The 144179-nt window shown below is 31.2% G+C and overlaps 6 protein-coding genes and 2 pseudogenes across 7 annotated transcripts; 3 read left to right on the forward strand and 5 right to left on the reverse strand.

Moving 5' to 3' along the window:
* Window positions 1–4083: 4083 nt before the first annotated feature.
* On the reverse strand, window positions 4084–8363 carry LOC107641331 (pollen receptor-like kinase 1). Its single transcript, XM_016344828.3, has 4 exons — window positions 7558–8363; window positions 6737–6992; window positions 5824–6194; window positions 4084–5268 (listed from the first exon to the last, which is right to left on the reverse strand). The coding sequence occupies exons 1-4, from the start codon at window positions 8198–8200 to the stop codon at window positions 4676–4678; spliced, it is 1863 nt and encodes a 620-aa protein (XP_016200314.1). The 5' UTR covers window positions 8201–8363; the 3' UTR covers window positions 4084–4675.
* Window positions 8364–9587: 1224 nt separating this feature from the next.
* LOC107641332 (uncharacterized) lies at window positions 9588–16368 on the forward strand. Its single transcript, XM_088486673.1, has 18 exons — window positions 9588–9823; window positions 9927–9954; window positions 10084–10184; window positions 10311–10517; window positions 10703–10946; window positions 11066–11241; window positions 11348–11430; window positions 11875–11947; window positions 12215–12280; window positions 12660–12702; window positions 13003–13142; window positions 13414–13626; window positions 13750–13834; window positions 14032–14326; window positions 14801–15059; window positions 15202–15412; window positions 15545–15759; window positions 15888–16368. Exons 1-18 carry the CDS (start codon window positions 9698–9700, stop codon window positions 16035–16037), a joined length of 2715 nt encoding a protein of 904 aa, XP_088342799.1. The 5' UTR covers window positions 9588–9697; the 3' UTR covers window positions 16038–16368.
* LOC107641333 (putative oxidosqualene cyclase) lies at window positions 16291–35045 on the reverse strand. Its single transcript, XM_088486674.1, has 18 exons — window positions 34684–35045; window positions 33475–33672; window positions 31919–32008; window positions 25239–25433; window positions 24451–24535; window positions 22280–22446; window positions 21881–22066; window positions 21153–21266; window positions 20071–20193; window positions 19859–19981; window positions 19506–19604; window positions 18759–18815; window positions 18640–18686; window positions 18403–18546; window positions 17643–17820; window positions 17204–17284; window positions 17025–17108; window positions 16291–16584 (listed from the first exon to the last, which is right to left on the reverse strand). The coding sequence occupies exons 1-18, from the start codon at window positions 34885–34887 to the stop codon at window positions 16447–16449; spliced, it is 2313 nt and encodes a 770-aa protein (XP_088342800.1). The 5' UTR covers window positions 34888–35045; the 3' UTR covers window positions 16291–16446.
* Window positions 35046–52949: 17904 nt separating this feature from the next.
* LOC107644501 (cycloartenol synthase) lies at window positions 52950–60801 on the forward strand. Its single transcript, XM_016348369.3, has 19 exons — window positions 52950–52995; window positions 53139–53346; window positions 54548–54733; window positions 55072–55161; window positions 55238–55432; window positions 55567–55651; window positions 56348–56514; window positions 57207–57395; window positions 57815–57928; window positions 58181–58303; window positions 58381–58503; window positions 58583–58681; window positions 59005–59061; window positions 59182–59228; window positions 59333–59476; window positions 59631–59808; window positions 60141–60221; window positions 60492–60575; window positions 60682–60801. Exons 2-19 carry the CDS (start codon window positions 53149–53151, stop codon window positions 60793–60795), a joined length of 2274 nt encoding a protein of 757 aa, XP_016203855.1. The 5' UTR covers window positions 52950–52995; window positions 53139–53148; the 3' UTR covers window positions 60796–60801.
* Window positions 60802–62480: 1679 nt separating this feature from the next.
* On the forward strand, window positions 62481–66696 carry LOC107644503 (TORTIFOLIA1-like protein 2). Its single transcript, XM_088486560.1, has 6 exons — window positions 62481–63390; window positions 63767–63961; window positions 64064–64166; window positions 64538–65202; window positions 65485–66195; window positions 66312–66696. Exons 1-6 carry the CDS (start codon window positions 62719–62721, stop codon window positions 66498–66500), a joined length of 2535 nt encoding a protein of 844 aa, XP_088342686.1. The 5' UTR covers window positions 62481–62718; the 3' UTR covers window positions 66501–66696.
* A 91-nt stretch (window positions 66697–66787) lies between these two features.
* On the reverse strand, window positions 66788–83725 carry LOC107644502 (lupeol synthase-like). Its single transcript, XM_016348370.3, has 18 exons — window positions 83531–83725; window positions 83198–83383; window positions 75916–76005; window positions 75576–75773; window positions 74245–74329; window positions 73960–74126; window positions 72068–72256; window positions 71833–71946; window positions 70723–70842; window positions 70486–70608; window positions 69474–69572; window positions 69010–69066; window positions 68871–68917; window positions 68336–68479; window positions 67886–68063; window positions 67690–67770; window positions 67188–67271; window positions 66788–67088 (listed from the first exon to the last, which is right to left on the reverse strand). The coding sequence occupies exons 1-18, from the start codon at window positions 83723–83725 to the stop codon at window positions 66978–66980; spliced, it is 2268 nt and encodes a 755-aa protein (XP_016203856.1). The 3' UTR covers window positions 66788–66977.
* Window positions 83726–90457: 6732 nt separating this feature from the next.
* Window positions 90458–109302, reverse strand: LOC148566232 (lupeol synthase-like; annotated as a pseudogene). The gene is made up of 8 exons (XR_015883383.1): window positions 109069–109302; window positions 108738–108923; window positions 104902–104991; window positions 104622–104735; window positions 95192–95261; window positions 91042–91141; window positions 90689–90931; window positions 90458–90604 (listed from the first exon to the last, which is right to left on the reverse strand). The product of XR_015883383.1 is annotated as a lupeol synthase-like (transcript).
* Window positions 109303–127734: 18432 nt separating this feature from the next.
* The window catches only part of LOC107641334 (lupeol synthase-like), a 25238-nt pseudogene continuing 8793 nt past the window's right edge, over window positions 127735–144179 (reverse strand).

Consider the following 144179-nt stretch of genomic DNA (forward strand, 5'->3'; position numbering starts at 1 on the left):
AAATTGAGTATGCAAAAATAATTGGATGCTTAATGTATGCTATGACCTGTACTAGACCAGATATAGCATATGCTGTAGGTGGCTTAAGTCGGTATACAAGCAATCCAAGTAAAGACTATTGGCATGCTGTCCAAAAAATATTAAAATATTTGAAAGGAACAATAAACTATACTTTGTTGTATAGTGGTGAACCTTCTGTTTTAGAAGGATATACAGATGCCAGTTGGATAAACTATACAGAAGATCATGCATCAACAAGTGGTTGGATCTTTATCCTTGGTGGGGGTGCTGTTTCTTGGGGATCCAAGAAACAAACTTGTATAACGGACTCTACCATGGCTGCAGAATTTGTTGCTTTGGCAGCAGCAAGCAGGGAAGCTGAATGGCTTAGAGATTTATTACATGAAATTTCAGTTTGGCCAAAACCAATGACACCAATCTCTATACATTGTGATAGCCAAGCAACATTATCAAAGGCTTATAGCCAAGTTTATAATGGAAAATCTAGGCACATTGGAATAAGACATAGCTATGTTAAAAACCTTATTGGTAATGGAGTTATATCTATAAATTTTATAAGGTCAGAACAAAATCTTGCAGATCATTTGACGAAAGGATTGACAAGGAATTTGGTGTTTAAAACATCAAAAGGGATGGGACTAAAATCCGTATTTTAAATAATTACCAATGGTGGAAACCCAACTCACACTTGAGTAACGTCAAGTCTTGAGTTCAATGCGGTAAAGTACACTATTAGAGTAATTGCAAGTACTCATAATTATTTCTTTCATCCCAAGATAAAAAGTACTTGGAACCATAATGGTATAAAGGAATAGGATGAGTTTTGCTCTTAATAGACATATAACAAGTATATTATTGCTGAAGTATTTAATTATGGGATACTTTTAATAGAGTCTACCTATATGAGTGTGAACTGAGGTCGGTTCTTAGAGTTAAGATTTTACTCTTAGAGCACTCATGAAAGGATACAAGATACAAGGTCATGTAGTATACTAAATGTGTCATATGTAATATAACATCTAAATGATACCGAAATTTTATGTGTCATCAGTGCACGCTTGTTCATATGAGTTAAATGGTTCAAATCTTGTCTACCATTTTAAATTCGGATAAGTGAATACCAGTATACCACTGGTTACTAGGTAAAGGTTCAAATCGCAAGATACCTCTACTGAAAGCATAAAACTTCCAGAATAATAGGATTGAAAAGAAATTTTGAAAATGGTGGGGGATTGTGAGATATATTTTTAAAATATGTGAAAAGCTATTTTGAAGAGTTACATCTCTTCATAGAGTTGTGACTTAATCAAAAGTTATGCCTGTTAAAAGGTTGCATCTATTTGAATAGTTATGTCTGTTGAAAGATTATAACTATTTGAAAAGTTGTGTCTGTTTAGTATGTAGCTGCATGTACTCCGTCTTTATAAATTTCCCTCATTTCATTATTGCTAGTGAATCCATCTCAACACTTTCTTTATGCGCAAAAGAAAGAATAAAGAATATTATTCTGTAAATTATCATTTAGTGTAAGGCTTGACTGTGTGAGTGCATAAACAAGTCAAGTGTTCTTCATTGTATCCTACAGGAAATTCGCCAGTAACTCATTTTGCACACTATTGTATATTGGTGGGGGCGAATTAAGCCTAAAGGAAAGTGTGTGTAACACACGCCTTGAAGAATTGCGCTATTTGATTCACTATCCCCTTCTCTCTTAACTCACAATTTGTAGTCTCTTTCATATCCATATGGAGAAGAGAAGAGAAGAAAAGAAAAGATAGGGGTTACTACTATCGAGAAGAGAATAATAATTAAATTTGGGAATTAAAATTTTTAATTTTGATTTAGGAACCAAATTGCTCCATAAAAGTTTACTAATCCACGTCAGCTAGACGTTACCTGCCAACGTGTCACAGAGGAGTCCAGATAAACTTTTCGGTGGTGCCAGATGGACAGAATGTGCGGAAAGGACAAATTTGAGTCCCGAAATACAACTTCAGGAACAAATATGGATAACTTTTAAGTTCAAGGACTACTATGAGGATCGAGTACAACTTCAGAGACTACTTTGAAGCGTATCTCAACCAAGATCTACACGAGTAAGTGTATTCGACTTGTTATATGACATGGATATTATTATGATCTGGATTCGATCCGATTTGAACAGCAAAAAAGGGTTTTCAACTGCATTAATGTGTATATCTATAAACTCATCTATTATTTAAAATGGAAGATAATAATTCTTCCTTAAACATATAAGAACTACTCAGTATTCACTATTATAGGTGGAAAAGATCTAAAATGATAGTCAAATCATTATTCTTATTATATAAATATTCTATCATATACAAGTATTTTTTAACTTTAATTCATAAAATTTATTTAAATTTTTACGAACTTAAACATTAGAATCTTTTATAAATATTACTCTCTAAAATTCAGACGGCTTTACCTCATTAAAAAAGACATCAAATTTTTCATTAGAAAAAATTTTAACCTCATGTCTATATCCAAATCACACCAATTATAGGTAATTTTCAAAACAGGTAATGTACTAAATTTCGATTAGTTAGTTAGGTTGTTATAGATTCAATTCCCTTTGTAGAGACCATTATAATTATGCTTTCATGTATATGAGGCATGTTGTGAGAGATATGTGATATCATACAATTCACTTAAGACAATTTATTCTCACTGACCTCTCTTCTCCATCCGTTTTCTCTATTTCTATCTCTATGTCTTATTTTTTGTAAAATTTAAAAACTTCAATGTAATAATTTTTTTTTTAAATAAAAACATCTTATACGAAATTTTTTAATAACCTATTTAAACATATACTTATTTTTTTATAAATACAAAAATTAACCACTAATATATTTTATTATCATATTTTTATTATAAATATAAAATTTAATTTGATTATATTGTTTAAAAATACAAATATGAGTTGTTCCATCATATTTTTATGTAGATGACTGATTTCTTAAATGAGAAATCATAATAAATTGCTAAAATAATACACTAAGTATAAAACTATCAAATTTTAAAAATAAAAATATTTGGTTTTTCTAATGATGCTTCTAAAAAACTACACTAAAATTTAATTTCTAAAGTAATATTTAGTTATTTTATCATTTTTTTAATTTTTGTTGAGCATTTTTATCATTTTGATTTTTTAAAAGTATTTTTGTCACCTCTTAAATCTTTCTAAGACATTTTTTTAGTTTATTTATTCTCCATCTAATGGTCAGAATCCACTTGTTATAATATATATTTCTGATATAATTTTTAACCAAAATAGTTACTACAAAAAAGACAATTATTTAAATATTAAAATTTACAAATTTTAAATAAATAATATTCTTAAATAGGTAATATAATTTTTTTATCTCAACAAATATTTTTAAAAAATCATTAATAATTTTATTTTTATCTAAAAATTTAAATTTCAGTTTGCTAATGAACTAGTTGGTTAATATTAATTTATTATCAGTATTTATTAATTTTTTATTGGGTTAATTTTAATAATAATCAAATTTAATAAGATAATTATTACTGTATCATAAATTTATTAAAAAAATTTTAAGATAAAATTCAACAAAATTATTTACATTTTGTTATAAGGACAAATATAAATATATAATATAAGAAAGTTCAACATGTAACAATGAACAAATACGTATATTTATGTGTTGAGCTATTTTGGAGAGTTTTCGACTACAAGAGATTTTGGAAGGAACCAATAAAATAAAAATAATATAAAATGAGAAAATCCGACATTTAATTTAAAATTGAGGCATAAAATTAACGGATTTTTTATTTATAAAGTATAACCTATTTATTTCTATTTCTCTTCGATTTGAGATTAATTCTTTATACTACTCACATTCACTACTTAATAATTTTCGCTTTATGTGTGAGCATTGAGCAAAGATTAATCATGAGTTCTGATACAACTTATTGATACACTATAATTGTTGGGGTGTGTCTATATAAAATTATAAATAATCAATAACAAATGTGGATAAAAATTGGGATTATAATTTGAAAATTTAGATACAACTAAATATGTGTAAACTATATAGCAATCTAAATCCCAACAAACTTTTAATAACTAAAAAGAAAATTCTTTTAAAAAAGAATAATCCACAATAAAAGAATTTCTCAGTTCCAAAATGTTAGGCGACTAACATTTTTCTCTTGTATTTGTCTTGTATTTGAGCCAACATTAATTAGCTGACTCTAATTTTTTTAACTAAAAATGTTAATCGCCCAACATTCTCCTCAATTGTAACCTCAACCTATGGCATTACATCATTGGTTGTAGGTCCTCTGTTCCTCGTAATTTTGCATATTTCCCACACCAAGAAAAAAAAAAAGAAAAAGGTTTAAAAGAATAAACAAATTTGGAAAACCCAATAATGATACATACTAAATACATGGATGAACCATTCCAACCAATTCTTTCATGCCTAGCACACTTTTTTCTCAAACCCAATTGTAACATCATCTACACATCCTGATCCAAATCATCATCATAATCTAATCTCACTTAGCCTTTGAAACAAGACTTTGTTGTCAGCTTCATCATATTCATATCATAATTAAGAAGATCAATTCATATATTAATTAATCTCCCCCATTATATATATTATTATTAATTAAGATCAATTTCACCACTCTCCTTCACCTCTTGGATTCTATCCACAGCTTCTTTGACATCCAATCTCTTTTCAACATCAGCTTCACAACAAGCCAATGCAATCCTTAATAGCTTTGCCATCTCAACCTCATTTTCTTTGCTTGCACTCATTTCTTTATCAAAAACCTCACTACTCCACTCTTCAGGAACAACTGAATCAACCCAATTTGCTAAGCTCAATTCACTCCCTCTCCCTTGTTGCAAGAAATTTGCTGGGAATTTTCCAGTTAGAATCTCCAAGATTAAGATCCCAAGGCTCCAAACATCAGTCTTCTTTGTAACTCTGCCTTGTTGCAAATACTCTGGTGACTTGTAAATTACCATAATGTCTGATGCAAGCTCTTGATTAATCACTGGCACTAGGCCATAATCTGTTAGGACTGGTTCATAGTTTTCATTTAGAAGAACATTTGATGATTTTAGATGTCCATGTGGTGCTATTAGACTTGGCATCTCTTTGTATAGATATTCAAGACCTTTTGATATGCCTTTCACTATCTTTAATCTTGTTGGCCAATCAAGGCTTGGTTGCCCCAATGCTTGGTGTCCTGAAATTTTTTTTTTTCAATAAATAAATAACTATTCTATATACAATCATGCTGCTACGTGTACAAAAAAAAAAAAAAAAAAAAAAGCAAACAGTCACCAAACTAAATTAGTCATTCATATAGCATACATGTTAAAATATAAAATATATTTTAAAAATAAACTAATTAACACATGTATTTATACGCATAATAATTGATTTGGTTGCTGATCTTCTATATGCATATAGCATTTTTATTCTATATAATAAAAATGAAGTGGTGCATAAACATTTCGGTCAAATCAATTAATGATTTGGTGAAAATCTTTTCTATATAGAATATAGTATTATTTTTTACAATGAAAGATTTAAAGAATTAACAATTCTAACAATAAAAAATTTAAACAAATTCAATACTCATCAAACATAAATTGAGTTAGTTTAATAAAACTATCAAATAACCTACCAATATTTTATAGTTTTATCGAACTAATCAATCTAATCTTTCATAGTTAGAATTCTAGGCGCATAAATATTTCGTAGTTAAAAATGGTAGTTTACTTGGCAAGGAACATACCGTGAAGGCGAACAGCCAAGCTGCCATTAGGAACAAAATCAGTAATCAAGAGCTTCTCTTCCCTTCTGTAGTAGTAAGCTACCAAAGGAAGCAAATTAGGATGACTCAACATCCCAATCCTTCTCATGTGTTCTTGAAATTCTTCTTTATTGCAATTGTTCATCTGCTTGAATCTTTTCACAACCACCATTGGTCCACTTAACAAAGAAGCCTTATAGGATGAACTGTAACAACCACTGCCCAAAATCTCAGCAGAGGCCTTCAAAAGATCTTGCATATCAAACTCTTCCCTGTCATCCTCCCTCTTCACAAATGACAACCTCATGCTATGTTTCTTGCTTCCACGGGAAGATCCAGTTGACCTTAAAGACCTACAGTTGTTAATCCAGAAAATTTTTATATAATCATATACATAATGTATGATTCGCACAATATGTATAATAATATTTTTATATATTGCTAATAAAATGAGTACATATTTTGTAATGATCAATAATTATTTAAAAAATAACATTTTTAATTATGCTTTTTGATATTTGGTCCTTATTACTATGTTGAGAAAAAAATATGTGTCAATAAAAATATTAACAAAAAATGTTTATCTTTTGACAATTATTTATGGTAGAAGAATGTTTTTCAATATTTTTATCTACATAACTATTAATTATTATTATTATTATTATTTTTTTGTTTGTTTGTATAATTAATGAGGGTAAACAAAAACTCTGTAATGGATTTTTAGAGAAATAATATTTACATTTTTTTATAGTATAAAACAAATTTTTATCTTCTCCTTTTTTTATATTATTACTTTAATACTAAAAGTGAAAAGACACATATTACGCAATTTAATTTTATTTAATGATTGTTTTTGTTGTGGATAAAAAAAAAAAGAATAAATCTGAGTTAAAACCTGTGGCTACCACCATCATCGGAAAGATCTCCTACTTTCTTGTGGAAGCTTGACGGTATTGATGGACTCTCGAATGAAGAAGAAGGTTCTCTACGTTGTTGTCTCTGTTTTTTCCTGTGAAGAAGGAGTACTATCACTGCTGCAATCACAAATATTGCCACCGCAGCAAATATAGCAAGCACTATTATGCTCGCTAATGATGTCTTATTCGACGGACATTTGTTATGTAATGGCGCTCCACATAGCTTTTTGTTACCTGAATATACACATCAATAATCAATACTTTCATAATGTGTTCCGCCAAAAATAAAATACTTGTATAATGTAACTCAGATATTAAATATAATCACTCATGTAAGGAAGTATTAATACGAAAATGATAATTAAAATATTAACACATATTATAATTATGTCAGCTTATATTTATAAATGAATTCATGTTTACATGAGTAGTATTTTTAAAGTTATACTACATATATATTAAAATCAGTCACTAATATAAAATATATAATGAAATATAAATACACATTTAAAATAAATTAAACGACACATATATTTATACACAAATATATTGATAATTAATTTTGGTGATTAATTTTAACATACAAATGACTTTTTTATAAAATTTAAAATTAAACAAAACTTTTTTTCATGGTTAAAAACTATTAAATAATTTGATATAATTAAATTAGAATTTAATAATTACTAATTAGCAACCAATTTATATAAAAACAATTGAATGGGAGTTTTTAGGAAACAAAGAATAAATTATAAGGATGTGGCGTATGAGGCGATTATTATTTTTGGGGAAAAAATGTTACCGGCGAAAGATGCACGAGGAAACTTGGTCAAATCGGAAGGTATTTGTCCCTGTAATTTATTATCAGCGAGGCTCATTGATCTCAATGTCGGTGGCATACTCGGAATATTTCCACTGAATTGGTTTCCCTCCAACCTCAGCTCTCTAAGCCTTGGCATTGTGGATAACGAACTTGGCAACGGACCACTAAACTTGTTATTGGACAAGTAAATCTTCTTCAGCCATTGCAAACCGGCGAAGGCATCGGTCGGAATCTCGCCGGAGAAATGGTTATCGGAAAGATAGATCGCCTTCAATCCCGGCAATTTGTTGAGCTCCGGCCACGAGCCTTCAAGATTATTGTGCATGAGACTGAGTGTCCTCAGATATGGTAGACCCTTCAAGGCGTCCACATCGATGGATCCTTTGATCCCCATCCTCTCGAGCTTTATCCCCCATGTGTTCCCGTTATAGCACAAAATGTGAGGCCAATTCGCCTTCGCTCCGTTACATGGAGGCGTTGTTGAATTCCATGACGATAAGGCGTCGTTGTTTATCTGAAGGGACTCCTTGAACTTGAGGAGGAGGTCGGTGTCGGAGGCGCCGACGGCCACGCTGTGCATCATGAGGATGGCGACGGCGGCGGAGACGAGGATGAGTGCCATAGTGGAAGGGGTTGGCACACGCACAAGGAGAGGTGCCGCGTGCACGCCCTTGGGAAAGGGCTCTTTGGTAATTTAAAATCCAGAAATACGGAGAGAAAGAGAAGAGAATGTGCTAGGGATGAAGAAAGAAACGGCTTGGCTGTTGCTGATTTTGGTCAAGAAAACAAGAGAATGAGAAACGCAAGGACACGGTAACGAAATTAAGAAACAACGCTAAGAATAGTTCGTAGCAGAAGTTGCTTCTTAATTAAACAAGGAGAAGTAACAGTAATAATAACTTAATAAGTAATAATAATAATGATCATGATAATAATTATTTTATTTTTCTTTTTCTTGTTCGTTTTATTTGTTTGTTATTTTCAATATATCTTATGTGTTTGTTGAATTCAACATCAGAAATATACGCCCAGCCTTTGAAATGTACATATGCATGTTGCATGCCTATTCTCGAGCCCTTTCATTTGGTTGACTTTATGTTGACCTCTGCATCCATAATAATTATATGCTTTCATTTATATTTTCTTATTATATAATATTCACTTGAAATATCTTTTAGCTGTGATTTGTTTGCAAGTAAAAAAATATTATGTGCACTAAAAATAATTATTAATTTAATTAATATATATTTATGTATAAATATTAAAAATATTATTCGTACATTAAAATTAGTTACTAAGATTAATCACTAATATATTTGTATATAAATACATGTGTAGTTTAATTTATTTTCAATGTGTATTTATATTTTAACATGTATTTATACCGATAACTAATTTTAATAGCTGATTTTAGTGTACATATAACATATATATATATATATATATATATATATATATATATATATATAAATTTATTTTTAATATATATTTTATATTTAAATATATATTTTATATAAATAACTAATTTAATGAGTAATTTAAATGTTATTTTTTGTTTTTCCAAATGAAATAAAGAGATAAATATGAATTATCTTTATTTTAAATATTTTATTAGTCAAAATGAGTATTGTAATTCACAACTAACTCTATCCATTGTTATTTACAATTATTTTTAGTTTATTGTTAAAATAATTGGATTAATATAATGAGATTAATGGTAAAAATATAAACATAAGTACAATTGTCGCTAATCTAAATATATAAAATTATCATGTTTACGAAAAAAATATAAAATTATTATGGAAGGGTATTGCTATAAAATATACTTTTAATTTATATAAAATAATACACAACTAGCCCTGAGTAAAGGGATAGTTAAGGAAAAATTTATAAACAAGTAATAAGTAGAAAGGACCAAAGTGTCATTTCACATTTTACTATTCACAGGAGAGAAGTGTATCTCAACAGAAAGAATAACAAATAAAACGGTGCGTTTCTATGTCCAAAGTGTGGTGACGCAAAACTGAAAACCCGAACTCCTAAACCCTGCGAAGCCACGAGCCATGGTTGGTGGTGAGAGAGAGTGCGTGTTCATTTCATAGAAGAAGAAGAAGAAGGAATGGGAATATTCGAACCTTTTAGAGCCATTGGATGCATAACAAGCGGTGTCCCTGTTTCAGTTCAGAGACTCGGCACCGAAACTTTCGTCACTGTCAGCGTTGGAAAGGCCTTTCAGATTTTCAACGTAATTTCGTTTTCTTATATTCTTTTGTTTTCCTCTTCTTGTTTCATTGAATTGTTTGAATATCAATATAATTTTCTTTTAATTTCTAATTTTCTCTGTGCAGTGTGCGAAGCTCAATTTGGTTATAGTTGGTAATAACTACCACCACTGCACTGCACTATTTTTTTTTTTGGGGGGGGGGGGTTAATTCTTTTAGCTCGTTAGTTTTCGTTTTATTTGTGAAATGCAAAAAAAAAAAAAAAATGACATTTTGCATGAAGGTCCTCAACTGCCGAAGAAGATTACTGCACTTGCATCCTTCAAAGAATACACTTTTGTTGCATATGGACACGACATTGCAGTATTCAAGCGTGCGCATCAGGTAAATGCTATTCTGAGTGTTTTTCTTTGCTCCTTTGAGGAAAGTTGAGGAAATTTTGAAAATTTTTATATGTTTGTGCATGTTGTTTTATAATTAGTTTAATTGAATTATTATTACCATTCTAAGGTTGCAACTTGGAGCAAGCATAGTGAAAAAGTCAAGTTGCTACTGTTGTTTGGAGACCATGTTATCAGTGTTGATATTCGTGGCAACATGTTCTTGTGGGCATTTAAGGGAGTTATGGATCAGAACCCTTCCCCATTTGGGCACATTTTGCTTGATCAGAGTTTTAGCCCCAGCTGTATAATGCATCCTGATACTTACCTAAATAAGGTAATCATGTCTTTCTTCTTATTCCAAAGATTAAATAGACATTGTAGGCTTTAATTTTCAGTTGAGAATGAATAGGGCAATAGGCTTTACTGGGGCTGCAATTGTAGTCACGGGCTAATTAAGGAGTCAAGTGAAAGTGACATTTAGAGTTAAGACTTCCTTTATGATTGAGAAATATGCAATAGGTTCTCGTTGGGAGCGAGCAAGGTCCTATGCAGCTTTGGAACATTAGCACAAAGAAAAAGATATTTGAGTTTAAGGGATGGGATTCACCGATCACCTGCTGTGTTTCCTCCCCTGCTCTAGATGTCGTTGCAGTTGGGTGTGCAGATGGAAGCGTTCATGTTCATAACATTCGTTATGATGAAGAATTGGTTACATTTACACATTCTACACGAGGTTCTGTCACTGCCTTATCTTTCTGCACTGGTAAGTGTGTGATATTTTGCATAATAAATCAAATATGGAGCTGCCTCTATTCTTCAGGCTTTTAGTGCCTTTTGGTGTTTTGTGTTTATTTTGTTGGTGGATTATTTTATCTGGCTTAGATGGGCAACCCCTTCTAGCCTCTGGAGGTTCATCAGGTGTCATAAGCGTATGGAATCTGGAAAAGAAAAGGCTCCAGTCAGTTGTAAGAGAGGCTCATGATAGTGTGATCACATCACTACATTTTTTTGCAAATGAGCCAGTGCTTATGAGTTCTTCAGCAGATAATTCTATTAAGGTGACATTTTTTCTTTTTGGAAGATACATACATGTTTGCATCATGCATAATAAATTTTCATTGAAATATGTTGCTTTATTTATTTATTTATTTTATGCTTGCTCAGATGTGGATTTTCGATACGACTGATGGTGACCCTCGTCTTTTGCGCTTTCGAAGCGGCCATAGTGCTCCTCCCCTTTGCATAAAGTAAAGATTATTTTCCAGGTGTTAGTTTATTTGGGGAATTTTTTATCAATTTTGTTGTGAATGTTCTCTATCATTGTTAATATTAAATATTCTGAAGCAATTTTTTTTAAATATGTTGCTCCTTTATTTGTTCTCTATTCCTTGAACGGACATTAATCTTTTTGCACTTGGGTTAGAAAGTAATGATGGAACTTCTAGTTTTTCTTCTGATGGAGGACATCTTTATATTCTTTGTGATTGTCATGTGTGTGGAACAAGATTGTTTGACCTCTACATGATGTGCAGCCAATGGATTGTTATGTGCAGTCTACTTGCTTCCTCCTTTTACGTTTTAGCCACGTTAATTCTTCTTCCATGCTATCATATGATAATGCTTTTAATTTTTGCACTTCTAATTTGGCATGTCTCATGACCTACGGCACACCTGCAAATTACATATGGCAGGTTTTATGCAAATGGAAGACATATTCTCTCTGCTGGTCAGGATCGTGCATTTCGGCTTTTCTCTGTAGTTCAGGTTGGTGCCACTATTATCTACAATCAATGGTCCAACAAAAGCTAGTCATTCATTAATGCCTAACAAAATAACATCCCCTCAAAAAAAAAAAAAAAAAGATAAAAAAGAAAGAAAGAAAAGGAATTTTGCATTTTCTCCCTACAAGCGTTGTTAGCATGTAGATTTTCTTTTCCTCTCTATATTTGGCATTTTCTGTGTATTAATTTCATCAATTGGTTTCCCCATATATAACATGTTTATGGTGTTTGCAATGCGTTTTTTTGATAGGATCAACAAAGTAGAGAGCTTTCTCAGCACAATGTTTCTAGACGAGCCAAGAAACTTAAAGTAAAGGTATGGTTGGTGTTTCATGCTTTCCTTATTGTTGCTTAGCAGAGCTTGTGAAAGCGTTGCTTTTGCTTTAATATTCCTCTGTAAATTCTTAATGTTTTGTTTAGAGACTTAGTATGATAATTACAAAGATATATAAATGTGTGTTTTACTATTGAAAACATCTTATGACCTCGGATACCTAAATTTGGATTTTGGTATTCTTAATCTGGCTTATTTTTTATTTTTATGTTGTGATTATGCTTTCTAGTTCTTAAAGCATTCAGTTCAATAGTCATGATTAGGTCGGAAACTATATGATATTAATTGTGAGTCATGGGTCTTTGTGCTTCCTGTTTTGAATAGATTTTTCATCCCTCATTTCGTGTATGTGTTTATACAGGAAGAAGAAATAAAGTTGAAGCCCGTGATTGCATTTGATTGTGGTGGGTTATTTCTCTGCTACTATTCATTCAGTTCTAATTTTGCTGAAGAAATGGAATTGAAACTGATGTATATTAATGTAGAATCTGAATTACAGTGGGGAATCCAGCCTTAAAGGCATGTGTATAAGTATATAAATTGAAAGTAAATAAAAAGATAGCCTAGTCATATAGATCTACGACCACCAAGCTCCTTAAAATCAAAATCTCTATGATTGAATTTTGCTGGTTTACACTTGGTGTATTATATTATAATCTGCTGCTATCTGTTTCAAATCCTCTTATTTCTTATACAAACTTCAGCTGAAATTCGAGAACGTGATTGGTGCAACGTAGTTACTTGTCATATGGATACTGCTCAGGCATATGTGTGGAGACTTCAAAATTTTGTTCTTGGTGAACATATATTGAATCCCTGCCCAGAAAATCCAACACCTGTAAAGGTTAGGATCTCACTTTATTCATTATCTCTAGGATTTTCTATGTAGTGCATTAAGGGCACTTAGTGAGAAATTGGACAAAGAAAGCAATCAATGAAAAGTAAAATGCCTAGTTAATTGAGAACTTGAGCATTATTTTTCATTTTTTCTTTGAATATTTTCCACTTCTGATTATTTAAAAAGTGTCTTTAGATCACTTCTTGGGGGGAAAAACTGTATAATTAAACCTTTTGGCTAACAATGATTCTGATTGACTACTATCATATGTCAACAGGCTTGCGCCATCAGTGCATGTGGCAATTTCGCCATCCTAGGGACAGCAGGTGGTTGGATTGAAAGGTTTAACCTACAATCTGGACTACCTCGGGGTGCTTACATTGACATGTCAGAATCACTAAGGTGTGCTCATGACAGTGAAGTGGTTGGAGTCGCATGTGACTCAACTAACACTCTCATGATAAGTGCAGGATATCAAGGAGATATAAAGGTTCATATTTCTTATCTGGAAGCAGCTGTAATTGGCACTCGTTGAAGTTAACAAACAATGCACAATCACTTAGTTAATATTGTGACATTAGACTGGAAATCCTCATTTATAATGTCTCTGCAGGTTTGGGATTTCAAAGAACGTGAACTTAAATCCAGATGGGAGATTGGTTCTTCTGTTGTTAAGATTGTTTATCATCGTTATAACGGTAAATTGAGTTCTTACTACATTCCATATCCCCCCATATGTTTGTGTAAATTGTTTATCATCATAATATATTTTTTTAATCTTTTATCTTCTGTTTTTAAAGAGAAAAAATATTTAGAAGAGACTGGAAGAAATTTCTGCCTTATAATTCATACTGTTGGATCTATGTGATTTGAAGTGTTTTAATGATTTTTGTAGGTCTCCTGGCTACGGTAGCAAATGATTTAGCAATCAGATTGTTTGATGTTGTGGCTCTTAGATTAGTTCGCAAGTTTGATGGTCACACTGATCGCATTACAGACTTGTGCTTCAGTGAGGATGGGAAGTGGCTTTTGTCATCTAGTATGGATGGAAGTCTTAGAATTTGGGATGTGATCTTAGCAAGACAGATAGATGCAATTCAAGTTAATGTGCCTATTACAGCATTATCTCTTTCCCCAAACATGGATATATTAGCAACTGCTCATGTTGATCAAAATGGGGTATACCTGTGGTGAGTTTCTTAATTCATTCCTCATGGGTAATAACCACTTTGTGGAGAACTTTTTACGTTTCCCATAATGTTTCACACACACAATGTTGGTAATTTCACACACAATGTTTCACACACACAAGATTAATAACTCTGAATGGGAAAAGTTGATGTTAGGGCTTAAGTGACATTAATTTCTGAAATAAAATTCCTGAATGGGAAGAGTTGATGTGATTATTTAAAGGGTTTATCTAACTTGTGTCCTAAGGGCACATGTTAAGATGATAAATTAAGAAAATTTTTCTTGAAAACACTAAAAATTTAAGTTTTCAATGCATTTGTTTTTCATTTATTAAGTGAAAACAATAGTAGTCTTATCATGTGCCCTTATGACACATGTTAGCTAAACCTTTATTTAAATGATAATGACATCAAATGGAAAAAAAGTGTTCTACTTAATTAGAAACCCTCTTTTATGCTGACACTTTTTATCAGGGTAAACCAAACAATGTTCTCTAGTACTTCAACTGTTGATTCATATGCAAGTGGGAAAGAGGTGGTGAGTGTCAAGTTGCCATCTATATCTTCCACAGAACATTCTCAAGTTGAGCAGTTGGATGAGGTGGTGAATGCTTCTCAACCTAAAGATGCTCCACATGTTCCAAGTCAAGTTAATCAAATACCTGATTTGGTCACACTCTCACTGCTGCCAAAGAGCCAGTGGCAAAGCTTGATTAATTTAGACATTATAAAGGTATGCACTTCTCAGCAACATTCATCTCAGTTCTCCTGCTATGGACATTTTTGTGAAACCTATTTTCCTTCATTTTCATTTGTATTTTGCTCAAGTGACTTATATTTCTCCTGATTGTTGTATAACAAACTCTTAATTCCAGATACGCAATAAACCTATTGAGCCTCCAAAGAAACCCGAAAAAGCCCCATTTTTCTTGCCTTCAGTTCCATCCCTATCTGGAGAAATATTGTTTGAGCCTGGTAAGTTATCAGTTGAAGAGAGGGATGGTAAACAAATGAAAAAGACAAGATTAGATTCGACGTCATCCTGTTTTCTGCATCTTCTTCAATCCTCAAACGTTTCAGATAACTGTAAGAACCCAACTATTTTGTTCTTGTATAAATATCATATGTTTATTTCACCGACAATTAATTCAATAGTGTTCATTCTCTTGAAAGTGCCTCGTAAGTGCATTATAACTTTCTTGATTTTCCATGTTGCAGATGGCGCATTCACTGATTATATCAAAGGATTATCTCCGTCAACTCTGGATATGGAACTTCGAATGCTTCAGATAATTGACGACAATGATGATGAACAAGGTGAGAATAGACCGGAGTTAGTATCGATTAAACAGCTTATGGATTATTTCATCCATGAGCTCTCCTGCAGAAATAATTTCGAGTTCCTACAAGCTGTCATCAGGTTATTTTTGAAGGTCAGAGACTTTTCCTTTTTCATTGTTGGGTGGTTTTGACTGTTCATAGACACATGTTCACTAAATAAGAAATATTTGTTTTTCTGATTGTATGATTACAATTTCTGTACCACGCTTCCTGTTGCCAGATACATGGTGAGACGATTCGGCAGCATTCACACTTACAAGAAAAGGCTCGGAAGCTTCTTGATATTCAGTGCAATGTGTGGCAGAGGGTAGATAAAATGTTTCAAAGTGTAAGATGCGTGGTTGGCTTTCTTAGTAATTCCCATATTTAGTTATGACAAAGCCCTCAATTTCGAAACTTCAATTAACGGCCATTGAGTAATATAGACAAGATGAAAGCAAATCATTGAACTGAGTAACGGGAAAGTTAAAAAGTATTTGTTCTACACAACATTTCTTGGAGTGAAGAAATCAGGGCAGCAAATTGGTCAAATCTGGTGGATGAGGTTTATACCAAGGAATTATAGTTTTGCATACTAGGCTCCATAGTCCATACACGAGCATTGAGAAAATTTCGAAACAAGATTTTGTATCAGTAAAATTGCAACTTATTGATTCCATGAGTGATTTATTCAATAGAAATTTTACAGCTTTAATGTTCAATTTTTTCTTCCCCCATACCATATTTCTTTACAGCCAAAGGGGTAATATAGTTAATGAAGTTGTTTCTTTACATGATTATTATACAGTTTCCATTGAGCTTTTGCCAGGATCAAGCATTACATGACTCCTATATTCTGCAAGTGCCCATATGGGAAATATGTTTCTATATCCTGAGTAATTGATGGTACAATTCTTGTTGAACACTCCTCGTATTTCCTGCAATTTAACAAGGTACAACAATTAGGCACTCTAACCCCATCTAGGGTCTAATTCATGCAAATTCATGGTGTAAGCAGTTTTAACACACTAACCTTTTTTCCCCCTCCAAATTCCCACCTCAAATTTTATTTTAATGAGCAGATGAAAGGTGTAATTTTAGTGGATGACAAATTGATTCTTATCTCTTTTGATAATTTTAGTGGATGACAATTTGATTCTTATTCTTATCTCTCTCACACACACATATGGGTAATGTTATGGTGAATTTATGAAGTTGGGTTTAGAGTGAAGATTTTTTTTTTTTCGATAGAAAAAAAAAAAAAAAAAACATTATGCGTAATGTACATTTCTCTAAAAAAATTAGTTAGTCTTCACTTTTCATCCGATTTTATTATTGATCAAAGAAATTCCCTAAGTATATGGTTGGTACTTGTTACCTGTTGAGGGAACTCCCCGTTTTCCATTTGTGAATTAATCAAAAGCTTAGCCGCACGATGCAGTGGGGATGGATCTCTCTGAGCCTAAACCATAGATTTCATTCATCTTAGTATTAGTTTTCCAAAAAGTTAAGGTAGGTTCTACACATTGAACTCAATTTATATTTGCCATAGTATACCTGTCCAGCTTCAATAAGTGCCAACATAGCCCAAGCAGTGTTCACTAGATGGGACTTGTTTCCTTCCAAATTTGTGTATACCTGTGCACATTTTTGTTCTATTTATTTGGTGACAAGAAAAAAAAAAAAAAAAAGCTATGCTTAGAGTATAGAGTAGTGCAACTATTCTAAAATAATGCAACTCCCTCCGGTTGAAAATAATTGTCGTTTTCACCTTTTGTGTTTATTGAAAAATTAATGTATCTAGACGATAGCTATCGGTTCTTCATCGAGTTATATGAACTCTTTTTATTCCCCTCATGTATTGAACTGACTTGAGCAATTGGATCTCATACTCCATTCAATGGTAGAAGGAGATAAATCAACTTGATATACACAAGGGGGGAAAATATAGTTTCTTATTAAAGCACAAAGTTATTAGGTGTAAGGTTGATAAAACCTTTTGTTGGCATGAGAGATAGCTCTCTCCCCAGCCACCAGAAGTTAGCTGTTTGGAAAGCAAAAAATCACATGCTCTTCTAATGCTGTGGCTATCTTGGTAGCTCTTGCCTGCATCTATCAGTCCCTTAATTCCAAACCATGTGCCATAGGTAAAGCAAATTCCCCATGATCCATACCTGGTAAAATACAAATATTAATACCTTTTGACTTTAAGATAATCATTTACTCAGAAAGTTCACTTTTAAGACGAGAAATGATTTTCTTATGTGTAAATATTATTCTTCATTCATTGTTATAAAAACTAAAAAAAAAAAAAAAAAAAAACGAAATAAATTATCAAGAGTTCCGCCTAATTTCCCTTGTCCCTTGTTCTTTAGCTTGTCTTATTTCAGCTAATTTTTTTGAATTTGGATCTTCTAAAGTGAGAAAGTTGGTAAAGTGGAGAGTTAATCACCGTTGATTTTGTAACTTTTATGAAATGTGTGTCCACTATCTTAATTTAAGAGCGATGAACTTCTTACCTGACCACTTTTCTAACTTCCTCACTTTAGAAGATCTTGTTCCAAATTTTTTAGGATTGGTTTGGTAAATTTTTTTTTGAGAAGTACTTATGTTCCTTTTGTATTTTATAAATAAAAAAAGATCAAAAAAAGAATGTTCAAATGACATTTCTCAATTAGTTTGCATTGGGTGTGATATGAACAAAATGAAGTGAGTTCTGTTGGTTAATAAGAAAATAATAAAAAAAGATTGCAAACCATGAACCATCCGGTAACTGTATGCTTTGAATATAGTTTGCTGCTTTGGCAATGCAAGTTTCTATTTCCATCTTTCTGTGTTTTGGATATTCTTGTTTGAATAAAGCAAGAGCTTGAATTGCTGCTGATGTGCATTCCACATATCTATAAAGAGATGACATTTAAAAGGAAGAACTCACTTATCATTAATCTAAAGAACAAGTAATCATGCAATTAATGTAATGCATAGTTACATACTGATAGTCAATCATGATGTCTGCAAATGTTTCAACTGGATTCAATTCCTGTAACAGAAGCAACCAAATGAGTTTAAAAAAAGAAGATTCCTAATCCTTTTTCAAGAGAGTAGAAGCTACCTCTAGCCATTCATATGATCTTGTGAGCTCATAGGATGCGAACCCGCCATTAATATTCTGTAATAAAATTGAAGAGTAAATTGATTGAGTCATGATCATGGTCGAACCCCTGACACTTGCTTAAGCAGACGAGTGAGCTGACCACTCGATCAACCCAAGTTGGTTGGGTGACATGTTATTTAATTGGTAAATTTATACAATTATGGTCTAAAATTCTAAATTTGAGTAAATGTTTCTTTTCGTTCTCTTTTATTTATCGTTATTACTTTTTCGTACAAATAAATGCTGATTAAATAATGTAGTAAAAAGTAATAAATTAAAAAATTTGTAATCAATAAAATTACTAAAACAAGAATGAAATTTTAATTTAATTTGTACAAAGGATAAAATTGGAATTAATTAATTGAAATATGCGTATTTTAGGTATAAAATGTTATTAAAATTTCAGTCTCTGTCTCTAAAAATTTCAGTCCCCTATGTCCTCACTTTTTGGAGGTATTGAAATATTGAAATTTTAGAGACAGAGACAGAAATTTTAGTACCAGTCTCTGAGCCAACAAACATGATACTGAGTCTAAGTCTCTCAGTCTTTGTCCTAGTACCTCAAAACAAACGCTATTTAGATTTTTCAATTGAAAAATGTCTGAGCTGGATCATGAATCAGCTAGCGATGCATGAATTCCTTTTCTTTTTTTGGAACTAAGAGATTTCAAGATATATATATATGCATTATAATTAGTGTGGTACCTGCATGGATAAAATGAGATTAGCAGCGTCAAACAATCTGTGTGTTTCTATTGCTTCTCCTACAGTCTCATATGGCAACTTTGATAACAAAATGGAAGTCTGCAATGAATGTAGACAGCTCAAACATCATAATTAATCAGTGCTTCATTTAAGAACTTTTTCAAATTTATTAACTTAGCTTATAATTTGTTTAAATGTTCAACTGTTATCTAATCTATTTTGATTAGTATATCAATAAAACGTCATTTAAATTTTATGTGTTAGTTTTACTTAAATGAATCTAAATTAAATAAATAATGTAACTCCTAATAAGTTGAGGTCTTAATGAATGAGTAAATTAATTTATTTATGACCTTCAAGCCTTCAGCAGTGCAATCTGATACAGGCCAACCATTATCAGCGGTTGAGAAAGGCCAACCACCTTTCGAAATGTGGCGAAACCACCGGCTGGGGTCGCCGGAGCTGTTCCTTGTAACCTTCAAAACCAAACCATGTGTAACCAAATTTCACACTCTATTTAATTTAACTATTAATTTTAGCTTCTTCTTCCGTAACTTTATTGTACCTGTGAGCATTTTATGAAATTGTTTGCCTTCTTAAGCATTGAACTACATTCTTCATCAAGGTTTGTAGCCAAGATTGCTTGAACAGAAAAAGCAACATCCCAAAGTTGAGAACCATTATATCCCTGACATGCATGGAACTATCATAAGAATTTGCACTAAAATGAAGTTAATTAATACTCAAGTGTTTGTCAAAATTTGGGAGAAAAAATTAAAAAAAAAATTGAGAGGATCTATATTCCTATATAATGAATCTTCTCAATTTTTTTTACAATTGAGGAAGTAAAGTGTGATTTCTCATAAAATATTTATATCAATTTTTTTTATAATTATTTTAGACTTTAGATATCACTACTTGTTCAAAATAATAAATAAAACAAAAACGAAATTATCGTTTACTTAAAAGGATTTAGGGTACGTTTGGAAAGCTTCAAAAATAATTTTTTTGAGCTTTTGACTTATAAAAAGTAGTAATATTAATGTTTGGTGCAATTTTTAAAATTAAATTGTGACTTTCTAAGAATTTATTTAGGAGCTTAGTTAAAATAAATGATTTCTCTCATAATTCTATTACTTTTTACCATATTTTTATAAAATAAACACTTTTAAAACAAAAAATTTAAAAATAAAATAACTTATTTATAAACTACTTTTAATATAGTTATTTATTGTTTAAATTTTTTTTTAATAAAATCTTTTTTAAACATTAATAGCAAAATTGAACTATTTGTATGGTTAATATTTACTGTTGTAGTGTAAACTTAATTAAAGAGCATATTGTTAAAAGAAATTAAATATGTTATTGATTAGAGAAAATAATAAATAGATCTCTAATTTTTTATTTTAAAAATAAATAAATTATTAAATAATTAAAAATATAAAATTTTTTGTTTTAAATATGAGATATCTAAATTTTTTAAAAAAATATATTTGTCTTTATATATATTAGATAAAAATATTTAAATATCTCATATTTTAAAACATAAAAAACATTTTTAAATTTTTAATTAATAAAAATTTTAAGTATTTTTAAATAATAAAATTAAAAACTTATTTATTTTTTCTCTTGTAACTAATGTAGGACCTGCATTTTCATTCCATCCTCAGCCAGCCAGAGATAGTCTTTGACTCTTGAAATGTGACACTTGTATGCCTCGGAATTTGGATCCTCCAACCAACAACAAACCATGTTTAATACCTGCGTCTCAGTATCATGTGACCAAATAGCATGTGACCAATTCGCTTCACATTTTTAATACATTAAATGAATTAAAAACATAAAAAAAATCAATTTAATTACACTATTAGTGTTTATATTTTTATTAAATTTTTAATTAAATTTTTATACTACTTTTTATTTTATAATTAATTTTTTTAACGTAAAAAATATTAGAATTAATTAAATATTTATTTCACAAATTGAATATATCCACAATTATAAATTTAATTAGATCTTTGACTATATATTTTTTAAAAATAATATTATGTTTATTTTAATATTTTTGATATAAAAAAAGTAATTATAAAATTAAAAATAATATAGAGATTCAATTAAAAAAATATATATAAAAATATAATTATAAATTCAGTAAAATTATAAAAACTAATATCAGAATAATTAAATCAAAAAAATATTACTTTTAACTAATTCCTTTTTTAAAAACTTCAAGTAAATAACTAAATATAGACAGTAGAAAGGCTCACCTTCCTTGTTGAAGTGCCAGAACTGAGAAAATATTTATGTGAACATGAAATATTATTTTTCTAAATAACAATAATAGAAAAATTAAATAATAGTAATAATAGCATTACCTTACTAACAGGACCAATGCATATGTAATTTGTGTTTTGATCCTCATAGTGTATATGTTGCATTACATGATTTAATGCTTTCTGCCTTAGTTTTGAGAAAGGCCAGTGCATGAGAAAAGGCTCCCCCATATTTTCATGAACACAAATTATTTCCTGCACCTTTGACCGTTGACTATACATATCTTCCTGCAATAATAATAATAACAATGGTTAGTTACTTATTAGAACAGATATATAGTATACACTTTTCATTATAATAAGAATAAGAATAATACAAAAATTCTAAGACATTTTTTTTTTTACGAAATGGGATGAAGAATTTAACAATTAGATGAAATGAAAACATACATAGCCAAAAAAGTAATTAACTAAAATGAATATAAACATTATAATTAGTACCTTAGCACATAGAGTTCTAGCTTGGGTCCAATCGATTAGATGATAAGGAAGGGTGTACAATTCTCTTCTGAGGGACAAAATAATCCCATTAATTGGACCCACAAATCTTCTACCATATAAATAAGACATGGGAAGATACACCATTCGAGTGTGACACCACATCCTTCCTGCAATTATTGTATCAAATTTATTTATTTATTTGTACGTTACATGCATACTTACATTACGTACCTTCTTTATTTATTATTTATTGTTATTATCAAATTCAAAAGCAGATGAACTTTTATGTTGAATTAAAAAAGTAAATTAAAATTGCATACTTTTTGAATAGTTAAATTGTTTGATCTGATAAAAATTTTCATGATCAATGAACTTATTCATCAGAGTCATAATATTAAACGATTTTAAGAGTTAAATAAAAAATTTATTCAACTTAAATATATATATATATATATATATATATATATATATATATATATCAATTTTAAGTAGGTGAAATAACTAATATGTGATTTCAAACTTCTGTTTCAATATATAAAAAAATTATATAATTCTTCCACATTATTTTTGGACCTTTCAAAGCAATATATATTATTAAAATTTGAAAGGTACGGTAAATTTTAATTTTCATTAAAAAAAAAAACAAAAGTTTAAGTAGGTATCTATCGTCCTGCCGGAATTAGGGTCTAACTTTAATTTAGAATTTTAAGCATTTAAACTAGGGTTAAATACAATTTTAGTCCCTAACGTAGAGGTCGAAAATTTATTTTGTCTCTAACTTTTTTTTGCCACAAAATAATCCTAAAGGTTTAACTTAATTTTAAAATTGTCTTTCAACAAAAATACCTCTCCCCTCTTCTTCCCCAAAATCAACCACAAGCAGAGGCGCAGAGACACAAGCAAAAGCAGAATCAGAAGTAGATAGAAACAGAACATAGAAACAGAATCAACAACAATCAAACAATAACAACCAGAAGAACAACAATAACAATAACAATGGATAATGAAATCAGAACAACAACAAAAGCAGAAGCAAAAACAAAAGCAGACAGAAGAAGAAGCAACCAGAAGCATCAACAACAACAATGAAATAAAAAGGAATAAACAGAAGTAACCAGAAGCATCAACAATAACAACAACAATAGAATAAACAGAAGCAAAACACCTTTTTTAAATATGAAAAATAAAAAAAATAAAAAATTGAAACAGCACTACAGAGACTTCGAGGGAGAGCAAGTGATATGCAAATCGCGAGGAAAATGATTGCGGCGGTGGTGGGGGAGGAGGGGCTGCGGCAGCGAACTGCGAATCGCGAGGGGAGGAGAGTTGTGGTGGTAGTAGCGGATCGCGTGGAAAGGACTGCGGCAGTGGTGGCGACGCCGCAAATTGCGACGAGAACGACGATGTGGTGGTGGCGGACTGCAAATCGCGACGAGGAGGGAGTTGTGGTGGTCGGCGGCGCTGCGAATCGCAACGAGGGCAGGAGTGTGGTGACGAGAACGACTCCGTTCCTCTCTTCTCTTTCTCTCTCCCTCTGCTCTCTCCTCTCTTGCCGTTAGTGTAAATGTGCGCTGAGGAAAAAAGGAGCAGCAGCGAGGAAGTAGCGGTGACGGCGAGGAGATTCCCCACCTTCTCTTCCCCCTTCCCCCTCTTCTTTCCTGGAAACACCCCCCCAAAGCGCGACCTCCCCTTCCCCTTTCCCGTTTTTTTTTTAATTAAAGGTAATTTGGTAATAAAAATAAAAAATTTAGTAAAAAGAACGATTTTAAAACTAAGTTAAACCTTTGGAACCATTTTGTAGCGAAGAAAAAGTCGGAGACGAAATAAATTTTCGGTCTCTATATTATGGATCAAAATCGTATTTAACCTTTTAAACTATGCTTAACTTATATTTTCTTGGGTCTCTATTTTTCAAAAATATAGAAAGTATCCAAAAAAAAAATCTTAAAACACACTATTTTTTACCTATTTTATATTTATATTTCTTAGTTTGTATATGTATTAATGTATGTTCTCTCCAACTACAAAATAAGATAGATATTCTATTAAAGTGATAAGCAGAAATTAAGGTCACATTTATTGGTAAGATCATTACAAAAAAGATTGATATATGTGGTAGTAATATTATATTATATTGGATTTGAGATATAAAATTATAAATGAGAATGAACCAGGGTGAGCAGGAACAAAGTAGGGAAGCAGCCATAGCTCTGGGGGTATTGGGTTCATGCCACTCCATTCATATACACCAAGCACCTATATATGCCAATAATAACCCATCTTATTATATATTAATCTTAATTTAATAACAATGTACGTACCATACCTTTTTATTTTATTAAATTATATATTATTTCGAAAACCACTGCAATTTGCAACAACAAATTATACTACTACTATATTCTACAATAATTGCCATTTTTATATTTAATAAAATTGAATAATTTATCTTGTTTCTACTACTTTTGGACATACTTTAAGATGAGAGTGGGACCTTAAGTCATCATTCATAATTAAACTAGTTAGAAATTAAACGAAAGTTAATTAAGGTATACTATATTGATAGTTTTAATTATTCTGTTAGTATTTATAATTTTATTAAATTTATAATTAAATTTTTATATTTTTTATTTCAGTTAAATTTTTATATTATTTTTAATTTTGTAATTAAATTATTTTTATATAAAAAATATTAAAATTAATAAAATATTTTTTTTAAAAAATATATAATTAAAAAAATTTAATTAGATTCTTAATTATTGGTATCTTTAATTTTTTAAAAAAATATTTTATTAATTTTAATATTTTTATACTAATAAAAATTTAATTATAAAATTAAAAATAATATATAAATTCAATTAAAAAATATATATATAAAAATTTAATTATAAATTTAATAAAATTATAACAATCAACAAAATAGCTAATATATTATATAGAGAAATAGAAGAGTTATTACTGAAAGCCAGAGTTTGCCCCATGAAGGAATAGAAGTGAGACCATCACGATGGAGGATCCAGGATCTTGCTTTGAGCATGAAGCCATCTCCGCCGTCGACGTCTTCTCCGATCAATCTCAGTGTCACATAATTCAAAGCTGTGCTTAGCATTGTGCTCTCCCCATCTATATGCAATCCCCAACCTCCATCTTTGTTCTATGCTCCCATCCATAATAACAAATTAACCAAACTAATTAATTAATAATTATGCATAGTCGAATTTTTATTTTATTTTAACAATTTTGAATTTAAAATTTTATATGCATAAAATAATGTTTGCTGAGAATAATAATTCCAATTTCTCATCAAAGCAAATTAAATTAACCGAATTCTTGTGTCAGTATGTACAAAAAATTTATATTCCAACAAATGAAATAAAGAGCTTCTTAGAATTATTGAATAATGTAACTGTCCTTGCTCGTGTTCATTTGTCACCAATGTCCCAACTAACTAAAATGGAGCACCTCTATATGGTCCTACTTATTTATTGTACAGAATGTATCCAACAAATTTAATAACAATACATCGTAATAATGTTTGGGTATGTCGGTCCACAAAATATATATTAATATTTAATAATATATATAATATTTTTTCTTTTAAAATATCTGTGATCTTAAAGGTTCAGAACACAAAAATTTTAGAATTGAAATGAAAAAAATGAAATAACAAATAATGGCTTCTATAGTATTTCTAAGTGAAACAATTTTTTATTTTTTGTTTAATTTCCAACAAAATAATTTGATTTGAAATTAAATCACTTCCAATTATGAAACTATTTGTATACTCCGTACTCAGAGAGAATGAGAGAAGGAGAGAGCGGGAGAGAGCGTTTGAGGGTGAAACACGGTGAATAAGATGGCCATGCCATCGAAAGAGATAAGGGGGAGAGTGTGGGAGGGTTTGCATCAGGTGTGAAGGAGGGATCAAGTAAGGGCGACCTTAGTTCCAGGGTGACTTCCAAGATTTCGTTCCGTGACAAGGTTATTGGTTCTACGGTAGCCACAGGGATAAATCGGGCTGAAGCTCTAGATGAGGATTCCATGGCAGTGGTCACTGGAAAACAAGGAGATCCTATGCCTCCAAGAGTTTGCTTCTCCGAAGAGGCTAGGAACATCCTTTCTGAACCATACAAGGAAGCAATTGTGATTAAGGTTCTTGGAAAAAACCTTAGTTACACGGCCATGTTTCACAAATTGAAAGGGGTATGGAGGATCACCGGTGGATATGAAATCTTGGATGTGGGTTTTGGGTACTTCCTCGTTAAATTTGATCGCATGGACGATCGAGAGAAGGTTTTACTAGGGGGGCCATGGATGATCTTCGGTCACTATATTGCGGTTAAGCCATGGACACCGGATTTTAAACCTTGTGAGGACACTTTCGGGGAGACTATGGTTTGGATTCGAATCTCTGGTTTGAGCATATGGTACTATCAGGATAAAGCCATGATGAGAATCGCTTCTGCTGTGGGAAGACCAGTCAAGGTGGATCTGGCTACTAAGTTGGCGGAAAGGGGAAAATTTGCTCGGGCTTGCGTGCAAATTAATCTTGGTTTGCCGGTGGTCCGGAGTGTGATTGTCGATGAGTTTGAATATAAGGTGGAGTATGAATGCTTACACCTTATTTGTGACAAGTGCAATTGTTTCGGGCATCCAGCAACTGACTGCAGAATGACCCCAATAGATTCGGAAAGGGTGACCGAGACGGCGGCCCGGGTGGTGCAGCCACAGGAAGCTTCAAAAGAGAAAATTTTTGAATTTGGAAGCAATCCCAAAGAGTCAGTGATAGTTGCAGAAATTGGGGAGGAATTAGATGATACGTTGCATGGGAAGGAAGTGGGGTCCCAACATTTGGAAAATGAGGCTGGCTGGACCAAAGTCAGCGGTAAAAGGAGAGGAAAATTGAGTCAATCAAACAAAGCCCAACAAACATCTAAAGATAAAATGCCGGTGCGCTCAAATCAGAAATTGGACCAAAACCGTGACTTTGGGCTACGTATGAGAGGAGCTGAATCAGGGGTGAAGACCGGGTCGGTTAGCGGATCTAAGGCACGCATGGCATCTTCCAAACAGCAAGGGGTGAAGGGCAAATCTGTCTCCGTTGCGGTGCCGACTTTCACTGCCATTATCAAAAACGGACACAAGAGGTTGCGCCCTTCTTCTTTGCAGAATTCGCCGTCGACTCCGGACTGCCTTGGCGACACCAGCAAGCAGCAAATCGGCAAATTGGAAGGGTTGTCAGTGGAGGGACACAGACAAACCGGGCAACAACCGGACAAGGACAAGCAAGGCTCAGGGGGATATGATGGTGGATCTTCATCATCTCGTTAGGGACTTCAGCTGAGGTTGGTCCTTTTTACAATACAAATTGTTTTATGGATTATTTAGATTTAAGCTTTCTATTTTGGAATATTAGAGGTGCCTCTAATAAATTGGCCCGGGTTCATAGTAAGGAGTTAGCGAATAAATTTCATCCTACTTTTTTCATTCTGTTTGAAACCCATATTGCTTTCGAGAGGATGAAATCTTTTTGGAATAATCTAGGTTACCAGGGTGTTGGTATTGTTGAGGCTAATGGTCATAGTGGGGGTATCTGGGTTCTATGTTCTAATTCAAATATTTCTGTGAGAGTATTGGATGTAGTTGATCAATGTATCAGTTTTGAAATCACTATGGGCAATACATCTAGTTACTGCAGTGCGGTGTATGCTAATCCGCATATACATCGGCGTAAAGAACTGTGGGGTGACTTGACAAGGATTGCTAATATGATCCACGGACCTTGGATTGTGTTAGGGGACTTTAATGATGTTTTGTTGCAGAGTGAAGTTAGAGGGGGGCAATTTAGACTTGCCAGAGCAGAACAATTTGCGGAAACATTGGAGGATTGTGGGCTGTTTGATATGGGGGCTATTGGGAGAAGATTCACTTGGTACAGGAAGGTGAAAGGTGGGGTGCAGGTGGCCAAGAAGCTTGATAGAGCAGTCATCAACCAGGACTGGCGACTAATGTTTCCGGAGGCTTATACTGAGGTGCTGGCGCGCCTTCACTCTGATCATTGCCCATTATTCACTAGGTGCAAGATGGCAAAGAGGGCTACCAAGGGCCATCGTCCGTTCAGATTCCAGGCTGCGTGGATGACTCATCCTCTTTTTAGGAATGTTGTTGATACAGCTTGGAATAGAGGAGCTCCGGATGTAGTCAAATGTTTGTTGGAGGTTCAAAAAGATGCAACTAGCTTCAATAAAAAGGTTTTTGGCAATATTTTTGTTAAGAAAAGGGAGTTGGAGAGGCTTTTGAATGACGTTCAGATTACTCTGGAAAATCGGGAGGATCAACAGCTTAGGATCAAAGAGCAAGTTTTGCATCAGGAACTGAATGCTGTCCTTCTTCAAGAAGAGTTGTTGTGGTATCAAAAATCTAGAGAACAATGGGTGAGATGTGGAGACAGAAATACAAAATTTTTTCATCTGCAGACAGTTATCAGGAGAAAGAGGAACAAAATTCATGGGTTATTTTTGGAGGATGGGTCTTGGGCCACGGAGACTACGACTCTAGAAATGGCGGCAAATTCTTTCTTTCAAAAGCTCTTTTCTACAAGGGAGGATATTGACCTGGACGCCATGGGGCCTTTTCCTTGCCCGTCTCTTAGTACTGAGGCTTGTCAAAAGTTAGTGGAACCGGTGACGTCTGAAGAGGTTAAAAGAGCTGTGATGACCATGAGTTCATTTAAAGCCCCAGGGCCAGATGGATTTCAAGCAATTTTCTACAAAGAGTTCTGGGACTCTCTTAGCAACGATGTGTGTAGACTGGTCAAGCGAGCCTTTGAGGGTGAGCCATTGAATGCGGCTATTTTCGATACTCTCATTGTTCTAATTCCTAAAGTGGAAGTTCCCTCTTCCTTACGGGAGTTTCGGCCTATTAGCTTATGTAATGTAATTTATAAAATTGTCACAAAGGTTCTAGTTAACAGGTTCAGACCTTTCCTGTCGGAGATCATTGGTCCTTTGCAAGGAGGGTTCATTCCAGGAAGAGGAACCACAGAGAATATTATCATTGCTCAAGAGATTATGCACTTCATGAGGAACACCAAGTCTCGAAAAGGGACCATGGCATTCAAGATTGATTTGGAAAAAGCTTATGACAGGGTAGACTGGCGTTTTCTGGAAGCTACTTTGGTCCGGTTTGGGTTTCCAAAGGCTACCATTGATCTTATATTGAATTGTGTGACTTCCTCTTCGTTGGCAGTTTTGTGGAATGGGAACAAGCTCCAAAATTTCAATCCGAAGAGAGGGTTGAGGCAAGGAGATCCTATGTCTCCTTATCTATTTGTACTCTGTATGGAAATGCTTGCCTGCTTTATCTCTCATAGAGTTTCCCAAGGTTTGTGGAACCCAGTTGCGGTTTCTAGGAATGGACCACGACTCTCTCATTTGATGTTTGCAGATGATCTTTTGCTTTTCTGTAAGGCATCAAAAGCTCAAGTAATAGAGGTCATGCATTGTTTGGACTTGTTTTCTAGAGCGTCAGGTTTAAAGGTAAATCTTCATAAGTCAAAGGCCCAGTGTTCCAAGAGGGTGTCGAAGAGGAGAAAAGAGGTTCTCTCAGGGGTCTCTAACATCCGGTTCTGCAATGATTTGGGTAAATACCTAGGAATTAACATCGGTCATGCCAGAGCTTCCAGGAAGATGGCTCAGGAGATTATTGAAAAAATTTCGAGAAAGCTCTCCAGTTGGAAAGGACGCCTACTGAATAAGGCAGGGAGGCTTTGTCTTGTTAAATCGGTTATGGCCTCTATCCCAGTTTATGAAATGCAAATTTCTCTTCTCCCGAAGTATGCATGTAATAAAATTGATTCCTTGATGAGACAATTCTTGTGGAAAGGCCAAGCGACTGGAAAAGGGCTGCCTCTGGTCAGGTGGGAGGTCGCCATAACTCCTAAAAAGGCAGGAGGATTGGGTATTAGGGATACTTCCTGTGCTAACATGGCGCTTCTGGGAAAGTTGGTATGGGATTGTCTAAATAATAGTGAGAAGTTATGGGTGCAGGTTCTGAAGCATAAATATCTCAGGAATCAATCTGGTATGAATGGAAACAGTAGAATTTCTTCATCGGCTACCTGGAAGAACATTGTTAGTGCCTATGAGCATCTCAAGGAAGGGCTTCATTGGAATATTGGAGATGTCCACAAATCAGTTTGGTATGATGAGTGGACTCCTTTTGGTAAGCTTTGCAACCTTGTTCCTTATGTACATATTTCTGAATCAGATTTCATGGTGGCTGACTTGTGGAAAGGGGTGTCTTGGGAGGTTGATAGTCTTACCACGCCTATTCCGCATGAGATTAAGCAGTTTATTTGTGGTCTGAGATATCCTAGTTTGACTGAGTTGGAGCCACAGTGGGAGTGGTGGCCTGCAGCAACAAAAAAGTATAGTGCAAGGGAGGGTTACAGATGGTTATTAAAGAAAACATTAAATTGGAATGCCAACAGTAATTGGAACTGGTTGTGGAACACAAACATTCCAGAGAAGTTCAAATTTACTATGTGGCTTAGCTTACATGATGCTCTACCAACTGAGACCTTTCGATTCAAGCGGCATTTAGCTTCTTCAGATATGTGTAAGAGATGTAACAAGGCGCAGGAGACTATGGAGCATTGCCTTAGAGACTGTGAACGATCAAAGGCAATCTGGTATATGTTGGATCCTAGTATCCTGGACTCGACGGCTGGTACTGCTTTTGAAGAGTGGTTTCGGAAGGCCTTGGCTAACAATGAGGCGTCCTTTGGTGCAGGGCTTTGGTGGGTATGGAGACATAGGTTCAATGACATATTCAACACTGACAACCCTTGGACAGACCATAAGGTTGTTGCCTTGGCCAGAATTACCGCCAAGGACTTACAGGTTTACAGGAATCGAAGCAATGCCTTTAGGTCTCTCCGAAATTGCCTGTGTTGGGAACCACCGGTAGGCAATAGTTTTAAAGTTAATTGTGATGCAAGCTTGTATATGGATTCAAATTTAGCGGGATTTGGGTGTATTATTAGAGATTCTAAGGGAGATTGGATCTCGGGCTGCTCTGGAAGCATTCCCCCTTGGTCTATAATCAGATGTGAATTATTTGCTGCTTGGAGGGGGCTGGTTTTAGCTTGGGATTGCGGTTTGAGGGAGATTATATGTGAAACAGATTGCCTTGACATTCTGCCCATCATGCATGAGCTTACAAGTGGGTATCCATCTGAAGTAACAGATTTGGTTCACAAGATTCAGGAACTTTTATCTCGTCCTTGGCTTGTTCACGTTGAATGGGTGTCCCGAGAAGCAAATAGAGCTGCGGATTGGATGGCTAAATATGGTGCCAAGAGTAACTCTAATCATGTTATTTGGTCTGAGCCTGGTGTTGATCTCCAACGAATCATCCGCTCGGATTTAGAATAGTTTTTGCTTTGTTTCTTTCCTTGTTTAGTCACCAAAAAAAAAAATCACTTCCAATTTTCAGAATGGTAAACATATATTCCTTAAATTTTTATATAATCAAAATTCAATGTATTTATATGCAGTTAATTTTAAATATATCAAAATTTTTAAACGATATAGATAATTAGATATATAGAAGAAAAGCAGGAATATATAGAAATACCTGGTGATTGAACAAATAACGCCGGATCTCTTGCTTATGCTCAGGCGACAAGATAGCATTAATAGCTCCAGTTACCCATAATCCAATCACCTACCACATCATTCAAAAATTAAATTTTTTATACTTTAAATATACTATCAATGTATTAAATATCTAAAGAGGAATGTTAGGGCAGCAACTTTTGTGATTTATAGCCATCAAATAGTTATTAATGATGGTTTTAATAGTGTGATATTGGTGTGAGATTTCATCCAATTGCTCACTTTTCTTTGCTGGTTACATGCTGGCCAGAATTTAACAAAGTTGCTGGCCCCTTAGACTTCTTCTTATCTAAATATATTTAAAAAATAGTCAAATTTATTTCTAAAAAATCACTCATTTTTTAAATTGGTACTTCAAAAATTTTTTTAATCAAAGTTGTCCTTCAAAAATTTTAAGTTAATTACGTTGGTTCTTTTGTGTTTAAAAATTAGTTTTTTTGTGTTTTTAACCTTCAAAAATTAGTTAGGGAAAAGAATTTATGAGGATACTCATTAAATTATATGTGTTTTTATAAATGATATTTTAAGTGTGTTTATTAAAGTGGTCTCCTATACATAATTCTTTTAATTATAGCAATCGTAAAACTATTTATTTGTCCTTCCTCATTAATAACAAATTAGATTAAACTTGTAAAAGAGCACGATTTATAGTCTAAAAAATATATATTAAGCCATAAAATCACTCGAATTACGTATACATCTTCATTAACAAATAACAACTCAGTTTATAATAAATTAATAATTCATATAATTTATGTACGGATGATAAGATAAGAGGGGGACCATTAACTAATTTAAAAAGAATGTATATTTATTGTCTTATATTTTTATACATAAAAAAGATAGAGAAGGAACAGATTAAGTGTTGTTTGTTTATTCAATTGTATCATTCGTGGAACATTTTTCTCCATATGCATGTCATGTAATGATCAATAATATGATGTGACATGTCATAGTAACACATATACAGTAAACAAATATTACGTACTATACTAAAGTACTATTTAACACGAGAAATTAACAAAACAATAATAATTCATTAACATTCTAAACTGATTGTTAAAAATAAAATCATTCATATTTTTTATATTAATTAAATTTTTTTTTAAATATTTTTAAAATCAAAAGATATATAATTTGATCTTTGTTAACTCCCAAAATAAACTACAAATTATATAATTTCGGAGACATTAAATTGATGGTTTTAGAAATTAAAGTGATGAATTTGTTAATAGAGGTTCTTACCTCGGAAAAAAAATTGTCTTATTCATCTCCCATCAACCAAGAATCTACCCAATTAGATTCCAAACTCACCAACATCAACCAAGAAATAAAACAAAAACACTTCCAGCAAAAAATAAGAAAATATTATACAGGTTAATATTATTTAGACGTAATTCCTCTTTTAATCTTTATAATTTTACTAAATTTAATTAGGTTTTTATATAATTTTACTAAAAAAGAAGAGATTATTTATAATTAATTAGATGTTAATTAATGATAATAATTACATACCAAACCGGGTAAAAGGAACAAAGGACCACCATAGTCACCAGGCCAGAAACCATCCTCAGTTTGCAGAGTCGATAAAGATCTCAATGCACTTTTTAGTGTCTTTCTCACTACTTCCTCTTTTATTTCTTCTTCACTTTCAACCTTCTCAATCTTATTCACGTTTTTGTTATTCATCTTTAACCCTTTTTCCATCGCGAACTATATATATGCAAATTAAACATAGATGAAATTAAATCATAAGCAATTTTATTACTTAGGGTGTTAAAAGAACTTACATAGCTTCTTTAACTATACTTGTATATTTGAGACAAAAATTAAAATTAATAGTGAAATTTGATGATAAATATGAATTTAACATGTAACCTGCAAATTTTACCATCTATCGCATATATAATAAGATTTTTCGTGATTAGGGTCTAATACATTTCGCCAGAAATACATTTATTTATATATTAAAAAAATACAATGTTACATAATTAATAGCAATTTTGTAATCAACATGATGTATTTACCACATTAAGAAAAAGGAAATCAAATATAATTAATTAAGCATCGTCTTTTTTATTTTTTTTTTTAAAAAAGAGAAAGAGTGAAAATACAGTTATTAATTATACAATAATACTATGTATACATAGAAATTAACCACCAAATTAATTATTCATATAAAATATATATTAAAATATAAAATACACATTAAAAATAAATTAAATAATATATATAAAAACAAAATATATAACAACTAATTTTTTATGTACACATATATATCATTTTGTTAATTCCATTTTGACTAAAAGAATATCTTCTTAAAAGAAATATCATAAAATACTTTTTCATTCTTAAAATTTAGATTGAAAACTAGTAATTAATAAGCCAAAATTCTTTATTTAGGTCTCAATCAATCGCATATTTAATTATTATTATTAATTACTTCACAGAACTAATTAATTTATAAAGATATTATTTATACACTAAAATTAGTTATTAAAATTTATTACTAGTATAAAATATATGTTATAATATAATATATATTAAAAATAAATTAAATAATAAATATATTTATACATAAATATATGATAAATAATTTTAATGATTAATTTTAGTGTATATATAATATAATTATTAATTTATTATGAGATAGATAGATATAAACTTAATTAAGGAAATCACAATAAAAATGAAAGAGAAAAACATATATATATAATTATGGACCTGAAATCTCATTAAGAGATCAGAGGAATGGTTAGATTGGAAGCGGTTATCGGTGAAGTGTTGGCGAAGTTGTTGAAGTTGAAGATGGTGTTGTTGGGTTCCAAGGTGTGGATCAAACTCCCAAAACTGTCTTCCAAGATGCTTGTTCATGCTTCTAACCCACTCCTTCTCCTCTTTCCTCTCTGAAACCTTCAGCTTCCACATTGTTATCTTCTTTGATCTCTTAATTATTGCTACCTCCAATATTATTATATAGTAATTAGGTCATACGTACCTACACACTCAGGGTGTAGTTATACCATGCGGGCACCTTCACATGCTTCTCTTGAGCTCTAAAGAAGGTCATGAGACCATCCATAAATAGTTAAACAACTGTTATATACCTGTCCAACGGATCACTATAATTATGGTAATTAGTGTGTGATTATTGATAACAAATGTAAAATAGTCAAGGTAATAAATATATGATTTTTTTTGGTTGCCCACGGGGATCAGAGCTCTGACCACTCGACCAACCCAAGTTGGTTAAATATATGATATTTTAATTTGGTTAAATTACATAGTTTGTTTATATATTTTTTCTGAAATTATATATTGGTCTTTATATTTTAAAAGTTTGTAATTGAGTCTCTAAATAAAATTAAATTTTGTAATTTAGTTCCCACAGTTCAAATAATATTTAATTTAACAGAATATTTGTTAGCATATTCGCTATTTTAAACATGTGAATTGCATGTGTTTGAGAATAAACACTGATTTACAATTTTAGTGAAAGTATAAGAACCAATTGTATAATTTAACTATTTAAAAATGACCAAAAACTTCTTAAACTATCTAAACCTATCCAATCTTTTTCCAACTCTTACTCTCACTCTTTCAATTTTTAAAACAGCACCTCACCCCAACGCTCTCTGTCTCTCATCTCAGTTCAACGTCGTCATTGCCTCACAATGTTGAGACGGGCTCGTTTGGTTTCGGTATTGCTTCAACACTTTACCACAACTCCCAACATCATCATCGATCCACCTCTCTTCTTTTTTATTGTTATTGTCACTATTATTGAGATTTTTTTACTCTACCAAAATAGCGTCGTGTTTCCGCCACTATCACTATTAATTTCGGGAACGGCTTCATGCGCCGCGTCCAAGTTCTCCACGGGCTCGGGTGATTTCGGTGCTAGTACTATGAGATGCTACAGAACTCGGTTTGTGAGGGTGGAGGGATAGGATGGTCCCTGGTAGGATTCGGATGACAAAGGACGGGGAGGTGTTGGCGGACGTTATACGAAGGAAAGAGGATCGAATGAAGAGCTTCTGGCATTCCAAAACGATGAATTTGAGGTTGATGGCGGTGATGGTGTTGGAGTGGTGGAGGGGAAGACGCTGGTGGATCGTGAGTTATTGGATCGGTATATATACTTGTGGGTGGGATCCAGAGACATACTATGAGAGATTTGATTAGTAAGATCCGAGTTATTAGAGAGAAGAATTTTGCTTGTGATGAAGTGAAGATTTTGATTATTGCTAATTTAAATATAATTGGGTTGAGTTGAATTGAGTTCATACATAATTTATGATAATAGCGCACATTAACGTGGTAATTTGTTTAATTACTATTAATTTTGGTTTTTATCGTGTGTTAATATAATAACTTTGGTCATCAGCAACGATTCTGACATTGTTGTTGTTGAAGTCGTATTGTTGTTGTTAAAGAAGAAGAATTGAAAAGAGGAGGAGGAAGAAAAGGAAGAAGAGGACATTATAGTAAATGTGTATTTTTTTTACGGTAAACGTCATTGAAAACTTAATTACAAAATTATATTTTGTACAAGAATTTAATTACAAATTTTTAAAGTGTAGAGACTAATTTATAATTTAGTAAAAATATAGGAATTTACCGTGTAATTTAATCTTTTAATTTTTTAATAAAGATTCTAAGTTTAAAAGTACTTTTATAAATAAAACTGTGTTAAACTATTAAAATTGTTCTCAATCTTCTGAAAACACGAATAAAAATATCCTTTAAATTTAATAATGAAAAGAATAATCCTAAAATAAAAATATTATAAAAAAGTAAAATAAAAAATATTATTGTTATAGCAAAAATAAGTAAAAAAATTTATTTAATACAAAATTCTCAAATTTTAAAAATAAAAATATTTTATTTTTTATTTTTTATTATATTTATAGAAAATTATATCAAAAATTTTTAAAAAAATACTTTTTGGGAATATATACTTAATGTTAAGTATTTTATGATATTTAAAATATTTTGAAAATTTTTTGTCGTAATAAAATTAAACGCGTTAAAAAGTTAAGAGATGCTTTGAGTAGTTTACCCTAAAACTATAGTCTCTAAATTTATTTTTTTTTGGCTTAATAGTATTATTAATGTAATGCACGGATAAAGCAGGTAATGACAGGGGTTGGATGCAAAATGATAATGGTGAGATTAAAGTCTAACTTTTTGCAAAAGGAAAAATCAAATTGATGAATTCTCATACCTCATACCGAAGAAATCAGAACCGATGATGAGCCATTTTCTTGCATGATGATCTATTGATATTGAATCTACCGCTAAAAGATATATGTTGCGATGATGTATGTTGAATACATGATATAATATAGAAAATAATTTCTGACTTTATTTACTAGATCAAATTTCTTAGCTTATGTCGTCGGAGTGATGTTGATTTCACATAACTGTTGGGGCAAAACTTTTTTATTTTATTCCAATTTAGTATCATTGGACCACATTTTCTATCCTCCTTGTATCGATTTTAAATTTTCAATATTGAATCTACAGCAAAAAGTTAGAAACTACGGTTAATAAGTTGAGATCGAACTAACTCACGGATTAACTTTAACTTACTTCCAACCATATGTGCAAGAACAACACACAAGGCAGAGAAGAGAAAACTGAATTACTCGCAAAAAAAGAGTTTATACATGCAAAATCTAATCTCTCTAAGTGCTCTTTATATATATATATATATAACAGATTATGTAGTAGCAATGAATCAACAAATATGAGTATCTCTAAAATAAATAGAATAATTATATGTGATACGTTACCTCAAACTTCGGCCGCCCGAGAAACTCGGCACGTGAGCAGTTAAGATCGGCCTCACGCCAACTACTCGATAAGTTCGGCACGCATGCAGATAAGCTCGGTCTCACTCATTTGAAAATAAGAAAGGTGCTCAACAAACCTAAAACAGAAATATCATAACCAACCTACAAATCAGGACTTATCCACAATAAACGGTAAAATAACTCATATAAAGCCGAGCTAATATCCTCAGCTAAGAGTCAGGTTTTTCACTCTCAGTCTTCTATTCTTTACTTTGACTAATTCACTTAAGATCCTTATTGACTTGAGCATCGGAGTATCTTTTGCAGGTATTCCCGCCGCGGTGTTTTATTCAGGCCGATGTGTAGCTCTCCCTCTCCGATGACCGCCTGTTCGGAGTAGCTAAAACTCGACCACCCCAGTGCCAGGACGAAACAATATGTTTATTGGATATGTCATATTTATATATAGATTATTAAATTTTTTTTATTAGATAAAAATTAAAGACTAATATAAAAAAAAGAACATTGATAGATTCTAATAAATAAAGAATATCTTAGTATATAAATAAATGTTTTAAAGGATAATATTTTAATACATAATACTTTAAATGACAAAAGAATCTTTTATTCTTAAATAATTAAATATAAAATATATAAATACAAAATATATGAATATTTTTTATTCATTAAGATTAATTATTATGCAAAAATTTTTTATAATATTAAAAATTATATTAAAATAATATTTTAAATTATAACATACTAAATCTACACTTAATTCTAATTATTCTACCCTACCATAAGTCCACAATCATATCTCAATGTAACCAAACATAATTTAAAATCATATACACACGAATTCATTATAATAAATAAATAAATTTGTTAAGAAACTAAAAAAATATAAAATAATATTAAATTAAATTGATAAAAAAATTATCTAATCTTTCAAAGATATTACATGAAATTATAATTATTTGGAATTTAGTTTAGAACTTAAAAGATCGAAACTTTTTGAATATTATAACACCAATATTTATTGAATATTTTATTATATCTAAAAATTAATTTAAAAAATTAATAGAAATTAAAATAACATTAAATTAAATTGTTGTCAAAAGCTAATTAATTATCAAAGTCTATTATAGTCCAATATATTAGTTTTTTTTTCAACTTGTAAGACTTCAATTAAGTAAAAAGACTAAAGCTTATTGTACTCAAATGACATAGTCTTTTCATTCTCATCTAAACGTCTCGGATTTGAGTCTCATTTCTAATTTTAGAAAAAAATAAAAATATAAAATAATTAATTTTTTTATATTACTTGACAAATAATTAAATTATTATATTCAAAATTTATTAAATAACTATTTTTGTTAAAGATATTATTATATAATATAATTTTCATCAAAATATTTTAAAAATATAATTTAGTTAAAACATTATATATAATATATAAAAATATTAACTTTCACTTTTTCAATTTTATTTAAGAAAACGGAATAAATAATTCTTTTTTGGTGACGGAATAAATAATATAATTCTAAATACATGCCTATTATATATTTACTTATATTAGTAAGATCTAAACTAATCAAACTTACATAATTAAAAATATAAAACATATATATATAAATATAAATGTCTTTTATTAATTAAAATTAATTATTATGCAAAAAACTTTCTATAAAATTAAAAAATTATATTAAAATGATATTTTAAACTGCAACGTAAAAATATAAAAGAATTAAATTTTATTTTATATTACTTGATAAATAATTAGGTTATTATATTCAATACTTATTAACTAACTACTTTTGTTAAAATATAGTTTATTTAAAATATTATATATAAAATATTTTTTTTTAATTTTTTTTAAAAACTCAATAAATAATATGTATTAACTACATATATGTATCATATGTGTGTATGTAATAGTGATTAATATAGAATTGGTATATATTCTTTTATTCTTTAGACTTTCTAATATATATGCCACCACATGACTCTCTCCTATAGTTTTTTTTAGTCATATTTATTTTGTGGTAATATTAAGTAGATAATAATTTAAAATTATTTTTTAAATTTAACATTTATAGTTTCATATATATAATATTTATAATTATATATTTATAACAATATGATTTTTTATTTTATTATTTTCAAATATTTTTTTTTATTTTTCTAGTTAAATTTTTTATTCTCTAACTCGACCAAACTTTTATATATATATATATATATATATATATATATGAGAAATTGGTGTACAAATGTCTTTCACAAAATATTTTTCATCATACATAATTTATTAAAAATATATTTTGTTAAATTCAAGAGTAAAATATATAATTTTTTAGTTTTAGTAAATTTAATATGTTATCTGATTTTATTAATGTTATTATATTATTATAATTATTTAATATGTAAAAAAATTAATAGATATTATATATATATATATATATATATCAAAAAAACTATCACATATTTTATTATATAAAGGTAGAAATATTTTGTTTCAAAAAATATAAAATAGATAAATACAAAAAGTATAAGTATTTTTTTATTTATTAAGATTAATTATTATGTAAAAAAATTTTATAATATTCAAAAATTATATTAAAATGATATCTTAAATTATAATATAAAAATATAAAATAATTACAATTAATTTTGTATTAATTGACAAATAATTAGATTATTATATTTAGAATTTATTAACTAATTATTTTGTTAAATATCAAAATATTTATAAAAATAAAATTTATTTAATAAATTATATATAATATATGAAAATTTTTATTTTTTATTTTTTTATTTTTTTGGAAAAACTAAATAAATAATATAATTTATTTTTTTCAATTTTTTTAGACAAATATATGTATATATAGGTGTAATTACATATAATAACTAATCTACATTTTAATTCAGATAGTATATAGTATATATGTTATTTTGGGAAAAGTATAAAAAAAATAGTATATTTATTATGTGATTATATTTTTCCAATAGTCTGGTTTTGTATAAAATTTTAATATTTTTAATTGCATAAATTTGATTAGTTTAGGTCTTACTAATATAAGTAAATATATAATGTGATAGGCGTGTATTTAGAATTATATTATTTATTCTTTTTTTTTAATTTAAAAAATAATAAAATTAATATTTTCATGTATTATATACAATATTTTAAATAAATTATATTTTTAACATAAATAGTTTGTTAATAAAATTGATTTATAATAATCTAATTATTCATCAAGTAATATAAAATAAAATTTTAATTATTTTATATTTTTATATTATAATTTAAAATATTATTTTAATATAATTTTTTAATATTATAAAAAAAATTCTTGCATAATAATTAATATTAATGAATAAAAAATATTCTTAATTTTTTGTATTTATATGCTTTATATTTAATTATTAAGAATAAAAAATTCTGTTGTCATTTAAAGAATTGTGAATTATTAAAGTATTATTATTTAAAATATTTATTTATATACTAGGATATTCTATATTTGTTAGAGTCCATCAATGATCTTCTTTTATATTAGCCTTTAATTTTTCTCTAATAAAATTTAATAATCTACATGAATGTGGCACGTCCAATAATAAACACATAATTGTTATGCTCATTTTAGACATATCCAACAAATATAACAGATTCTATAATAAACTCTAACTACACTTATTATCCATTGACATTACTACCCTTAATAGTATATTATAATAAATAAATCACTTAATTACCCTATTTTTATTATCTCATTTATACCTTTATTTTGATTTTTTTTTACTATCAATTGCTACCTAAGAATATATAATAATAGTGAACTTTTTAAATTTCTTTTTCTAGTTACTTTTAATATTACTAAAAAAAATTACAATTTCAATAAATTCCTCTTACTTTTATAGTATCTTAAGAAACTACTTTTAAAATCTTTTGTCAACAAAACCTAACAATAATTATTTGTTTTTATAAAAAGATTGACATCTTAATACATGTATAATCTGACCTAATAGAAGTCTAGGAAAAGTATGTATTTGTAGCATAGTTTATGTAACATTTTTTTTTAATTCTTAAAAATAACAGATTGTTTGAAAAGTATTTGAGCGTAAAAAAGAGAATTTTATTTTTTTAAGAAAAGGATTTATTTCTATTTGAAATTCAATTCCACAATTTAAAATGACTTTAATATACTAATAAAATAGAATTCAATATTTTAATTCTTTGGTTTGGAATAATTTTTATATGAATTAAATTTTTTTTATATAATTTTTTCTTAATAAAATTATTTTATTAAACATCTACTTATTAATTATTTAAATAGGGATATTTTTGACATTTAATATGTTAAATTAAATTAGTGTGAGAATTAATTTTAAAATCATATTTTTTTTTTGTCTGATTTGTAAATGAGAGAAAAATGAGAATTAAAATTTTCAAAAGAGTTTAAATTATTCCTTTTTATTTATTCCAAAATAAAAAAAAATTCTAATTCTTGAGTGACCTCTAATTCATAAATTTCCAAATAAACTCTAAATGTGAAATGAAGAGAGCCAATTCATACCATCTTGCCCCAAGTTTACAAAATCTAATTATCCAAGTGGAAGCCTACTAGGTTAGGGTAGGACCACATTCGTTAGGTAGAATTATAAAACATAGTTGTAAAAATCGAATCGGTGATCGAACCAGTCATATTATTGGTTTATTGTTTATTGGTTTAACTGATAAGTTATTGATTGAATCGATAGTACCGTTCTTACATAAATAAAAAATATAAAATAGTCAAAAGTCTAAAATTAAAATTTAAAATAGATATCTTCACTAATATTTTAAAAACAATCAAATTTTAACGAATTATAATCAACAAGTTATAATTCAATTATCATTAAATAAGTATATAAAATTCTAGAATTTTTTCATAATAAAATTTTTTTAATTTTATTTTCATACTAAAATAACTATTTTTTATTTCAATAACTAACTAATTAGTTTATATTTATTATATTATTTTTATTAAAAAATAATATTTAATAAATATCATATAATCATAAAAAGAATAATGATATTATAATTAATAAAAATATATGATATTTTTATTTATTTATATATGTTTAATACCATTTATATTAATAATTATGAATAATAAAAAATATAATTAATTTAAAGGGTTAAGTATGATTTTGGTCCCTAAGGTAGGGGTTGAAAATTTATTTCATCTCCAGCTTTTTTTTTTTTGCTACAAAATGGATCCGAAGGTTTAACTTAGTTTTAAAATTGTCCTTCGAACGAAAATACCCTTCTCCCTTCTTCCTCAAAATCAACCAGAAGCAGATTAGAAGCTGAAGCTGAACAAGAACCCACCACCATCGTCACCATTATCATCATGGTCATCATCAGAAGAACAATGGATAATAAAATTATAAGAAGAAACATAAGAAGAAGAAAAACAACAACAATAATAATGGAATCATAAGAAGAACAACAAAACTCAGAACTCACTACCACTACACCTACCCAGAACTCAGAAAATCAGAACAACAAAACTCAGAACTCAGAAAATCATCATCATCAGCATCATCAAAACTCAGAACCCAGAACCCATAACTCAGGAAAACAAGAACCCAGAACTCAGACAAACAAGAAAATTATCATCAGAACCATTAACAAAACTCAAAACTAAAATTCTTCCTCTTTCATTAACAAAACTCAGATGCAATTACAATAATCTGAAATTTCTCAAATTCATCTTCAATTACAAGAACCAAAACTTCATAAATATAATTACCAAAACAAACGACGAGACGAAGTGCGACAGCGAGAAGGAAGTGCAGCAAGACGAGGGCGAGGCGACGACATCGGCGAGGGCGAGGAGGAGGAGCAGAAACGGCTCGCGGTGCATGATGTCCACCCTCACGGTGAGATCCAGTGGTGAGGACCGAATGACGAGGAATAGGAGCGGCGGCGGCAAAGAGCAGCGGCGGTGACCCTTCCCTTCTCCTTCTTTTCCCCTTCTTCTCCCTGGACCAAAACCCCACCCCTCCCCTCCAGCTGATACCCTCCCCCTTCCCCCTTAAGTCTTAACCCGTGTTTTTTTTTATATTTTTGTAATTAAGGGTATTTTTAGAATAAAAATAAAAAATTTAGTAAAAATGATGATTTTAAAATTAAGTTAAATCTTTGGGACCATTTTGTAGCGAAAAAAAGGTTGGAGACGAAATAAATTTTCAACCCCTACCTTAGGGACCAAAATCGTACTTAACCCTTAATTTAAATATAAATGAGTATAAAATTAAAATAATATTAACAAAATTATTGTATATTTTTATTATATAATTAATAATTAGTGTTCTTGCTGAGATTGACTGGTGTATAACTCGTCCGCTGGTGAATACTTGTAAGCTCTCCGTCAAGATGAGGTATACGTCGGCAATGAGAGAACAAGGGGGTGGGTACCTGCAAAAGACACTCCGACGCTCAAGTCAGTAAGTGTTTAAGAGGTATAAGAATAATTCTATGAATATAGAATGTAAGACATGATATAGAACTTATAGAACTTATCATGTTGCTCCCTAAGATTAGATATAGAAGGTTCCTTTTATAGGCATAGAATTGATGAATGATATTCATGTTATGACCGTTTGGTCATTAAGATTGAAATGATGGTCATTAAGTCGGTAATGAAGGTGTCGGTTACAAGCAAAGAATAAATGATAATTAACACCGAGTTATAACTCATAATGCACAATAAAGACTGAGTTATAAGGTGACAGATCACATCCCCCAAGCTTTATCTGCCGATCATATGATCCAGGCTAAGCTTAGAAAATAAAATGAGCTATAACTCTGTTAAAAGATAAGTGAATAATGATATGGTGAGCCCCCAAGCTTAGTCGGGTTATTATGTCGGCACTTATTCAAAAAATAATTGAGTGATAAGAGTCATTCAATCAAGATAGTTGAGTGGGGGATACTTTTCCGCTTAAGAACAATTTTAGCATTTGATTGTATGTGAACTGAAAAGTTCAGAGATAGATATCCATTGACGGAATCGATTGTATGATCCGAGGATATAATGATTAATTGTCTTGGAAATTTTTCCGACCCACAACAACTTATTGATAAATTTCTCGCTCAAAGCAATTATTAGTTATTGAATATTTACAATTTATAGTGAAGGTCATACGACATGAATAAGATAAATTGAGAAAATGAATATGTCTAAAATCGCAACATATATTGAATAATATATATTGTAAAAGTAAAAGAGTTCAAAGTAGAAAAATATACCTTGAAAGTTGATAATTGTAGAGAAGAAGACGACATATATGAATGTCGTACATGCCAAATGTGAATATTTGAATTTTGTTTTGTAGGACATGCTTTAATTTGATAATAAAGCAATAACATAACAGTTATTGAATTATACATTTAGTATAATGTTTCTAGCAGTTACAATATGATGAGGGATATTCTTCGTGCAATAATAGTAAATTGCCTGTTTAATTTTTTACATTAAACAAATAGTAACATAAAATTTAATAGCATAAAGTGAATAGTGTAACAGTTATATGCAATTGATATATAATTAATTTTTGATGGAATCTAATTTTAAGATTTGAACTCATCATTACTGTCATTTAATTGTATAAATGAAATCATTAAGCAATAAGAATATAGCACATAATGAAATAAAAATTCAATTGACATAGTTGTTATATGTCATTATTGTATAAAACATATATTGAGATTTGAATATAACTAATAAATCAGTAAATATTAGTTACACAAAATATAAATGCAAAAATATGTGTGAATAAAATAAATAATGTTATTTGTGTAAGTAGAGAACTTTGAAAAAGTTAGCAAAATTGATAGGTGAGTTTATACTTTGATTGATTGAAAATCGAGTTTTTTTTTTTCGGATTGGTTGAAAGCCGAGTTTATTCTCGGATTGATTCCTTGATTGATTATGACATGTGAAATATTATGATACGTTAGATTAAAATTTGATAAAATGTATCAAATAAAATCTTAAACAAGATTGTTGAAATTGGTTCAAAAATTTGAATGTAATTCAAGTTTTATGAAACTGAGGGGAGTAGGAATTATTTTACTCGTCCCCACAGATGGCGCAAATTGTTCTTGCTGAGTTTGGCCGGTGTATAGCTCGTCCGTCGATGAATGTCTTCAAGCTTCTCATCGGGATGAGTTATACGTCGGCAATGAGAGAACAAGGAGGTAGGTACCTGCAAAAGACACTCCGACACTCAAGTCAGTAAGTATTTAAGAGGTATAAGAATAATTCTATGAATATAGAATGTAAGACATGATATAGAACCTATAGAACTTATCATGTTGCTCCCTGAGATTATATATAGAAGGTTCCTTTTATAGGCATAGAATTGATGAATGATATTCATGTTATGACCGTTTGGTCATTAAGATTGAAATGATGGTCATTAAGTCGGTAATGATGGTGTCGGTTACAAGCAAAGAATAAATGATAATTAACACCGAGTTATAACTCATAATACACAATAAAGACTGAGTTATAAGGTGACGGATCAATTAGCATATAAAGGAACAAGAAATAACATGACTTAGTGGCAATGGAAGTATGCAATAATATGGAAGATCGAGGTTTAAACCATATCTTCAACAATTTTAAAATTTTTTCTAGAGCGATTCGATTGGACAAGTTTTCTACCAGTTTCTACTGATTTTGACCGATTCTCACTTGTTTTGAGCGATTATCACCGATTTTAATCCTTAAACGATTATATCATTGGACCGTACCGGTTGAAAATCTGGTTCATTGGTTTTCAGTCGAACTTATCGGTTCGATCCGATTCTTATAACACTAATTCTAATTTTATAACTCTACTTATTAGACTACATACTAAATTTCTTAACCCGATTATATTTGATCTTATTGTAAAAAAAAACGTAAATTTAATTATACATAAATCAGTATTTTTAGCATTGTTCTGAAAACCGAACCGGACCGGCCGGTTCAACCGGATTAACCGGGAACCGGTCCTTTGGCCAGTTCGGTTGATGTACAAAACCGCTTGGCAAAAAACCGGCATAAAAACCGGTCAAACCGGCGGTAAACCGACGAACCAGTCAAACCGACCGGTTTTTTAACGGTTTTTAGAATTAAAAAAAAAAAGAAAATGGATAATATAAATAGTATACTGCTTGCAGCCCTAACCCCCAAAAATCCCTAACCTCTACGGCGCTACTCCTCTCGCTCTCTCAGCCAGCAGCCCCTGTCTCTCTCAGCCAGCGGCAACAGCAGTCACCGCCTCCGCCGTCGCCGAACGCTTCTAGTCAGCCAGAGGGTGCCTCGCCGCCGGCAGTGACAGATAGAGGGTGCTTGGAGCTCTTGGCCGTCCATCCTTGTCTCCACGTCGTCGCCTTTGGCCGTCCATCTTTCTCTTTTCTACATCGTCTTCGTCTTCGTCGTGTGGACTTGCAGATCGAAGCGCGGTCGGCTGGATTCCTCCATTGTTGGTCAGTTTGCTCGATCCCGTCTGTCTCGCCGTTCCTCCCTTGCTGCCTGTTTCGTTCCTCCGTCACATCAGTTTGGTTCCTCTGTCGATAGCTCTGCTTCAGTTTTTTTCTTTTGTTAATTTCTATGATTTTGACTTTCTATTTTGTTAAGATTCAACTCTGTTTGCTTCAATTTATGGTTCTGTATTCTGTTAATTTTACTGAGTTGTTGTTTCTGTTTTTATTGTTGTTTTTTGGATCTGAATTGGGGTGAGTTGATATTTTTTTTGTTGCTGTTTTTGTTTCTATTTGTTGTGTTCTGAATCTGAATTGGGGTGAGTTGATATTTTTTTTTTGTTGTATTCTGACTTCTGAATTAGAGTTGGTGGTGGTATGATTAATTTTGTGATGGTGTTTTACATTGATCTGCATATGAGAACATACATGTGTTGCAGCTTCTTTATACAAATTTGTTAGACCCAGCAGAAAGGTTGCAAAGATATGCCCAGAATTGTTAATTCTACAATGATTTCTTTCTTTAATTTCTCCTTTTACCCTAAATTTAGGAAATTAAACGTTAGTTTGGATTTTCCTTATTTTAATTTTGAAAAGAATAAGAGATCAGATTTTAGTTTACTTACCAGATATTGTTAAGGTAACAAAAAAAAGGGTATGTTTAATTTTTAATAATTTTATTTAAAATTTAATTAAACCGGTTGAACCCCGGTTGAACCCCGGTCGAACCTTTGAACCAATGAACCAGTCACTTTACCGGTCCAGTTTTCGCAACCTTGATTTTTAGAGCATTTTCAATAAAATATTTTTAGAATATTATTTTTAATATTTTAAAAAATAAATTAATTTAAAATTAAAATCTGTATTAAAGTTAATAGTTTATGTATACCTTTCTAATTTTACTCAATTTTTAATTAAGTCTTTATATATATATATATATATATATATATATATTTAATTGAATCTTTGTACTGTAAATTTTGTTTCAATTTAACCCCTACTATAATAAAAATATTTAAAATAAGAGAATATTTTATTAAAAAAATATTCTCACCATTAAAATAAAATACCTAATTAAAAATATCTCAATATTTTTAAAATACCAAAAAAATCTTAGCATTTTATTCCAAAGTCAGAGAATCTGACCCTAAGTTATTCTCGGAGGGAGCTCCCGTCTAGCCGCATTTCTCCTCCGTGGTGTTCTGGTGTCGTCGTCCGTGGCGTGGTCGTCGTCCGTCGCTTGGTGCGTGGCTTTTCTCATGCGCCGAAACACTTGAAAACGACACAGTATGCCTTCTTTCTTCATCCTCTGATCCCAATCCAAAACGAAACCAACATAACATACTCACCGCTACCATTTCCAACACTGGAGGCCGGGGATTTTCGTCCTTCTCCTTTCTCTCCGATCTTCAGAAGGCCGCTGCCGTTGCTGCCGAAGAGATCTCTCGCAATGTGCGTATCGAAATCAAATGTCGTTTTTGCTTGCGCCTCCAATGCATTTTCTTTCAATCTGTGATTTTGTTTTGGATTTGTTGTTTTAGTTATGGTTTAATTCCAATTATAAGCTACGATTTTTATATTTAACATTTAAGAAGTGTTCGTTGTTTAGATCCATAGAGCATAACTAGTTAGTAGAACTTTTGTTATTTATTATGCAAATGGGGATTCTAATATATTTTGATTTAGGTACTAGTAGAGTATGTAATTGTTGAAGTCTTTCCCAGTTTGCATAGCATTTCAATGCTTCAGCGGAACACTATATTAGGGTTTATAGGTGTCAATGTAAAATGAGAACGTGAGAATTGAAGTGAAGAAAATTAAATTGCGGTGTCTTTGGTAACAGGGCAAAAATATAAGTGTGACTAAATTGGTATTTGTCAGTGACTAATGCTATATGTTCATAATCCTACATTTTTCAGTTGGTAAAAGATATAATGTGAAATGAAAAATTATATGCATTTATAATATGTAGAATGCTACAATATATTTTGATACTTAAAAGTGTTTAGGATGATTACTGTTGTGATTTGGTACGAGGATTCAGAGTTATTTACTTGGAATTGATCCTGGTTTCAAAATGCAGGCTGTTGCAGGTGCAGAGACAGCTTCAAAGAACTTTGCGGAGTTAAAGGACGGTGCTAAGGATTCAGGGTTAGAGAAAAATGCCGTTGGAGAATCTCCTACTGAAAAGGAAAGTGATGATGAAGATGACAAATTGATAAAATCTGCACTGGATAAATTGGAGAAAGCTAGTGAAGATTCATTATTTAGCCAGAGCTTGAAGGCTTTTGATAGATTTGAAAATTTTGTTGAGACATTTGCTTCTGGAGCATAGACTGCTTTGGGAAACGCATGGAGAGGAAGCACTAAATTGGTCCAGAGGCTTGAGAATTCAGCATCAAACGTTGCAGGATCTGTACAATAAGGTGGACCTCCAGTTTCTAATTACAATTCACCGAGGAAAGTACACATTTTTTGCCAATTACACTCAAGAGTTCAAAGCATAACTTGTTCTTCTCTTGAAAATTTTGCTTTTTCCCACCTCCAGCTAGAAATTCAGGTAATAAGATTAACGTTTGGAGATTTTTTTCAGCACTAATTATGTTTATAGCATTAAAAATCTTGCTTCTTTTTAATCTATAGGTTCGTCGAAGAGGACATCGTCGAAGAGGACAACCGAAAGAAGAGAAAACGGGAAAGAAGAGAAATCTTATAAAAATATGAATTTATTATAGGCGAAATAAGGGGTACAAGTAATTTCACATTTTATTAATATTTTTTTAATATTTAACGATAATATGGATTAAATTAAAAAAATTATGGTATAGAGATTTAATTTAAAAAAAATATAAGAATTTACTTAAAAATTCGGTGAAATTATAGAAACTTACGGTATAATTAAATCGGAGTTAATTGATAAAATAAAATCGATATTACTTTAATATAATAGAGAACTAATAAAATTTTGTCATTCATATAATTATATTAATAAAATAATTAAAAATAATATAAAATTTTAATTAAATTAAAATTAAATATTAAATGGTCAAATTTTATTTATAATTTTAAATAATTATTTATAATAAATAATCTCATAAATATTTATATATTATCTTATATCATCCAGAATAAAATTAAAATTAAAACTATAGATAGGACGGACATACGGGGGCGAATGGAGGCTTCGGTCCCCAATTTTTTTAAAAAAAGATTAATAGTATTAAGTTATTAAGTATAATTTATTTTTTTTAAATTTATTTAGTATTTAGTCTAATATAAATAAAAGTCCAACCTAATATAAATATTAATGATTTCTAATATCTAAAAAAGTAAGTAACAATATTAAAAAAATCTAAAAAGATATTATTATTAATATTTTTTAATTAAATAAAATATTTTAAATCTTATAAAGTGGATTTTTTTTCTTCTTGTGAGGGTCCTTCTTGATTCATTTGGTATTAATTCTTTTTGTTTCAACTATTACAACTGAGAGATATTTTTCAGCGATGAATATTGTGAAGAATAACTCATAAACAAAATGAAAGGTTAATTTCTTGCTAATTGTCTTTTAATTATATTGAAAAAAAATTGTTGAAAAATTTGACACATTCTATTATCCATAAATTTTATGATACGAAGAATCGACAACTTCGTTAATAAAAAGTATATACATATTTTTTATACTTTAAAATATATTCTCTATCGATATATTTTTATAATACATTTTTTATTATATAATTTTTTGGATAATTTTTTAATATTATATATGTTATTGGCCCCTCCAGAATAATATTTCTAGATTCGTCCCGGACTGCAGTTGAAGATGATCTTAGGTTATCAAAACCCATACTAATAACAATTTGCTATTTCTTGCCGTGTAAGCCTCCCGATTTAATGGTGGAGTCCACAATAAAGACAGAAATACAATGAGACATAGGTACAAAAATACAGACATTAAAGACATAGATATAAAATATTTGTATCTATAATTGTATTTGAGAAAAACAATAAATAAGACATAAATATTTAGAAAAAATTAAATTATCCTTCATTTAATCACAAATTTTATTACTATCATTGTACATCTATTATTTCAAATTATGCATATCATTATTATTAAATTTTTATTTCTTCTAATATCATCTTAAATTATCATTCAAATATTAAATATATTTTTTTTAAAAAAAATAAAAAACTAAAACTCAGAATTTATAAAAAATTAATCAAAATTTAAATAAATAAAAAAATTAAATGTACAATTTTTATTTTGAAGAAATTAAGAGGATAAATTTGATTATAAAATCTAAAAGAGGGAGAAAAAAAAAAAGAAAAAATTAGAGAAATAAAAAAATAAAATTTAAAAATTGAATAAAAATAAAAAAATAAAAAATTAGTATGTCACAAGTTAAGTCTCAGTATTTCAAATACATAAATTTAATATCTCCATATCTTTTTTTTATCCCTCAAAAATATATATCTCACCAAATCAAACAACTTATATGTGTCACTGTAGACAGGACATCAATCAATCACTACCTAAATGTACCCAAAACCACTTTTGGTTCCGAGACACGCACTGACTGGCCCATCATTTATGGCGGCGATTCATCTGCACGCTCCATCGGTCGATCCAGTCCCCACCCCTATATTACATGGTCCCTAAGGTAGCGTTTGGTGGAGAGACAGAGACAGAAAGACTGAGACTGAGAGACAGAGACTAAGAGACAGGGATTGAAATAAATATCAGTATTCTGTTTGGCGCAAAATGAGAGACAGGAATTGAGACAAGAATGAAACTCTAATTTAATTTGCACAAAGGGTAAAATTGGAATTAATTAATTGAAATGAAAGTATTTTAGGTATAAAATGTTATTAAAGTTTCAGTCTCCATCTCTGAAAATTTCAGTCCCCTGTGTCCCTATTTTTTGGAGGTACTAAAATACTGAAATTTTAGAGACAGAGACAGAAATTTTAGTACCAGTCTCTGAACTAACAAACACGATACTGAATCTCAGTCTCTCAATCTCTGTCTCAGTACCTCAAAACAAACGTTACCTAAAAGCTAAAATAGTAAAAATATTTTCCAAATACCACATTAAAAATATTATATATAAAAAAAAACCAACTGCCAAATAAATTATTGTGTGTGTGGGCACTTACAGCCTGACAGGATATATTTTATATAAGTAGTTTATCTAATAACTAATTTTTTTTTATATATATAACCTAATTCGGATTATAACAAATATTGAATAAATATACAAATAAATTGATCCAATAATCCTTAAAATATTTTTGTTATTTTAAAGATATTCGAGACATATTAGTTCATTTATAAAAAAATTAATTTATCTTATAATAATAAATTTTTAAGATTTAATTATCTTATAATAAAATTTGTTAGTAATTTATTTATTGATATATCATATATGTATAAAAATAATTTTAATTTTTTAAAATAATAAAAATATATTGAAGATTAAAATATGTAATCCAAAGTTTATTAGGCCAATTTATGTATTTATTCATAAATATTTAAAGGTTTAGGCGTTTAGCTAAATATTATTATTATTAAAAGTTTTTAATTTTTCATTAAATATATAATAAATACATTAAAAACGGTAATTATTGCATAAGAGGTATCAACAACAAATAACCTCCATCAGAACCAAGTCAGCTTCTACAGCCTCGTGTGGCTTCTTCTTAACCCCGTGGCCTGTACTTATTCTTATTCCTACATACTTTTCTTCACATCCATTTCCATTTCCATTTCCATTTTCATTTTTGGATTTGCATTTGCATTTGCATTTGCGTTTCATTTCTGTCACTTTTAAACTTCTTTCCGTTCTCATTTTGTTTAGACCGAAGAGAATGTGGAGGCTCAAGGTTTCCGACGGCGGAAGCCCATGGCTTCGGACACTTAACGATCACGTTGGCCGCCAGATTTGGGAGTTCGATCCTAATCTCGGATCGCCGGAAGAGCTCGCTCAGATTGAAGCCGCTCGCAAGAGTTTCCGCGAGAATCGCTTCGAACACAAGCATAGCGCTGATCTCCTCATGCGCATTCAGGTACTCTTTTTCTATTTTATGTTAATTTCCATTCTAGTTTTGATAATTTTTCTTTTTCTTTTGAGTTTAGTTTCTTTCTATTTTTGTTTTTGGAGTCTATCGTTGCGTGTTTGAGTTTTTGTTTTCCTCATTTTCTGATGTCATTGTCGAAGAAAGGATTAGTGATTATAATAATGATGATGATGCTTGGTAAAACTTATAATAGTGATTATAATTGTGCTTATAGTCATAATTACAATGGTACCGTGCATTTTTGTAACATTTTTTTGTTTGGCGTTGTTTAGGCGGTATTTTATCGGTATCTTAATTTAATTTGTAAGTTGAGTCGTTTTTGTATGAAACTGTACATCTTTGTTCTTCTTCGAGGTTCCATGACAAATTTGATTCTGCTGGTCACTGGCCATTTGTTAAATTTTATTTTTATTTTAAATGTGGTGATGAGTCGAGTGATATATTTTTATGCTTTTTCGATGAATACACTGCTAGTGACTTTGCATTGTTTGTCTCTTTCATGTTTTATGTATCACTCAATTCTTTTGGAATGATCATATTGAAATAAATTTGTTTTATTTATTTATAATTTATACTTTATAATTTTTTTATTTTTTTATTTTTAAATAAAGTATCAAAAGTTGTAAGAGCATTTGATTAGATTAGTGGTTCCTGTTTGAAAAAAATTTAAGGATTAGACTTATCAATGATTCATACTTTATGTAGAGGAGAAGTGACAACATATGTTAAGTTTGAATAGGTGGGTCTAGAGCGGTAAGATCATGAGTTGTTTTCTTTGCTACATTTGGGTGCGGAACTAATCCTTGGGCAGTTCTTAACCTTGTCTACAAAGTTGGTTGCTATTGGCATAATAATCCCCTCTTATATAAATTCTGCTTTTATTTGTGGTTTTATTCGCTATTAATCAGTCAGACACTGAACTAGTTCATTAATTTCTTAGAAAATTGCAGCAGATATTACTATACTGTGTACTTGTTTGATACTTATTCCTTCTTTGAACGTGGAAATTAATTCAGAAGTGATTTTTAAATCTTTAAAATGAGTACATTTTAGATAATCATTTTATCATATTGTTATACTGGGAGGTTGTACATTATATTTTGTGCTTTATGGTATCAAAGCTATAAGTTTCTGATATCAGAAATTCAATCCTTTTAAGTTCAATGATGTTTCTTACAAAACATTGCAGTTTGCAAAAGAGAACCCAATTAGTGAAGTCTTACCCAAAGTCAGAGTGAAAGATATTGAAGATGTTACTGAAGAAACTGTGACAAGAACATTAAAAAGGGCCATTACTTTCCATTCAACTCTCCAGAGTGACGATGGACACTGGCCTGGAGATTATGGGGGTCCCATGTTTCTTATGCCTGGCTTAGTAAGTTTTGTTTTGAACACTTGATCTTTTTTCCTGTGTGAAATTTTTTCTCTATTAATTGCTATATTCCACATATTCTGACCTTGAAACACATGCTTTTTAACAATACTGAAACTTCAGACTTCAAAATTGTGTTTGAAATTGTCTTCCCTTCCAACTGAAACTATGGAACTCAAATAATGTTTGGGTTAATTGCTATATTATGCATATTCTGGCCTTGAAACACATTGTTTTTGAAATCCTGCAACTTTTGCCTTCAAAATTATGTTTGACATTGTCTTCCCTCTGACCTGATAATTGTGGATATCTAATACTGTTTGGGATATCCAATCAAACAGATAATTACACTTTCTGTCACTGGGGCACTGAATGCAGTCTTAACAGAAGAACATAAAAAGGAAATATGTCGATATCTCTATAATCAACAGGTAAGAGCTTCGTGCCATCCTTCCCTGTAATATTTGGGCTTGTCCGAGAATTCTCATTAGTTAACTGTAACTACAGAACAAGGATGGTGGATGGGGTTTGCATATTGAAGGTCCAAGCACCATGTTTGGCTCTGTCTTGAATTATGTTGTTCTGAGATTGCTTGGTGAGGGACCTAATGATGGAGGAGGGGACATGGAGAAGGCACGTAACTGGATTCAATCACATGGTGGTGCTACTTACATAACATCATGGGGGAAGATGTGGCTTTCAGTTAAAATCTTAGCCTACCTTTGAGTCTTTTTATTTTTTATTTTTAAATTTTTATCATATGAATATTAAGACATTTTTAATGATTTTACTAATGTATATGGTATACTTGTTTATTTTCTACTTCTTGATTATAGGTGCTTGGGGCACATGAATGGTCAGGAAATAATCCCATGCCCCCTGAGATATGGCTACTTCCGTACTTGCTCCCATTTCATCCAGGTTATTGTGCTTTTTTATTCTATTTGTTTATCCATCAATCTGCTCAGAGAGAATACATGAACTAATGGATGGGTAAAAATATTTCCAGTTTAGGAACAACTGGCCACTTAAGTGGTTATCAATGTTAATGAGATGTTACTTAAATGATAGATTGTCTCCAAGAGTTCATTTTTCTTCCATGCTTTACAGTTGAATGTTTCTCATTAGGATGTTTACAAATGGATAAAGTTTCTGATATGATCAGCTTTTGTATATTAGTTGGACTTTTTACCCCAGGAGTAGAGCAAATTACAAGATGATAGTGATAACTCCTTTCAACTTAAACACGAAACCTGATCTTGTTGCTGGAGAGATACATATATCATTTTGGGTTGAACAAGATGACTTAAAGTTTTACAAAAGACTTCCGATGTAAAGTTTGTGCTGGAATTTATTTGTTGTTCAATCTGAAAACTTTTGTGTCGTGATTAAGTAGTGTATATCCTGGTTGCTGAATAAAAGGCTGGTATAGTAGGTTGTGTCATGACTTCATGCAGTATATGCAGTCCTTATTCCTTAAGAATGACTTCTATTGTTGATTACTTATACAAAGAATCATTTTAAAATTAGTTGTCTATGTTTATTGTAATTTTTTTTTTGGTGAATTATCTTTGTTATATGTATTTTTCACTGAGTTATATTTTTTGTGCTGTACAGGAAGGATGTGGTGTCATTGCCGGATGGTCTATTTGCCCATGTCCTACTTATATGGCAAGAGGTTTGTTGGTCCAATCACACCAACAGTGTTGTCTTTGAGAAAAGAGCTCTATAACATACCATATCATGATATAGACTGGGATAAAGCTCGCAATTTGTGTGCTAAGGTTAGTGATGCTTGTAAGTTGTGAAAACATTTTGAGCCTCCACACTTAGAATTTTCTCTTGTAGTTAACAATTGCATGGAAATAGAATCTGCACTTTGTTCCTCGTATTGGCTTCTTTTTCTCATCAAAATCATATGTTGATTATCCTGTTGAATTGATACCAGAACTTATATCAAAGAAAAATCGATTACTATTGTTTATGCCCACATAATACCCATCTACAAACTACAGTGGCAACCATCATGTCACTATTATTACTGGCTACTTTGTTTGCCACCCCTTATCAACCAAGTAATTACTAGGATACTTCTTATATGCTTATCCTTCTCCTTAGAATAATGCCATTGTAAACCACCATTATAGCATATTATCTCCATTTTAAAGCACTGATTCTCCCAAAAAAGCTTTACCTGATAAGTGATAATGCAAGAATGGTTTTTATATATTTAATGTCCTCTGTTGTTTGAATTTTGAAATTCCCCTTGGCTTGAAGCTTGAGTAATGCAGAGGCTCATTCCTTTTGTGATGAAATTAAACTTGTGTGGAAGAATGTAGGTGGGAAGTGTCAGGCGGTTAGAAACTCCGTCAATGGAGCATTGCAAATCAGCATTTGATTTCTCTAGAATTGTTAACTACCAATTTAATTGTGCTAAATATAACGTTACAAGAGGATTATCTTTGTTTTCATGCAGGAAGACTTGTACTATCCTCATCCATTCATTCAAGATGTTCTTTGGGCCACTCTACACAAGGTCGTTGAGCCCATTATGATGCATTGGCCTGGAAAAAAGTTGAGAGAAAGGGCTCTAACGACTGTAATGAAGCATATACACTATGAAGATGAGAATACTCGGTATATTTGCATAGGTCCTGTAAACAAGGTAATTGTTGAGAGGGAACAGGAGTCATGAGGTTTCCCTTCAACTATTCATTGTTTCTTAACTTCCCACCCTTTGCATTGGGGTATTAGAAATCTCCTTCTTTTCATCTTTGTATAACTTGCTTATCTGATGACCAAAATAATTGTTAGGCTTTGGTTACATATTGATTTACTTTTACTGTGTTATTTTCGTTTAGTGTTGAACTGTTGATTATATTTTTTGTGGATGTCTGAGCACCTCTTCGTTGTTCCCTATATATATATATATATATATATATATATATATATATATATATATATATATATATAACTGGGGACTTGATTAGCAAAAATACTGATAGTTTTTGTTCATTTATTTTTTGAGATAAAAATGAAATACTAATTATCTTGTTAATGTTATTCTGCACGATTCTCAATCAGGTGTTGAATATGCTCTGCTGTTGGATAGAAGATCCAAATTCAGAAGCCTTCAAGTTGCATCTTCCAAGGCTTAATGATTATTTGTGGATTGCTGAAGATGGCATGAAAATGCAGGTCCACATATTAGTCAACCTATTCTCTCTTATCAGAGTGATCAGAAGATGTTTTTGATTTAATTGGACATATTCACAGATGATTAGGAATGATATGGGCCTAAAATTGATATTATATGGTGCAAAACAAGTAATATGTGAAACTATTGTTGCAGCATTATTGAGCTTTTCTTAAGGTCATATAATTTACCTGTAACCAATTTTTGTTAAAGCTTACATCACGAAATTTACTTGTAACCAATTTTTGTTGCAGGGATACAATGGAAGTCAACTATGGGATGCTGCATTTGCGGTCCAAGCAATTATTTCATCCAACCTCATTGAAGAATATGGTCAAACTATTAAAAAAGTTCATTTGTTTATTAAGAAATCACAGGTAACTTTTACACTTTTATTACTATTGTTGCATCGGTTCACCCTTGTTGATCAACATTTCTCTTTTTCTTGCAAAAGGTTTTAGAAGATTGTCCAGGTGATCTTAATTATTGGTACCGTCACATTTCCAAAGGTGCTTGGCCTTTTTCAACTAGAGATCATGGATGGCCGATATCTGACTGCACATCTGAAGGACTAAAAGTAATTATTGATTGAAAAAAGTAGAGAAATTGTACTTGTTTAATTTATGCTGCCACATTGCTAAATATGCTACTTTCAGGCTGCTCTATTACTTTCCAAAATTTCACCGAAGATTGCTGGTGAGCCAATCAAAGCAGAGAGGCTATATGATGCTGTTAATGTCGTGCTCTCATTGCAGGTAATAGACTCGTCTTGGCTGAAGCTAGATTATCTGAATAGTTTGAGCAAATAAATCATTGATAGATTGGTGGAAGAAGATCTTCATTTTATCTTTTTTCTTTCTTGTAAAGATACCGTATCCTCTCTCTATTTAACATTTTCTTTCTCATTAATTTCTTCATTTTTTCTATTAATATTTATTTATTTTAAATATCTTGTTTGTCTGACTGTGATCCACGGTGCATGAGCAAATAGTTTCCTTAAAATTTGTTGAATCTGTTTGAAGAATCAATGTTATTATCTAGAGATGTATTTATTAATTTTCTTTTCCCAACTCTTCAGAACAAAGATGGTGGCTTTGCAACATATGAACTCACACGATCATATAGATGGCTGGAGGTAACTTTATTTTATGAATAATTAGAAATTAGCCTACTTGACGAGTTGATCCTGAAAATTTAGGAAGTTGATTTTGGATTAAGATTAGATACACACTTAGATGAATGCTTTCTCTTGCAGATAATAAATCCAGCGGAAACTTTTGGTGATATAGTTATTGATTATTGGTAAGCTATCAAATGCTTGTTCAGTATAAATTTTCGCATTCCTCTTCCTATCCCTTAACCCATCATTTGAATCTTTTAATATTTCTATTTGCTATATGCTATAGTTATGTGGAATGTACATCAGCCTCTTTGCAAGCATTGGCATCATTTCGGAAATTATATCCCATGCATCGCCCAGAAGAAATAAGCCGCTGTATTAAAAAAGCCACTGCATATATTGAAAGCGTTCAAGCTTCAGATGGTTCATGGTTTGCTACTCCCTTTTTGGAAACCACTATTTTCAAGTTTTTATCTATTGATTTGATAGTTGATTTATGCATGTTGTGGTTTCGACCTCTTGCTTTAGCATGAATGGAACTGTTAGTTTAGTAGACCTCTAAACCACTCAAATCTGCTTAACAGGTATGGTTCATGGGGAGTTTGCTTCACCTATGCCACATGGTTTGGGATAAATGGGTTGATTGCTGCTGGAAAGAGTTACAGTGATTGCCCAGCCATCCGCAAAGCTTGTGAATTTCTGCTGTCTAAGCAGCTTTCAAATGGTGGATGGGGAGAGAGTTATTTGTCTTGTCAAAACAAGGTTAATTTTACTGTTTCTAAATGCTAATATCATTTATTTTTCTTAGAATTTAGAAATTCCTAAAACTACGAAGCATTTGCTTGTGGGAGAGTCTTTTCCGAGTAGTGCATGCATAAACATGATAAAGAAGTTGCTGAGATTATAACTTCCTGGGAAGTGTGTAGGAAGGAAATGAGAGAGTATAAGACGATGAATTTTATGAAACTGATACAATTTTCATATAACGTATTGCATTTTGTTTATAAGTAACATTCAGTTAGAATACTTCATTACTTTCAGGAATCTAAAGGCTGAGAGTTATAGTTATTTTTCTCCCAATGTCTGTTTTTCAGGTGTATTCAAATCTTGAAAACAATAGGGCTCATCTCGTAAACACATCATGGGCCTTGCTGGCTCTCATTGCTGCTGGACAGGTATATACAGCAAAATATTTGCTACTTTTGTGCTGTTGCCATGGTTTTGAACTGATAAATTTATTATTGCACCAAATCTATTCTTCATTGAGGTAGGATAATTTATCACTTCGAAAGTTTTTAAAAAACTTACATAACTTATATATATCCCACCTGCGTTGATGCATGTATTATATAAAAACCATGGCAATGCTTTGCAAATTCATGTTATCTTGCATTTGTCTTATCATATAATTTTATATTTCACGTGGAATGTAAATGTGTGAATAGGCCAAAAGAGATCCAAAACCATTGCACCGTGCAGCCGCATATTTGATAAATTTTCAGATGGACAATGGTGACTTTCCACAAGAGGTATTGACTTCAAAACCCCATATCTTGCATTCTGTATATAATTTAAATTGTTAAAATAGCAAAAGAAATCAACTACTAAATCAATATTTCTTTTCTCTCCTGTTAGGAAATCATGGGGGTGTTCAACAGGAATTGCATGATCACTTATGCTGCATATAGAAACATATTCCCTATCTGGGCATTGGGCGAATACCGATGTAATGTGTTGCAGGCTCGTTAATCTTGCTCTATCTGGAAGCTGTCTGAACTATTTCAGTCTTAGATCTTACTTGTTCCATAATTCACTTCTTGAACACTTCATGACTAAATTAGTTTAATAGTGAGCTAAACAAAGAGCTGACTTGTGGAGGATTGCAATGTTAAATAAATAGAGTTAACTAAATATAGGATAAGAACGTTTTGCCATAGTTCAGATGTTAGAACAATAATGATACAACGAAAAATTTGACTAAAATCTTGGTTGAATGTGTGTTCTTCCACCCGTTAGCGTGAAAGATGTTTTTGTTTGCAAACTGCGCTTCCGCTCATTTTTAACATGTTTGTGGTAGAATAAAACTATGTAGAGCTACATTTTGACATTTTTTTTTTGTTCTTGGCTACATTTTAACATTTTATCTACTTTCTGGATGAATCAAGTCATACTTTGATAACATCAAACAAGACACATTCATCTCTTCCGACTACTCTCGTGATAACATGTTAAAAGTTGCTTAATTACAATATGCATGAGTCACAGTAGTGCATAATAAAATTTGCAAAAATATATTGAAAATGTTATGTTACCAATAAAACATGATTAATATTTACAACTGTTTTCCTTTAAAGATTTTAAGCCAATGTGTGCATTTTTGTTTGAGTCTACTTGTAACAAATATTTTTAATATTATAATGATTCGGTATTGTCGTATTGAAATTTAACCTTTTCATTTTTTTTTTCTTATTAAAGATAGAGAGATTTGAATCTGCGACCTCTTAAGTGAGTATGAGAAGACTATGTGATTTGAGTTATAACTCATGGACAAATTTAACTTTTTCATTGGAATGTATAATTTTTACTTTTTCAGTAAAAACTAAAAAGTAAAATTTTTGTTTGGAGATCAGACATTAAAAAGTTGTGCCCCATATATAGGGGTGGCAACGGGGCGGGTAAGGGCGGGTTTTTGCTCTACCCGACTCCGTTTCGCCCGACAAAAAACCCGCATGAAACCCGCCCCGCCCTACCTTTGGGTAGTAAAATGTTAAACCCTAACCCGCCCCTGTGGATACCCGCCCCGCCCCTATAATTATTAAATCCAACAAATAAAATAAAATTTTTAAAATTATATAACCACCATCTACATACATAACATAAATTAAAGTAAAAATTTATATATGATATAATATTATTAATCATTTACTAATTATTTTATATATGTTATATATATTATATATATTATATACCGGGGCGGGTAGGGGCGGATTTAACCTAAATCCGACCCCGCCCCGCCCCTCCCAAGAACCCGCCCCGTTAAAACCCGCCCGGTGTGGGAGCAGGTAATTACCCGCCCCGAACGGGTAGGAGCGGGGTGGGTACCCGCGGGTTCGGGTAGTGTTGCCACCCCTACCCATATATTTTGAATTTTCATTCTTGGGTCAATAGACTCAATAATACCTACTTTTTTTTAATGATCGCTTGCTTTCGTCGTAGAAACTAGAAAGAGATAACATGTTTTCGTTTTTGGTCTGAGAGAACGATTAATCTTCATCAGCTTATTTAACTCTGAAGCCCAACAAAGCCCAAATCCAAACTGGGCCCGAGACACGCTCCCCAAATTCAAATTCTATAGCTTACGGCGCGAAAATTTAAAGCAAACGGAGTCAGACATAGTTTCCCAGATAGCAAACAAAAAACAAACCCATGAACCTGTCTCACACTTTCTCTCATTCCTCAATTTGCGTGCAGTACCCTGTTGGTTCAGTCACATTTTCCCCTCCCCAATGTAACATATGTAATAGCTTCGAGATTCTCATTCTTGTTTCCTTTCATTCAAATTTCAGTTTCAAGTATACTGTAAACTATTCCTCTGTTATCTTTTGAAAACTTGGTCTATTCTTATCATTATATTAATGTATTCGGATTTGGATATAAGTTAAATTTTCACATATGAGTTATCATTCGTTGCTTTCAACGAAGATGAAGAAGCCACACTCGCAGCAACATAACAACCACCAATCGCAAGCGAAAACGCTCTTCGAGCTGAAGCAAAAGGTAGTTACAGCTCTCAACAAACTTTCCGACCGCGACACGCACCAGATCGGCGTCGAGGAGCTCGACAGGACTGCGCGCTCGCTAACCGCCGATTCCGTCTCGCCGTTCCTCTCCTGCCTCCTCGACACCGATTCCGACCAGAAGGCCTCCATACGGAAAGAATGCGTCCGCCTTATGGCCACCGTCGCCGCCGTCCACGGCGACCTCGTTCTCCCGTACCTTCCGAAGATGGTGTCCAGCATCGTGAGGCGGTTGAGGGATGCGGATTCGGTGGTTAGGGACACGTGCGTGGACGCGGTTGGGGTTTTGGCGTCCAAGATTGTTAATGGCTGCGGCGGAGACAGGGCGTTTGTGGCGGTGGTGAGGCCGATATTCGAGGCGTTAGGGGAGCAAAACAAGCACGTGCAGAGCGGGTCGGCGATGTGCCTGGCGAGGATTGTGGATAATACTAGTGATCCTCCAGTGGCGGTTTTGCAGAAGATGCTTGTAAGAACTCTCAAGTTGCTTAAGAATCCGCACTTCATGGCGAAACCGGCACTTGTTGAGTTGAACAAGAGCATTATCCAGGTTCAGTTTTGTAATTTGATTTGATTTTCAGCTCTATTCGTTTGGTTTATGTTCCAAATTGATAGTAATAGAAAGTTTCATGAGATACCATGCTATTAACCTATTACTCGTGCATCTGCGCTTGAATTAGATGACAATGTATATACATTAAACTCAATTGCTTAGACCAAAATGATTTATATCTGAGATGGTTTAAGTCTTGCAATTCGAATTCAATTGCAGTGGAGGTGGATTTTGAGCTGTAGTTATGAAATTATGTGATCAATTGAACAAAACATTTGAGTGCAAGTTTCAAGAGCTTTCATCTGGCTAATATTAGTTGCAGTGTGTGACTAACTGTGTGTTGTTTTTTATTTTATTTTATTTTTTATTTCAGGGTGGGGGCGCTCCGTCCGAGAATGTGCTGTCCACTGCTATTGCTAGCATCCAAGAGGCCCTAAAGGACAGTGATTGGGCGACACGCAAAGCGGCTGCCGTGGCACTAGGAGAGATTGGTTTGAGTGGTGCTTCTTTCTTGGCATGTTTAAGGGCTTCCTGTATTCGTTCTCTTGAGTCATGTAGATTTGACAAGGTCTTTGTCAATCTGATATATTATTATTCACATAAATTAATGAAATGAACCACATGTTTGTTTCTTGTGAACTGATTAAGTACTTGTTGTAATTGGTTGTAGGTGAAACCAGTGAGGGATGCTGTTTTGCAAGCACTTAAGTATTGGAGAATTCTTCCAGGCCCTAATACTCCTGAGCCTTCTGAAACAGGATCCTCCATAAAAGGTCTTCTTTCACTTTTACTAGAAATTTTATCTCAGGTAGTAATATTCACTCCATGCCATAAAGATTCAACAAAGTTTTAATGGTGGCTATCCGCTGTTGATGGCCTAATACAAGTATACAACCTTCTTTTATCCGACATTGGGATCAGCTATATAAAACTTTGAAAATTACTTAAACATAGGCAGAGTTTATTCGGAAGAATCTTTTTCTTTTTTATTCCCACAAAAAAAAAAAATGAACTAATCTTGAGCACATCATCCTCTGGTAATGTGAAAATGTTCTTCATGCTTATGATTGTCAGCCTTTTTTTTATTTTTTTTCCATGCTTTTGATTTCGATTTCTTGTTTTTGTGTCTTGCTGCCACTTATAGCATCCACAGAAAACACATGCAGAGGTGACTCGGCTGATCTTAGTAGTACAACCGAATCTGGACAGAGAGATCTCAAGGCCCAAAAGGTTAACACAAAATCAACAATGGGAAGAGTTCCTCTGTCTGCTAGAAAGGGAGGTCAAAATTATGCCGGAAATAATCAGCATCTCAAAGACGATTGGCATGTTGAAATTGCAGTTCCTAGAACTCATTCTATAGTGGAATTCCATAGCTTGAATGAAGATTCTGAGAGTAGTTCTGTCACCAAGCCATTAGAAACAATTAGTGTAGAAGTTACAAGCATGCGCGACATTGGTTATGAATATGTTCCTATGGATGACAAGCAGGAGTGCTCTTCTGTCTCTAATCTTACCAATGATAACTTTGAGACCAAGTTTTTAGCTGCTTCTCATGAATGCTTTATAAAGAATGGATTTCAGAAGCCACTTGCAAGTGAACAGTTTGGTGAAGAAGGAAGTTGTAATGAACAAATGTACTCCATAAAGTCTCAGAATCCTAGAAGTTCCGGTTCTACAATAACAGAGCAAAATCCCCATGCTCCACATGAATGTTGCTGTGTTCAACTTGCAAATGATATGATCTGTATTCAGAATCAGCTTTCGGATATGGAAATCAAACAGGCAAACATGATGCATCAGTTACAGGTATTCATACACCAGTGCTTATATGCACAATTTCTTGAATATAAGTTTTGTCCTTAAGTGTTATCAATAAGAGTTGTTGCCTTTTCATGATTCTCTCACTTGGCTAACGACAACATAATGTAGAAAATATCCATGTGTTTATCACGAGGGAGTATAGAAAAATGTTAGTTCTGTAACTTATGGTACACTTTTAATTTCAATGCTGGACTTGGGTGTTTCTCATTGTGCATCACATGCCATATGATATACCTTTTACTTGATATGCTTCTAAATCTTTTTCAGATGTTTACAACTGGCATAATGGATGCCCTTTCTACAATCCAATCAAAAATGGTAGGCTTAGAAAACGTAATTGATAGATTAACTCAAGAATCCGTACAAGGAGGAAGACATTCTTATTCAGAAAACTCCAAATTTTTTAGGCCGAGTCAAAATACAGCTTCTCCTAGGTTCTCCACATGCACTCCAAGGCCATCTGTAGATATTAATGGTAAGCCGTCTGGCTTGTCATCAAATAAAAAATCCGAAAGTTGGGAGAAGAAAACATTTTCAAGGAGCCAACCAAGGAACTTTGCTGGAGATACCGCAGATTCATGGAAAAGCTACAAGCCAAAGAATGCAAGGAATTTTACAGAGAAGGATATGTTGAACAGTTCTGCGAATGATACACGCAGCATGATTTCTACTCAAGTGAGAAAGAATGATGATATCTTTTCCTGTGCTACCAGAGCCAAACCCAGAATTGGTTGTCGTGTGAGTAATACCAACTACTGGAAATGTGTGAAACGGCTTGTGAGTGAAGGGGATCTAAACTCTGCATACATGGAATCTCTATGCTCTGGTGATGAACTTATACTTGTTGAGCTTCTGAATAAAACCGGTCCGGTCATAGAGAGTTTATCAGTGAAGACAGTCAACGTTCTTATTAGTACTTTAGCATCATATATTCTTGAAGGAAGATTCTTTAATACGATAATCCCCTGGTTGCAGCAGGTGAGTTGCTTACTATTGTTATTCAGAGTAAAATTTTACGCTTGAATTGGTAGTTTTTAACAGTATGGAGTGTCATGTATTAACTTCAAACAATTTATGGTATTTTCTTATTTTAGATTGTTGAAATGAGCACCATCCATGGACCAAATTGCATTGCTCTCTCCATTGAAGTCAAGGAACAGCTTCTATCTGCAGTTCAGGAAGCTGGGGACTTGAATATTATCAGTCACGCAGAAAGAAGGTGTGCCACTGAGTTAGCAATGAAGTTGCATCATATATGGGGTAAGATTAATGAAACTTCATAATCTTTGTATATTTGAGGGGAAAAATGTTCATGCCATTTTCTTTATCTAGTGTTGGGTTTAGTCAATGGTTCGTTGCTAGTCATTCTGAAATTAAGTAACTTCGGAAGTTTGTTCATGATGTTTGATAGCAATGTATATTGCAAAGATTGTGTTTTCTTTGTTTCAGCAATATGCATCTTTGGCTACCTATGTCAAGATATTGATTGTGAATCATGTTTCATTTCACTTTTTAAATCAACATAACTATCTTAACCTTGCTCATTTTCCATTTATTTATATAAAGTGTTAAGCAATAAATGTATTATCATCACTGTAATGTAGGATAAGTAAAGCATGACTAAGAACTAATATTACATTGGACATTGGAAATAATCAAATACAAGGTTTACATTATAACTGATACATTATCATTTGTAAATTGACTATGGAATCAATAAGAGAAAGTTGAAAATATTCTTATGAATTATGCTTACACTATCATGCATGCAACACTCTGCGCCGATACTCTCCAAGAGCCCATATAGGAAATATGTTACGATGTGATGCATAGTTTATGACACAGTTTCTGAAAAACACTCCTGTTGCGTCCTGGAAAATTGGATTAGAAATTATTAAAAGTTATATATATGTTGATTATAGAACCACTTTTGCTAAATGCTAAGATATGATTAAATATGGACGAATTACCGGCTGTGGAAAATCTCCATCTTCCATTTGTGAATTGATTATTAACTTTATTCCTTTGTGTATGGGTGTAGCATCTATCTCACCCTTTTTAGTTTTTACAGCAAAATTCCAATGATTAGCACAATCTACATTCTTTGCATCTAAAAACTTCTTTCAGAAAAAAATAAATACAGAAAAAATAAGATCTTCATTCTCTCACAATCACATACATCCACACTTATCATTTATAAATATATCTCACCATACCATATATTATATATTGTTTTCTTCAATTATTTTTTTTTCTGGAGAAACAATTAATTATCTGAAAATTGTAAGATGTTAGGTAATAGTAGTCATTTCTAATTTGACAAGGGTCTTTTATAAATTTCCCAATAATTTGTAGGAATGTATTAACTTATTAGTTGTATGTATCTTTGAAGGGCTAATATGTTATTAGAAATCTTTCTTTTAATTATATAATATCACTATATAAAAAATTATGAAATTTGAGAATTCTAACCTGTCCTGCTCCAATAAGTGACAATAAAGCCCATGAAGTTTGAATTAAGTTTGCACGGTTACCTTCTAGATTTGTATATACCTGAATGAGGAAGTTAAAGTGTTAAACATGCATGCATGTATGTCATGTTATTCTATAATAATTTCTTAGCATGGTGCACAATTCAGAGCAAAATGAAATTTATTATAGAGCTGACCTTGTTTTGACTTGACAAGTAACTTTCACCCCAACCACCATTAGGAAGTTGTTTTGACAACAAAAATTCACATGCTTTGCGCAACGAAGGACTATTATGGTAATTCCTTCCGCAAGCTTTTAGTCCTTCCACAGCAAACCATGTGCCATAGGTATAACAAATACTCCAACAACCATACCTGTGTAAATGTGCTCATCAATAATAATAATAATAATAATAATAATAATAATAATAATAATAATAATAATAATAATAATAGTTAAGTACTAGGAACCTTTGTATTATATTGGATCTAGCAAACAATTTAAATCCGATCCTTACAAATAAGATAGCATAAGGAATAATTTTTAGATACTTTTGGCGTGCCATGTTTATTTTGATCAGAATGATAATTATGCATCCCAAGTCATTATTGGAAGGGCAAAAAAAAAAGAAAAAAAAATACAATACCATGAGCCATCTGAATTTTGTGAGTTTTCAATGAAATGGATTGCCTTGGAAATAGAGTGATCTATTTCTTGTCTTCTATGCATTGGGTATTGCTCTCTAAATATAAGCAAGCCCTGCAATGCCGATGATGTGCACTCTACGTAACTGTTTTTCACAACATGCAACTCAAATTATTAGCTGCATTAATGAACTAATTCCATAATATAAAAGATCTTATATAATGTCATGAAATTATTTCTGCTAAAAGTTTAATTAGTTGTGAAATAAAAATATATAAATAATTATATATCTATTCTCTTGTACAAAAGTTTTTTTTTTTTTTATGTTTGAAATATGAATTATAGATAAATTTATTTTTGGGACAACAAAAATCTAATTATAGATTTTTCTAATAATAGAAATACTGTTGTCCTATTATAAAATTACTTGTACCAAAATTTTAAAATTTTAAGTAGACATATATAAATGATTATGTATCTAACAAACTCAATGTGTATTATACATAAATACATTTAATTCTTAATGTAAATCTTACTCCATCTCAACAATAACGCTTTCAAAGAATTCGGTTGGATTGAATTTCTGCAATAATTAAAATGGTGTTACTAAATTAAAACAAAGTGCATAATTAATCTTGCCTCCAAATTAAATGCCTTCTAATTGAATGTTGTTACCTCTAACCATTGATAGCCTCTTTGAGGCTCCCAAGCAGGGAAACCGCCATTACTACTCTGTAGTTGAAATCAATGAACATGTGAGAATCACATTTTTTTTTCATCTGTAGTAGGACAAGACTTTGGTGTTGTTGTTGTTTAACTAGAGCTTTACTAAGAAATACTCTTAAGAAACTTAGAGAGACAATAACACAAATTACTTTATTTAACTTAATATTTATAATTTTATGTATATAACATCTATAATTACATATTTATTATATCTAATATTATTTAAATAATCTAATAATGTTTAAAAAATATAAAATAAAAAATTTTAAACTGCTTAATCTAATTTTTTACTGTCTTTCAAATATTTTTGCTTATCAAAATAAATTTTACCAAGACTCTTAAAATATTACAGGATGTCTTAATCAAGGTATAGTTACAATAAAACGGCATGAAGGATATATAGAATACTATACTTGTATGGAGAGAATAACATTCACAGCATCGTATAGTCTTTGTGTTTCAACTTTGTCCCCAACAATTTCAATTGGCATTCTTGACAACAGGATCGACAGCTATGGAAAAATTTAGTAGCAACCATTATAGTTAGTGTTGAAAAAAGAGAGAATAATTGAGTAGGTATAAAGAGTACAAGAAAAGATTGCACCAAATTAAAGATTAAATTACAAAGATAATATATACCATCGGTTAAGTTTCTCAAAATTAAGATGTATATCTTTAATCATCTTCTTTTAATAAAAAATATCTTTAATTACTTTATTAGTTCTTATAATTTCATCCATTTTTTCAATCAAGTTTTTGTGGTTTAATAGTCTGTAATTGAGCTGTTCTTATATTAGATAAAAATTTTGGATTAGGTCTTTTTTACATAATTTTAGTTAAAAAAATGCAATTTTTTGAAATATTTATTTTGGTATTTGATATATGATGAATTATGATTAATTCTATAAGCAAAATATTTTTGGATTAGTGTTTTTTTATAAAAAGTAATAACTATTAAGGATCTAATTATAAATTTTTATTTGATATAAAGATTTAATTACAAATTTTTAAAGCATAATATTTAATTAAAAAATTAATAAAATTATAAAAATTAACAGAATAATTAAACTTAGATAATTTTACGTGCATATAAAAAATATACTATCAAATTAGCTACTATATATTTGTATAATTATATATATTTATATATATTAATTCATATATTTTTCTAACTAAAATAATTGGCTATAAGAATGATCAAATCCATTATGGTAGAATAATTAAACCTAATTTAATATGCAATAGTTGATCGACATATGATTTTTAATATACACGTACTATGATTGATTTTTTAACATTAATCAATTCTTAATTTATATGTATGATTATAATTGGATGATTGTTTTGATATTTGAAAAAGGATTAAAAAAAAAAAAATTAAACAGTATCACCATATTCAGTTAGTAAAATTTGGGTGAGTTGAACCTTTAACCCTTCTCCAGTGCTATCAGAAACTTGTAAAGCCTGATCATGTATTGAGAATGTCCACGCCCCTTTTGAAATATGTCTATGCATTGCCATGAAGTCACCATATGGATTTTCAAGAACCTTTAATATGATATCACCATATAATTAATTAAGTCTCTTACTTTCATTAGTAACTATAGAGCATCTATATAAGGCATATATTAAGTGATAAGTAATAATTTACTTTGTTGTTACCTGTGAAGCCTTTAAGAAGTCATATGCTTTCCTAAGTGTAGGTCCAAATTCTTCATTAAGATCACAAGCAAGTATTGCTTCTATACCAAAAGCTACATCCCACATTTGACTACCGATACCCTACATTAAAATCAATTGCTACAATCAATACCATTAAGAAACATTTTTATATATTGACTATAAGAGAAGTGAGTAATTTTTACCGTCATTATTTGTAAAGAAAATATATATATATATATATATATTAATTTTAATCTATTAACAGTGTAAAATATTTTATACAATTGTATAATGACATCCATTTTTTTAGATGACCATTTTAATGTGACATTATATAATTAAAATATACGTGTAAAACCTATGCACTGAGATATATATATATATATATATATATATATATATATTTTGCATGTGTATGTATGTGATAGTGTTCTGATGATGGTCAATACTTGGATAAAATGAAATATATTTTTTATTATTGATACTCGATGGTTATTAATAAAAAAAAATAAGGGACAATACAGAATACTCCAAAAATTTGTTTTTGTCTTTTTGATGATTAATTAATATTATCCATCAATAATATTCTTTCACTCTTTGAACTTCTATATCCTAAACCCTAATTAATAATTATACATCAATAATAATATTATCCATCAATATATTCTTTTACTCTTTTTGACGATTAATTAATAATTATTGACATAATTATTAACTTCTAAAAATGTTTCGAAACACTCCTTTTGCCAATTTGCGACGGAAGAAGTTATTATTTTATTTTTTTAAAAAAAAAAATACTTTAATAAAAAGTTTAGTAGTTGCAGAAAATATTCAATTTTTTTATGTTTTTATTTTAATGTGTTCAACTGTACTTATATATGTCTTGAAACAAATTATTATTTATCAAAAAGAAGAGTTGCTTTGTTGTGACATTTTTTAATATTGAGTATTTATGTACTTATACAACATATATATGATCTTCTCACTCTTGTATAAAATCACTCTTCTAATTAATAATAAATATTTAAATTTATAAAATGTATGTGGTATATATATAGAACTCAATTTACTTTGGAAGTTACAAAGAATAATAAAAAAGATAATACTAACCACAATTTTTAAACCATCTTCAGCAACCCAAAAATAATCTGGAATTCGAGCTAAATGAAGTTTGTATGCCTCTGAGTTGGGATCTTCAATCCAACACGCGATCAAAGATAACACCTTCCATTTCAGTTAAGTATGTGATTAATTGTGCTTGTTATGGATGTTGAAACTATAAATATATATAAACACAGAAATTTAGTGATAACTAATAATATATACTTTTAATTATGATGTATACCTTCTCTACAACTCCAATGCAAAGATAGTTACTAATCTCATCCTCATATCGTATATGATTCATTGTAATTTGAAGTGACTTTTGTCTAAGCATTGAAAAGGGCCACCGATTTAGTAAGGGCTCTCCAATGTGATAGAGAAATCCCCATAACACATCTTGTATTAAAGGATGTGGGTAATATAGATCTTCCTGAAATTATTTACATCCATGACATTGAATCTCACTGATATAGATATAAATATATTATTCATGGACCTTCTTTTATCGGTTTAAATTTTAAAAAAAATAATTTTATAATATAATATCAAAATTTTTATAACAAAAGACTTTAGAATTTAATTCTTGTTGAACTCTAAAAAAAGAATTTTAATATAAGACTAATAAAAAAAATTTACGCCAAAATTCATACATACCCAAAAAAATTCTTATAATCATTATTCACATATCTTTTTTTATTAGTTTAAATTTTTAAAAAAAATAATTTTATGACACTCATATATATTTAAATTTTCAAAATATTTAATTTACGCATTTTCATCTAGTTCAGCATGTCACACTAAATTTATCCAAAAGAATGTTTAGGTATATATGAAGTAAATCATATGTTTAAAATTAGATAAAATGATATTCTTCACTCTTACAAAATGTCTAAATAATATTTTCTTTCTCTTTATTTATAATGTACACTCATATTCGATATAAGATTAAAATAACTTACTCTTTAGTCTATTTAAACAAAATACCCTTCAATAATAATTGTTTGATTAATTTAAATAATAATAATAATAATATAAAATATATATTTATTATTGATATAATAATTTTTGTTATTTTTAATATTTTAATATTAATCATAAAATATATAAACAATTAAATTAAGTATTTTTATAATAAATTAAAATATTTTATATTACTTGATAAAATATTAAAAATAAATAAAATTTATAACTATTATTATTATTAATTTATATACATAATTATAATAACTATTAATATTCAACCATATTACGTGTATACTAAAATTAGCTACTAATTTAAATACATACAAGAATATAAAATATATATTAAAAATGAGCTAAACAACACATATATTCGTACATAAATATATGATGGCTTATTTAAGTAGGAGTGTTCATGGATCGGATTCGATTCACATATCCGCGGTGTTTATTCGAATCCGATTCGAAAATTGCGGATATTGATCCAATCTATAAGGCTATGCGGATCGGATAAGTTCCTATTCGCACATTAATAGAATCGGATTACAGAGTTTAGATAGGTATCCACATATTCGATCCGCACATTCGCAGATTCGCAAAAATAAATAAATAAATAAATAATTTTTTATATTTTATTTCAACTAATAATTATCATATATGTTGTATTATTTTATTTTATTTTTATTATTTAAAAAAAATATGTTTAATAATATTTTAAAAATAAACATGTTTAAAGAAGTGAAAAAAATGATTTTATTGATATTTTTAATAAAAATAAGCTTTTTAAAATATTTTTATATTTTGTAGATATATCAGATATCCGATCCGATCCGCAAATGTGCGAATCGAATCGGATCCAATCTTTAAAACTGCGGATATTGGATCCAATCCAATGATTTTAATGTAAATCGAATGAGATTTTGACCATATCCGATTTGATTCGATCCAAATAACATTTTTAGTTAACATTATTAAATGATGCGCGTTAAATTAGACTAACATACTAAAAAATAGACTATTTTAATAATTTTATAAAAAAAAAAAAGTATCATTTTCTCTTAAAATTATATTATCAGATACCGTAACAAAAAAACAAAACAAATCAAATACGCCTTTAATTATGTAAAGATATGAAGATTCCATAAGAAAAAATAACAACAAATTTGTGCTTACCTTAGCAATAGTATTTCTGGCTTTGTTCCAGTTAATTTGATCATAAGGTTGGTTGTACATTTCTTTTCTAAGAGACTTGATTAAGCCAGTAATAGAACCTACAAATCTCTTCCCATATACGTATGATATGGACATGTAAAGCATCCGACAATAGGACATGATTTTTCCTATTTTAGCATATAATCAATAAATTGGATAATGGACATAATTAGAGCAAAAATAACAAGAAAAAGAAATAAAATTTGGTTGTACAAAGAAATTGTTGATTAGGGAAAAAATAATGACCTGGATTAAAAGGACTTAATTTGGGTTGAAGCCATAACTCTGGTGGAAATGGATTGCAACCTGACCATTCATAAACTCCAAGCACCTTCAACAGATTAATTAAGTACTATGTTATACATGTGTACTCATTTTCATATGCACTTATTGCTTGCCTATACAGCTGAGATATAACAAAACTATTTTGAGCAAATATGTACTATATACCTTTCTTATCCCTAACATTTAAGGATGAAATAATCTAGTCCTAAAATCATTGACACCAGTTTAATCGTAATACTAATTTTGACATCACTTATATTTTTCTGTCAAAACTAATTGTAATTTATTTGGCATCTTATTGATTAGCTGACATATTGGCTATATAATTTTTTGGATAAGTATGGTTTTGATTTTTAAAGTTTGGAATTAAAAATAAAATCATTTTTAACCCTTAGCTTTTTTTTTTTTAATTTAAAATGGTCCTCGACGTTGTATTTTAAATTAAAATCATCTTTTTAAAATTTTTTGGACAAAAATGTTGCTCTTTGTTGTAACTCCAATTTCATTATCCACCACCACTTTCTTATTCCTACTAAATACTAGTATTTAAATTTAAGAACACAGAATTCAACAACAACAATACACTATTTAAATTCAAGAACAACAATAACATTATTCATTGCAACTTATTCTTTTAAATTCAACAACAACTTTTGTTTTTTTTTTTTTTTAAAAAGAAAAAATTAGGATAGAGAGAGACAAGAAAGATGAAGTGACAGAGAGAGAAAAAAAAAGTGTTTAGTGACAAGTGTGAGGAGTATAATAAATTAGTTTCATATTGAAAAAAATAAGAAAGAGTGAAAAATTTATAAAATAAAAAACCTATTAATTTAAGATATTAAGATTTTGAATAAGATGTAGTGTCTTCTTATCTTATATTCTCTCACTTGAGTTTCTTTTTGAAATTTTTTTGAGGTAAAAAACTCCCTACGGTGACCAACAAAAAAAAACTCCAAATTTTAAGGATCATAATAGTACTTATCTTTTTTTAGTTATCTTTTTAACTAGTTAAAGTAAAATAATTTTACGTTGTACTATCATTAACTTGAAATTATGACAAAGCCATTAAGTTAAATTGCCATCAATAATTTCTTTCAAGAATAGAATGGTGCCAATTTTAAAATGTTAAGACTAAAAAAAAGTATAAACATTTACTCATGAATTATTATTTGTAGTTTGATGTTTCTAAAATTTTATTCTCTCGGAACCACAACAAAAGTTAAAAATCAATCAAGTATAATCCAAATAACAATAAATAAATAAATAAATAATAACAAGTATAATGTATTTACCGAAACCCAGAACTTTCCCCAGGATGGAATAGCCACTAAACCACCATGGTCAAGAATCCACTTTCTGGCTTTGGCCATTGGCATGTCTTCATGATCTTCAAGTTCTTCTCCAAGTATTCTCAATGCAATGTAACTCAATCCGGATCCAAACATTGTGCTGTGGCCTTCTATATGGAACCCCCATCCTCCATCTTCGTTCTGTTTCATGATTGTGGCAACCAACAATTATATATTGGTTGGCAGATATAACCAAATTAAGTAGGCAGATATATTTATTTATTAGAAAAAAAAAATCTCTAACCCATGCATGGATTCTCTATGAAGTTAATAAGTGTCCTACCTGATGATTATACAAATATCGAATGATTTCTTTCTTGTGTTCTGGTCCTATAACTTCTTCAAGGGATCCAGTAATGTATAATGCCATTATCTGCAGTAATTAACAACAATGTTTAACATCAACAAGTATTTCAGTATAAGTTAAAAAAATATATAAATAAATTACATAAAAAAATTTAGTATAAAATAAATAAAAATGTATAAAATTATATATATATATATATTATATCACTTTATACTTTTGAAAAAAGTAATATCATGGTATTAGAGTTTTTATAACTTAAAGATTTAAAGTTTGATCTTTATTGATTTAAAAAAAAAATTTTAACATAAAATTAATAAAAAAACCTATATAAAAAATTCATATAAACCAAAAAAAATGTGTAAAAAGATGTATTAGAAATATAAATTATTTAAATTTTTGAGAGAAGTGAGATTGTAAATAAAGAAAAAGACAGTTATCAACATCCAATTTGCAAAACAAGATATTATTCCAAAACAATTAAATGACGCTTTTAATTTGACTAATCACACTTGCTTCTTTTCGGTGAATCTCTTTGTTTACTTCTCTAAGATACCCCTTATTTATTATATTTCATAGTTAATGCAAATTTTTAATTTTATAATTTATTATAAAATATATTACTTTATGATTTTATGCATAAGAAAATAAATAGGAATATTTGGAGGGAAAAAATCAAATTTTCTTTATGTTGAAATATATAATTTAAAAAACATGAATATAAAATTTAATAGATTTCTGGTTAACATTTTTTTTTCTAAAGATATTAGGTTATATTTCATTAATATTGAAAAATGAAATACAAAGATGTCTAAAAGCAGGATAGTATAATAAAAGGTGGAGATTTCTCAAAACAATATACTGAAGGTATTCATTCAACGCATAGTTGAAAAACGAAAAAAAATCTTAAAGAATAAAGAATGATAAATCAAATTGAATGAAACTAAGAGTTTGTCTCATGGAGATGACGATCTAAACTGGGAGTTCTTTGGATTTCACGAAGCAACTTGATAGAGCTTGCTAGAATGGCAGACGGCATTGAAGTAGAACCTTCAAAAATTAACTGGTTGCGAGCTTTCCAGCAGTTCCAGCAAATGATGGCAAGCAATTGAGGATTACGGTCAGCATTGTTCAACGAGTTAAGCATCCCTATTGATGCAGTCCACCATGTCCAAAGTCGTTAGGACTCTGAGAGGGAAGACAGCCACGACGATAACTCTGAGACCATACTTCTTTAATTCTAGAACAATCGATCAAACAATGAGTGATTGTTTCTGTTGCTTCATGACAGCAGGGGCATATTGGCGATATAGATGGGATGCGGTGATGAATCTGAGCAAGCATCGGAAGCCGGCCATGAAGAGCTTTCCAGATAAATAGCTTAATTTTGTGAGGCAAGTTCAACTTCCATAGATCAATCTACGGCTTTTTCTACTGCATATAATTAGGGCAAAGCTCCAGAGGTGAATGGTAAAATAAATAGCCAATTTTGTAACCTGAAGTTGTATCATATTGTTTGGATTTGTCAAAATTCCATTGCAATTTATCCCTACTTTGCTGAATTTTAACTTACAAAATCATGTTTGCAACATTTTGGGGAAATAATTCTTGAATGAGATTCTGATTCCAATTCCTATCTTCAGTAATTAGCTCTTTAACTCTTGGAACCAACTCAGAAATATCCTGTCTATTTGGCATGTCAAAAATCATTAAAGGATATAGAGGAAGCAGCCAAGGATTCTCAAAGGTTCGGATATTCTCTATAGTACCCACAACCTAGTTAAGACCTTTTTCAACAATCTTTTAGCCTTTCAATATGCTCCTTCATCCCCAAGAAGGCAAGACTCCAATTTCCGACGTTATAGCATTACCATTGCTAAAGTATTTACCTCTTAGGATTTTGGATAGTAGGGAAGTAGGTTGTGTTACGAGTCGCCAAAACTATTTGCCTAAAAGCGCCAGATTTTGGATTCTGAGATCTTTAAATCCGAGGCCTCCTTCTCTTCGTGAGCGAGTCATAGTGTCCCAGCTAATCCAAGTCATCCGCCTTTCAGAACCTTTTTGTCGCCACCAGAACTAAGAAAGTAGAGAGTGAATTTCCGAAATGAAACCATCAGGAAACTTGAAGCAAGACAATGTATAAATAGGAATAGCTTCTCCCACGCTGCCTTAAGCAATACCTGTCTACCACCTGACGATAGAAGATTGTGCTTCCACCCTTGGATTTTTTTTCCGAACCTTCTCTTTGATCATACTAAAAGAAGCCTTTTTTGATTTAGAGACTGTAGAAGACAAACCAAGGTATCTATCCTGAGCCCCAATATGATTAATATTCATAGAATTAGCCAGTAGTGTATGAGTAGTGGAGGGAGTGTTGTGGCTAAAGAATACAACAGATTTATTAAGATTTACCCTCTGGCCACTGATGCTTTCATAAGAATTCAATAAATTCAAGATGTTTGAATATGCTTCAGGATTAGCCTTACAGAATAAGATGGAATCGTCAGCAAAGAGGAGGTGGTTGACCTTAGGACATCGCCTATGTATCTGAAGACCCTGAGTTAGTTTGTTTTATTCTGCCTTATGTAGCAAGAAGGAGAGATCTTTTGCACAGAAAAAAAGATAGGGAGATAGAGGATATCCTTGTCGAATACCTCTATTTGGTTTGAAGAAACCATAGGGTTGTCCTTCCACAATGACAGAATAAGAAACAGTTGTCACTAATTCTCGAATCCACATGATCCACTGGGAGTTAAAACCAAACTTTTCCAATATAAACCAAAGAAAGTGCCATTCCACCCTATCATATGCCTTACTCATATCTAATTTTAGCGCCATTTTATTTTCGAGTTCCCTTTTTTTGTTCTTCAAGTAATGCATAAACTCATGAGCAATTAGGATATTATCAGAGATTAATCTGTCTTTAATAAAAGTACTCTGCGTAGGGCTAATTAGTCTATTTATCATACCCTGAAGTCTATGTACAAGTACTTTAAAGATAATCTTGTAAAAGAATGAGGATAGGTTTATTGGTCTTACCTGAGTCATATCTTTAGCATCAGAAATCTTGGAAATAAGACAAATTTGAGTGTGGTTAAAACCCTTTAAAATTCTGCCCCCTAAAAAGAAGTTCTTAACTGCTCAAAACACATCACCACTAAGTATGTTTCAGAAGCTTTGAAAAAAATTTGCTGTCATACCATCATCTCCTGGAGCACTTTGAGGATGAATGCTAAATGTTGCATGTTTCACTTCTTCCATAGTCACTGATCTTTGAAGACTACGGTTCATGTGAGCTGTAACCTTAGGTTCAAATTCAGTAAATAGAGGTTCAGGGTTCTCATGACAAGAAGGAGAAGATGTCCTTAAAATAAGATTCAGCCACAGAAGCAATACTAGCATTTGAAATAGCCACTTCACCATCACTGCCAGTTAGTTGCCAAATTTTATTCCTTCGGGTTTGATTTCTAAATTTCTGATGGAAAAAAGTTGTATTTTGATCACCGAATTTGAGTCATTTGACTCTAGACTTATCTTTCCAATAAGATTTCTCATTTTGCAATGCTTTTTCAAGTTTGTCTTCTATTTCTGAAATGATGTCACCTCCATAAATCCCTGCTAAACAAAGTTCCTCTAATTCAGACTGTAGTAAATCAATCTCCACCTTCGAATTAGATCTGTGTTCTTGCTGCCATCTGACAATCTGATGCCGACAACGCTTTATTTTTTGAGCTGTGATGTACATGGTTGAACCATCAATCTATTATTGCCAAACCTCTCTAACAATCTACCTTATTTCATCATTAAAACACCATATTTCTTGGAATTTGAATCGCCGTTTAGATCTCTCAGTTCTCGGATTAGAGTCTAAGAGAAGAGGGGAGTGATCCGACCCTGATTCTGATAGTCTAAGAACCAATGCATTGGGATAGAGTTGCTGCCAATCAACTCCTACCAAGAATCGGTCCAGTCTTTCCTACTGTATCAACTTATCACCACTCCGCCTATTTGACCAAGTGAATGGTCTTCCGACCATACCAATATCAATCAGGGAATTATCACCAATAAAACTGTTAAAAGTTTCAATAGAAGAAAGAGATTTAATACCCCCACTTGATTTCTCCAATTGATTAGAAATAACATTAAAATTACCCATTAACACAACCTTACCATCGAACTGTTAGGTGACTGAAGTTAATTCAGCAAACTGAGTCATTCTATGTTGATCATTTGAATTGAGATAAAAATCCATAACACTATAGGGATCATTATAACCAGCTGTCAGAACTGATGCTGCAATGAAGAATCTTCCATGTTGTAAAATCTGAACAGTGCAACCATCCCTCCATGCCATTGCCAAACCCCCAGATAATCCATCCGGATCCACAATAAACCATTTCTTGAAACCACAAGATCTTAGTTTTCCTTCAACTTGTCGAGATTGATTTTTTTGTTTCACAGATAAAACCAATCTCGGGGGAGTAGGATTTGCAAATCCTTTTAAGATTGTGAATTGTCAGGGGTCTCACCAAACCCCGACAATTCCATGAGAGCAGTTTCATATTTCTTTGGGTACCACTTGAATGCTGGCACCCTCCACCATCGTAGCATCAGAGACAATATTACTGTCAATTATACGGGGGTTTTGAGTCTTTGATTTATTATTCATGGGGTAGAAAAAATCAAAATTGGCATTTGATGGTTCCAGAGAGAAATAAGATATATGGAATTAGGGAATTAGAAAAAGGAGTGAATTAAAAAAGAAATCCAGCTTAAGAATAAATTGGGAGAGGAAGCAAAAATTAGGGAATAAAGTGAGGGTGAATTAGAAACAAAAAATAAATTAAGAGAAGAAAATAGAAGAAGATGAAAAAGACTTTGACGAAGAAAAGATAAAGAAAGGTGTAATCATGAAAGCGGCAACACAATAAAATTTTGAGAAAAGGACAAATAGGTCTCTGACCTTTTGTCCCGTGGACATTTTCGTTCCTGACTATTGAAAAATACTTTTAAATCTTTGACCTTCACAAAACTTGGACGGATCAGTCCCTGACGGAGGCATTTGGACGGAGGGACTGATCCGTCCAAGTTTTGTGAAGGTCAGGGACTTAAAAGTATTTTTTAATGGTCAGAGACGAAAATGTCCACGGGACAAAAAGTCAGGGACCTATTTGTCTTTTTCTCTAAAATTTTAGTAGAGCGTGGACAAACCCATAAGACACTAGATGAGGAGTAAAATGAAAAACAAAGTTGTATTTTCTCGTTAACATTTTGAAAATTGAAAACAATATTATTTAATAATCTTGTACAGCAGATTATCATTTCTAGCTTGCTACATTTTTTCGCTTGGCCTACCTTTTCATTAGTCATTTTGTTTATTAGTATCTTTAAACATTTGAATTTCTTTAATAAATAAAATAAATTCTTTTTATAATTTTCCAATTTTCTTGTACACCATGTCACCATGATACATTTTTGTTCAAAATAATTTAAGCAAATATATTATATAAATATATTTTTTACCGTATTTGCAAATTATAATAACATTAAGAACTAAAATTGATGATAGAGTAAAATGTAATATTTTAAATAATATTAGGAGTTATAATAAAAAATAAATCTAAATAACAAATAACGAGTAGTGAATAATAAACTAGTGCAGACATATTAGAGGACATTATAATGAATAAATAAATTAAATGTGTTATTATTTAAATTTAGGTTGTTTGGACTTTTTATTTTTTAATTTTAGAATTAATCTTTCAAGTTCTGTATTTATCATTTTATTATACATTCAGTTATTGTAAATTTGTAACTACTTTCGAATTATAATTATAATTATTTTATTTATACTAATGTGTTTAATTACTAATACATCTTTTTATAAATTTAATATATAATAATAAATATAAATATAAAATTATTCAATATGTAATTATTTTATATTTTAACCAAAAGGTTTTGAATTTAATTCTTACACATGTGAACATATATCAATTTTTATGAATTATAAATAATAAATATTTTGACCTCACTTATATTTAAATTCAACCAGTTTTATATTTGAAAACATATTCGATTATAATGTAGTGAAAATATTCAACTTGTAGAAAACGAAGTCAATTCCAATAGTAAAAAGGTTAGGTGCTAATTTGATTCTTAAGGTTATAGGTGAAAATTTTAATTGTTTTTAACATTTTTTATTTTTAAAATCTTTCTCAACTTTAAAATTATTTATAAAATCAATCTTTCATTTTCAAACTATTTTTCCTAGGGACTAAATCATTTTTCCTACTTCAATTTTAATTTTAAGACTAAATTGTCTCTAATAAAATTAATTATAAAATCATCCTTTTGGTTTCAAATATTTTTGGTTTTATCTTTTACTCAAAATAGAGTAATGTCCTAAACCGGTCTTTAAAAAATTTTTAGTGAGATAATTTAATTCTCAACAAATTTCAATGACCAAATCAGTTTTTATTATTGTGTTTTGTTAGATAAATCAATCATCATGCTAAATTTTGTTAAAAAGTTAGCAGACAAAAAATTTTTTCTGTTGTTATTCAATAAAGACATAACAAATTCTAAAAATGATTAGAATTTTAAATAATTCCTTTCAAAAAAATAAACGATATGATATGCGAATTGATTTGTCTAATGAAATAAAAATCTAGAGACTGATTTGATAATTAAAATTTGTTAAAAACTAAAATATTCACTAAAAATTTCTTAAAAAACTCCAAAATTAAAGTGTCCAACTAAAAATTTGTTGAGATTCTGAATCTGTAGCCCTAGTCACTACCTTTTTTGCAAACTCCAAAACTCTTCTTAGCCCAATTTTTTATAAGCTCTGGTACCATAAAAGAGAAGTTGATGTGGAGTAATGTGCAAGGACAAGAATGTGAAATTTTGATAGAGAACAAAAGGAAAACAATGATCTAATTGTGATGCATCAGTTATGATGTATTAGTCTTGACTAGTAAAAAGGGTGAAGGTCATTGCCTTTTATAGCTCAAGTAATATAGAGTTAGTTAATTTTATCAGAATTATTAGTTTTACTCTTGTTAACTTACTTTGACTCAGTCCTATCACTACTCTTTATCCTTAGAGATTCATTTGAGATATTACTCTTGAAAATAATTGTAACTTTATGAGTAATTTAAAAAAAAAAATAATGGACAATTTTAGTCTTAAAAATCTTAAAGACTAAAATCTTAACAAATTATATAAAAACACTATTATGAATTTGATCGTAACTAACCAAAGGTTGAATGAAAAACAAAGGGCCAGAAAAGTCCGCAGGCCAGTGACCATCATGTGCTTGAATAGAAGAAAAAAAAGTGAGAGCTCTTCTCATTGTTGTAAGCAATGCTTCTTGTGTTATCTTCTCTTCTTCTCCCACTTTCACTGCTTCTGGAATTGCTCCACATTGGTTCTCCTTTGTGAGCTGCCCGTTAATTAATTTAATACTTCAATAATTTAATAGTGAAACCAAATATCAAATAACTAAAAGTACGTAACTGGGCCATGAATTTGATTGGAAGAACGAAACAAAAAAAAAAAATTAGAAATAAGTGCATCAACTTTTATATACCTGCATTCTCATTAAGAGGTCAGAGCTTTGTTTGATGGAAAATCTATTTTTAGTGAATTCTTGGCGCAGCCTTTCAACCTCGGCACGTTCTTGTGGTGTTCCTGCATTTGGATCAAACTCCCAATGTTGTCTTCCTATGAAGTTGTTGGCTGAAATCAAGTCCTTTCCTCCTTCCCCAATCTTCAACTTCCACATTATCCTTCACTTCAATCAAGTTCTCTCCTGCTTATAGAAACTTCCCCTTTGGTTACCTCACTTATTGATGAGGTTGAGATGTATATTGGTATTTATATAGGAAACGACCAGTATCTTTCCTAACATATATACGCTTAGGTAGTTACATTTAGGTTTAATTACTCTGTTGGTCCCTATAGTTTGGCCGAATTTTTAATTAGGTCCCTATAGTTTTTTTCCTTTTAATTGAGTCCTTATACCATTTTTTTTGTTTTAATTGGGTCCCTATTGGCAGTCAACGTTAAGTAAAACGTTGATCAGTGTTAAATTTACCAAAATACCCATGTTTATAACACTACATAATCCTTGTTCTCCTCCTAAAACTCCAGAACCCTATTCTGTTCATCGTTCTCCTCTTCTCCCTTTCTTCTTATTTGTTCCTGAAATTTTCTGTCCTTGCATGGATTCCAGCCAACGTTCTTCGAGAATTTCGAATTCAAGAAGTCTCAACAAGAGAAGACATTTGTGTTATTGTGGGGAGGCAGTTGTGGTTCTGTCTTCTTCTGAAGTGGCCAGCCATGGAAGGAGGTATGTAGCTTGTGGACGAGTGCCAAGGTGCAGTTTTTTTGAGTGGATTGATAATGAAGATGATGTGAAAGGTGAGTGGTTGAAGCAGAAGGAGAGGAGGAGTCGTTGCTTCTGTGGAGACTCTCTGATTCTGAAAAGTTCTAATACACCCAAGAATCCAAATAGAAGGTTTATGTCTTGCCCAAGTAGAAGATGCAAATTTTTTGAATGGGTTGATGAAGAAAAGAAGGTTGGCGATGTTTGCTTATTATCTTCACAGTATCACTCTGGTCGAGTAGAGGGTGAAATTAGGGGTGAAAATGCACAAGAAAGGAGGGTTGATAGACTTAGTGTTGACACGGAGAGGTTAAAGGTGGAGATTGGAAAAGTTGATGACTGTGTTGGAAGAATCTGTGTAGAGCTGAATTCAATCCAGGAAGAACTTCGAAAGTTGGAAGAAAGCATGAAGAAGCAGAGCAAGATGCAGATGATGTTGTTTTTTTGTTTTGTAATCCTAATAGTTGCAGTGCTGTGTGGTAAAGTTTATTGATGTAGTGGTCATTGTTGGCTTTAAATGGAGGAGCTATAAAAAGTGTATGTTATGTTATTTAGATTGAATGGATGAAAGTTTTATTTGTTTGCTGCTATAAATATAATGTTGTGATATTGAATGAAAATGCACACAACTAAAAACAACTGATATCAGCCTATCACATATGCATCATTAGAATAATGTAATTCACATTAGTGGTCCTTAACATATTCCACACATTAGATAAGTTCAGTGGATCCAACTTGCACTAGTTACAAAATAAATGCTCCACCTACAATGTACTACCAAAAGTGGTCCACCACAAATCAAAATAAACTAAAAAAATGATGTTCCCAATACCAAAATACATCCACAGTATACTATACTACACAAAAAAGTCCTACATAAATCCACAGTAGGAGGAGCTACATAACCCTAAAAACTTCAATCATCTGTGAGGTCTATGTGTTTAGCAGGTTTGGCTGCTCCCTTTCTTATCTCCATCTTCAGTCTTTCACTTCTTCTCATCCCAAAAATCCTAGTCTTAGGCAAAGGTTGTGTAACTGGTGCCACTTGTGGAGTCTGGTGAATGAGTGGTTCAATGAAGGGAGTTGGTTGAGTTGCTGGTGTATGAGGAGGATTTGAAGCAGCTCCAGTATCAGGTGAACCAGATCCAGCAAGGGGTGAGTCGTTTGCAGAACCAGATCCAGTAAGGGGTGACACAGTTGCAGATCCAAATTCAGCAGCAAGAGTATTTGGTGTAGGGGCTGATGCAACAATAACCAAATTTTTAAATCATTACACCAGTAAATACTTTCAACTATGGATTATGAAATAGCAAATTATAGTTATACCTGTGATACTAGTTGCTTTTCCTCTACTAAGTCCCACACCCCTCCCTCTGCCTCTCCCCCTTGCAGCAGATCTAGCAGCAGCAGTCCCATTCGTAGAAGCAGATTCAGCAGCAGCAGTAGTTGGTGCAGAGGCTGATGGAACAAGAGTATAATGGTTAACTGATTTCCTAATAACAAAAAGCTACTGGTGCAACCAACAATTATAAAACAACAACAAAATAAGATGTACCTGAGACAATAGGATTTGGGCAGTGCCTCCTATTGTGTCCATACTGGTCGCAATTACTGCAAGTCACAGAGGTATCCGTCCTTCTGTACTTCGTTTGAGATCTATTTTCATCTGGTTCTCTAATCCGTACCATTCTTGGCCGACCAGGTTTAACCCTGAAAACTGGGGGTATGATGGTATCACAGTTCACTTTCGGCCACATGTTCTCTCCATTATTTGGAGCAATTGGTTTTTCATATGTTGCAAGGTATGCTGCTGGACTATAGTAATTGCTGCAATACTCTTCAGGATTATCACCATTTTCAAAGATGGCACTGCATGCATGTGGGCATGGCATACCAATCAAACCCCAAAATCGACAGCTGCAAGTACCAGCTAACAGATCCACCACAAACCTTTCCATAATAATCCTATTTTTGTGATGAACCTCAAACTTCAGCTCACCTGCCCATCTAGCTTGCCATTCCATACTTCTTGTTGCAATGAGATCCAACCTCTTTTTTGGTTTAGGCAGAATGGATCCTTCATACTTCTCAGCCTTCTTCTTCTTTTCTGCAAATCTTGACATCTAGTAGCATCTGATCCACTCAAACATCGTCAGAATGGGCTTGTCTCTAGCTCAAGAATTCTGCCATTGAAAGCCTCTGATATGTTATTCATTAGCATATCACTCTTTGCCATAAATGTGAAATGGTTCTTTGTCCACAACTTTGGGTCCACTCCCATCAGTTTATCATAGCAGTCCCTATTTTTCTCCTTCAACAAATTCATTCTTCATTCCCACTCTTCCACATAGGCAGCCTTAGCAATGGATAGGATTAGATCCCTCAGAACTGTCCCTCCACCATATGCCTTCTTACAGTTCGCATAGAGATGCCTTAAACATAATCTATGCTCAATAGAAGGTTCCATCTCACCAAAAATTTGCATCAAACCCTAAACCAACAAAAACAACAGACCACAATATACCATGATTCAATCAACAAAAACAATGCAAGTAGAATGAAATAGTTACAATCATAAGTCAGTTTATCCTTACCTTTTGTTGATCCGACATGAATACCCATCTTCTTGATTCACCGATATCATTCAGCAACAGATCAAGGAACCATCCCCAGTTATCCTTTGTTTCCGCCTCCACTACTGCAACCGCAATTGGAAAATAATTGTCATTAGGATCCCTCCCTCCTGCAACTAGTAGCTGCTGACCGTGGTCCCCTTTCAAGTGACCCCCGTCCACTCCTATGATCGGCCTACAACCAGCCAAAAAGCCCTGCTTCACTGAATCAAGGCACATGTACATCCTCATGAAACACGGTTGGTGAGTTAAAGATGGCCTATCTACAACAATACTAAGCTTGGACCCCGGATTTGCCCTTAAAATCTCAGCACAATAATCCCTCAATTTGGCATATTGTAGTATGGCCCTTCCATGTACTTCTTCCCTTGCCTTTCTCCTTGCCTAGTAAGCCTTTCCAACACTAACATTTGCCATATACTTGTCCTGAATTGTTTGAATAATAGTGGCCAGCCGCATATCTTCTCCCCGACTAATGTTGTTCACAATCTTTTTTGCTATCCACTCACTAAAAGCAAGCCTACCAGTATAACTTCTCCCACAGGTATGCTTGCCCTTCAAGGTTTTTATCCTAAAACAATCAGATCCTCCTACCTTACTTGCAAAGCAAATCCACTTGCACTTTCCTTTTTGTCCCTTACACACTACTCTGCACCTCAACTTGTCGTTCTTCTTATACCTAACGTCTCTCCCATTCAATAAGGCATGCTCCTTAATTGCCTCTTTAAACTGGGACAGTGTTTTGAACTCCAACCCAACCCTAAACTGATACTCTCTACATATTTCTGCCTCATCATACTTAGGAAACCTTTTTTTCTTAATCATGTCATCAGAATCTCCCTCGTAACTCTCTATGTCTTCAGTTTCATAACCATCTGAAATGTCTCCAATTTCTTCATCCATCTCTCCAGGAGCTTCATTATCCTCAGCACCCTTATTTGTTGTGGCTTCTTGATTTAGCGAGCCATTGAACCCACCAAACGCATTTGCTTGTCCACCATCAATACCATCCTCTACATCGAACCCAAAGTAATCCTCATGTTCACCATCATCAGCACTGTCATCAAACCTATCCTCCTCAGTTGAGGGTTCTGACTCAGCATCGACTTCTACTTCTATCAGTTCACTATCCTCGCCTTCATCTGGGACATAATCTGGATCCATTGATGTGATTTCAACCCCATTACCTTCTCTGTAACCATCAACAGCGTACACTATACCATGCTTCACAGAATCAGTAACTAAAGCCCTAGCCATTCTAACAGCATCCCCATCTGACTTTAACTCTTTCAGACCTAACTTCAACTCCATCCCAGGTTCGTTCCACCATAGCTTCGCATAACCCTTGTAGCCTAGACCCTTCAGCAAACTCACTATCTCTTGCAAAGACCATTCATCTAGTTCAAAATGTAAGTCTTCCACAACCAACTCACCTAAATATTGTAGTCCATCTCCCCTGTCAATAAATTTTCCTCCGTGATGGAGCTCTATTGTGAACTCCGATTCTCCCATTGCTACACAACAAAAAATGAAAAGTACTGATTAGTCATCCCCTAATCAAACATTACCAACAATGCTAATGACTTTAACGCCGTAGCATTCGCCAACTTCTGGAAGAATGAAGAAGGGAAAAAGGTGTAAAAAACTGTAACTCGTACCTTTGCAACAACGACGACAGCAGCACCTTCGACAAAGGAGGCCACGAAAGCAAGCAACAAGCCTCGATCACACCGTGGTGGAATGCGAATGCATCATCTAATAATCAGAAACTGAGATGGGATGAAGAGGAAGGGTTTCTTTTGCCTCAGTGAAAAGGGAGGAAAAACCAGGGTTAATCGTTTATTAAGGTAGGGGCATTTTTATCAACATAAAATAGGTAAATACATTGAGGATTACAAAAAATGTTTGTAATTGGGTATATTCAATTTTGGAATGGAATATTCCGTTAACCCAAACGTTTTTTGTCACTGTAAGGACCCAACTAAAACAAAAAAATGGTATAGGGACTCAATTAAAAGGAAAAAAACTATAGGGACCTAATTAAAAATTCGGCCAAACTATAAGGACCAACAGAGTAATTAAACCTTTTTATATATCTCATGGTAATATCCTAAGTAATTACATTTTCATACTTATCATGATTTAATGTGAGTTGAAGTTAAAAATCCACATACAACAAAAGCAAAACCAAACCCCTCACCAATGAATTATAGCTCAAATGATATAGTCTCTCCATTATCAATTAAGAGGTTACGGATTCGAATCTCCTATCTTTGATAAAAAAAAAAAAAAAAACCTCACCTTCTACGTAGTGACAATATATAATTAATGAATTTAATTAAAAAATTAATTTTTTTCAACTAACCTCAATTAATATTTTTAAATTTTAAATTCTAGTTCTTAAATTTTAAATTTTAAATATTAATTTTAAATTTTAAATTTTCAATTCTAAATCTTAAATATTTTTTAAAAAATAATCTTATGATAAAAAAATTTGATTAATATTAATTATTGAAAAATTTATTTTTTATATATATTTTTTCTTAATCAATATACTTAATTACCTATTACCTGTCAAGTTCGACTGATCATAAGATAATATTTTTGTTGCTCGATAAAATTATAATATTATATATTTAGTATGTGACTGTATAGGATGTTATACTATAGAGATAAGATAAGATTATATATTTTCCCTTTATTATCACGTATGATTTCTTGGTGACTTATTAGTTATTATCACATATGATAAAGAAACTAACTAGATTATTATTATGTATCTTTAAATATAATGCATCTAAAGATTTTACATTTATCTTTTTGAGAAATACTAGAAAATAAGTATTTTTAACCGACTAAATTTCAACTAATTAATAAATGAATTAATATTTAAATTAGTGTCTAAAATTACATTCACGCCTTAATATTGTTCTTAAAGTTTAATTTATTTAATTTGATTCCCCAACTTATTATTTATGATCTACGTTAGTGTTTAATAATTCTGATTTCTTCACAAAACTATCAATGATGTATTGAGATAGATTGATGACTATCAAGAATCTCTAATAGTAACTATCTGACATAATGACAATTGAATTTTTTATCTCAATTTATTTTCTAAGAAGTTTTTAAAATTCTTAAGTAAAATTAGGATTAGATTTTTAGATCATAATTCTTAGGGAGTAAATCCAAATAAAAAAAATTTAGTTGCCAACTCAGATATAGCCATTAGAAAGTCTAATAAAATAGTCGTCAGTTTATCTCAACATGTCATTAATAGTTCTATAACAAAAATAAAATTAGACATGAGTTTTGAATATTAAGTTAAAGAGATCAAATTAAGTAAATTAAAATTTAAAAATCAGATTAAAGTACGAGATAACTTCAAAGATTTATCTGAATATTAATTCTGAATTTTTTTTAACTAATACAAAAACATTTTCAAAAGTAAAAACACACAGAAAAAAGATAAACCTTGTCGTGACACATTTATTTAATAGAATATGGTTGACCTAACCCTAAATGCTTCTCCAGTAGTATCAGAAACTTGTAAACCATTATCACGAATTGAAAATGCCCACGATCCTTTACATATATGCCTATGCATTGCCTTGAAGTCACCTTTTGGATTCTCACGAATCTTTGATTAAGATGAATAATGTTATTGCTTCTGTATGCCACATATATTATATTATTCAAGTCATAAATGATTGTTTGTTATTACTTGTGAAGCTTTGATAAAGTCATGTGCTTTCTTAAGTACATGTCCATACTCTTCGTTCATATTACATGCAATTATTGCTTGTACCGCAAATGCAGTATCCCACATTTGACTTCCCAGAGCCTGTTGGATGTACATTTCTTCTCTTAAAGATCTGATTAAGTCAGTGATGGGAGCCAACAAATTTCTTGCCATATACGTATGATAAGGGCATGTAAACCAAGCAACAATAGCACATTATATGTCCTATCATATTACGAGTCACTGAACTTATTAGGACAAGAATACAAGACAAGCAATAATTATGGTTGTGCAAAAGGAATTATAGAAGCTCAAAATTTTTGTCTTGAACGAACCTGGTTGAATAGGGCTAGATTTTGGTATAAGTCATAACTCTGGTGGAAATGGATTGGAAGTTGGAATCTGACCACTCATAAGCTCCACTGCTCCAAGCCCCTTTTACCAAAGGAAAAGTATAGGTAACCAACAAGATTTTTAAACAATGTGTAAATAATGTGAATTAATGAGGTTAAAAGAGTAAATTTAATTAATATTATTAAATTAGGGTGTAGTATATTTTTATTTGATTGGTAATTGTTCATATTGTTCAAAATTTTCATTGTTTCTAACACTCCCCTTTACCAAATCAATTAAGTATAATAAATATATAATTAATATTAAAATGCATACATGTGCTCATTTTCATGTGCGACTTTTCTCTAGGTGACCGGTGACAACTAATTACTAAATTATTGTAATAAAATAATATATATACAGAACTTGAACTTGTTTTATTTAATCATATACTATATATAGTAATTACATTCTTTTATTAATTGATTAATGTGTTAGTTTCTTAATTATCGTCACCTAAAAAATTAATTTATTCATATATTGCACCAATTATTCCACAAACCTAGGCTAGCTGTCAAATACTAAGAACTAGTGAATTGTCCCGTGCATCGCACGGGTATGGTAACGGGTATGGTAAATTTAATGAAAATTATTCATTAAGAAATTTTTTTTATCATAATAACATATTAACATATGTATGAGGTTCTATAATAAATTGGATTGTTTAGTAAGATTGACCAGAATTTTAAGATTCTGACTTTTATTCTGTAATTTTAACTTTTGTTGGCAGTTTTATATCGTTTAGCAAATTAAAAGATGAGGTTATTGTTTAAAATAAAAAAAAAAAGACAATAAAAAAATATAATCAAGCTAATTTGATGATGGGTGCTGGAAAAATTGTTTTAGCGTGGTAAAACAAATTGAAGAAAGATAATATTTATAATGTAAACAACCATCGTGACTTTCACAAAATAATCAATAATAATGAAGAAGAATATAAAGATAATCATGGTGTACAATTAAGATGATTGGTTGAAAGAAAATCAAAATAGATGATTGGAATTATAAGTAATGGTATTGTACACAAAAAAAATCAAGTAGAATGTATGAATTAAGTGACACATGTAACCAAATATGAAAACAAAGAAATAATAATGTGAATAGTAAAGTAGATAAAGAATTGGGTACTATGTACTATTATGGAATAGTGAAAAAAGAACAAAAATGTATGATTCAAAAAAGGTTAAACTATCGAGAAGAGTACAAATTCATTAAATATATTAGTATAAAATAAGTGTCAAAATATTGATTGAGCTATTTTATGTGTAAAATGAATGAGAAGTCACTTAAACTATTCCAATACTTTGAAGTAACAACTAAATATATAATTGTGATCAATACTACACAAATTATATACGACATGAAAGTGTTAAATTGTGTTTAAGAATAAAAATTTGAGTTATCATAGCAGTTCAATATTAATGGATATATGGTTTGGGTGCATTGGGTTATAATAATTCGCTTTATGTTTAGGCATACAGGATACATGTATACAAATAGTTATATATTTATTGAAGAAATCTGGTAGAAACATATTATGAGGATTATATGATTTTTCAGTAGTATATAAATTATCGTTACATATGATATAAGAGAAATTTGAAAACTGGTGGTGATTAAGCTGACTTGATTACATGAGTATGATTTAATTTAAAATTTTATCCGTTAAAAAATTATTATATCACTGTACAGAGTCATCTGATAATTAGAATACATCAATTTCGTAGTAGGAACTTGGATACCATGTAAGAATACAATAAAAGCTATGTATAAAGCATTTGAAAAAAAAAATTAATAAAGAAGAAAATAATAAGCATGATAATTAGACTACTGTAGTCAAATAAATATATTTATTACATATATAAATAGAAAAAAATAATGAGAAATAGAAATAAACTAACTGCATAATGAATAATCAAAAAGGTCTATAGTGTTTGATGGAAGAGAAAATTCTAATAAATATTAAATACTTAAAACTTCTAAATTTATTGATTTTTATCATCAACAGGACTCAAATTTGACCTTGCTCTCTTTGACTATGCCATGTTGAAGATAAAATATGCACCTTCTCCTAATAAGAAAAACTTCTAATGATATAGAACCTCTCCAACAATGTTTCGTTGTGAAAGAAGGTCCAACCTTTTGACGTACATTAACATAAGAAATCTCATTTGATTTTGTATATTGTAAGCAAATTGAATATAAAAGGAAAAGAGATTAAGACCTTTTGGCGAATTGAAAATAGATTCCCAACAACAACAATGAGATTCTGTCTTTTTTGCATGAACAACTACATGCCAAACAAAGACGCATATCCATAACAACAATAATATTTCAAATATTACCAAAATTAGAAGATATACATTAGATCAAATAATAAGAAATATATATAACTCGTCATCGCAAAGCATTACGAATCTGTGATTGAAGCAGATCCCCTACATAGCTTTATACCACCGCCTCATAGTGGGGGTGTGTCTTAAGAAAGTGAATGAAGGAGACCAATAAGAACTAAAGAAAAAGAGAATAAGTGAACAGAAGAGAAAAAAATAATGAAGAGAATCCCTTTTTTAATTTTGAGGAGGAAGAGAAAAAATTAAAAACAGAGAATGGAGAGATCCCCTTTTTTAATTTTGAATTTGAATTCAAAATTAAAAAAACTAAAATTTTAGGGAAGTATATACATGTGAAGCAAGTTTAAAAATAGGAAAGAAAAACTTGACATGGTCATGAAATGTGAAGTGTAACGAAAATGGTTTCAGGTAGGAGTGGTATGGTAATAAGGGTCATGATGTGAAGTGTAATGAAAATGGTTTCATGTATGAGTGGTATGATAATAAGGGTTATGATGAGTGAAAAATAAAAATATTGATATTTTGATAGAAACTCAGAATAAATATAAGGGATGACAAATGTTTTTTTCACTTTTTTTCTCTGCTTTCCTGCAACAAATATCGTGCCATAATACCATTAAGAACTCTCCGCTTGACAAAGAGAAGACAGACAGAACAAAAATAAAAGAAAAAAAAGTAATGCAGAGAGATATATAGATCTAGGAGAAAAAGACATGAGAGAAGATAGAGAAAGAAAGATGGTTATGGTAAGAAGAAAATCGAAAGTTGATTATCCGAGAGATGGATTGAATACTTGATAAGGTTGTGCATATTTAAAATTCAAATTTTAATTTCAAATTACATGCAGATTTAGTTGGAATTAAAATTTGAATAAAATGTAAAAGAACATACATCAGGAACGTATTGAAGATGAAGATGAATATAGGAAATAACCTGGATAGAAAGATAAAGAAAAATATAAAAATATCATATCGCTGTTGTGCTCTTGGTGGCCGCCCGACTCAGTACTTTTCATTCCTCCTCCGTATCCATCACCACATCATCGATGACCACCACAAACTCAACCGCACCCACTGCAACACCACCGCGATATTATGATCCACCACCATAGTAGTCACAACCTTATCCACCGCCTTAATTTTGCCTTGGTGCATACATGAATTCTATAATCTCCACCTCCAACTTAAATTAGGAAGAAGAAGAAGAAGATTATACAAAAACAGAATTAATGAACGTAGGAGGAAAAAGGAAGAGGAACTGAAGGTGAAGAAGGTAAAGAAGGAGAAGAATCTAAGAAGAGGAGGAAGAGATAAAATTGAAAATAAAGAATGGAGAGAATCATTTTTTTAATTTTGATTTTAAATTTCAAAATTTTAGGTTATGTGTACATATAAAGCAAACTGGAAAAGAAGGATAATAAATTCAGATACAGTCATGAAAAATGTAGTGTAATGAAAATAGTTTGATGCAAGTGTTATTATGTAATAAAAGTCATGATATTGATGACCGAAAGCATGGAAATTTTAATAGATAAACACACATATCAGAAAATGAGAATGAACCTGAAAGATGACACGTAGGAATTCCACTATGAAAATATCCTTGTTTTCAATGTATGTTATAGGATTTATTTTTTTAAAATAGCGGTTTTGTTTGACAACGAAAATGATCAAATGTCAAGAATAGAGTGTAACAGAAAACTTAATAACTAATGTATTTATTTACCGAAACCCAAAACTTTCCCACGAAGGAACAGCCATTAATCCACCATGGTCAAGGATCCACTTTCTGGCTCTGAACATTGGCATGTCTTCATCATCTTCAAGCTCTTCTCCAAGTATTCTCAGAGTTATGTAACTCAATTATTCAATTCCGATTCAAACATTGTGCTATGATCCAAAATATGAAATCCTCACCTACCATCTTCGTTCTATCTCACAATATATCCAAAGCATCATTAATTAATTAATTAATTAATAATTGCGAGATAATTAAAGATATTCTCTCTATTTTATATCAATAACCAATGCATTCCCCGAAATAAAATAGACTAATAAAAATGTTATGTATATACTAAAATCAGTTACATATGTTGTTTAATTTATTTTTAATGTGTATTTTATATTCGAATATATATTTTATATTAGTTAATTTTGATGGTTAATTTTAGTGTATACCTACACTACAAGAGACACGGTAAATAGCAGCACTTTATTGGAAGTGGTTACAACTTGCAAAGATACTATTTTTTAATTTTGCAACGGTTTTGTGGTAAATTTAAAAAAAGCCGCTAAATGTTTTAATTTACTGTGGTTTTAAAAAAGAGATCCTCTCCAGTATAAATCAATTATCATATCGATATACAGATATTTTTCGGTATCATACAATGGCATGACATGTGGGTAACTTGTCCCCTTTATTAAGGGAGCACGTTGCAGAGAATTAAGTGAAGCAGCTAAAACTCCAAAGATTAGTTAGTCGAGTCGATTACAATTGTTGGGTTCTTTTTGATAATTGGAGATGTAGGCCTGTGTTTTATGTAGGTTCTTTTTTTAACTTTTAATTTCCTATTGCACTAGGAAGGATGAACGTAAACTAAGATTGGGTTTCTTTATCAAAAGAAAAATGTCTAATAAATTTTCACATGAAAAAAGAAACTTAAATTCATCAAATGCTTATGTAGATATGATAAACAATTTCAAGATGACTTGTGATTTTATTCTTTTCACCCTTCGATGTTTTTTCCTTCTCTTTTCAGTATTTTTTTTTCATTACCAAATGTGTATTTTTTTTATAATTTATTTATTTTTAAATCACATAACTTTGTTAGAGTATAACTAATTCTTATGTTACCAAATTATACTTAACACAAGTTAGTTTAAGATAATTTAATTAATTTTACAGTTTGTACATTGTATTAATAATTAATTATTTAATATTCTTATAAAATATAACAAATTATAATTTAGAATCAAAACTATTTAATATAAACTCATCAATATTTATATTTAAACTAAATTTGATATCAAAGTATGAATTAAAACTTTAAATGTTATCATTTGAATTTCTTGGTTTCTTTGGTTTTGAGAAAAGCTAGAACAAAGTTAAAGAAATGAATAACTAAGCAAAAATCTTTTTAGTTTTTAAGAAAAATTGAAGTCTATTGTTGCATTAAGAAACTATGTTTAAATTAAATACAACTTTACTATTCTAAGTTTTTTTTCTAAAACCAAATAAATTACCAATTTCAAGTAATAACATTTTAATTGACATTTTGGTCTTATATTTATTTTAAACAATTATATTGACTTTTGCTTAAATATTAGTTTAGTCTAAATATAATTGATAATTAATGAAACGTGTTATCTGTAAAATTAAGAGTTAAGACTCAAAGTGGTCCCTCAAGTTATACTCGAGCCTCATAGTAGTCCCTGAAATTAATAGTTACTCATATGCATCCCTGACGTTACACTCCGGAACTTAGAGTCGTCCTTCAAGCATTTTCTATCAACTAGGCTTCACCGGAAAGATGAGGTGGACTCTCTTTTGACATGTTAGCAAGCCCAAAACGACACTGTGTTGGTTTGGCACCTAATTTGGGCCAAACGACGTCGTTTTCATGGGCAGAAACATAACTCATCGTTTTCTCTCCCTTCCAAAATAGAAACACGAATGTCTTCCTTCAAAACTTGTCTTCAATGGCGCTGTTCTGAGTGACATTGCTACAACGTCTTCCTTCAAAACTCGACTGGTCTCCACAATTGGCTTTTTTGTTGTCGTTTGTGAGAGTGTTTTCAAAAAAGGATTTCTCTAACAGAGATAAGCAAAAGGAATTTCTCTAGCCATAGAAGATGTTCTGTTTGTGGTAAATCTTGTTATTTTATTTTTTTTTTTAGTAGTTACATAGGATTATTTGATTGATTTCTGTTTCAATTTTTCAATTTTGTGTTAGTGATAATGTGGTTTAGAGTTGAAATGCATTTACTGTTGACTATAGGGTTTATGTTTTACTTCTTGTAATATATTGATATTAGCATCAGGGTGATATTTCTCTTTCTAAATGAATATTTGAATTTTATCATATATTGATATGCTACATTAGTGAGGATATTATCCTAACTTGTATTATTATAGCTCCTAAATTTTAAAGCTGTATTGCTTAATAATTGTTGTCTTTATTGGTGCTGATTCTTATTTTAAACTTGATATACATCATTTATGAGATGAATAAGTATATTTCATGCACGAGTTTTGTACCTTAAGTAAGAGCTTACAGATGGTTCAGTAGCTTAGACTCTTTAGGTAATTACATGTGATATTGTGATCATGGAACTAGTTAGAACTTTTCGACTAAGATTATAGCACTGATTGATGGTAATCAATGGCTAAGAGAAGGGGGTTGAATCTGTAAGACCCCGGATTTTTAAAAATTAAATAACTAACTATTTATAAGTTTTTATATTATATCAAGATATAATTTAAAAAAAATTATTTTCAACAAAAATAATTAAATATAATTTTATAAATATTAAAGTTTAATTTAATTGTTATTTATTTTATTAAATTTAAGTTATTTATCAAAAATATATATTTTGATTAGACAAATATTAAATTTATTATTATTATTATTATTATTATTATTATTATTATTATTATTATTATTATTATTATTCCTTTGGCCGAACCCTTAAGGAAACCAAAGGAAAGATAAGGAAAGCCAAAGTTAGCTATTATATATATAAACATGACACATGTATCTTAATAATCATATAATTTTAATACCCTTTTCTTTCTTCCACCGAAGCCATAAGAAAAGAAATAAGAAGTGTGGTTCATAAGCATATATATATATATATATATATAAGTATGACACATGTCCTTTCATTTCAATAAACTAATGCCACTTAATCAAGAATCCATATTCACTTCTCTTCATTTGTCACTGGACTTGAAAGGAAAGAAAGGAACCGAGAGTGAGGAAGAGAGAACCTCCATGACCATAAGATTTTCGACTTCGATTTCTTGAGATCCGTAACTCCAATTAAAAATCTAATCCGGTAAAAGTGTTTGTATTCTCATCCTCTACACATTGATGTTATTTTTGTCCGGTAGAAGTTGACGGTGACGTAGCTCCTCTTCCCCTTGAGTTCGGCTAACTGGAGTTCTAGGAAGCACAGACGATTGCTGACGCTTTCTTCTTCAGCAATTCGGTCAAAAAGCTTCTACAGAATTTTTATTGACTTTGATTTCGTACGGAGGTAGGGGATTTATTTTAAAATTAATCGTTTAAATTTATGAATTCCATTGAAATTTAGTGAGTAATTGCAAATAATTTATAGATGTCTTACATGATTAATTGATGAACTGGTTGAGTTGTGGCTGGAAAAAGTGATTAAACTAGTGTTCTTGTTAAATTGAAAGATGATGAGTTAGTTATTAAAGAAATTGTTATGTTGATAATGGTTGAATGGAGTTGGATTTGAGATTAGTTTGGGAAGTTAGGAATCTGAGGGAGCCCACATGGGTAGTAAAGTCCAATTTTAAGGGAAAAAGTGTTTTTGTTTTGAAAACCTGATTTAAATATGTATTTACATTAAGAAGCGAACTTTATATTAAAAATATGATTTACACGCTTATTGTGGGAAATGATTTTGAAATTGAACCTGGTTAGCTTTCAAATTTATAAAATGATTTGGCATTGGATTTAGATTGTCAGATTTATCAGGAATGATCTTTGAGGATCGAAAATGATTTGGTTAGGACCCTTGAAGGGTGGCAAAGCCCGAATTTTAGAGCAAATGCTGCAGAAATTTTTATAAAACTTCGAGGCTTTGCTTAAAACGTTAATCAAAAGATAATTTGATTTAAAACTCATTCTATTTGGTTTTCAATTTAGCAGGAAAAGTTATGTCTTAAGTTTATTCTATTGAGAAAAGTTTCTTGTTTAAGTAATAACTTGAATCCAATTTATTAAGGAAGGGAATTTTTATTAAACGTTAAAGAAGTTTGGCTGTCTAGGAACTAATGTTTTGGGGTATGATAAGTGAAGGAATATGTGGTGATGCAGAGGTGTAAATAATAATAAGGTGATGCAGGGGTATGTATAGTTAAGCAGTGATGCGGAGGTATGAGTATGGAATTGGTGATGTGGAGGAATAATGAAAAGTCATGAGTGGAATAAACAACTGAAGTAGATTATGATTTATGAAAATGAAACGTGAATGGGCCTTTGTGCCAAAGCGCTAATGCGGAAGTGTCCGCCTAACTGATAGCTTGAGATTGCTAATGCGGGAATGTTCGTCTAACTGATAGCATATTGTATGTTGAATGGGCCTTTATGCCAAATTGCTAATGCGAAATGGCCCGCCTAACGGATAGCCTGAGATTGCTAATGCGGGAATGTTCGCCTAATTGATAGCACTGTTTCTTACTGTGATACACATTATTATGATGAGGCTTAATTGACACGGGTAACCGTGATGCCAAGGTGTCTAATTGACACAGTAAAGAAACCATATTCGGGGTTCGCTCCGAGTAACGTCGGGTTGCGGGTAGACAACCGACGCATGAGCTCATGGCCTGCTTAGGAGAGACATGCATCATATGGATTGCGCATTTGCATTTGGTCTTGTTTTGCTTGTTATATTTTCTCTGTGATTGTGCTGCTTGACTTATTTGTCTTATTGCAATTTGTTTGTGTTGATCTGTCTCTTGTGCTATTAGTCGGTGTATTGAGGTGACTGAGAATTGGGATTTGTTTTTAGTTCGAAAAGTTAAAGAAGGTAATTAAGTATATGAAGTAAGAGTAAGAAGTATTTCCAAAGGTTTTAGAAAGAAGAAAATATTTTTATTAAGTAAAGTTAATTATTTGCATGTTAATCATTACTTTTACGACATTCCCATTCCCTACTGAGAACTAGTGGTTTGTTCTCACCCCAAAATCTTCCACCCCTTTCAGTGACACAGGTTCGGAGACTCAGTTTGAAGCCGCGGGCGATTAGGAGTTTAATTTAAGTTAAGTTTATGTGTTGAGTTGCTTTTATAGAATTCCCTCGCCCTTGTTATTTAAGATTTTATTTTATACAGAGGGATAGGAGTTATAACTGAATTTTATTTGAATTTTTCTGTGTGATATTTATTATTATTAATAACTATGTGACTAGTATTTCTTGGAGATCTTTGGTATATGATTTTAATTAACAGAAACAAAAGATTTCGGCTTTTTTCTAAAAATTGAAACGCGAAATCGAACTAAAGGCTCAATATTAAATAGTAAATAAGGAAAACGGGTCAGTAACGCTTTGCTTTTGGTACGATCATGACGTGCTAAAAGTTAGGGTGTTACAGAATCTTAGTCCCTTTTTTTTAATATTACTTTCTGACTTTTAAAGGAACTTCAGGAGATATTTCTGCTTTTTGTCTCATAACAAGTCAAGAGACATTTTCTTTTTGTCTCGTAATCGGTTAGGAGATGTTTTTCAATTTTGTCTCCAACGCAACAGAAACAGAATAGGAGTAGAAGAGAAAGAGAGAATTACACCCAGAAGTATCGTGATTCAGCTGCTAAGTGCAATGCAGCCTACATCCAGTCTCCATCACAATTGTGACAGAATTTCATTATAATCATCAGATTACATATACCAATTCTTTCCTAGAATCTATCCAATCCTATCTGGGACAAATCCAGATTCTATCCCCAAATCTGAACTTGACTTGGACTCCTACCAAGCTTTCAACCGCAAAGTGCTAACCCAACTTGCAAGGAAATCCCCACATGATCATAAAATACAACATATAGATGTACAAAAAAACTCTGAGACATCTATGGCTTTTTCTCTAATATTGCTCACAGCCTTTTTCCTCTCATTGGCTTTTTCTTACAAATTTCACCATATTTTCCTTTTACCATGAGACTCAGACAGACAATACTAAGAAAAAGAAAACAAAATGAACATCTTTAAAGGAGAAGAACTCAGGAAGCTTGGGTAGCTTTGATAACTCTATGCTTTCACTTTCTCTCCTTGTCTCAACCCTTGGCCATTCACCCTTATTATAGAAGGGGAAGCTTCCAATGTTGAAACCGGTTCAACCAAGCCAGCAACATCTTCTCCAACCTAAATGTAGTTTCGGTTCGGATAGAGAGAAGAGAGAGAAAAACCGAAAATTAACATGCATGTACCTCTCTCAACCCTTCTGATCAAGTTCCTTCACTCTGAGCCCTTGATCTTTACTTTGGCTCTAAGAAAGAACTCTGACCCTTGATGAATCTCTGATCCTTGACAGCTTCTTCCTTTCCATATTTGCTTCTTCCTCTTTGTAGCTCCAGTAGCTACCTTCTATCTTGGAATAACAAAAATGGAAATGAGCTTTACCCACTGAGATCTTCTTCTCTGATCGAGACAAATTCTTTCCTATTCTTGGCATAGAAGATCTTGAAACTCTTCATGAAATCTTGCCTTCAATGGCAAAGATCTAGCCACACCATGCTTCGGATCTTTCTTTTGCAAAGGCCATCATCATCCTAGCCTTTTCTTCTTCCATTAGCTTCACTGTTTTATTTTTTTCTCTCATAGCTTGTTTTCTTTTTCTTCTTCTGATTGATTGACAACCAAAAACAAGAGAGAGAGAAGAGACAAATCATTCAATATAAAATTAACTCAATTTAATTTTATGTTTCAGTTACCTATGCAAGCAACTAATTCATTTGAATTTTGAATTCCATTTCACAATGTAGTAGGTAACTGTGGCTTGTGTGGAGTCTCTCTCTTCCTTCAATTCGGACCAAGGCATTGTTGGTCTAAGAAAAAAATGGTTTTGGACTATGTACATATTTCTTGGCCCAATTTAGCCTTGCTATCCTTTTAAATGATTCAGCCATATTGTAAACCCCGGTTAAATTAGTAGATAATTAGTCAATAAATTAATTTTTAATAAGAAAGATTAGAAACGTGAATATTATATCAAATTAGGATAGAACTCATCGAAACGATAATTTTGACACTAATTTCGAAAAAATCGGTCCAAAATTGGACCGAACAGGTCGAACCGGACCCGAACCGGGCCCGTGGGCCCAAACCAGCCCAAAAGAACATTAAATGAAACCCAAACATTTCCCCTTTTTCTCCATATACACGTTCCAGCGAGCAAAGGGAATGGGAGAACGAGAAAACGTTCCGACCCTTTACGGTAAATTCAAATTACCGTAACTTTCCGATCCGAGCTCCAATCGCCGCACCGTTTGCGGCCACGCGTTCACCGTGTCGAGCTCTACGTTTCTACTAGAATAATTTCACTGGTAACTTGTTTAATCATTTTCAGCTCTCTTTTTCCCCAATTTTTGAATTTTCAATGGGAAGGTTGAATTTCTTTGATTTCTGATGTTTTAAGATCCAATTAGCTTGAGGAAAACGTTCACTCTTGCTTATGTGAAGCTTGGGTAAGGTGAGGATATGATAATTCTATTTTATTTTTATTGAATTTGAACTTTGAGTATTAAATTGGGTATATATGTGTTATGAATGTGTATTAGGTTGAAAATAAATAATTGGAGCTTGAAATTGTGAATATTGGAACTTGGAAGAAGCGGATTAGTTGAGGTTTTGAGGGCTGCGTTCTTTTAGGAAAATTGTCTTGGAATAATACTTGGGAATCGACTAAGGTATGGTTTAGGTTTCTTGCATTTAATATATAATGTTCTGTGAAAACTTAGGCTAGACGACCATAGGATAAGTTGGAATGCAGGTGTATGTTTAATGTTTAGTAATTTGTCGATGAATATATTTGGTTGAAGTTTATTGAATAATTAGTTATTAATTTTGGATGGTGAATGTTGTTATGTTAATTTGGAGAGAATTATGGTTGAATGTTATTGTTGGTGAACATGGTTGGTTTGGTGCTTGTTGATTAATTAATGATTTGCTGAATTATTGATTTGAAGTATTTTGTGTTAGAAGCCTAGGATTAGTAAACTATGATCCTTAGTTGAATTTTGGTTGTTGGATTTGAATATTATTGTATGAGTATAATTATTAATCTGAAGTGGATTTATTGTGGTGACTGTTATGATGATGAGGAAGGGTATGTTGAATTCAAAAGAAAGCAGGTTTGGACCCGAAAAGGGTGGCAAAGTCCGAGTTTTAGAGGAGATGCTGCCGAAATTTTATAAAAATTAGAGATTTTGTTTATATGATTATTTAAAAATATTTAGATTCAAAGGTTATATGGTTTGATTTTGAGTTATTAAGAAAATGAGCATGTTTTAAGTTTGATTCATTTAGGAAAGAATGAATTGTGTTTTGAATTGGAACTATTGATGAACGGAATGGGAGGTGTGATAATGAAGGATAACGATTGAGTATGATTGATGTATGATGATGAATGAGATGTGATTGAGAATGATGTGGATGTTGATGAATTATAATTGAATTATTTATATGGCTTATGAATTTGAATGATCTGAGATACAAGATTCCCTGGATTAATTAAGTGCCGTGGCTTGCCACCACGTGTACCAGATTGAAAACTCGATACTCTGTTGACCCTACGACGTAAGTGTGACCGGGCATTATATAAACTCCCGGGAATGTTACCTCCATTGAGTAATATTGATTATTTGAGATAAAGGTATGCATAGACTCTTGGGGATGCACGTCGGGGGACAGTCTAAGGACAATTCATACTTGTCGGATTGGCTGGATAACCGACAGATGAGCCTCATCAGCCATAGGACAGGCATGCATCATATGCATATTACTTGAATTACTTGCTTGTGCTTTAATTGGGTGTGCCTATCTGTATTTGCCATGCTAAAAACTACTAGAAATAGGACTTTTTCGGACGAATTTTGAGACGAAATTGAAATAAATTTCGAACAAATTAGAGACGAATTTTTTATTTCAAACAAAATTGGGATGAATTTTTTTTGTCCCAAAAAGCCTTGTTGCTAATTTAAATTGTCTAAAATTTCGTCCGAAATTTTTTTCAGACGATTTTGTGACAGATTTCGAATAGGCATTTATCTGCTAGATTTCTAACTATTGTGATGTATTTTAGACGAATTTCAGACAAATTTCAAACATAAAAATATTAATTTTTAGACAAATTTCAAACAAAATAGTCACTAATCCACCATGGTCAAGGATCCACTTTCTGGCTCTGGCCATTGGCATGTCTTGATGATCTTCAAGTTCTTCTCCAAGTATTCTCAATGCAATGTAACTCAATCCTGACCCAAACATTGTGCTGTGGCCTTCTATATGGAACCCCCATCCTCCATCTTCATTCTATTTCATGATTGTGAGAAAATGTGGCAGCCAACAATTATATATTGGTTGGCCTTTCACTTATAACCAAATTAATAAGTGGACAGATATATTTATTTATTAGAAAAAAAAAAAAGCATCTCTAACCCATGCATAGACTCTCTGTGAAGTTAATAAGTGTACCTACCTGGTGATTATACAAATATCGAATTATTTCTTTCTTGTGTTCTGGTCCTATAACTTCTTTAAGGGATCCTGTAATATATAATGCCATTATCTGCAGTAATTAACAACAATGTTTAACAGCAACAAGTATTTCAGTATAAGTTAAAAAAATATATAAATATATAAATAAATTACATAAAAAATTTTAGTATAAAATAAATAAAGAATGTATACAATTATATATATATATCACTTTATACTTTTGAAAAAATTAATATCATATATATTACTTTATACTTAAAAAAAAATAATATCATAATATGGTATTAAAATTTTTATAACTTAAAAATTTAAAATTTGAACTTTATTAATTTCAAAAAAAGAATTTTAACATAAAACTAATAAAAAAATTTATATAAAAAATTCATTTAAACAAGTATAAAAAAGTGTATTAAAAATATAATTATTTATGTATTTTTTTTAATTAATTTAAGTTTTTGAGAGAAGTGAGATTGTAAATTAAAAAAAAAAAAAGACAGTTATTAACATCCGATTTGCAAAACAAGATCATTATTCCAATACAATTAAATGACGCTTTTAATTTGACTAATCACACTCCGATCCTTTTCAGTGAATCTCTTTATTTACTTCTCTAAAATATCCCTTATTTATTATATTTTATAGTTAATGCAAATTTTTTATTTTATAATTTATTATAAAATATATTACTTTATGATTTTATGCATAAGAAAACAAATAAGAATATTTGGGGGGAAAATCAAATTTTCTTCACCTATTTTTTTATGTTGAAATATATAATTTAAAAAACATGAATATAAAATTTAATAGATTTCTCGTAAACATTTTGAAAATTGAAATGATGAAAACAATATTACTTAATAATCTTGTAACGCATATTATCATTTCTGGCTTGCTACATTTTTTCGCTTGGCCTACCTTTTCATTAGTCATTTTGTTTGGTATCTTTAAACATTTGAATTTCTTTAATAGACATAATAAATTCTTTTTATAATTTTCCAATTTTCTTTAATACATTTTTTAATTTGTTAATATCTTGTTCAAAATAGTTTTTAAGCAAATATATTATATAAATATATTTTTTTACCGTATTTGCAAATTATAATAACATTAAGAACTAAGATTGATAATAGAGTAAAATTTAATATTTTAAATAATATTAGGAGTTATAATAAAAAATAAATCTAAATAACAAATAACGAGTAGTGAATAATAAACTAGTGCAGACATATTAGAGGACATTATATTATCACTTATAATGAATAAATAAATGAGAAAATTTCACTCCCTCCCATCTATTTATAAAATGTACATTCTTCTCTTTTATAATTTTTAAAATTTTTTTCTTTAATCTATTTTAAATTTTTTGTATTAATTAATGTTACCTTTATCTATTTTTCGAAAAAAAAATTTTTTTTACAAAAATACTCTTTAGCAAAAATTTTATTTTTTTATCATTAAATTTTGCTTACTAAAATACCATTTAATAAATTAGTTTTTATTTATTAAATTGTATTTTTACCAAAATATTTTTTAAAAAATTTAATAATTAAATTATTTTTTTTTAAGATACCCTTCAATAATTTTTTAATTATTAAATTATGATTTTACCAAAATTTTTGTTAATAATTTTTTATATTTTACTATTAATTTTTTGATATCAATATATATTATTTTAACATTAAATAAAAAAGTCTTACCATTGTTAATATGTATAACAATTAATATATATTGATATTGAAAAATAATCTTATTAAGATTTTTTTAATATTAAAATAATATATATTGATGTCAGAAAATTAATAATAAAATATAAAAAATTGTTAACAAAAATTTTGGTAAAATTATAATTAATAATTAAAAAATTATTGAAGGGTATCTTAGAAAAAAATTAATTATTAAATTTTTTAAAAAATATTTTGATAAAAATACAATTTAATCAATAAAAAATAATTTATTAAAGGGTATTTTGGTAAGTAAAATTAATCACAAAAAATAAAATTTTTGTTAAAGGGTATTTTTGTAAAAAAAATTATTTTTTCTTGAAAAATGGATAAGGTTAAAATTAATTAACACAAAAAAACTAAAATGGATTAAAGAGGAGGTTTTTTAAAAGTTATAAAGGAAGAGAATGTACATTTTATAAATAGAGGAAAGGAGAATGTCATTTTAGCATCTCGAAGGAGAGGGGAGTGGAATTTTCTCTAAATAAATTAAATGTGTTATTATTTAAATTTTTTAGGTTGTTTGGACTTTTTATTTTTTAATTTTAGAATTAATGTTTCAAGTTCTGTATTTATCATTTTATTATATAGTCAGTTATTGTAAATTTGTAACTACTTTCAAATTATAATTATAATTAGTCACCAAAAAAATTATAATTATAATTATTTTATTTATACTAATGTGTTTAATTATTAATACATCTTTTTATAAAGTAAATATATAATAATAATAAATTAAATATAAAATTATTCAATATGCTAATTATATTTTAACTAAAAGATTTTGAATTTAATTCTTACACATGTTAACATATATCAATTTTTATGAATTATAAATAATAAATATTTTGACCTCAGTTATATTTAAATTCAACTAGTTTTATATTTAAAAACATATTCGATATAATGTAGTGAAAATATTCAACTTGTAGAAAACGAAGTCAATTCCAATAGTAAAAAGGTTAAGTGTTATTTTGATTCTTAAGGTCATTGGTGAAAATTTTAATTGTTTTTAATATTTTTATTTTAAAAATCTTTTTCAACTTTAAAATTATTTATAAAATCAACCTTTCATTTTCAAACTGTTTTTCCTTGGGACTAAATCATTTTTCCTACTTCAATTTTAATTTTAAGACTAAATTGTCTCTAATAAAATTAATTATAAAATCATCCTTTCGGTTTCAAATATTTTTGGTTTTATCCTTTATCAAAATAGAGTAATATCCTATAAACTGGTCTCTACAAAATTTTTAGTGAGACAATTTAATTCTCAACAAATTTTTAATGACCAAATCAGTTTTTATCCTTGTGTTTTGTCAGATAAATCAATCCTTACACTAAATTTTGTTAAAAAGTTAGCAGATAAAAAAATTTTCCGTTGTTATTTAATAAAGATATAACAGATTTTTAAAATGGTGAGAATTTTAAATTATTCCTTCTAAAAAAATAAATGATATGATGTACGAATTTATTTGTCTAATAAAATAAAAGTTTAGAGATTGATTTAGTAATTAAAATTTGATGAAAACTAAAATATTCGACTAAAAATTTCTTAAAAAACTCCAAAATTAAAGTGTCCAACTACAAATTTGTTGAGATTCTGAATTTATAGTCCTAGTTACTATCTTTTTTGCAAACTCCAAAACTCTTCTTAGCCCAATTTTTTATAAGCTCTGGTACCATAAAAGAGAAATTGATGTGGAGTGATGTGCAAGGAGAAGAATGTGAAATTTTGAGAGAGAACAAAAGAAAAACAATGATCTAATTGTGATGCATCAGTTGTGATGTATTAGTCTTGATTAGGAAAATGGGTGAAGGTCATTGCCGATTTGCCGTTTATAGCTCAAGTAATATAGAGTTAGTTAATTTTGTTTTATCAGAATTATTAGTTTTACTCTTGTTAACTGACTTTGACTCAGTCCTATCACTACTCTTTATCCTTAGAGATTCATTTGAGATATTACTCTTAAAAATAATTGTAACTTTATGAGTAATTTAAAAAAAAATAATGGACAATTTTAGTCTTAAAAATCTTAAAGACTAAAATCTTAACAAATTATATAAAAATACTATTATGAAATTGATCGTAGCTAACCAAAGGTTGAATGAAAAACAAAGGGCCAGAAAAGTCAGCAGGCCAGTGACCATCATGTGCTTGAATAGAAGAAAAAAAAGTGAGAGATCTTCTCATGGTTGTAATCAATGCTTCTTTTGTTATCTTCTCTTCTTCTCCCACTTTCACTGCTTCTGGTATTGCTCCACATTGGTTCTCCTTTGTGAGCTGCCCGTTAATTAATTTAATACTTCAATAATTTAATAGTGAAACCGAATATCAAATAACTAAAAGTACGTAACTGGGCCATGAATTTGATTGGAAGAACGAAATAAAAAAAAAATTAGAAATAAGAGCATCAACTTTTATATACCTGCATTCTCATTAAGAGGTCAGAGCTTTGTTTGATGGAAAATCTATTTTTAGTGAATTCTTGGCGCAGCCTTTCAACCTCGGCACGTTCTTGTGGTGTTCCTGCATTTGGATCAAACTCCCAATGTTGTCTTCCTATGAAATTGTTCCCTGAAACCAAGTTCTTTCCTCCTTCTGCTATCTTCAACTTCCACATCTTATCTTAACTATCCACACACACACACGGTTTTTGTATGCATAAAAAGTAAAGCTTAAGTTTTATCAAGAATATATATATATATATATATATATATATATATATATATATATATATCTCGAAATGTTGAGTTATTAACCTGAATTAAACAATTTTGGTCAGTATATAAAATCAAAAAAGCTATTTGTATATTAAAATTATTCATCAAAACTAGTCATAATATATTTATGTATAAATATATGTATTGTTTAACAAAATATTATTTGTATATTAAAATTAATCAACATGTATTTATATATAAATACATGCATTATTTATGTTAGAAACAAGAGAATAATATAAAAAAAGTGTTTTGTGTATTATTCAGTATGTTTACAAAGATATAATGTACAAGAGTATGTATAAGTACTAGAAAAATTAACGTAATAAAAGCGTAAAATCCTACAATAAATATACAGATATGTTATATAAATATAAATAATGCTAACTAATCTTAATTAATCCCAATTATACTCTAATATCTCCTCTCAAACTCAAGCGAGAGCTAAGAATACCATATTGAGTTTGGATACTAGAGTCCGAAAACGAATAGGATGATGAGCTTTCATGAAGATATCAACAGTCTAATCCAGAGTTCAAACAGCTATGAGATGAACAACATCAATAAGGAGACATCGTCAGACAAAGTGACAATCAATCTCAATGTGTTTGGTGCACTTATAAAAAACATCATTATGGGCAATTTGAATAGCACTGCAGTTGTCACAAAAAACATCAATTAGAGATGACTGAGGAGCATCCAAATTTTCAAGAAACCAACAAATTGAGACAACTTCAGCAGTGGTGTCAGCAAGAGCACAGTATTCAACTTCAGTACTTGATCGAGCAGTGAACGTTTGCTTCTTGGCTCGCCAGGAAATGAGAGAGTCACCAAGAAACAAACAATAACCAGTAGTAGAGCAACAATCAGTGGGATCACCAATCCAATCGGCATCTGATTACGCTTAAAGGGATAAAAATGAATGGACAGAAAAATGTAGGCCATGAAACAGAGTCCCTTTGATGTAGCGAAGAATGCGAAGAACACGCCGCATAGTGAGTAATACGAGGAGCTGATAAGAACTGGCTATGAACACGAATTGGATAGGCAATGTCTGATCGTGTGACAATCAAATAGACTGTTGAGTTTGGAAAACTAATCATTGATTAAAATGATGAACAAATATTATTAGGTAATTATCAATTGTTTGTGTAATTTGTTTGGTTTAGTATGCAGAAAAAATAATTTAATCAACCTGACCCAAGAAACAAATCATCAAGGCCACATACACACATACCAAGCTTTATCACAAGCTTCTCAACCTAATAAGAGGAATAAAGATAGATGGCTCAAACCACTTCCAAGTCCACTCAGTGATCCCAAAGCCAAATTCACACAAATCAGTAGGTCACCAACAAAATAAACAAAATTCAAATTCATTTGATTTCTTTTTTAATTCCACCGAATACACTCTCTCTTTTCTCTCTCTTCCTTTTCTCTCTTTCACATCAAAAGCTCAAAACCAAGAAAGAAGAAAATGGAAACAACTAAAGCTAGGTTGTGGTGAAGAACAAAGAGTTTGTTTCCAAATCCAAGCAAGAAAAAAGGGCTACAATAAAGAAGCTATTCTCATTCGGTCAGAACACATCAAAAAGTATCTTTTCCTATTTGTGCTACACCTATGAACTGTGAAGAAATCTGGCAAGCCTCAAGCACAGATCAAGCAACCATGAAAAAGAAGAAGTCAATGGTTTTCTGTCTTGAATCCACAATTCAAAATCAAACTTGGGGCCAAAGTAAAGCTCAACGGACAAGATCAAAGAAGCTTGAAGAAAAAGGACGAAAGAGATGGTAAGTTGCATGTCAAAGATTCGATCTTCTCTCTATGTTCTGATGACACCACTGTAAAGTCTGATGCTGAAGAAGAAGACAACAATAGGTTTGAACTTGTTTCAATCTTGGAAGCTTCACTCTTCTATAATAAGGGTGAATGGCCAAGGGTTGAAAAAAAAAGGAGAGTAGAACAAAGCGCTGAGTTTAGTTCTCATGGCTACCTAAGCTGTTCTGAGTTATTCTCCTTCGTGGTTTTTATGTTGTATTTCTTTTTCTCAGTTTAGTCTGCCTGAGTCTCATTGAAAAAGGCAAACATGGTGAGGTTTGTGAGAAAAAGCCAATGAGAGGTAAAAGACAATCAGTTAAACTTGGAGAAAAATCCATAAGATGTCTCAGATTTTCTTTGTACATGTTTTTGTTTTGTGTCATGATCTTGTAGGAATTTCCTTGCAAGTTGAGTTAGCACTTGGCTGTTGAAAGTTAGGTTGAGTCTAGTCAAATTCAGATTGGGTTAGAATATGGATTTGTCCCAAATAGGATTGGGTAGATCCTAGGGAGAAATTGGTATCTGTAATCCATTGAAAGATAGTAAAATTCTGTCACAATTGTGATGGAGACTGAATGTAGGCTACATTACACTGGGTAGCTAAACTAGGATACATCTGTGTGTAATTCTCTTTTCTCTACTCTATCTCTGTTTCTGTATTTTAGGAGGCAAAAAAGAAAGTATCTCGTATTTTGATAAGAGACAAAATAAAAAATATCTCCTCAAGTTCTCTTGGTAAAGCTAAGTTAGTCAGTAAAAAGAATGCCAAGATTCAACCCCCCTTCTCTTAGCCACTGATAACCATCAATTGGTATTAGAGCTTGGACTCAAAGAGATCAAGCTTTGCAACTTGGAGGAAAGATCCTGATGGTGTGCAACAATGGTTCCAACGTGGTGGCCTATACTCTGACAGAAGGGCAATCCAACAACAGACCTCCATTCTTCAATGGAAAGAACTACAACTATTGAAAGGAAAGAATAAAGATCTTTGTTCAATTGGTAGACTACAACATATGGAAGATCATCATGAATGGTCCCCAAGTCCCTACCAAAGTAGGAGCAGATGGTGTAGTTGTTTCCAAGTCTGAAGTAGAATGGAATGATGAAGAGAAGAAGAAAATAGAGCTCAATACTAAAGCTGTCAACATGCTTAACTGTGTTATTAGGTTTGAGGAATACCGAAAGGTATCAAGGTGCAAAACAGCAAAGGAGATCTGGGATGAGCTTCAAGTCACTCACGAAGGCACTATCCAAGTGAAGCAGATTAGAATAGACATGTTGTGTAAAGAGTACGAGAAGTCTCTCCTTCTGAGAAAAGTTCTGAGAAGTCTCTCAAAAGAGTGGGAAACAAGTCATAGCCGAAAGTAGTGGCATTAGTCAAATCACTTATGATGAATTGAGAGGAAAATTACTTGCTTTTGAAACCACTTATTTAAAAAATGACACAAAAAGAAAAGGAATTGCTCTCAAATCATTCACTGAGTCTCTGGATTATGAATCCAGTGATAATTTATCTGATCACGAGTTTGTTCTTTTGCCAAAAAATTCAGAAAAATGATGAAACTGAAAGAAAGAAGCAAGGGAGGTATTTCAAGAAGACCAAAAAGGGACTTAAGCAAAGTCATCTGCCACAACTGTAAAGAAGGTGGTCACTACAAGTTTGACTGCCCTAAACTGAAGAAGGAAGACAAGACTAGAAAAGACAAGAAGAAGGGGCTTCTGACCTCTTGGGAGGATCTGGAAAACGATTCAAATGAGGATGAAGAGTCAGAAAACAACTCTCAAGCCTGTCTTATGGCCGACCAAACTGATGAGGTAATTTTCATTTAACCTTCTACTAAAGACCTTCATCTCATGATAGATCACCTCACTAAAAAATTTTCTTAATCAATGCCATGATCTTGAAACGGAAAATGACATCCTAAAAGCTGAAAATGCTTTTCTCAAAGATAAACTAAGAGAAGCCAAAACCACTTTGGATCTTGTTGAAAAAAATAAGCGGCTTAAGGATAAAATTAGTGGCTGTGAGAAACAACATTCAGTGATTACATATTTAATGAAGAAAATGATAGATTGCATAAAGAGGTTAAAAGTTTAAAGGAAGATCTAGCCAAGTTTGCTCGAAATTCTGAAAATTTAAATAAACTTTTGGCTAGTCAAAAGCCTCTTTATGAAAAAGTTGGGTTGGGTTTTTATGCAAAATCTGAAACTGTTTTTGAAAGATCTACACTTGCTGATTGGTGCACGAAATTGTGATCATCAACAATGGCGCCAAAGACTTGGTGCTCTCAAACGTGAATCACACTTTGTCACAACTTCGCACAACTAACTAGCAAGTGCACTGGGTCGTCCAAGTAATAAACCTTACGTGAGTAAGCGTCGATCCCACGGAGATTGTTGGCTTGAAGCAAGCTATGGTCACCTTGTAAATCTCAGTCAGGCGGATTCAAATGGTTATAGAGTTTTAATAATTAAAAGATAAATAAAACGTAAAATAGGATAGAAATACTTATGTAATTCATTGGTGAGAATTTCAGATAAGCGTATGGAGATGCTTTTGTTCCTCCTGAACCTCTGCTTTTCTGCTGTCTTCATCCAATCATTCCTACTCCTTTCTATGGCAAGCTGTATATTGGGCATCACCGTTGTCAATGGCTACATCCCGTCCTCTCAATGAAAATGGTCCAATGCGCTGTCACTGCATGGCTAATCATCTGTCGGTTCTCGATCATACTGGAATAGGATTCAATGATCCTTTTGCATCTGTCACTACGCCCAGCACTCGCGAGTTTAAAGCTCGTCACAGCCATCCCTTCCCAGATCCTACTCGAAATACTATAGACAAGGTTTAGTCTTTTCGGATCTCAGGAATGGCCGTCCATGGATTCTAACTTATACCACGAAGATTCTAATATCTCGAACTTCATCCCCTGTATTAGATATCTAAGAGATATCATCTTCCTGTAGAACGGAAGTGGTTGTCAAGCACGTGTTCATAAGTGAGAATGATGATGAGTGTCACATAATCATCACATTCATCATGTTCTTGGGTGCGAATGAATATCTTAGAATAGGAATAAGCTTGAATTGGATAGAAAAACAATAGTACTTTGCATTAATTCATGAGGAACAGCAGAGCTCCACACCTTAATCTATGGTGTGTAGAAATTCTACCGTTGAAAATACATAAGAACAGGGTCTAGGCATGGCCGAATGGCCAGCCTCCAAAATGTGATCCAAAGATAAAACTAAAGATATAAATACAATAGTAAAAAGTCCTATTTATACTAAACTAGTTACTAGGGTTTACAGAGATAAGTAAATGATGCAGAATCCACTTCCGGGGCCCACTTGGTGTGTGCTTGGGCTGAGCATTGAAGCTTTCACGTGTAGAGGTCTTCCTTGGAGTTGAACGCCAGTTTTTAACGTGTTTCTGGTGTTTAACTCTGCTTTGCAACCTGTTTCTGGCGTTTAACTCCAGAATAGGGCAGAGAGCTGGCGTTGAACGCCAGTTTGCGTCATCTAAACTTGGGAAAAGTATAAACTATTATATATTTCTGGAAAGCCCTGGATGTCTACTTTCCAACGCAACTGAGAGCGCATCATTTGGAGTTCTATAGCTCCAGAAAATCTACTTTGAGTGCAGGGAGGTCAGAATCCAACAGCATCTGCAGTCCTTCTTCAACCTCTGAATATGATTTTTGCTCAAGTCCCTCAATTTCAACCAGAAAATACCTGAAATCATAGAAAAACACACAAACTCATAGTAAAGTCCAGAAATATAATTTTTATTTAAAAACTAATAAAATTATACTGAAAACTAACTAAATCATACTAAAAACTATGTAAAAACAATGTCAAAAAGCGTATAAATTATCTGCTCATCACTGATGCATGAGCATCTTATACCCTTTTTTCTAGCATTTTCTAGTTGTTTTTGGTTAGATTTTATTAAGTTTTATTATATTTTAGTACAAAAATCCTCTTTGGATGCTACTTTGAGTTGTTTTGGTGTTTCTGTGATTTCAGGTGAATTTTAGGCAAATTTGGCAGAGTTTTGTGCAACAACAAAGAAAGGATAGTAGATGCTGTCAACCCTGACCTCCTTGTATTTCAACGAGTATAACTTGAGCTATAGAGGTCCAATTGATGCGGTCTCAACGGCATTAGAAAGCCAACTTCCAGAGCTTCCAACGATATATAATAGTCTATACTTTTCTTCTAGAATCACTGTCAAATCTAGTGCTAAACGCCGATAGCCTGGCGTTTAGTGCCCAAGAGGGACAGAACCAGCGCCAGAACTTCGCCCTCCCGGCGCTGAACGCCCACCAAAACGCCAGAACTACCCACTCTCAGTGCTGAACGCCCATTTTGGCGCTTAACACCAGTAATGCGGGTCCAACCTCACTCATGGAGGATCTTTAGTTGGATTTAGCTCTTAATTGTTATCTTATCTTTTATTTTTGTAATTTTTAATTATAAACAATATCTTTTAGGTTTAGAATTCAATATTTTATTTTAGTTTCAAATCAAAAGATTTGATTTGATCTAGATTTGATTTTGTTTTGATTTAGTTTGAATTTGAATTCTAGGTTTAGTCTTAGAGGTTTTTACTATAAATAGGTGACTTCTTTCCTCCCCAGAGGACACATTCGATCTCTCCTCTAGGAGGGGGACTCCTCACTTTTGTATTTTCCCTATAAGTATGAGCGACTAAACCTCCTAGTTAAGGTTAGGAGCTCTATTTATTTCTATGGATTAATATTATTACTTTTTTATTTTAATACATGTTTGATTCAATTCTAAGGATTATTTTCGTTCTTAATCTTATGAATTGGGTGGAACGAGAGTCTGACCCTTTTCTACCTGAGTTCTTGTGATTCTCGAAAGAGTTATCTCGCTTGAACTACATCTTGAAAACAAATTCCTCCTAAATTGCTATTTACATGAACTAATTGGGATATGTGATAAAAAATCCTGTTAGCTTTGGATAATTAGGATTTTTGTGGCGTTAAACTAGTTTTCTGAACTTAATCCTCTAATCGGAATTGAGTGACCACGAGAGTGACATTTGATGAAGATTAGAGGAGATTAAATCACTAAGAGATTAGGGTTTAATCACTTATGGTTTGCCATAGAATGAATCATTCATTGTTAAAATAGTTGGTAAGAAGTTTTAATCAGGAAAGATAAACATCTTTGAAACCTTAACTAGTTTCTCATATAATTTACTTTACTTTTATTATTGCTTTCTTATTTTCTACATTTTATAACCTCAAAAAATCACATTTTGCTTACCTAACTAAGTGATTCATTCGACTATTGTTGCTCAATCCATCAATTCTCGTGGGATCGACCCTCACTCACCTGAGGTACTACTTGGTATGACCTAGTGCACTTGCCGGTTAAGTTGTGAGCATTCAAAATCTCGCACCACTTGCAAATGTGGCATCTACTTTAGATGACATAAGATTTCAAAACCCAACTAATCTGAAAAAATAGCAAACAAAAAGATTTTGTCGTTTATGCAATTGGGATGGACATTTTCCTATTCAATATTTTATAACTGAGAAAATGGTTGGTGATAAAGTCTACAAAATAATTGGCAACTATAAATGATCTTGGCCAAAAGAGATGGTTTAACATTGAAGGATCCAAAAATATTTGGATACCTAAGGTCACTTGAGAATGTTTTGTAGGTTTGTGTAGCATCCAAAAAAAGGACAACATGTGGTATTTGGACAACGGGTGCTCTAGGCACATGACCAGAAAGTCTACGTTCTTCGTCAAGCTAGACAAGTATGATGGAGGCTTCGTAACTTTCGGTGATAATGGTAAAGGAAAGATAGTGACCATAGGTAAAGTAGGTAAAAATTTCTCTTCATTCATAAATGATGTTTTTCTTGTTGACGGATTGAAACACAATTTACTAAGCATTAGCCAATTATGCGATCTAGGATACTTGGTTATCTTTAGGAACTTGGATTGCTTAGTCATTTGTGAAAATCTGGTGAAATTTTGTTTGAAGCAAAAAGGTGTAATAATGTATATGGACTCACTCTAGAGGAACTAAAAGGACAAAATGTAACTTGTTTTACTTCAATGGAATCCGAAAAATGGCTTTGGCATAAAAATTTAGGACATGCTAGCATGTACCAAATTTCTAAATTAGTAAAGAAAAACTTGGATAGAGGTATTCCTAACATAAAGTTTGACAAAGACATCACTTGTGATGCTTGTCAATTGGGCAAACAAACAAAATCCTCTTTTGAGTCCAAGGATGGAATCTCTACCAAAAGGCCATTGAAAATGCTACATATTAATCTTTTCGGTCCTACAACTCAAAGTTTGGGAGGAAAACATTATGTCTTAGTAGTGGTTGATGATTTCTCTAGATATAGATGGATTCTTTTCTTAGCTCACAAAAACGATGCGTTCAATGCTTTCTCTTCTCTTTGCAAAAAGATTCAAAATGAAAAGGATTTAAAAATTGCTTTTATAAGAAGTGATCATAGAAAGAAATTTAAAAAAAATCAAGAATTTGAAAACTTTTGTGATAAATTTGGAATTTCTCATAACTTTCCATGTCCTAGGACCCCTCAACAAAATGGGGCTGTTGAAAGGAGAAATAGAAGTCTTCAAGAAATGACTAGGACAATGCTTTGCAAAAATAAAATTTCAAAATTTCTATGGACAGAGGATGTAAACACAGCTTGCTACATCTTAAATAGGACCATCATTAGAAAAGGGTTAAAGAAAACTCCTTATGAGCTATGGAAAGGAACTCCTCCAAACCTTAGGTACTTTCACATATTTGGATGCAAATGTTTTGTACTTAACAACAAAGAAAATCTTAAAAAAATTGATCCAAAGTCTTATGAAGGTTTATTTGTAGGATACTCAACCACTAGTAAAGTATATATAATCTATCTCAAAGAACATAGAACTATAGAGGAATCCATACATGTTTCTTTTTGCGACACTAACATTGCTCCAAGTTCTATTATTGAAGATGATGCAGGTACAGAAGTTGAGTTGAACCCTAAAGAAAATCAAGGAAAGGATAATCAGGTTCCATCAGTGGAAGAAAATTCTGACCCTGCAGCCCAGAGTGCAAGAGACAATTTGGTTTTGTCTCCTGATGAAGTAGGAGATTCTAGAGTTACAAGCATTGCTGAATCGAACCAAAGCCAACCTGAATTCACCTTTCAAAGGCCCAGAGAATGGAAGTTCTTATTAAAGAACTACCCTCATGAATTCATCATTGGTGATTCATCCCATGGAGTCACCACTAGGTCCTCAAGTAAGAAGAAAGCTGAAATCAACAATTTCGCTTTATTATCCCAATTAGAGCCACAAAATGTGAAGGAAGTCCTTGAAGATCCTTCTTGAGTTATAGCTATGGAAGAAGAGTTAACTCAATTTGAAAAGAATGAGGTTTGGACTCTTGTTCCTTACCCAAATGGCGAGAAAGTAACCGGTACCAAGTGGATCTTTAGAAATAAATTGGGTGAGGATGGTAATGTGGTTTGTAACAAGGCTAGATTAGTGGCCCAAGGTTACGATCAAGAAGAGGACATTGACTTTGATGAGTCATTTGCTCCGGTAGCTAGAATGGAAGCAATAAGATTATTACTTGCCTATGCTGCCCACAAAGGCTTTAAATTATTTCAAATGGATGTCAAATGTGCCTTTTTGAATGGATTTATTGATAGAGAAATTTACGTAGCTCAAACCCCCAGCTTTGAAAATAAAAATTTCCCAAATCATATTTTTAAACTTGCAAAAGCACTTTATGATTTGAGACAAGCTCCTAGAGCTTGGTATGAAAGGCTCAGTGCCTTCTTGTTGCAAAATAATTTTCAAAGGGGTACTAAGGATACTACTCTTTTTATTAAAGAATCTAATGATCATTTCTTGCTTGTTCAAGTGTATGTGGATGACATTATATTTGGATCGGCAAATGAAACCTTGTGTGAAGAATTTGAAAAACTAATGACTAGTGAGTTTGATATGAGTATGATGGGAAGACTCACATTCTTCCATGGATTTCAAATCAAACAAACTCCTAGTGGTATTTTTGTGCACCAAGATAAATATGCCATTAAATTGGTGAAGAAATTTGGTTTAGAGAATTCTAAGACCATGGGTACACCAATGCATCCTAATATAAAACTTGACAAGGATGAAAATAGGAAAGATGTTGATGATACTCAATATAGAGGTATAATTGGATCACTTATGTATCTAACGTCATCTAGACTGCACATATTTCAAAGTGTGGGTGTATGTTCTAAATTTCCAATCTCATCCAAAGAAATCACATCTTTCAGCCGTTAAAAGAATTATTAGATACATTAAAGGCACATCTGACCTTGGTTTGTGGTATCCTAGAACTAATGATTTTGGTGTAGTTGGGTATTGTGGTGTAGATTTTGCGGGTAACCGAGTGGATAGAAAAAGTACTTCAGGAATGTGTTTCTTTCTGGGGCAATCCCTAAATATTTGGTCAAGTAAAAAATAAGCTATTGTTACTCTATCCACGGCTGAAGCCGAATACATATCTGCCTCCGCTTGCTGTTCACAATTAATTTGGCTCAAAACTCAATTAGCCGATTACAAATTGAAAATTAATAGTATTCCTTTACTTTATGATAACATGAGTGAAATAAATATTTTTAAAAATCCTGTGTTGCACTCAATAACTAAGCACATTGAGGTGAGATATCACTCTATTAGAGAACATGTGCAAAAGGGAACAATTGATATTCGATTTGTTAAATCGGAAGATCAATTAGCTGATATCTTCACAAAGCCATTATGTGTAGATAGGTTCTATAAACTGAGAACTGCTCTGGGAATAATTGATTCCAATCTGTAGAGTAATTGTGCCTAATAAAATTTTTAGTATTGTTCTGTCTTGCAGGTCACAGGAAGACAAAATTGGGCAAATGATGAACTCATCTATAAGGCTTGAACAAGGTCCAGAAATCTTCTGTGATATGAAACTGAAAATCTGTTTCAAGTAGCCTAGTAGGCTTGCACATCACCACCATGGGGCCTATGTGAGACAAGTTTTGTTTAATGAAATGGGCTTCATACTAATATTAATCATAAAATTATTTAATTTTGGTTCAAGTCTTTCTCTTTCTTCTCTATTTCAAGTTTTATCAGTCAGAAACCTTTCAAATCCTTCATGATATGTCATTTCAAAAACTGCATTTTTTTAATTTCAAACTTCTCCTTGAAACCCATTTTATTAAATAAATTCAAGTTTTCTAGAGAAGTTTTCAATGTGCATTAAAACGGTATGCTTATCAAGAAAACCTCTCTCTTTTCCACTAACTCTTCTACGCCGATTCTCTCTCCACTCTATTCTTTCTTATTCAATATGAGAAAGAAGGTTACTACTAGAAGAGGAACTGTCACTTACATTCCTCTTTGCAATTCTCCTCATTCAAAACAACCTCAATCTCATACTCACATACACATTCACTCTCGTTCATCCTCATCTCAGTCTCATCAACAAACCGAATCCATGGCAAGAAAGACCATTCATCTTAGGACTTCCTCGGCACATAAGGGAGCCGAGTCATCTCATGCAAAGAGTGAAAAAGGCAAGGGCCCCATGCAAGAAGAAAACAATATACCGTCTCTTCCTCCACGTTCCACTCCTCATCCTTTGGGACGTTCTGCTCCATCTAGCCGTCCCTCCAGAGGTCCCAAACGTCCTACTCTTCAACCTACCAGGGAACCTCCTAACATTGACTCTCTTGATTTCAAAATCAAATTTGGTAAATCTTTTCATCCTCACTATGATCTTCTTTGATTTTCTTCTTACATGGATTATGAGTTCCATAAACAAGTCATTTCAAACCAGATTTTGTGTTCTACTTTTGTTGTAGATCTTGAAGCTTTGGTTAAAAAAGGAATTAATTTCAAAAGTAATTTTCATTCTCTGAAATGGGATAACATTTTTAAGATTCAAAAGCCAGTGTATCCTAATTTGGTAAGAGAATTTTATGCTAACATACTCTATCATGAGGGAGAACTTCACTCTTATATCAAGGGTACTCAATTCATTTTGAACAAGGACACCATTGGTGATGCCCTCGGCTATGAAGACATTGGGGTAAGAGTGTATGTTTCTGAAAAATGGATGATCATCTTAGCATCTCTCATCAAGATGCTCTGGCCAGAATCTGTGAAAAGTTTTCACTTATGGATGGTATGACCTCCACTTATAAAGCTCTAGGACTTGTTAGAGAACAACTTCATCGCATTGTGACTCATATCATCTTGCCTCAAAGTGGATCTTACCAACGAGTGACCGTATGTGATACTCTGATGCTTTATGCTATTCTGAACACTATTCCTATTTCTTTTGCTTATCTTATGATTCGTCATATGCTTGATTGTGATAGAAGTGACAAAAATAATTCTCTTCCATACGGAATGTTTTTTACATGCTTGTTTGAATATTTTTCAATTGATTTGAGTAATGAGCCCGTTGAAAACAAAGTGTCCTCACTAAAAGGCGGTGGTGCAACAAAAGGCAAAGGTCCTAAGGTTACTAAGGCTTCGGTCATAGATGAAAGTGAAGATGAAAGTCTTCCCTCTCCTTCAGTCACTGGCACTTCTGACTCCTATAAGTACTTAATTTTTGGGATTGTCAAAGATGTTCTCCAAGAGTTTGTATCAATGACTAAGCAAATAGTCAAATCCAACAAGAAAACTTAGAAGATTGCAATCCAAAATAAAAAATCTTTGATAAAATCCCATGACAGGGTTGCGATGCTTCTAAATCACCTAGATTCCCTTGATGAGGATCATGCATTTTTCAAGAAAGAAGAAGACATTTTGGAGTCTGAAGAAGAGAAATCTGATGCCTAGACTTGTCTCTTGCTGCCATTGGAAGTTTGATACTTTGCTGTTTCTGTTTCTGAACTTTGATTTGACTATTTTCTAGTTCTTCGAATACTATTTTTTTTATGACTGTAATAACTCTAGACCTTTAACTCTGTTAATTATGCCTGCTAAGCTAGCTGTTTTGCTTTGTTTATTGACATCTTTTGCTGCAGGTTTCCCTCCTTGATAACAAAAAGGGGATTATGAAAAATATGGAAAAATGAATTGAAAGGCGGCTGAACAGCTGCTCTACTCTGTTTTAAAATTATGAAATCACATTGTGAAATCACACTTGTGACTTATTCACATCCGAAAATTTTGTCTCTGATGGCACACTTTTGAAAATTTTGAAACTCTAACTGTGTTTCTGTGATGATCAAAACTAATTCTTACTGAATTCTAGCTCTAATTGTGAACATGTATTTCTGTTATGATCAAAATTAATTCTTGCTGAAGTCTAGCTTTGATTGTGAACATGGGATGTACATTTTCTGAGCTCTTGAATGGTCATGATCAGGCTCTGATTTAAGATATGAATTTTTGTATATTAGCTCTGATTTATGATCCTTTCAAGGCTGGTTGGTGATTGTTTGATAAAAGGCATTGATTTTTTTGTGAATTAAATAGGTTCCTAAGACATTAAATCTGTTTGAATACATCTTGAATATTGGCATTACTTCTTTGAATGAACTATTCAAATCAGGTTGATCAAAGCAAATATTCAGGGGGAGCTTGGTGATAAACGAACAGGGGGAGTCCCATATCATCAAAGGGAAGTTTCTGTTCCTAAACCTCTTTCAATTCATGTTTTTAATAATGTTTATCATCAAGAAGGAGATTGTTGAGTTTGAAAAACTAATCCTTGATTAAAATTATGAACAAACATTATTAGGTAATTATGAATTATTTGTGTAATTTGTTTGGTTTAGTGTCCAGAAAACATAATTTAATCAACCTGGCCTAAGAAACAAATCATCAAGCCCACACATACACACACCTTGGTCCATCATAACTAAACCAAGCCTTATCACAAGCTTCTGAACCTAATAAGAGAAACAAAGATAGATGGCCTAAACCACTTCTAAGTCCACTCGGTGATCCCAAAGCCAAATCCACACAAATCACTAGGTCACCAACAAAGTAACCAAAATTCAAATTCATTTGATTTCTTTTTCAATTCCACCAAACACACTCTCTCTTCCTTTTCTCCCTTTCACATCAAAAGCTCAAAATCAAGAAAGAAGAAAATGGAAATAGCCGAAGCTAGGTTGTGGTGAAGAACAAAGAGTTTGTTTCTAAATCCAAGCAAGAAAAAGGGGCTACAACAAAGAAGCTATTCTCATTCAGTCAGAACGCATCAAAAAGTATTCTTCCCCATTTGTACTACACCTATGAACCGTGAAGAAATATGGCAAGCCTTAAGCACAGATCAAACAACCATGGAAAAGAAGAAGTCAATATTTTTCTGTCTTGAATCCACAGTCCGAAACCAAACTTGGGGCCAAAGCAAAGCTCAACGGACAAGATCAAAGAAGCTTGAAGAAAAAGGATGAAAGAGATGGTAAGTTGCATGTCAAAGATTTGGTCTTCTCTCTATGTTTTGATGACACCGCTGTAAAGTTTGATGCTTGAGAAGAAGACATCAATAGGTTTGAACTTGTTTCAATCTTAGAAGATTCACTCTTCTATAATAAGGGTGAACGGCTAAGGGTTGAAAAAAAGGAGAGTAGAACAAAGCACTGAGTTCAGTTCTCATAGCTACCTAAACTATTCTAAGTTCTTCTCCTTCATGGTTTTCATGTTGTATTTCTTTTTCTCAGTTTAGCCTATCTGAGTCTCATTGAAAAAGACAAACATGGTGAGGTTTGTGAGAAAAATCCAATGAAAGGTAAAAGGCAGTGAGTTAAACTTGAAAAAAAAAAGTCATAAGATGTCTCAGATTTTCTTTGTACATCTTTCTGTTTTATGTCATGATCCTGTGGAGATTTCCTTACAAGTTGGGTTAGCACTTGGCTGTTGAAAGCTAGGTTGAGTCCTAGTCAAATTCAGATCTGGTTAGAATTTGGATTTGTCCCAGATAGGATTGGATAGATCCTAGGGAGAAATTGGTGACTGTAATCCATTGAAAGATAGTGAAATTCCGTCACAGCTATGATGGAGACTGGATGTAGGCTACATTGCACTGGGTAGCTAAACCAGGATTCTGTGTGTAATTCTCTTTTGTCTATTCTATCTCTATTTCTGTATTTTAGGAGATAAAAAAGAAAGTGTCTCATATTTTGATAAGACACAAAATAAAAAATATCTCCTCAAGTTCTTTTGTTAAAGCTAAGTTAAAAGTCAGTAAAAAGGAGGCCAAGATTCAACCCCCTTTTTCTTAGTCACTGATAATGATCATAGACAATAGCTCAAACCAACTGTCGATAAAGAGTAGGATTATCCAAAACAATGTCATCCATAGGAGTAAACCGAACATTAGACTCAAGAGGAGTAGACTCAGTGCAACTATCTGTAATTTTGGTTCGAGAAAGAAAATTTGAAGCATTTTTAGCTTGAGAGAGATAGATACCATAATCTGTGGATATGACTTCGAGGCCAAGAAAATAACTAAGAGAACCAAGATTTTTTATCTCAAAAGTGTGTTGAAGAGATGCTTTAAGATTAGAGATACCATCAACACCATCTCCAGTAATGATTATGTCATCAACATACAAAAATAGAAGAACAATCCCGCGTTCACTTTTATGAATAAAGAGAGCATTCTCATGAGGGCTGCAAGTAAAACCGAGATTGCATATAGTGGTGTTAAACTTTTCAAATCATTCACAATGAGCTTACTTAAGACCATAAAGAGCCTTATGAAGGAGACATACTTTGCTAGGAGGACAAGGACCTCTTGTTTTTCAAATCCTCGTTAAGAAATGCATTCTTCACATCCATCTGATTAAGAGACAATTTTTTTGACGGTAGCAATGGCAAAAAGAGCATGAACAGATGTAAGGCGAGCAACAAGAGCAAAAGTCTCTTCATGATCAATACCATACTCTTGCGTACATAATTGAATCATGCCTTATAATGATCAATAGAACCATCAGAGCGAGCTTTGATCTTGTATACCCATCTACTACCCACAACTTCTTGATCAAAAGGAGAATCTACCAAGTTTAGAGTGTGTGCTTTTGCAGGTGTCTAGATTTCTTCCTTCATTGCTTGCTGCCAATTTAAATTTATGGAGGCTTCTTAGAAAGACTTAGGTTCATGGTGATGAAGAATAGTAGAAAAACAATGATAATTAAGAAGATGGGGAGATAGATTTCTTACCCTAAAAGAATGAGTGAGGGAGGAGGCATGATAGCAAGAGCAGGAGCATCGTCCGGTCTAGAATCATTGAGAAATGGAGAAGACGGAAGAATAGGAGTCTCGAAAGGTAGACTTGAGATATAACTTATAGTATCATCACTAGGAAAAAGATTAACATTGGGATTAGTGAAAAACGGTGACTGAGTAGAATGAATAGACTCAAAAGAGAAGAAACTAGATAACATGTGATGCTCCCAAAATACAATATGATGATATATATGAATACGTCTAGAGATAGGATCCCAACAATGATAATCCTCATGTTCAGTGCCATAACTAAGAAAACAATACATGTGTGCCCAATGTTCAAGTTTATTATGTTCCTGAGATTGAAGAAGGACAAAACAGACACAACAAAAAATACAAAGAGAACTATAATCTGGAGAAGTATGATAAAGACGCTCAAAGAGAGTAGTGTTACCAGGGACAGAAGAAGGGACTCCATTGATAACATGAACAACAGTGAGAATAGCTTCACCCCAAGCACACTCAGGACATGAAGAAGAGACAAGCATTGCACGAACAGAGTTAAAAATGTGACATATTTGCGTTCAGCTCTTCCATTTTGTTGAGAGGTACCAGGACAAGAAAACTCAGACAAAGTACCCCATTCAGCAATAAAATTTAAAAGTTTGGAGTCACGATATTCCATAGCATTATTGCATCGGAAGATTTTAATGACCTTCGAAAACTGAGTTTTAATCACAGTGACAAAGTTAATATAAAGTTGAGGCAGCTCATAACAATTAGTCAATAAATAAACCCAAGTAAAACATGAATAATCATCAATTAAATACTACAAAGTATTGAGCCCCTCCCATAGAAGCAGTGGTAGTGAAACTCCAAACATTAGAGTGAATAAGATCAAAAGGAGAGCAAGCAAGAGATGAATTATTATGAAAAGATAAAGTTGGTTGTTTTACAATTTGACAAAAAGTGTAATCAAATGACTCATTATTAACTTGACCTAAAATACCTGTAGACATAAGAGGATGCAATTTTACAAAGGAGCTGTGGGCAAGACGGCGATGTCACAAGTGAAGAGTAGATGGAGATGAAACGGAACAGAGATTTGACGTAGAAGGAACATGAAGGTTCTCAAGCTCAAACAATCTTCCGACCTTACATCCCGTTCCGATGATCTGTCCCATCCAACGATCCTGCACACAACAACCAGAAATAGAGAAATTGACATCAAAACCGAGATCAACAAGATGACCGACAGAGATAAGATTAAAGTTTAATTTTGGAATAAAATAAGCATCAAGGAGATAAAACCATTATGGGTCGCATGCAACAGGGAACTATTAGCAGTGTTGATAGAAGGTGCATTTATAGTTGTAGACAAAGACGAGAAAAGATGATGCAAAGGAGACATATGATTAAAACAACTAGAATCAAAATACCATTTAGAATTACCTAGAGGAGTGGAAAGAGCAACAGAAGTATTACTAGAAAAGGATAGAAGTTACTTAAGAAGAGACTCAATGTTGGATGGAGAGACAGAAGGTGGGTTGAGAGAAATAGAGTTAGTGGATTCAATAGTAGCCGCATCAGCAGTAGAAGTAGACACATTCTGAGAGTAGTTGGGACGAGATTGATAATTTTTTTGATATGAACGTGGTAATCGAGTAGAACAGGTACTAATCAAGTGTCTCAAGAGCTTATAATAATGGCATAACAGTTTTAAACAGATGGAGCCAATTGGACCTTTCTGTTTGCATTTATGACATTCAACAGAAGGACAGTCTGAGAAGGAGTGCCCATAACAGTTACAGTTTCGAAAAAGTTTACCCTTTTTGCCAGTGGCAGCAAAGACAGTTTCACTCTTAGGGCGAGTTAACCCCAGGCGTGTTTCTTCAGACTTAAGACGAGGAAGCACATATTTAAGGCTATGCAACGGATTCTGGTGAAGAAGAGAAGCTTTAACCGGCTCATGGTCATCAGTAAGTTCCATAAGGAACTGTATGAGACACGTTCAACTACGATAATCCTCATATGCCTTAGCATCAGCGGAATCTGTAAAAACGGGCTCACAAGAGGTCAATTGATCCCAAATAATTTCTATCAGAGCAAGAAAGTAAAAAATCGCTTGTCCACATTCTTGCTTAAGGCTATAAAACTCCATTAGCAGTTGGTACTGATAGGAGATGTCAGAAATAGTATAACGTTTTGCCAAATGATCCCATACCTCTTTAGCAGTTTCAAAACATTCGAACTGTAAATGAATGCCTGGAGTAGAAGTGTTGCGAAACCAAGTAATAATTTGATGATTTTTACTATATTAATCTTCCAATTTCTCCACAAAGTCTTGCTCAACATCCTCCTTGGATTTGGAGGTGCCATCTTTTGATTTTTCAATCGCAGTTGGTTTAACAGGACAAACAACATCACCAGTCACACAGCACCATAATTTGCAGCCTTTAAGAAATCGTCTCATAGCGTCAACTTAATGAGCATAGTTGGAGCTATTAAGGATAACCGGAATATGTTGAAAAACATCTGGTTTTTCCATAATAACAGAAACAAAGATGAGAAAGAGAAGAAACTGCAAAATTGGGGTAGAAATAAAAAAAACAAAAGACAGAATCGAAAAAAGCTCACAAAAAAATTTTAGGGGGTCCCACTATTTACCACATTAGCAGCTTGGTCAACAGAGGAGGACACGTGGTTACACGTGAGAAGAGGTGAAGAACACGTCAATGCTGATGCGACAAGGATGTGGTACGCGGGTCAAGAGTCAGGTTGGGCCAGGAGGGACGCGGGTTGAGAAACGGGTCCGTGTAGACGTTGCGTGGCACGTGGAACACTATTGGGCCATTTTCCATTTATCCTGGGCGTGGATCCAACGATACTGGAGACGTCTAGAGGAAGGAAGAACTTGAAGCGAACAGTGAGCTTCAGGGGACTCATGATGGCGCGTCTGGTGGTTTCTGGATACGATTCTAGACTCGTTGAACTCGTGACAATGAAACGAAGAAAATGGTAAGAGCGGTGACGAACCGAAGCGTTGAAAAAGAAACAAAAATTAAGGACAAAGAACACTGTTGGAAGAGAAAACAAAAGGATTATGAACTAATTTTGATAAAGAAAAAACTTATGCTCTTGATATCATGTTGAAATGCCAATGGTATTGAAATGTTAGCCAATGGTATTGAAATGCCACGTACATGAATTAATCTGGCGTCACGTACATGAATTAATCCCGTGTTACTGTGGGCTAAGAAAACGGGGAACTGAAAATATATAGTTGTGAACTTGTGATACAAAAAACCGTCCTAAATGTTTCTATAATCTAAAAGAAAAAATTACCAAAAGTATCCATAAAGTTTACGAATATTGACAAAAGTATCTATAAACTAAAAAAATTAACGCTATATCCATGAAAGATGGGTTCTGTACGACAAAAGTATCCAAACCCTAATTTTTGTTGATTTTTTAATAAAATTTTCAAGCTATCTCCACTCTCAACTCACTTTTCCAACCTTTCATAATCCAACCTTCACCTTTATAATTCATACCCAAACCAAATCAATTAAATACCAAAAGAACATAAAAATTTTTAAATTCATTTATCAAATTTCAAATTCACTTTAGTAACCAAAAGCAAAAACAGCTATCAACCATTAAAAATCAACAAATTCATTCATCCAATTTAAAATCTACTTCTGCAAAAATCAGAAACAGAAGTAGCCATCAACCACATTTTTTGTAAATCAATCTCAGCCTTCATAAAAGATAAAAGCAGATTTTAAAAAAATTAGAATAGTATCTTTTTAGTAGTAAATAAATCAATTTCTGGAAAGAAGAAAAATGAAATAGAAAATATTTTAAAAAAGAAATACCTTTTTCTTCGTTGACTATAACATCGTCGACGACAGAACCTCCATCAGTAGCCGCCTCCCTTTCTTCTTCGATTTCTCTTTACCAAATCCTCTTTCTGCATGCAGCAGCACCACGACACTTCTCTCTTTTCAAGCGCGCGACGACAGCATTCTCCTCGGCTGGGTCAGGCGCGCGACGACGACATTTTCCTTGGCTGGAACAGGTGTGCCACAGCAATGTTCTCCTCAGGTTGGGTCACAGGTGCGCGATGAAGGTGTTGTAGTCACCTTGAGTGTGAGAGGGAGAAGCAATAAGAGGGGAGGAGATTGGCGGTGACGGGATATGTGGGTGACAGACGACAGTGAGGATGTAGGAGGAGAGTTCTGTGACTCTGTGAGGGTTTGAGAGAGGGAGAAGTGAGAAGAGAGGGAGCGACGGTAGAATAGGGTTAAGGTCGGGGTAATTTGGAAATTTATTAAAAAATTAACAAAAAATTAGGGTTTGGATACTTTTGTCGTACGAAACCCATCTTTCATGGATACAGCGTTAATTCTCTTAGTTTATGGGTACTTTTGTCAGCATTCGTAAATTTCATGGGTATTTTTAGTAGTTTTTCCAACCTAAAAATCTAAAATTTGAATATTAATATTTAAAAAAATAAAATAAAATAAAATAAAATAAAGAGCATAAAAATTTATATAAAATAATATATGTAAATCTAAACAACAATTTTATATAAAATTTAGTTAATATGTGTCTTAAAAATACAAGATAAAATTTTTTTTCCAAAGTTAAGAATAAAACTCGAACCCGCGATCTATAGGTGAGTATAAGAATTAGGAAGACTATGCTATTTGAGTTATAATTCGTTAGATACATGATAAATTTTTTATTATTAAAAAATTTAAATATTTTTATTTAATAAATATAAAATAAATATATTAAAAATTTAAATTTTTTATATTTTTAATAAAAAATTAATTTATAAATTTAACATATATTTTTAAGATACAAGATAAATAAGAGTTAATAGTCAAAATCGTCTCTGAAAGATACCCTGATCACCATTTTTGTCATCGAAAGACAAAATTAATCGAAATCGTCCCCAAAAAATACATGACTTGGTCACGTTAGTCCTTCCGTTAGTTCGATAATGACGTGTCAAGTTAAGTGCCACGTGGCATGATGATGTTGTGGGTTAATGCCACGTGTCACAAGATGATTGGCTGACGTGTCAGATCAGTGACACATGGCACGCCACGTATCACTTGACATGTAAAAAAGTTATTTATAATCAAAATAGTCCTTGAAAGTTCAGACGTAAGTCATTTTCATCCCTAAAATTTTAAAAATTAATCAAATTAGTCCTTATATAATTTTTTTTATTTTTTCTTGATAATATTAAATTTGAAATCTTTTTTGATACTACTAATTTTAATAGAAATGTAATTGACAAACAAAAAATTAATAATTGTATCTTTTTTTCTTAATTTTTTTTCAATAAAAATTATCTCTCCTTTAATTCTCCTCAAAATCTCTCTTATTCTTTTTTATTCTAAAACATTTTTCTTACATTATTACATTTTACTGAATATATACTCAAAATTAAAATGTATGTATTTGTTAACCTAAACAAAATTATATAATCAAAATAAAAATTTATGTATGTTAACCTAAACAAAGTTATACCACTATTTTTTTTTTACTACATCTTTTTTTTTTTCATTACATATTACTTATATAAAAAAAAAATTAGCCACTACTTTCCAGTATAATATAATTTTAAAAGAGAAAAATGTCATAAAAAACTTGTACCGGCCACTTCAAATTTTGGAAAAGCTACCAAAAATCCTTTTTGTGAGAAATATATATCACCACAATTTGAGGGAAAAAAAACTTGTACTGCAAAGCGATTATTATTCTCGAGCCCCTTTCCATAAAGCCTCTCTGACTATTCCGAATGATCCTTTTCGCCCTGACTCATGCCATATATCGCACGTTTTTTTCACTTGTGACTATTTTCTCCATTTATTGCCGTTATTTTCAAAATTAATTATTTGAATGTCGCGATTTAAAATATATTACTAATATGCCACTATTTTTATATAATAATTAAATATTTTATTCTGTGACAGTTTTCTTATATAAATTTTAACGATCATATTAGATATACATCAAAATTAATAATTAGTATAAAATATATATTAAAATATAAAATGTATATTAAAAATAAATTAAATTATATATATTTATACATAATATATAGTGATTAATTTTGATAACTAATTTTAATGTGTTAATAATATTTTTGTTGTTTTAAACCTCTAAAAATAATTTTAAGTAAATATTTTTATAATACATACTTTAAATGTTCGTGATATAAAAAATTAAAGTATTATTTAAAAATTATATATTAATTTATATTTTTAATGTGCTAATAAAAAGTTATATTTTGGATCTATTTTTCATAATTAATTATATCTAATTCAAATTGCACAATGTGCTATAATATTATTATTTTATTATTATATTTATAAGTATACTTATAATATGTTCAATTTGTTATATATTTTTATATTATTCATGTATTATTATTATTTAATAAATATTTTATATTCAAAATATTATTTATTTATTTATTTTAACTAGCCTATAATTTTATTTCAATTATTATATTATCGTTGGCTTTTTAAAATATTGTTGATTATTTAAAATTTGATATTAAGACTTGTTATATGTATTTAATTTTTTAATTTACAAAATCGTAAATCCAATTCAGTCTAAATCGCTCGAAATTGAATCGGATTGGATCGAACTTTTTTAAAAAATTATCCAATTTAAACCGCACTACAAATAAAATTAATGTTTAGATCGAATAAATTTTTTACTCAAAATTAATCCTAACCATACCACAAACACCTCTAGTGGGTAGCATGTTCTTTACTTCTTTTGTCTTTACTCTTAAAAGAAATAGAGGCGATGAGTAGTACACTAGTACTAAAAAACACGCCCTAGTTGAGCAATATTTATTGTTAATTAAGTTTATATGGGAAACAGATGAGAAGTAACTTTCTCATCAGTTGTGGATGCGTGGAAGTTCATGAGTCATGACTCGTTCGCTAGCTGTGTGACTCAGGATAGGCATAACCCCAACTACTCAACTAGATAATGAAACTTATATCGGTTGGCTAAGATTTAGTTTTCTTACTCAATTTAGTAATGGGATGGGAAAATCAATATATTAATAATGATGTTGACTGTATATTAAAATGAGATATTAGTATAAAATAAAAATATACAATAAAATATAAATATAAAATATATATTAAAAATAAGTTAAATAATATATATATTTATTAAAATTTTAAAAATTAATTCGAATTGTCCTGTTGAATCAGTTGAACTGTGAATCGACGAAATTTGCAATTCGGTTAGAAGTTATAATCGTAAACCGTTAAACTGGTTGAGAATCGGTTAGTTGAACTAAATCGGAATCCGGCCAATTTTAAAAGTTTTCTCAGACGGTGTCATTTTGTTTCAAATTTCAAAGAAATCCTAACCAAATTGCAACACCATCACTCACTCCTCCTTCCACTCCTTTCCTGAATCCGAAAGTAACCCACCCTCCAAACTCTAAAGGTTCAAACTGCAGCCCTAGTCTCCACTCACACATTCACCCTCTCTTAACCAGTTAATCCTAAGGTATCATTTGGAATAGAGACAAAGATTGAGAGATTGAAACTGAGAGATAAAGATTAAAATAAGTCTCAGTATTGTATTTGGTGTAAAGTGGAAGATAAAGACTAAAATAAGAACGAAGTTTTAATTTAATTTGCACAAAGGATAAAGTTGGAATTAATTAATTGAAATAGAGATATTTTAGATATAAAATGTTATTAAAGTTTTAGTTTCCGTCTCAAAAAATTTTAGTCTCTTGTGTCCCCACTTTTTGGAGGTATTGAAATATTGAAATTTTGGGAACAAAGACTGAAATTTTAATACCAGTCTTTGGGCCAACAAACATGATACTGAGTCTCAGTCTTACAATCTCCGTCCCAATACCTCAAAACAAACGCTACCTAAAGGTCTCCCCAGTCCCACGATTCATCAACTCATCAGCCAGCTATCACCAGTTACAGCAGGCAGCAACTCCTACCATCACCGAACTCCTCTCTTCGGCCAGAGCTCACCGTCGCCGCCAGAATTGTGACTGACAGAGGGTGCCGTTGCCAATGTCTCTGGCACTCATTCCCTTCTCCTTGCCGTGGAATCTCTGCTCGGAGCTCTTCTTGTTGCCGTTGCGTGCAAACTGCTCTTACTTGACTGTCGTCTCCTTGTCATAACGAACTCTGTTTCCGACGTCTCTCTCTTCAAGCTCTTTCTCTATCTCTATGAGGTCACTGTCAGCGCTGTGTTCTTCCGAGCTCACACTCTCTCCGAACTCATTCTGTCACCGCCGTTCCTCCCTCAGTGTCTCACCGGTAGGCCACTTCTTCTTTAGTTTCATCTTTATTTTCTAGTTAATTTTTAAGATTCTGAGTTGAGTTTGTGTTATGAAATTGGATTCTGAAGTTATTGTTGGCATGAAGTTTTTTTAATTGTTGCATTTGGTTATGTTGTTGCCGAATTTGTGTTGCTGCTTCATTGTAATTACTAATTTATAATCATATAATTTCTGTTGTTACTGATTTTAGATCTGAAATTTTGGTTGATGATTGCTAAATTGTTGCTTGATTCTCGCAAGATTGCACACATATATGGTTATTAGCGATGACTGAACCATCTTAGAGCTTTTCCTTTCATAACTTGAATCATTGAATGATTAGCAATGACCTAGTGCTATTCTTTTCTATACTTTATATTTTGTATTCTTGGTGTTGATTGAATCATTGAATGATTAGTTCATTGCAGGATTTTTTTAGTTAACTTTTGAAAAAAGAATGTTAATCTTTGTTAAAAGTATACAGAAATTTTGTTAAAATTGTGATCGGCTAAAAATTTTATTAATCTTTATTAAAGTTATGCTAAAAATTTTGTTAAAATCAGAGTGTCTATTTGTTCGTTATGATCAGTCTTTTGTTAAAGAAGATATAAATTTGCCATCTTTATTTTTAATGAAGAAATAGATGAATTGAATTAACTTAATTACATAGATAAGTATATGATCGAATATTAGGTTTGGTTAATTTAATGATTTTTTTTTTGTTTCTTGTGGCTATCTTGATCTTAAATTTCATATAATATTATAAATTTTATACGTATATAAATTTTGACCTTTTGATATTTGTTTTTTTTATATTTGACTAATGGGTTGTATTTAAATGTGATTATGAGAATTTAATTGGAATTATACTTTAAATATATATATATATATATATATATATATATATATATATATATAAATAAAAGATTCATGTTAAAATATATTTATATTTTTGTATATTTGTTTATAATTTGATATATTATTTTATTATAATTCGATTATTTCGATTGAACTACGGTTAAATTGGTTGAATTTTTAAATTAATGAATCAGTAATTCGAACGATTTGATGATCGGTTTAATTTTCAAAACCTTAGTATTTATACATACAAATTCATAATAATAACTAATTTTGATAATTGATTTTAACATACACATAATATAATTTGATTGGATTATAGGAGGAGAATAACAAAATCTATAATTTGGCTATTTGAAATAGCAATTCAATGAAAAAATATTAGCTGAGTTTGGTTTATATTTTTATTTTTAGTATATGATGCTATGATTTCAAAGTGATATATGTATGTGGCAGGGCAGATTAAGAATTTCATCCATAAAAAAAAAAGGATTTTCATCAAAAACTAAATTCAAACAATTTTTCACTTTTCATTCATCGAGTAATCACAATTATTTGACTACTTATAATATTATATCTCAATTTGTTGGGTTTAATTAGGGTAATAATCAGGCAGAAAGTGTGGCTAAAAAAGATTGAGAAACAACTTATTTTTGCCTAACTTCTTTAACAGTGGCTACGGAATTAAGGTAGAGAATATACTGTTGTAGTTTGTAGGTAGTAAGTGCGACACTAGATTGTCTCTTAATTTTGCTAAGTATGCAAAATTGATATATAATATAATACACAAAAATAGAATTAAAAAATAAGAAAAAAAAAAAAAAAGCCATTAGCTACCTTACATTAGTTACATATTGTATTGTGTTGTAAATATATGGGTGGCAAATGAGATAGGCCGTCCCACACTCCCACCCTATCCGCTTTGAGCTTGGTCTAGAATTAGAATACGAGCCTATCTCATTTAATGGTAGACAGGCAAGAATATTTTTTTATTATTTTTCACAAGTTTTAGTCTAAATTTTTTATAATTCTATCAATTAAATATTGGGAGTCACTTACATCAAGTCATCAAGATACCTAAAACAATTTTTTTTAAAATTTTTTTTAATAATTAAAATTTAACACCTGTAAATTTAATTTAACACCTGTAATCGATTAAATTGGATTATTTTTATCAAAATTAGACCGGACAAATCGATTTAGCTAAAAAATCAGTAAACTAAATTTTGAACCGATCTAAATTAATACTTTTTTATAAAAAATGACTACAATACTCCTATTATAGAAAATAACTAAAATACTTCTATTATATATATTTTGAAAATTCTAAATTCTAACCCTTTTCTTCTCTATGCCGTCATAGGGTTAGGATTTAGGATTTTTAAAATTTATATATGTGTATATATATAATAAGAGTATTTTAGTCAATTTTTATAATAAGAGTATTGTAATTAGTTTCTATGAAAAAAGAATATTAATTTAGATTCATTCAAGATTTGGTTTATCATTTTTCAATCAAATTGATTTGTCTGGTTTAATTTTAATAAAAATAACACACTTTAATCGATTATATATATTAAATTTTTAAAATTAAAAAATGTCTTTAAAAAAGACGTTTTAAGTGTCTTTATCTGAGTAGTTTCCTTAAATATTATTATAAATTAAGTTGATAAATTTCTTTTTTTTTTAATAGGAATTGGATTGGACATTTTGAAAAAAAGAATTAAGTGGACGTTTCGTAGGTTTATCCGCTCCGCCTCGCTAATATCCGTGAGTTAAGTTAACGAGATGGGGTAAAAGAGTTTTTTTTTTTCTTTAAAATGAGTTTAATTTTTTAGTTCAACTTGTTTTTTTGGCAGGTTAAGCGAGATGATTTGGTAGACTTGGACCCATTTGTTATTCCTAATTGTAAAAGCATGGGCTACAAATTCATACCTATTGTATTATATAAAATGATTAGCTCATGTATCATATTGTATTATAACAAATTTAATCTATATCCACTAGGGTAAAAGTCCATAATTTTATGTTTTTAAATTAGAGACGACCCGGTCAATGAGTAATAGCTCAAATAGCATAGTCTCTCCATACTCAATTAAGAAGTTACGGGTTCGAGTCTCATATCTTTGGTAAAAAAAAAAAAAATTAAAGACGACCCATGAAATATGTCCAAAGCAATGATGTAATTAAGTAGTGAAGTTGGTTAGTGTAAAGAAGAGTAATTCTGTTATACTGTTTCGGCTTGCATGTGTGTCAAGACACTATCACGGTTTCGCTTACTAGTATATAGGAGGAATGCTAGGAGGCCAGCAACTTTTGTGATTTGTAGCTATCAAATAGTCATCAATAATGGTTTTAATGGTGTGAGATTGGTGTGAAATTTCATCCAATGGCTCACTTTTCTTTGCTGGTTACATGCTGGCCAGAATTTAACAAAATTGTTGGCTTTGTAGACTTTTCCAGTATATAGTGCTTACCCATTTAACAGCCCCAGCTCAGCCCGAACAAAATATTGGATTTTGTATTTTGTTAACTTGCATCATTTTTTCCAATATAGCTTCACATTTGTTATTTTCAGCCACATACATATTGCCAATAATTTTCTTTCATATAATATGAATTGAAGCAGGAGCAGGATTACTAATTCTGACCAAAAAAATAAAAGTAGGTTAACTAATTAAAGCACGACCAAGGATTATAATATTCATTGGAGACAATCAAATACAGTAAGAAATAAAATATTCATATAAATTTTGCTTAGATTATTGTTTATTACAGAGCAAGTACGATGATTGAAGAAAGACAACTTGTATCAAAGTCAAACAAATACATACGAAATACGAAACACCTTTTACATATTGTACACAAGCAACCATATTATTATTATAAAAGTAACTTAGAAACGTGTAGAAGTAAATTCGAGAATTTGATAACTTTGGTAATTAAATTATTATATAGATGTAGTTGTTCATGCATGCAAAACTCTCCCAAAGCCCATATTGGAAAGATGTTTCGATATGATGCATAGTTGATGGTACAGTTCCTATAAAACATTCCTGTGGCATCCTGTAATTTTTTTTAAATAATTGGATCGGAAATTATTAAAATTATACTGATGACAGAAACACACACATCATTTACCAAGTGCTAAGAAAATTGATTTATGGAGTAATTACCGGTTGAGGAAAGTCTCCATCTTCCATTTGTGAATTAATTATTAACTTTATTCCTTTGTGTATGGGTGTAGGATCAATCTCAGCCTTAACCAAAACTGAAGTAACTAGCACAAGCAATATACATATTTTGCATCTAAAAATCTTCATTCTCTCATAACATAAAATAAAGAAATGGGAGAAAAAGGAACTTCATTCTCTCGTTTTAAATTTTAATACAGTACCATCACATATACTGTCGATCATGTTTTATATCATCTCCTGTATTCATAATATTTGTTATTTTAGTTATTTGTATACCAATTAAGAAATAAAAAGACGAAAATTGATTACCACTACCTTCAATTCACAATATCTGCTACCTTAAAAATATTATTGATTCGATATATTTGTCATTTCATATTTTAATGTAACGTTTATTAAATATTTACAAAACCATTTTTTTTAGTCATAAAATATTTTACATAACTTAGCCTTCAAAGCCCTTAACAAAATATTAAACACACACACACACATATATTAGGTTATTTTTGGTTTCGGGTACCAACCTGCCCTGCGTTAATAAGTGCCAATAAAGCCCATGAAGTTTGAACTATATTTATGCGGTGATCTTCTGTATTTTTGTACACCTGTTTGAGAAGAAAATTAACATATAATGTGAGTAGAACTATGTAACCAAATTCTTCACTTTATTTTAGCATGGTGCACAATTCAGAGCAAAAGGAAAGTAATATCGACCTTGTTTGGGCATGACAAGTAACTTTCACCCCAACCACCATTAGGAAGTTGTTTTGACAACAAAAATTCACATGCTTTGCGAAACGAAGCACTGTTATGGTAGTTCTTTCCAACAGCTTTTAGTGCCTCTACAGCAAACCATGTGCCATATGTATAGCAAATCCCCCCAACAACCATACCTGTATCACCGTTAATTAGTTGATATATCCTTTTTACGGCTAAGAATTCGATGGTCTCAGAACGTTTAGAGCATTAAATGTCCCAGAATAAAACATATTTTTAAAGTTTTTTAATAACTGTTAAATAGTTTTTTTCTAATTTTAACTACAAATTAACCCCATATATTTTATTTAATTATAAAACGTATTTTTTTATTTTATAAATTATTATTTTATTATTTATTTATTATGTTTATTAATAATAAAAAACAAATACAAAAACGAATTAAATCTTCTATTAATCATAATAAATATTTGAGAAAAAGACAAATAGGTCTCTGACCTTTTGTCCCGTAGATATTTTTGTCCCTGACCATTGAAAAATACTTTTAAGTCCCTGACCTTCACAAAACTTGGACGGATCAGTCCCTCCGTCTAAATGCCTCCGTCAGGGACTGATCCGTCCAAATGTCTCCATCAAGGACTGATCCGTCCAAGTTTTGTGAAGGTTAGGGACTTAAAAGTATTTTTCAATGGTCAAAGACGAAAATGTTCGCGGGACAAAAGGTCAGGGACCTATTTGTCCTTTTCTCTAAATATTTTAACAATCCTAATCCATTAGAATTTTATTCTTGATTCGTTACCTCTACAAATGCTGGTGGTGAAATCGTGTTTTTTGATAATTCAATCGATTGGACATAAAACACAATGGATTGAATTACTGATTTTCCCAAAATTCAATCGATTGAAATTGATACACAATAAAAATACACTACAGGTGAGAGGATACACTGCAGAGGTGTCTTCCTAACACAGCCGCTGCTCCAGTTTTGTTTGTTCCACTCCTCTGAATTCCTTGGAACATACCCTCTCAAACAAGTGCAGATAGGTGAAGTTTTAGTGTCGCAACTTGCAAACACTCCACACTTGCCATAAACACCGCACTCAGTGTTAATAACAGACCACATCATGGACCATTGCTTCTTTGAATAAACCACTAGTATTCGTTTAAGTTTCCATCTCAGCACCCAACGCGCCAGAGAAACGGATCGCGGAGACTTCCTTCGCTGAGGTCACTAGAGACGGCGCCATGATGCTGTTTGGATGCCCGAAAATGGTTGCAAAGTGCAAGAAAACGCTGGAGAAAATGTCCAGGATATGTACGAAGCGATTTCGGAAAACTGGCCGCAGATCGAATCCATATTAAATTTGAATTTCAATGGATTAAATTTTGAAAACTTAAAATTCAGTTGATTATGTTTTATGTCTAATTGATTGAATTAACAAGAAACACGATTTCACATCAACAATAAAATTCTAATTGACTAGGATTGCTAAAATATTTATTATGATTAATAGAAGATCTAATTCATTTTTTATTATTAATAAACATGATAGATGAATGATAAAATAATAATTTATAAAAAAATAAATTTTATAATTAAATAATATATAAAAAATTAATTTATAATTAAAATTAAATATGGACTATTTAGCAGTTATGAGACCTCAAGTTGCTTTGGAGCATTCAATCGATTGGATAGTATAAGCAATCGATTGAATTTTAAAAAATCAACATTTTAGTCATCATTCAATCGATTGATTTTTGCGAAAATCATGCTGCCTTACAATTTTCAATCTATTGTTTTGTGATAACCTGTAGTCCAATCGATTGAGTTATGGAACCTGGAATTCAATCGATTGTTTTGATAATCCAATTGATTGATTTTCAAAGAAACACGATTTCACAGCACTGGACGAACGTCACGGATCAAATATAAACTTTTAATCGATTGGAATGGCCAAAAAATTTATTATGATTAATGAAAGATCTAATTCGTTATTGTTTTTTATTTTGATTGTTAATGAACATAATAGATGAATGATAAAATAATAATTTATAAAATAAAAAATAATTTTTATAATTAAATAAAATATACGGGGTTAATTTGTAATTAAAATTAGAAAAGGACTATTTAGCAATTGTTAAAAAAACTTAAAAAACATGTTTTGTTATGGGACCATTTAATGATCCAAACATTCTAGAACCATCGAATCCTTAGTCCCTTTTACTATAAACTTTGAATAAGTTCTCAAAATCCAATCGGTTATCGAACAAGTAAAATTAAGAGTTTAAAAATTTAATAAAGATTAAGTGCTTGTTTGGGTGTTATTATTTTGATTAAAAAAAAATTTTTTTTCAATGAAAAAATATCTTTTTTTATTTTTTAGCGTGTTTGACAAATTTATAATAGTAAAAGTAAAAGCACTAAAAAAATAAAAAAAAAACATATTTTTTGAGAAGCTGTAATTTATAATTTTTTTTAAAAGATATTTTTTCCTTAAAAAAAGATGTTTTTCATATAATAAATAAACAAAAAAGTACTTTTATATTGTTATACCCAAACATAATTGATAGATAAAAATATATTTTTGCATATGATACCCAAATATAAAATTACTTTTACTTTTTCATAAAATCTTTAAAAAAAAGATAACTCGAAAAAAATCTTTTTTTTAGAAGCTCACCCAAACAAACCCTAAATTGAATATAATAAAATAATATTTATATAAAATATACATTTTTAAAAAAATTAATTTTTTATTTATTATTTTAAATTAACCAACTGCTATTAGTTCAATAGATTAATCAATTTTTTATTAATTTTTTTTGGTTTTTAATTAATTTATTGTTAAGCGATTTTTGTTCTCATCAAAACTGATCTAAGTTCTCAATTAGTAAATTTTTTTTTTTTACCAAAAATAAGAAAACTTAAACACACAACCTCTTAGATGAAAATAAAAAGATTATGTTATTTGAGTTATAACTCATTCACCTCAATTAACAGAAGTTATTAGCAAAAGAAAAATACAATACCATGAACCGTCTAGATTTTGTGCATTTTCAATGTAACGGATTGCCTTAGAAATGGAGTGATCTATTTCTTTTCTTCTGTGATTTGTGTATAGCTCTCTAAATGTGACCAACCCTTGTACTATTGATGATGTGCACTCCACATACCTAGTTCACAATATATTGTTAATCAGAAAGAATAAGAATCAATTTTTAGTTATTTAATATTAATTAATTTTTATTTTTTAACTCTAAGCATTTTTATTTTTTTTAAAATTCAAAGTTTAAATTTTATAGTTTCAAATGTAGGATTAAAATTTTATAATTTAAAATTTATAATTTAAAATAAATAAAATAATTTTTTAAAAAATTAATTAATATTGACTGAAAATGATTGATTCTGTAATATTATTCATTATTAATATATACATTTACACACTTTTCTTGTTTCATATTATATTGATTTAGTGTATTCATATATTTGAAAATAATATTTGTCAAATTAATTTATAAATATTACAAAAAAAAAATAGGGTTAAAATTGGCATCAACATAAAATAATAGTAACATACACGCAAATTTATTCAACTATGCTATATATATATATATATATATATACAAAAAATTAGTTATCAAATTAGTTATTTATATAATACATATTGAAATACATAATACAGATTAAAAATAAATTAAACAATATATATATATTTATATTCAAATACATATTACTAATTTTTTTGTATATATAGCATTTTTAAAACGTATTTATCAAGTTTAAATCTTACTCAGTTTCAACGAGAACGCTTTCAAAGAATTCTGTTGGATTGAATTTATGCAGTAATTAGAATTGTGTTACACAACTAATAAGAAAGTCCTTAATTAATCTTGCCACCAAAAAATGCCTTCCAATGTTTTTTTACCTCCAGCCATCGGTAGGCTCTCTGAGGCTCCCAAATAGAGAAACCGCCATTATTACTCTGTAGTTGAGATCAAAGGACTTGTGAGAATCAAATTTCAGTATTAAAGAAAATGTTATTTTTATGGTTAGTTTGGATGATTGCCATTGACAACCATTAAAAAGTATAGAAAGATGTACGCTTATTTTACACATACACATTCTTATAGAAAAATACACACTTGCCTATTTTTTAATAGTTATTTTAAAACCATAATAAAACTGACATTTTTATGATTATTTTGCCAGTAAAATGTGGAATTTGCTAATAAATACTCTCTTTTAGTATGATTGCTCAGATTATAAAACTATTTTTTAATTAAATCCACGGATTCATTATTATTAGAAATAAAAAGAACCTCTTTTTTCCATATAAATTTTCTATTTCTTCATGCTTAATGACTAATTAATACCAAATCGTTAAGCCGGGTTACTTTGTCATTTAGTTTTTATTAGAGCTATGAATTGACAAAAATCAAAATAGTTATTTACTCTTGAACGAGGTATAAAAGATTTGAGTAGTAGTTAAGGAATTTATTGAAATTATTAATAATGAGAGAAGTTCTAAATATTTTTTGTTCAACCAGAAATTCTAATAAAACTAAAGTTATGAGTATTTAATTATTAGTATGAACTGAAATTATAAAATTTTACAATATAAATTCACGTATTTTTACTTGAATCCAAAATATAGTTAAAAATAAATAAAAACAACATGAAGTTTGGGGGGACCCATACTTGTAGAGAGAGAATAACATTCACGTCATCATATCCGTGTTTCCATTTTTACCCCAACCAAATCAGTTGGCATTTTGGACAATATGAGAGCAACCTATATATAGATAAAAATAGGATGACAAATTCAGTAGCAAATTTGAACATTATATGACACCAAAAACTAAATGTGGACATTATATCTAGTGTACATATATTATGAGAGTTGAAAAAAAAAAAAAAGATAAACATCATCAGATTTATTTGATAGAATACGGGGTGAACCTTTAGTCCTTCCGCTGTGCAATCAGAGACTTGCCAACCTTGATCAAGAATTGAGAATGTCCATGCCCCTTTTGAGATGTGTCTATGCATTGACAAAAAATCACCGGAATGGTTTTCACGAACCTTCAAATTAAATCAAAAGCTTATGTCAGTAAAAATTATTATTTCTAACTAAGATATATGCTAAGTGAATGGATATATTAAGAAGTTGTCAATAAAATCATAAAACTAATATTTCAAAAATTTATATATAACGTAATTTTTTTTTAAAAAAAACTTTAAATTTATATAACGTATTAGATAGTACACAAAGTTATTACCTTTGAAGCCTTCACAAACTCATGTGCTATTTCTTAAGGCAGCGTTTGGTTTAAGAGACATAGACACTGAGATATAGACACAGTGGTATACGGTGATACATGTCTGCTGTTTGGTTTGGTGAGACACAGATTTTCGAAGGACACAGGAAGACATGGATAGACACAGAGACATTAAATTTGTGTACCTCCAATTTGGTGAGACATTAAGACACAACTTGTGAGACACTAATTTTTTTACTCTTTTACCCTTATTAAAATTTTAAAATTTATCCTCTTATCTCCCAAAACCTTTCTTTTTTCTCTTCCTCTTTTAGATTTTATAATTAAATTTATCTTTCTATTTTCTTCAAAAAAAAATTGTACATT

Source organism: Arachis ipaensis, chromosome B5 (assembly GCF_059453495.1).
Source record: "Arachis ipaensis isolate K30076 ecotype BB chromosome B5, ASM5945349v1, whole genome shotgun sequence".
Lineage (NCBI taxonomy): Eukaryota > Viridiplantae > Streptophyta > Magnoliopsida > Fabales > Fabaceae > Arachis > Arachis ipaensis.

What these genes read in the sequence shown, in the direction of transcription:
- LOC107641331 (XM_016344828.3), bottom strand. Translation starts at nt 8,200, where the DNA reads ATGGCACTCATCCTCGTCTCCGCCGCCGTCGCCATCCTCATGATGCAC. An exon ending in TCCTCGTGCATCTTTCGCCG is followed by an intron (nt 6,993 to 7,557) that starts GTAACATTTTTT and finishes GTGTATATTCAG; the next exon opens with GTAACAAAAAGCTATGTGGA. An exon ending in GATGATGGTGGTAGCCACAG is followed by an intron (nt 6,195 to 6,736) that starts GTTTTAACTCAG and finishes TAACAACTGTAG; the next exon opens with GTCTTTAAGGTCAACTGGAT.
- LOC107641332 (XM_088486673.1), top strand. Translation starts at nt 9,698, where the DNA reads ATGGGAATATTCGAACCTTTTAGAGCCATTGGATGCATAACAAGCGGT. An exon ending in CTGATACTTACCTAAATAAG is followed by an intron (nt 10,518 to 10,702) that starts GTAATCATGTCT and finishes AATATGCAATAG; the next exon opens with GTTCTCGTTGGGAGCGAGCA. An exon ending in CCAAGAAACTTAAAGTAAAG is followed by an intron (nt 12,281 to 12,659) that starts GTATGGTTGGTG and finishes GTGTTTATACAG; the next exon opens with GAAGAAGAAATAAAGTTGAA.
- LOC107641333 (XM_088486674.1), bottom strand. Translation starts at nt 34,887, where the DNA reads ATGTGGAAGCTGAAGGTTTCAGAGAGGAAAGAGGAGAAGGAGTGGGTT. An exon ending in GGGGCAAACTCTGGCTTTCA is followed by an intron (nt 24,536 to 25,238) that starts GTAATAACTCTT and finishes TGGCATATATAG; the next exon opens with GTGCTTGGTGTATATGAATG. An exon ending in ATCTCATTTTATCCATGCAG is followed by an intron (nt 18,816 to 19,505) that starts GTACCACACTAA and finishes ATTTTATTACAG; the next exon opens with AATATTAATGGCGGGTTCGC.
- LOC107644501 (XM_016348369.3), top strand. Translation starts at nt 53,149, where the DNA reads ATGTGGAGGCTCAAGGTTTCCGACGGCGGAAGCCCATGGCTTCGGACA. An exon ending in GATATCTCTATAATCAACAG is followed by an intron (nt 55,162 to 55,237) that starts GTAAGAGCTTCG and finishes CTGTAACTACAG; the next exon opens with AACAAGGATGGTGGATGGGG. An exon ending in ATTTGTCTTGTCAAAACAAG is followed by an intron (nt 59,809 to 60,140) that starts GTTAATTTTACT and finishes TCTGTTTTTCAG; the next exon opens with GTGTATTCAAATCTTGAAAA.
- LOC107644503 (XM_088486560.1), top strand. Translation starts at nt 62,719, where the DNA reads ATGAGTTATCATTCGTTGCTTTCAACGAAGATGAAGAAGCCACACTCG. An exon ending in TGAACAAGAGCATTATCCAG is followed by an intron (nt 63,391 to 63,766) that starts GTTCAGTTTTGT and finishes TTTTTATTTCAG; the next exon opens with GGTGGGGGCGCTCCGTCCGA. An exon ending in TAATCCCCTGGTTGCAGCAG is followed by an intron (nt 66,196 to 66,311) that starts GTGAGTTGCTTA and finishes TTCTTATTTTAG; the next exon opens with ATTGTTGAAATGAGCACCAT.
- LOC107644502 (XM_016348370.3), bottom strand. Translation starts at nt 83,725, where the DNA reads ATGTGGAAGTTGAAGATTGGGGAAGGAGGAAAGGACTTGATTTCAGCC. An exon ending in ACTTCTTAAAGGCTTCACAG is followed by an intron (nt 70,609 to 70,722) that starts GTAACAACAAAG and finishes ATCATATTAAAG; the next exon opens with GTTCTTGAAAATCCATATGG. An exon ending in GCACTGGAGAAGGGTTAAAG is followed by an intron (nt 69,573 to 70,485) that starts GTTCAACTCACC and finishes ATTTTTCCATAG; the next exon opens with CTGTCGATCCTGTTGTCAAG.